Source organism: Rhinatrema bivittatum, chromosome 9, assembly GCF_901001135.1.
Source record: "Rhinatrema bivittatum chromosome 9, aRhiBiv1.1, whole genome shotgun sequence".
Lineage (NCBI taxonomy): Eukaryota > Metazoa > Chordata > Amphibia > Gymnophiona > Rhinatrematidae > Rhinatrema > Rhinatrema bivittatum.
In genome coordinates, this window is record NC_042623.1 from 258,923,662 (window position 1) to 259,067,840 (window position 144,179).

Sequence of the window (144,179 nt, forward strand, 5' to 3'; positions counted from 1 at the left end):
AAGCTTTATGGTCATAAAACAACTCTCTATCTCTGGACCTGAGACCAGCACCATTTTGAAAGTGCAACCAGCGAGTCGATATTGTCTTGGGGCTGTTCTTTCCCTTTCACTCTTGAAGAGCCACTGAAGGTGTAAGGGGCTGCAGGGGGTCTATAGGAGACCACAAAATGTGTAAGAGGGGGTTTTTTTTAGATTTATTGGCAAATAGTGAACACTATAGTGAACACTATTTGCTAACAAAGCACTATTTACAGAAATGAAAAGCCCCAAAACGTTGTGGGTTATCAGAGGTACTTCGGATTTATTTCATTTGACATGAACTGAAGTGAAAATAAAGGGTTTTTTTTTGTTTGGATGGCACATTCCTTTCAAATAAATGATCATTCCTAATCTGTATGATGTCTGGTAAATTAAAAAGAAATCAGGCAGACAAATATGAGATAGCACATTATTCAACTAGCAGAGCAGGCTTATGAGATCTCCTGCTCAAAATGGCCAGACAAAAAAGATATTTTAAGGCATTCAGTATTGACCAGTGGCCACATTTTTAATCTGAGTTCACAGAAATAATCCCATTTCTCAATGAAAATGCAGCCAAAGGTTCTCCCAAAATTAAGGAAGAGAAATTGGAGTGAGGTATACTCACTAACCCTTGTAACATTGGTAAGCAAAAAATGCACTTTTGAATGTATCTTGTAATGAATTATGTTATTATGCTGTTCAAAATACAAGTTTCATCACTTAACATACTTCAGATTATACAATAAATGGACAGTGATTCAGAAAATTAGTCTTAAATTTTATTTTTCCAGGAACTCTTCTCATTTTCAGCTGGGAAGAATTTCAAATAAGGAACCGTATAAAACATCAGTCGCTAACAGAATCTTTTGCAATCAAAAACCTCTTTTCCTGCCAGCTTTTCTTTTGTCTTAACAGATGGTATCCTCTGCTGTTTTTAAGTCAGAGAAATGACAGGATTATTTTGTGAAATAAAGTATTACCATTTATAACATACAACACACCCTTTCTAACCTACATTTAGCAAAAATGACATTTAGGAGGCCAATTTTCAAAGCCATTTATACATGTAAATAGCAATTTGCACACACAGGGAGGATAACTTTCAAACAGTCCTGCAAGCTAACATACACGTGCGTAGATCTCCAATACTATTTTATAACCAGCGTGCATCACATATGCGCGTATAATAAAATGCACATCTTTTTCCTCGCAACATTCTCATGTATGTATGCTTATTTGCAAATGCATGCAAAGCGCTGAAAGTGAGTATTTCAATGCATTAAACGCACATAATTTTCCTATCAATTTTAAAAATATACACACGTATATTTTATGTCGGAAAATGAAATAAATTAAGACTTACTCTCATAAAACCCGATTTATACGCTTATTTTAAACCATGCGCATCTAATTGAAATTAACCAGTTTCCCAATTGTTCCATTAGTTCACCCAATCCTTCTCCAGGTCATTGAAACCCTCCTAGTTCTTCAGCCTGACCTCCCCCCCCCAGTTCATCCAGACTTCCCACCCAGCCAATACTACACAATAAGTAAGTCTGATATCAAGAACACAAGATAATTAGTAGGGATGTGCATTCATTATGCTTTCAAAACAAAATGACAGAAAAACCAATGAAAATTTTGTTAGTTTTCTTCATTTTGTTTTAAACATGGCCTGGCCTGCGGATCTGCGGCCTGCCTTGGAGCTTCCCCGACTTCTCCCTTCCCCCTTCTCAAAATGATGCCAGGGTTAGGAACTATCTTAGCCCCCTACTTATCCCTGCTGTGGGGTTGACGGAGAAGTAAATGGGGGCAGGAGGGATGCTCACTCGCCTCCTGCCCCCTCCGTGTCGTCTTCGGGATGGTGCAGGTCAGCCCTGACACTGCAACCATAGCAACTTTAAAAGTGGCTCTGGCCTCAGGGCTGGCAGGCGCCATTTTCTTGAATGGCCAGACAATCAAGAAAATGGCGCCTGCCAGCCCTGAAGGTGGAGTCATTTTTAAAGCAGCTATTGCTCCACGCTCAGGGCCAACTAACGCCATTATGAAAAGGACACAGATGGGGAAAGAGACAAGTGGGCATCCCTCCTGCCCCTTTGACTTCTCTATTGACCCTATGGGTAAAGTGAGTGGGTGCCAGGGTGGATCCCTGCCTTGGGAATCACCCTGGCAGCTGTGGGTTGGCAGGGCAGGCTGCGGATTAGGCCGTGGTTCTGCAGGCTTCCCAGTGCATCAGGTTTGTTTTTTTTTCAGTTTTTGTGGGGTTTTAAATGCTTATTTCATTTCAGTAAAGATACCAAGATGAAATTAACATTAATCAAAATAGTTCTCAGGTTTTAAACCCTTGAAAGGTAGGGGGAAATAAAGCAAAATTAAATTTTTGGGGGGTGCACATCCTTAATAATTAGCAGGTGAAAAATTATATGCGTAGGTAGCCAAATGTACATTTATTTATTCTTTATTAAATTTAGAACCTGCTGATCAAAACGCCTCAGTGAGTAACAGTATAACATACAAGATTCCATGAACATAAAGCAAAAGGTACAAACAGAATATGCATAATGTTGTCAAACTAAATTCTCCCCAAACCAAAACCCACCCACATCAATCATCTCAGCAATGGCTCACTGTCTGGTTCCAAAAGCCAGGGTAAAAAATTTGGGTCAGTTTCTTTAAAAACAAAACAAAACAGGAAGTTCATTCCAAAAGCAAGGTCCCGTCCCTCCAAACGTTCAATCTCTCATAGATTTTAGCTTAATCTGTGTGATGGATGGCACTTCCAATAAGTATCTCTGCGCGGAGCATCAGTGGTGGGATAGATGATTTCGGCCTGTATCAGAAGAAAAAATTCTGTGGTGCCGGACCATGTAAAGTTTTAAAAACCAGGACCAAGTCTTTAAACTTAATCTGCCAAAAGATTAGCAACCAATGTAACTTACTCAACACTGGAGCGACATGTTCTTATAGAGCGCATCCCAAGATTAAGCAGGCTGCTGAACTTTGGACCAGTTGTAATGCCTTTCTATTTGATTATAGTAGGCCCAAGAACAGAGACATGCAATAATCTAGGGATGGCAGCGCTATTTGCAGATCTTTTAAAATAGCAACTTCCACGTATAACTGTTGGCTTTGCCCCAGAATACCCCTAGACTGCCCATTTTTTACACACATATATGTGATCGTTAAATGTAAAATATATATCTGCATAATTTTATAAAATACGGATTTTGCAACTGCAAGGTATGTACGCTAATTATTATGCATGTAACTCTCAGAAAACTACTTTCATAAACTGGCCCTCCCTCCTCCAATAGGGTCTAAAGTGTGCATGATGCTGTACAGTTCATGCGTACTTTTAACTATATTTAGAAGATGTGTTGCTGGGGGTATCTTTGAGTCAGGAGAGGGAAATAATACATAAAGATGCATTGTATTTTCAGCTTAATGCACAGAAGAAGTGGATGCAAATGTCTGTGGCTTCTCTGTACCCACAGCAAGTTTTAAAGTGGAAGCTGACACTAACATTTTCTGTAAAAACTGATGTGATGTCTGGGGGCTAAAAATACTCATGGAATTTGTCCTAATGTGTAGAGATGTGAATCGGAACCGGAATCGGTTCTGATTCCGGTTCCGATTCACATTGTGGTTTTTTTTTTCATCCAGCCCGATCGCGGTTTTGTTTATCGGCTGCGCCCAAGCCGATAAACAAAAAAACTCACCCCGATAAACAAAAAACACACCCCGACCCTTTAAAACTAATTCCTTAGCTTCCCCCACCCTCCTGACCCCCCAAAAAAACTTTTTACAGGTACCTGGTGGTCCAGTGGGAGTCTAGGGAGCGATCTCTTTAAAAATGGCGCGGGCCATCCAGTGCTCCTACCATGTGACAGGGGCCGGCCAATGGCATGGATACCCTGTCACATGGTAAGGGCAAAGGGCCATCGGCGCCATTTTGATTAGTGGCAGCCGAAAGCCCGGGAGTGGGAGATCGCTCCTGGGACCCCCACTGGACCACCAGGTACCTGTAAAAAGTTTTTTTTGGGGGGGCAGGACTGTGGGGGAAGCTAAGGGATTAGTTTTAAAGGGTTGGGGTGGGTTTAGGGGTTATTTTTGTGTGCCGTTTTTCCCGCCCTCCCCCAAAACGATAAGAGAACCCCCACGAACAATTTCGTGGGGTTTTCCTATTGTTTTGGGGGAGCCCCCCGATTTCTGACGATTTTGAAAATATCGTACGATATTTTCAATCGTCTGAAGCCCGATTCACATCCCTACTAATATGGACAGTTAGAAAATTCCCCCCTGAAAAGAATTACTATTTATTAGAGATGTGATTCGGCTGAACCTTTCAGTTCGGCCTTCGTTATCAGCCCACCGTGGGAAATTTCATTTTCCTGCAGTTCGGAACGATTTTAATTCGGCTGCCCCCGAAATGATATCCAAAACCCGCCCCAACCCTTCCAATTTAATTAATTGCAAACCCTATCAGGATAAAAGGGAGGTTAATAAACTAGGGTGGTTTGAAAGTTCTATCCCTTGCCTGGTTAAACTGGGAATGAACTGGGAAAACTGGTAATTCCATGGGTGCGTGTCTATTAATATTCCCCCACTTATCTGCTAGAAGCAGCATTTGCGTGCTTAGGCACGCATCCACTTAAAATTGTGCACAAGTGCGCTCATTCAGCCTATTTTATAACATGCATGCATATACAAGTGTATGTTTTAACATGGCCACATTCCTGGGCGCGAGCCAGCAAATGCACACACTTGTGTGCCCGTGTGCCTGTTTAAAAGTTACCATCTGTTTTAGAGAGCCTATTTACTAGGCTGTTTTTTAACAGTGGATTTAAATGCAGCTTAGTACATTAGCCACAGAGAAAATCAGGCCCTGTGATTGCTATTGAAAATTGTTTTTATAAAAAAAATTTTTTATAGGTTTGAAGCAGCTCCCTAGCAGGTCTTCATTTCATGGTGGACTGAGCCTTAGACCCTGCTGAATCAAATGTGCTAATTCATTGCTATTGATTTTATAAACAATGAAAATTCAAGTGAAATGTAGACATTTGCCCATGAATCAGGTCCATTTTTAATTTTGTTTTATTATCCCTTCTGGCAAAATAGTTAATACTACAAAAATATATTCGTTCTTAATTCAATACTTGCTTGAGTCAATATTCAGGGGAATCTAACTGGCTCCTTAAGGACTTAGACAACTAAATCAAAGCCTTTGAAAATGTGCCAGTCTAACCAGCTATATTTATCCTCCAGAAGGGGTTAGGTTGTGAACTGCCTAGTTGCCCAACACTGTCCACCCAACTTGACAAATGGGGACGGTAACTTTGAAACAGCCCCATGAGCGCTTGCGGTAATCAAGGAGGCCATTTTATAACATGTGTGTGTATGTGTGAATGATATAAAATAGGTTGTATGTGCATACATGTGCACACAATTTTATATGAGCGCCTGCATGTGCAGGCAAATGCCGTCTCTGCCACGTAAAGTGGGGGCATTTTAAGAGACACGCATGCCGACGCAGTTACCACTTTCCACAGTTCATTCCCAGTTCAGCCAGGTAAAGAATAGGACCGCCTAACTCCCGTAGTTAAATAGCCACCCTTTTACCTTTTACCCCAACCCTTAAAACCCTACCAACCCTGCTAACTAGCCAAGTTTTTTTTTTGTTTCATGACTTACACTCCATCCATAGCAGAAGTAAAGTTACGCGGCAGGGGACCCTGAAACGCGCTTTTGTGCGTAGATACGTGCAAATTTCATTGAGAAATCTCGGAATGCCCACACCACGCCCATGCCCCGCCCATTTTTTTTTGCAAAAATAGTTTTGTGCGCATACGGGGAGATATGTACGCACTCGCGAGCTTTTTAAAATCTGAGCGGCGCGCGCCGGGCTGACCTCTGCACCTATAGGGCTTTTAAAATTCGCCTTTTAGGTGCCTGAATTTTTCCGGCCACTTTCCCTCTGGCTCTTTTAAGTTAAAACATTTTTTAAAAAGTACCCATGGAGCCTGAGCTATTTCTTCCCTTTATCGAGCTCTTTTAAATATTAAAATATGTTTTCCAGGACATCCCAACTCCCTCCTTTCCCCACCATCCTTAATAATAATTTTCAAAATGTCCCCCCACAGTGGAAGCCGCTTTCCTTCCCTCTCGTCACTGTTTTAAAAGAAAATAATACGTCCTCGCAGGCCTCCGGGGACATATTTTTCTTTTCTAAAAAAAAGAGTGAAGAGAAGGGGGCCACTGCTATGTGTGTCATTTTTTAAAGGAGAGAAGGAGGGATTTGGGATGACCCAGGGACCGTTTTTTGTTTTTTTTTAAATATCTGCATTGTTGGAGGAAGAGAGAAGGGCACTATAGTTGGGGGGGGGGGGGAGGGGGATATTAATTCCATGGAGGGAGGGTGGCATTGCTGTATATTTTTTTAAGTGAACTTAGCTAGTTAGGGCCTATCGTCAACAGTAACTGGCTAAATTTACCTAGGAAAACAACCAAGGTAAATCTAGCCAGTCAACGTTTGCCTGGCTGGATTTTGACAGATATTCAGCTGATAACCTAACTGGCTAGGTGAAGCTGAATCCTTGCTTACAGACAGATAATGGGTTGAAATTCGCTGGTTATCTTACCTGCTCATGGGCGGTTTGAAAATTGCCCACATTATTTCTACTTCCACCCTCTATGGCGTAGAAACAACTGGGGATTGACACCAAAGTGTGCATTGCAATGCATACCTTATTCAACTTTCACAATCAGTAACCGCATTCTTCAATGATGAATTGTCCTAATCAACATGAAATTCAGTTAAAACGTACTTGAAATCCTTTTGCAAGTAGGATTGTGCAGGAAAAGAAAATGTTTCATTTTGGGTTGGGTTTTTTTTTTTTCATTTTGAAAGGGGACGGGTTGTTATTCAGGATTTAGGTTGTTTAATGTTATTTCAATTTGTGTCATTGGCTAAATAAATATTTCATTAAGAAACGATGCTCCCCCACTCTTCCCAGACCATGTTTAGCCCTTCTGCCGAGGTCTCCAGTGTAGAAAGCGGCAGGAGTCATTACACCGACGTTTCCACCCCAACCAGCTTCCTGTTTGAAAATGGCAATGGTTGGCGCCTGAGATTGGGGGCATTTTGATGTGCCAGTGGCATTTTTAAACAGGAAACCGGTGGGAATAGGAGCAACTGGGATCTCTCCTGCTCCTTTCTACACGGGATACATCCATGGATGGGATGCGGTCCAAGGAGGGCTGGGGGGATGGAGAAGCATAGGGAAAGGTGTGGGTGGGGTGAGAGTCAATTTTGCTTCTCTATTTTTCATTGACTTTCTCAAATGACAATCAATGGAAAAAAATGAATTTTAAGGGTAGGGGTTTATTTTGCTTTAAAATGAAATGAAATGTGTTTTGTCAAATTTTCATTTCATTCCAAAATGAATGCACACTCCAACTTTCAGGTTTGTTGTGAGAAAGTTAAGCTTAGCATACAGAGTATAGCAATTCAAGTTGAGTTGAGACGGATTTCCAATCCATTTCAGTTGGGATACAGCTCATTATTTATCTTCCCAAGAGGATTCTCTGTTCCATTAATATTTTATGTTTCAATAAATAACCATTAGTTGCACTGCAGAAAATCTATATAGTGGATATCATAACAAAGAGATATTCACAGAGGAAATAAGAATATGGTCACAGCAGAAAGACTGCATTGTGCATTTATTTTTCTATGTGATGTGTAATTATGCAATGTAAACTCTTAATAAATGGGTATAAAATGATCTATGAATTAAATTGACAACAGCAGTTAAGTGCAAAGCATTGTCACATAGCATTTAATCTTTTAAAAGTTATATCCCGTAGATAAGAACCCTTTTGCCAACAGTGGCTAATATAGGTCAGAAGAATCTGGCATATTCCACAGAGTAGATCCATTCCTTGCTGCTCACTACTAGGATAAGAGGTGACTTTTACACATCTACTTACTAATAATGGTTTATGGCCTTTTCTTCCAGGAACCTGTTCAAACCATTTTTAAATCCAGCTATGGTAGACGCCTTGAGCACATCTTCCACAGACAAATTCCTAACAGATTGATTGTGCATTAGGTGAAAAAATACTTTCTCCAATTTGTTAGAATTCTGCTACCTGGATATCTTTGCATATAAAATGAGTCCCCATATTTGATTGTGCATGTTTTATTGTGCTTATGCATTAGAAATAAAGATAGGAGAGCAACCTATTTATCTTATATGGTATGTTCCAATATAGGCATATGCTAAATATTTTAATAAAAAAAATACAATCTGATTTAAACTCGTCTGGAAAAGCCCATGAATTTCAATGTAATTTGCTTATCCTTAAACATAATCCTAACAGCTGCAAAGGATCATGTTGAGCTACTGATGATCTTGCCAATTCAACATTTTAGAAGCACAGCAACTAGAAAGAAGAAAAGATTTGTAAGTCCAAAATGGAGATTAAATACTTGCTCGGCTAACATCAGGATAGAAATACAATAATAGTGACCGGAAAAGGCATGTATTTTATGTTACTAATGTGCACTCATCTGGAAATCAGTTATATCTATGAGAGTAATTTTCAAACTGACATCTCCAAATTCCCCCTTCAGGCAAAATAGTTACTACTACAAAAAGTACCTTTTTAATCACAGAATTTGCAATAATTTTCAAGGTAGAAGTACACAGACAGGCACTTTTTCTTTAAAAATTGCCCAAGGAAAACTATCTGCACACATTTGCACCTCCTTTTTTGTGTGAATGCTTTTTTTTTTTTTTTTTAGTATAATGAGGACACACTTTTGAAAATTTAAAAAAGTTGTCCATTGTTTCAATCCCCAATTCAACTCTTCCCCAAATGCTGGTCAAATTACATGCATAGTGGCACCTTGCATGCACTTTTACCCACATACAAGATGGCAATTTTTTAAAAAGATGATTTCTACAGGAAAAGCATTGTTTTATCCATGGAAAAGGCTTTTAAAATTGTCTCATAGATGGACAATTTTGTAACATCCTGCATACATTTTAAATCAATTACACACATACATTTAATCAATTTTCAATTAACATAATTTTAAATGGGGAGACGTAAAAAAAAGACTAAAAGCAGCAATTAGAAGTATTAAACATCTACATGATGCAAGGGGGCTATTTAAAAAACCTTTTATGGAAGCCCAGGATAACATGCATTCCAAAAGTAAGAAAGGTCAAAAGAAGAACAAGCAGTTTGGCTAAATGATGTTGTAAATGTTGCGTTTGGTGGTCTCCAAGCTAACTTCGTGAACCATCGCCCTTACCTTCAGCCCCAAGCCGGTCGCTGAGGCCATGAAGCACCATTGCCTCTTCGCGTGGTGCGACGCTGCTTGCAGATGCTGCGAGGAGCCATCGGGCCTTCATGCAGTAAGAAGCCGCCGATTCTGTATTTTATAAATCATGCACATATCATACACGGGGGTTATAAAACACTTATCACAGATCTGCTCGCAGCCATATGTGCACATATATGCTGCTGCGTGCATTTGTTTGAATGTTAATCTCCCTGAGTAAAGTTTTGGTTAGAAAAAATATCTGCTTAAAAAGGAGGTTCAAATTTCTGTGGATAATTTTTCCTGGACCAATTTTCAAAATAAATTTACATGTGCATTTTTACTTTGAAAATTGATGAAATACTGTGAGTAAAACTGAATAATTCTGTGCAGTAAATTTATAAAGTGGTGAATATTCTACACAAAGGAAAGGGAACTCTCCCCGGGTGTAGCCAGCCTATCTCTTAGCACCCTCTGACCATGTTGAACCACTGTTCACATGGAAACCTCCTCCACGTCTACTCGCCATGCTTGAAGGCTCATGCTCCACTCTAGGGGGCCAACAACCCATTCTAGGGAGCTCTTTCCTGCGCAAAGGAAAGGGAACTCTTCCCGGGTGTCGCCTATCTCTGAACACCCGCTGACCCTTGTTGAACTGCTGTTCACATGGAAACCTCCTCCGCCTCGGCCTTGAAAATTCTCATTTGTATAGCTGCTACATCCACAAGATTGTAAAAGACTACCTGACTGGGCTGAGGCAGTCCCAGCTTGTGCCTTCCTGGGCTGCGTCCGCCACCTGGAAAAGCTTTTCAGGGCCGTGACCTCCCTAGCCCCCTCTTCCATGGCGCCTGGTCCTGCCAGATGAAAAGGGCAGGAGAAGTACCCACTTACTAATGCCCTACCTCCTAGTGTTTCAAAAATGGTGCCAGGATCCTGGAGGCCGGTGTTGAAGTGAAGTCAACATAATGGTGCCGGCCATATCTGAGACAGGCGCTGAAGTGATGTCACTTTGGTACCAGCCTCGGGGTCGCAGGCAGGAGTAAGTGGGCAGCATTCCTGCTTTTCCCCCATCTGTTGTGACCAACCATGGCAGAGGGTAAGTAGAGGGGCTGAGGAAGTCCCTAGGCCTGGCTAATATTTCCAGATTGTCAGGAAGGGACCAGAGAAGCCTTGACTGAGCCAAGCTGGATAGGCCTGAGTCCATGAAGAGGGCAAGGCCCATTGTTTTTAGTTTGTTTTTTTTAATGAGAAAATATACCTGAAAATGTCTAGGTATTTTGGTTCAGGACCTTCTTTGGTTTATCCATTTGAAATAAACCCAAAATGGCCTTTTTCGGTGTGGATGTGCCATTTGTTTAAAATGAATGCACATCCCTACAAAATATCCCTACTGTGAGGATACATGTGAGGTGCTTGCCTCCCATTGGCAGGGGCCCTGTGGTATTGCAAGCTACATGCGCACTTTTGTGCACACGTACAGTGCAGCTAATCTTCATAAGCAGTTTCCTTTTGAAAAGTAGCTGCAAAAACCTGTGTACAAAGCAGTTCATATACCTTCTACCTGCTACTTCTTTAGGCAAATGATTGAAGGTAAAACAGCAGGTTACATCATTTTTTATTTCCCTGCACATTTTGATTCTTGTGTACCACGCCTTCAGCTTTGGGAAAGACAGGTTCCAAATGCGACAAATAAGAAAATCAAATGTATGCATTCTAATTGTGTGCGATTAAGCTTGTTCTCTCATACTTTTTCTTTGGTCTTTTTGGGGATGAATCAAGCATTTTTAAGCATATTTTTGATGCTGGAATAATAATACATAAATTTGAAAAAAAAAAAATGTATGCATGCTGTTTTCCTCCCATAACCTACTTATGTGCCCTGGCATGGCTCTTTTTCATCCAGATAAATGTGGTTGTCTTTGTATGCGAAACCCCACATGTACATTTAGCCACTTTGAATGGGGCAGTTCACCCAGGGGAGAACCTTTGAAAATTGCCCTCTACATTAACAACATATTTAAAAGAAGCACGTTCCTATTTTGATGGTCAGTCAGCTTTTCTTTTATGCTTTTGTTGATGAGGATGCAGACATGAAAGATAGCCGTATATCTAAAAAATGAACTGTGGGTACGGTATTGTCATGTACGCATGCTGCGTTTATTTATGGCATAATTCTAGGCCCAATGACTATAATTTATGAGTTTTAAATCCTGTATCTGGGAATGAATTTCCAGAAAGCACTAAAAAATGGTTCCAGAAAACATTCTGTTCGTGGTAGAATTTCAAGTAATAGTCTGAAACTGAAAAGCCGGAGCATACCAAACAGTCTCTCACCAATTATATGTGATGAATGCCAGCGTCAGATGCTTGGACAGTGATTGATGACACTGATAAGACATCCTGATTCTTCAAGGTAAGCTAAAACAAATACAGTAGTAGGTGAGCATCTTTTCTTTTCTTTTTTTTTTTTTTTTTGCCCTAATGGCATTCAGATACACCAGTAACAAAATGAATAATTGTGGTTAATTAGAACATAGGTTTACTTTTACTATTTACTTCTAGGTGGTTACAGAATCTCATTCCTTCACTCACGATTAGTGAGAGCATGGCCTTATACCTAAAAGGCATCATCATATGTAATCTGTGACTATTGATGTAGATTTAGGCACGTAAAAGGTACACCATGTAATTATGTGTTGGAATATTTTAACTCATGCTGTGGAAGGAGAGAAGTGCAGGCTGCCTTGGGAAATCCCTGCATCTGCAGTCCACTGACACCCAAATGAATGATGGTGTCTTGCCGGGAGGCTCATGGATTGTGATTTACTAACCATCATGTTGCAGGTTGCATTATTTCTAGTCAAAGTAGCAGCTTTATATGTAAAAACTGGGAATTAGACTCAAGGTTAGGAATGTAGCCCCTGAGTTTTGCATGTGGACAAAAAGTTGGGGAAAATAGAGTGGAAACACATATCCGATTTTCTGCCATGTGGACTGCTTTTCTCAATTCATTAGTGAGATACACTGTGTTGATCGATATGAGGCATATGTGACTTGCATTTTCATCCATTCCTTCTTCAACAAACATATTTATACTTCCACTGAACGTAAACTCCTCTCAATTACCGTCTGATTTCCCCTGTGCATTTCACACAGCTTCTCAAACTAGTGATGGCATATAAAATATTTTAATCTGGTTATATAATCATCTCTGAAGGATTTTTATTTTAGAAATATCAAAGCCATAGACCAATATTGTAGTATGTTCTTCTTCAATAAGAGCTCTGGCTTAGAGGATTAGGCTCGCTTGATTATCCTCATCTTGGCTTATGAACAGCAGATCAATAGTGCTGTAGCATCACTCGCTTGAATTGAGGTAGTCCTCTCTCTTATTTTAAATGAATTCAACAAGGTTGAATACATGGGATGTTTGTGGAAAATGTCTCTTTTGTGGCGTAGTAGCATATGGAGATGTGAATCGTTTTCCATATCGTCTTAACGATAGAAATCGTGTGGCAGGGCAAGAAAATCGTGTTAGGCACGATTTTTTAGTTAAAAAATCGTTAAAAATCGTTTTTTCCGATTAGTGCGCACTAACTCGAGTTAGTGCGCACTAACTGAAAATGATACAATTTGACACTTTTCAGGTCAGTTAAGGTCAGTTTAGGAATGAATATGTATTCCTATTGGCTGCCCTCTTATTTATTCATGTTACCAAGCTTCCCACTGACAGTATATGGGGGATGGGAAATGGAAACAGTTGGTAGCTTGACAAAACAAGTAATGTGATCAGTCAATGTGACTAGAACTTGTGCCCTAACCCTGATACCAGGGGTATTGTGATCTTCCTGCACACAGTGCCCTATCCCTATTAATACCAGGAGTGTTGTGATCTTCCTGCACACAGTGCCCTAACCCTGGCACCAGGGCTGTTGTGATCTTCCTGCACACAGTGCCCTATCCCTATTAATACCAGGAGTGTTGTGATCTTCCTGCACACAGTGCCCTAACCCTGGCACCAGGGCTGTTGTGATCTTCCTGCACACAGTGCCCTATCCCTATTAATACCAGGAGTGTTGTGATCTTCCTGCACACAGTGCCCTAACCCTGGCACCAGGGGTGTTGTGATCTTCCTGCACACAGTGCCCTATCCCTATTAATACCAGGAGTGTTGTGATCTTCCTGCACACAGTGCCCTAACCCTGGCACCAGGGGTGTTGTGATCTTCCTGCACACAGTGCCCTATCCCTATTAATACCAGGAGTGTTGTGATCTTCCTGCACACAGTGCCCTATCCCTAATACCAGGGGTGTTGTGATCTTCCTGCACACAGTGCCCTATTCCTGATACCGGGGGTGTTGGGATCTTCTTGCACACAGTGCCCTATTCCTGATACCGGGGGTGTTGGGATCTTCTTGCACACATCCCGGTATCAGGGATAGGGCACTGCATGCAGGAAGATCACAACACTCCTGGTATCAGGAATAGGGCACTGTGTGCAGGAAGATCACAACACTCCTGGTATTAATAGGGATAGGGCACTGTGTACTAACAGGAGTTAGTGCGCACTAACACGATTTAACGATTTTTAACGATAAATCGTTAGAATTTCTATTGTATCGTGTTCTATAACGATTTAAGACGATATTAAAATTATCGGACGATAATTTTAATCGTTAAAAAACGATTCACATCCCTAGTAGCATAGTGTCATATGGGAAGAGATGTGCTTAGTATTTTGTCTATAGATACCAACCGGTAAATTTTCAAAGGAACGCATGTGCGCCCATAAATGTGTGAGCTAAAATATGCCTCATTTTAGCATTTAAATACTATTGCTGTGTGTATTTCTACAGCCTTGTTCAGGGAGGGAGGGAGGGAGGGAGAGAGAAAGAGAGAGAGAGAAAGAGTACATGCCTCTGTATAGGATCAGCCTAACAAGAGGAGTTGATTTGCTGCAGTGTACAAATCTACTCTTTTTCATCACTTATAAGGGCTACAATTCCTTATTGCTGTCAGTTTTACTATGAATACCTCTGAATGTGCCTGTAACAACACCTCCCCTAACCCCAACCCACCTCCCAAAAACCCACCTCGATTCAAAGTGCCCCTCTAGTGTGGTACCTATAGAGAGAGTGTTAGACCGACCTTATTCAGAGGTTTCCTCGCCCTCTTTCTCTCCCAAATTTGTGGTTACCCATGTCCGTCTCGGACCTGGCCCTTTTCCACCTCCTCATTCTAGGCACATGTACAAGCACCCTTCCCAGCTCAGGCATATGGGTTTGCACAAGCAATACTTTTCAAATCTACCTCTTGAGCTCTACCTGCAATCAATTTAAGGCCATTTAGCATGCTGTGCACCATTGTCCACGCTAACCTGATCCCAGAAGACATTAGTGCATAAACACGTAAATGATGAACATGAGATGCAAATTAGTCTTTGGTGGTGGCACACAAAATAACGTGTTGCGCTGCCCTCCACCTGCGATATGGCATATGCCTATGGTAGCAGAAAATTTAACACCTGCCTTAAACTAGATCTTAATTTTTACATTTTTTTTTATTTACCGTATTTTTCGCTCCATAAGATGCACTTTTTTCCCCCAAAAGTGGGGGGAAAATGTCCGTGCGTCTTATGGAGCGAATGTAGCGTCTCTCCCTCTCGCGCGCGCCGTCCCCCTCCTCCTCCTCCCAACTTAGCCCAATCAGTATGGTGCAGGTCAAACATCAGCTATTTGAGCTGCGTGCGCTACGGAGGCCTCTCTAGTGCAAACAGTTCCCTGCCGGTCTGCTGTTCCCGGGGTGCCGCTGACCTTCGCAGTAAGATGCACCCCTCGGCACCCCGGGAACAGCAGACCGGCAGGGAGCTGTTTGAACAGGAGAGGCCTCCGTAGCGCACGCGGTTCAAACAGCTGATGTTTGACCTGCGCCTCGCCGAGCTTCGCAGTAAGATGCACCCCGGGAATAGCAGACCGGCAGGGAGCTGAAGCTCTGCCGGCAAAAGACGATACATGGCATCAAAGTTAGTACAGGCCATTTCCTTCTCATTTGTTTAGATATATTAGAAATTTCATGCATTTGACCTGCGCCACCATACTGATTGGGCTGAGTAGGGAGGAGGAGGAGGGGGACGGCGCGCGAGAGGGAGAGACGCTACATTCGCAACAGGGGCAGCTCCGTACAGAGCCCGTCATGGGGACAGAAGTTTTTTTTTCTTATTTTCCTCCACTAAATCCTAGGTGCGTCTTATGGACCACAAAATACGGTATATTCCTTCTTTCATTACTGGTCAATCACATCAAAGTGGATTACATTCAGTTATTGTCTGTAATTTATTTTCTTTATAGGGTTTACAATCTACGGGGGTCATTTACTAAGCTGTTTTTTCCTCTCATGTTAGAATGCCCCATTCTGTTATTTAGTAGGGATGTGAATCGTTTTTCAACGATTAAAATTATCGTCCGATAATTTTAATATCGTCTTAAATCGTTATAGAACACAATACAATAGCCCCTTTTTTAGAAAAACTTTTTGTGCACACAGCGGAAGACAGGCGCATATCTGGCTGGCTTTTAAAATCCACTTAGCGCATGTCAGCCCAACATATTTGCATATCTCCTGGTTTTGGCACGTGACGGGCTTTTAAGATTCACCTTTATATATTGGTCTTCCTCAAATGACTCTCAAAACACTGCAATGGTACAAAATTCAGCTGCTAGAATAGTATCTGGGACTCCAATCCACCAACATATTTCACCTATTCTTTTAAAATATCATTGGTTGCCAATCAGTTGGTGGATTAAATTTAAAATATTGATGTAATTTTTAAAGATCTGCATGGCCTTGTTCCAAATAGAGTTAATGCTTGTTTAACATTTTATCGTCTTTTCAGGTCATTGAGATCTAGTTCTCAAATTTTATTGGATGTTCCCTCTTTTAAAGTCATTAGATTAGACAAATCATGAGAGAGACTTATCTACAAGGGCCTGAACTTTGGAATACACTACCATGTCCTATAAAAGAGGAGACATCATTATTAAAGTTCAGAAAATTGATCAAGGGCTTTCTTTTTCAGCAAGCTTTCAATTGATTTAAAATATGATGGGCACAATTATTTTAAATGTATCTTACAGGCGTTTGAGTTTTATGGCCGTTTAATATGTTTGTCAGGCAGTTTTTATGTCTCATTCTTAGCTTGTGCCCTGTAGCTATTTTATATTTGTTTCTGCAGGTTTTTTGGCAGAGCATGTTGAATGCCGAGACTCTGTCAAGCACATTTTTTTTGTTTACTATAATATAAGTTTGCTTTATTCTGTTTGTTTTAATAATGTTGTTTTATGGGTTTTAACTTTGTTTTAATTTATTTTATGAATGTTAAATCTGGAAACCACTTAGGAAATCTGATTTGCAGTTTATAAATATTTAATAAATAAAGAACAGAAAAAAAGCAAAACGAAAAAAAGAAAATGAAAAAATGAAATGAAAGTCTGTGCATACTCCTAATTCTTGAAATAATTGTCTTAGTAAAGCTCTCGATTTAATTGCACCTTTAGTCAGCTACTACGTAAGCAGAGGTCAGCTCTATGGTTTTCCATTGAAATTCATTCTTTGAGACAGGCTGGAAGATGGTAAAACCAGAGTATTATGGATAAATTATCTTAATCACATGGAACTGTGTTAGAAAATGAGTGAATAAGCTAAGAGAAGCTATTTTCATGCTAAGATTGTCAGTATTAAACAATTCAAAAGAATTGTTCCACATGTTGAATGGTTTTCTGCATTCTCTTATCAGCTATGGGTACTTGCCAGGTTTTTATGGCCTGGATTGGCCACCGTTGGAAACAGGATGCTGGGCTTGATGGACCCTTGGTCTGACCCAGTATGGCATGTTCTTAAGTCAAAATAGCCATTGCTGCTAATAGTTTTGCAAGTTTTTTTGGAAATAAAATGGATTATATTCACCAAGGACAGGATAAAGATGAATTACAGGAGCATAATTACCAACCATTAGATAATGATGAAACATAGCAGGTGAAGAGAGTTTTTTTGGAGAAAGGTGTAACTATTATCTGTTCCACCTTTCTGCTGGTAGACAAAGAGATGGTAAATAAATTTCTTAGAGAACTAAAACCTACCATGTCTCTGACTGTTTTCAGCCAGAAAATTTTATGAAATGTGTTGTCTAACAGTATTAATGAATCTTTGCTGGATAGGATCTTGTCCCAGCTAGTCAATATACAATAGTTAATTTTATTTTGAGGAAATCAACACTTGAAGCCTTCTAGGCCTTGATTTCTTTCAGAGCTGTAGAAGGTTACAGGCCAAATGAATGGTGGAATGTTAAGCTGAGTTGAAGACTTAGTGGGATTGGGGTCATTTGTAGGGATGTGAATCGTTTTTTGATGATTTAAAATACCGTCCGATATATTTTAAATCGTCAAAAATCGTTAGAGGCGATATTTAATAGGAATTCCCCTGATTTATCGTCAAAAATCGTAAATCGGGGGAAGGGGAAGGGGGAGGGCGGGAAAACCGGCACACTAAAACATCCCTAAAACCCACCGCGACCCTTTAAAATAAATCCCCCACCCTCCCGAACCCCCCCAAAATGTCTTAAATTACCTGGGGTCCAGTGGGGGGGGGGGTCCCGTTGTGATCTTCCACTCTCGGGCGTCAGGCGCGTTGATAAAAAATGGCGCCGGCGCTACCTTTGCCCTGTCATATGACAGGGCAAAGGTAGCTCCAGCGCCATTTTGGTTCCTGTTCCCCGACGTCACGAGCGTAGGAGATCGCTCCCGGACCCCTGCTGGACCCCCAGGGACTTTTAGCCAGCTTGGGGGGGCCCTCCTGACCCCCACAAGACTTGCCAAAAGTCCAGCGGGGGTCCGGGAACGACCTCCTGCACTCGAATCGTGTTGCCGTACGGCCGGCGCCATTTTGCTGTACGGCAATATGGCCGGCGCCATTTTAAGAATCAGTCCGAGGTGTGGTCAACAAAGCAAGGGTCAAGATCCAGATGTCTTGGGCAGGCAGCAGGCGAGTCAGGAACAAGCTGAGGTCTTTACCAGAAAGGCAGTCTGAGTTAAGACCAGGAAGACAAACAACAAACACAGGAACAGAAAGATCCTGGAACGAGACAAGGAACAGGCAAGCAGGAACAAACCAACCCAATGCAGTCATTGATCTTTATCCTACCAGGCCACATCTCTGGCCATCAGAGGAACAGATAGAGCAGTCAGACAGGAGCCGATCAATAGGAGCAAAGTCCAGGGCAAGCAACTGAACAAGACAGATGTTCCAGTTCTAGGAATTCATGAAGTGGGAGCTTGAACCCAAAAGCTTTCTTGGATTCATGGATGTGTGGGCTGGGACCCATGAACTTGGAATCAACTCTTAGAAGCAGCCAGAGTGGGACTTGAACCCACAACCTTCGGTTCAAGGTCTCTTCACCTTAGGCACTGCACCACATGCCAAGGCAAGGAAGCAAGGCCAGGAATTTCCTTTTAACATCCATTCAATCAGGATGCACCGCAGAACTAGGCCCGCTCTAGAACCCATATCAGGGCGGCTGGTCCGCGCGTGTGCATGTAGGGGTGTGGCCAGCTGCTGGAATGCCGAGGCCTGGCGTGGGGCCTGGCGTGTAACCGAAGGCCCGGTAACCACACCATGGGACACCAGGGCTTAGCTGGGCTTGCGAGGGCTGCAAGGGAGACAGGACCGGGACCCACTGTGTGACCCTGAAAGTGAGCGGTCCCAAATGCAGGACGACCGCGGGTGGGGCGCGTAACAGTACCCCCCTTCTAGGCCTCCCCCTATGTGGCTGGGGTTTCTCAGGATGGTCCATGGAAGGTTTTCAGGATATTCTTGTCAAGGATATTCTGAGAGGGTTCCCATGAGTTCTCCTCGGCCCCATAGCCCTCCCAAGCCCGTGAAGTCAAAAATATTTTTTAAGAATAGTTTTGCAAGTTCCAGGGTGGACGGGAGACCCGGTAATGGGATGAAATGCCCCATCTTTGAGAAGCGGTCGATTATGACCCAAATCACTGTGTTGCCTTGTGCAGGAAGATCCGTGATGAAATCAGTTGAAATACTGGACCAAAGTTCTGTAGGTGCTGGGAGTGGCTGTAGCAAGCCCCAGGGCTTCCCTGTGGTAGGTTTTTGTTGCACGCAGGTGGGACAAGAGTCTACATAACTCTGGGAGTCCTGTACCATAGTGGAGGACTGAAGAAACAGCAAGGAAGGCTGTCTAACAAAGCCGTGAGGGCAACAAAACAGGATTAGCAGCCAATGTCCAGAAAATTGGAAAATCTTTATTGCAAGGTGACACGAGTGTGTGAAGAGTGCCCAACTCTGGCCGAGTTTCGCCCTCTTACAGTGGGGCTACATCAGGGGCTCAACTCAATTTGTGTATTAGATGAAAGAGCCCAAGTCTTAAAAAAGACTACATTGGGTATTTATTGGATTGGCTTGAAAAAAGCTTACTGGCAGCGATATCACTGTTTTTTCATGTGTTCATCAACACAAGGTAATGAAAATACCGATATGCTTTAAACTTGTGACAGCAAGCATGAATGGCAGCATAGTTTAAAGCATATCGGTATTTTCATTACCTTGTGTTGATGAACACATGAAAAAACAGTGATATCGCTGCCAGTTTAAAGCATATCGGTATTTTCATTACCTTGTGTTGATGAACACATGAAAAAACAGTGATATCGCTGCCAGTAAGCTTTTTTCAAGCCAATCCAATAAATACCCAATGTAGTCTTTTTTAAGACTTGGACTCTTTCATCTAATACACGAATTGAGTTGAGCCCCTGATGTAGCCCCACTGTAAGAGGGCGAAACTCGGCCAGAGTTGGGCACTCTTCACACACTCGTGTCACCTTGCAATAAAGATTTTCCAATTTTCTGGACATTGGCTGCTAATCCTGTACCATAGTGGGCCACCAGTAATGGCGGTGTAGCATCTCTAGTGTCCTGGCACGGCCAGGATGGCCTGCTAGTTTTGAATCATGGGCCCATCTTAAGACCTACTCTCGGAGTTGGCGAGGGACGACAGTCTTCCCGACTGGAACAGTAGTGGTTGCTGCTATGGATATACAGGCAGGATCGATAATATAACTGGGACTTTCTGGTAGGTCTTCAGGTCAAAGGAACGAGACAGTGCATCAGCTCGCTGATTTTTGGAACCAGACCTAAAACAAAGATTAAAATCAATTATCTCGAAGAATAAGGCCCAGCGGGCCTACCAGGGGTTTAGAAGCTGGGCCTCCTTGAGGTGCTCTAAGTTCTTGTGATCTGTGAATATAGTGAATTTGTACTGCACCCCTTCCAACCAGGGGCGCCATTCCTGAAAGGCCAACTTCACTGCCAATAATTCACAATCGCCAACTGTGTAGTGTTGTTCTGTGGGGGTGAACTTTTGCGAATAGAAGGAGCATGGAGTTAATTTGCCTGTGGACGAGTGCTGGCTTAAGACAGCCCCTGCTCCGATAGCTGAGGCGTCTACCTCGACTATAAATGGACGTTTAGGGTCCGGGTGATGGAGACACAGGCCAGAGCTAAAGGCATCTTTAAGTCTCTGGAAGGCCGCAATGGCTTTCAGTGTCCAGACTCGGATATTGGCCCCCTTCTTAGACATCAATGTAAATGGGGTGACCATGGAGGAGTAATTAGCAATGAAGCTTTGATAATAGTTAGTGAAGCCTAGGAACAATTGTAAGGCTCAAAGCCCAACTGGCTGGGGCCAATCATGAATTCCTTGGACCTTCGCAGGGTCCATGGAAAAACCACAGTGAGATATGATGTACCCTAGGAAGGGTAGACTAGTGCGGTCAAACAGACATTTTTCTAGCTTAGTGTAGAGATGATTTTCTTATAATCGTTGGAGGACAATATGAACATGTTCATGGTAACTTTCAATATCCTTGGAGAATATCAGAATGACGTCAAGGTAGATGACAAAAAAATTGTATAGAAGGTCCCTGAAGATCTCATTCATGAGATTCTGAAAGATGGCTAGGGCGTTACATAGCCCAAAAGGCATGACCACATATTCATAATGACCATCCTTAGTATTAAATGCTGTCTTCCAGATGTCATCAGGTTGAATACGTACTAAGTTGTACGCACTAAAGTCCAACTTGGTAAATACTATGGTGCCCTCGAGGCGATCAAATAATTCACTGATAAGATGTAGTGGGTAACAGTCCTTATGCATTATAGCATTAAGACCCCCGATAGTCAATGCAAGGGTGGAGCCCACCATCTTTTTTCTTCACAAAGAAGAATCCCGCTCCTGTGGGTGAATCAGATGGTTGAATAAAGCTCTTTTCCAAGTTTTCTTTTATATACTCTGACATAGCCTGCTTCTCAGGCTGTGACAAGGGATAGGTTCTGCCTTTGGGAGGCATCGTGCCTGGCAGTAATTCAATGGGATAGTTGAACTTACATAACAGAGGCAAGGTGTCTGCTTTCTGTTTTGAGAATACATTACCGAATTCCGCATACTGAGAAGGCAGACCAGGAAGCGTTGTAGACTTTAAAACCAGGATCATGGGAGACACCAGCTAGAGACAGGTGGCTTGGCATTTCGGACCCCACTGTACAAACTGCAGGGACTGCCAGTTGAACTGGGGTTTGTGAGTCTAGAGCAGGGCAACCCCAGATTTACCAGATGTGTTGAGCGTTTTAACACGTAGAAGAAAGTTTCTACTTTATGGAGTGTGCCCACTGACAGGTGAAAAACCATGATCCAATGGGTGATAAGACCGGGAAGATGTTCTCCTTGGATGGAAGCAATATGGAGACTCACCTCCAATGATTGAAGAGGTATTCCCAATATCTTGACCATATCGTCCATAATGAAACTGCCACTCGCTCCAGAATCAATGAGAGCAGTGGTAGCGAACGTGTGGGTCTTGATACCCAGGGATACAGGAAGCAGGAGTTGAGGGCCATAAACAATTGCGCCCAAGCTCGGGATCCCTGCTAGGCTTAGGCATTGCAGTTTCCCAGACGAACCGGGCAGCACTGCAGACGATGTCCAGAAGTGCCACAGTAAAGACAAAGCCCTTCTTTTCTATGGTGGAGATGTTCCGTGGGAGACAACCATCCACAATTCACCTCCATGGGTTCCACCTTGGAGGAAGATGATGGTTTTACGACCCTTGCAGGGGTGCAGAGTACACTTGCAGGTCGAACTGGAGAAGGGCATGGAGCCTTTACATCTAGGCATCTTTGCCGGAGGCGATGATTGATCCTGCCGGCAAGCGAGATCAAGTCCTCTAGAGATGTGGGAGCCTCACGGACGGAGAGCTCATCCTTTAGAGCTGACAAGAGTCCATTCAAAAAAATGGCTTGTAGGCAATTCTCTTGCCACTCGAGTTCTGTGTCTAGAGTTCAGAAATCCACTGTATATTCCAAGAGAGTTCTTGCCCCTTGACGAAAGTGAAGTGAAAGTGAATGTGACTAGGGATAGCCATCTGACCAGGATCTCCAAAGGTCTACTTTAAGAGAGTAAGGAAGTCAGACATCTTGGAGAGGATAGGATCAGAGTGTTCCCATAAGGGAGAGGCCCATGCAAGGGCCTTCCCTTCCAATCGGGTCAGGATGAAGGTGATCTTCGTGATCGCCTTCAAAAACAAGGAAGGCTGGAGAGCGAATTGCATAAAGCACTGATTAAGGAAGCCATGGCAGGTGTGTGGGTCTCCATTGTATCTAGGAGGTGCAGGAAGTACCAAAGTTGCTCTATGAAGCATAGTGGCCAGGAGGCCCACAAGGTTAGCAATAGCAGTCTCTTGTAGCTGGGAGCGTAGCTCCTCCACTGAGGAAGCCAGCATCTCCAATGCTTGATGGTGTTGCTTTACTGTAGCGGCCAGTCCTAGTAGGGCCCTGGAGATGGGAGACTCCACTGAGTCCATGGCCTTGGCAACCTGTTGCGCTCAGTGGTGGACCCCCTGGCCTGAGGCAGTATGGGAACTGACCACAGGGGCAGAGCACTGAAGTATACAGAGGCAGTGTAGATCTTTACCACTGGAAGTCCGAGGTCGAGGCTGGAAACAGGTTGGAGATAAGCGAACCAGAAGAGTGTTGGTGATGACAAGGCTAGGGACAGAGCCAGAATCAAGCAAGGTCAAGTATCAGTCCGAGGTGTTGTCAACAAAGCAAGGGTCAAGATCCAGAGGTCAGGCAGAGGTCTTGGGCAGGTAGGTAGACAAGTCAGGAACTGGCTGAGGTCTTTACCAGAAAGGCAGTGCTAGGTAAGACAAACAACAAAGACAGGTACAAGCAGGAACATAACAATCCTGGAACAAGCACGGGCAATCTCAGGAAAACACTGACCAAATGCAGTGCACAATCTTCATCCTGCTGGGCCATGTCTCCAGCCATCACAGGAACAGACAGAATGGTCAGACAGGAGCCCATCAACAGGAGCAAAGTCCAGGGCAAGCAACTGAACAGGACAGATGTTCTAGTTCTAGGAATTCTTGAAGTGGGAGCTTGAACCCAAGAGCTTTCTTGGATTGATGGATGTGGGGGTTGGGACCCATGAACTTGGAATCAACTCTTAGAAGCACCCAGAGTGGGACTTGAACCCACAACCTTAGGATCAAGGTCTCTTCACCTTAGGCACTGCCCCACATGCCAAGGCAAGGAAGTGAGGCCAGGAATTTCCTTTTAACATCCATTCAATCAGCGTGCACTGCGGAACTAGGCCCCGCCCTAGAACCCATATCAGTGTGGCTGGTCCGCGCGCACGTGTGTAGGGGCATGGCCAGCTGCTGGGATGCCGAGGCCCGGCGTGGGGCCTGGCGTGTGACCAAAGGCCCGGCGACCACTGCCACGGGAGTCCGGGGCCTAGCTGGACTCGCAAGAGCCGCGAGGGAGACAGGACTGGGACCTGCTGTGTGACCCTGAAGGTGAGAGAATCCCGAGCGCGGGATGACCGTGGGTGGGGGGCGTAACAGGATCCTATGTTAGGTGCCACTAAAAATCAGCACTAAGCACCTAACTTTGTTTCCCCGCTCTTCCACTCCCTACAGCCATTCACTTTTAGGCCCCTAAATTTAGGCACCTAGTGAAACTAGGCAGCTACGTTTAAGCACTCAGCCCTAGTAAATTTCCAGGATGCCCAATTTAAGAGCCCAACTCAAAAGGTTAGTCCTAAGTCCTTTAAAAATTGGCCTCTTATTGCCTAATGGCTGCAGCCCATTCAAAGGATGCAATGTAGCTACACTAGAGGCCTCGGTGTCACCCATAAAGTAGGCGATACTTATGTCTCATTCGTGAGTTTACCTTAAGAGATAGCAGAGGAAGGACCAGTGAGGCATTCGTGCTCTGTAAAAAGAAAGACAGAAAGCAAAATTGAGTTAGCAATGATGGAGTAAAACTTTCTTCCCGCTTTGGTGTCCCTTACAAGAAGAAGAAGCAATCCACTAAGATTCTGCTTCTGTTCTGCCTCCCTCTCATGATGCTATCATGACATATGACTGGGGGGGCAGTGCAGATCAGGTGGTAGATAGGAATTAATGTTGACTTCCATGCAGTTCCTTATTGCAATGTTGTGAAAACTGCAGCAGGAAAGCACAATCATAGCCACTTTCTCTTAGAAGAATTACAGGGCCACACCTGAACAATTCAAACACCTGATGTGTCATTTTAACACTCCAAAGGACCTTAAAGCAAAATAAACTCCTTTAAATACATAGGGATGGTAACCTTCAAACTGGCACGCAGGTTTGCATGTGCATGCATTTGTCAGCACATACCCAGGGACATGGCTATTTTATAACTTGTGCATGTATATGCACGCCTGTTAAAAAACAGCCTGGCCGCATGCACATGTACGCCAAATTTTAAGTGGGTGCACGCAAGTGCATGCAAATGTCGCTTCTACTGTGTAAACTGGGGGATTTTAAAAGGAGATGTGCTGATGCCATTTCCAGTTTTACCAGTTCAGCCCCAGTTCACCCAGTTAAGGGAGAGGTCTTCCAAACCCCCATGGTTTAATAGCCTTTACTCCCCCCAATTATGCCCAACCCTTAAAACCCCACCAATCTTCCTCTTTATCTTTATTTTTAGGGATGTGAATCGGGCTTCGGACGATTGAAAATATCGTCGATATTTTCAAAATCGTGAGAAATCGGGGGCTCCCCCAAAATGATAGAAAAACCCCATGATACCTGGTGGTCCAATGGGGGTCCCTGGAGCGATCTCCCGCTCCCAGGAGCAATCTCCCGCTCCGGGCTGTCCTCCCGCTTCCGGGCCGTCGGCTGCCACAAATCAAAATGGCGCCGATGGCCCTTTTCCCTTACCATGTGACAGGGTATCCGTGCCATTGGCCGGACCCTGTCACATGATAGGAGCACTGGATGGCCGGTGCCATCTTCTGCTCCTACCATGTGACAGGGTCTATCGGTGCCACATGGTAAGGGCAAAGCACTATCGGCACCATATTGATTAGTGGCAGCCGACGGCCCGAGAGCAGGAGATCACTCCTGGAACCCCCGCTGGACCACCAGGTACTTTAGAAAAGTTTTGGGAGGGTCGGGAGGGTGGGGGATTCTAAATAATGAGATTTAAAGGGTCAGGGTGGGTTTGGAGGTTTTGTGTGCCCTTTCTTCCTGCCCCCCCCCCAAAAAAAAACCAATAAGAGAACCCCATGAACATTTTGTGGGGTTTTCCTATCACTTTCAGGGACCCCCCCAATTCCTGACAGATGAGAAAATCTCATACGATATTTCCATCCGTCAGAAAAATGATTCACATTCCTACTAAGGAAGAAAAGGGTAAGAGACTGCTCAGAAGTTGATCTGCTGGAAGAGTGGAAGAAAATATTAACCTGGTTTTGCAAAGGGGACAAAGGAAGGGGAAAGTAACAAAGTTACTTGAGACCTTGTGGTGCTGCACAAAGAAACCATCTTCATAAGGGTTTTTTATGAGGAGCTGACTAAAGCTTTCTTTGAACTGTGATTTCCTTTAAGTTGTACTTCTACCTGCATCTACTTGATTGTCACTGTGTTTAATAGGGGTGTGCATTCGTTTGCAACGTATTGGAAATCCGCAACGTATCGCGATTCCCACGAATACAACGAATCTTCACCGAATTATTTGGCCATCTAAAGGAGCAAATTTAAACAAAACTCCCACCCTCCTGACCCCCCCAAGACTTACCAAAACTCCCTTGTGGTCCAGCGGGGGTCCGGGAGCCATCTACTGTACTCATGCCATCAACTGTCGGTATTCAAAATGGCGCCAATAGCCCCTGCGACATAGAAAGGCAAAGGCGCCATTTTGATTACTAGCAGCCGATGGCCTGAGTGCAGGAGATCGCTCCCAGGCATGCGCTGGACCACCAGGAACTTTTGGCAAGTCTTATGGGGTCAGGAGGGTCCCCCAAGATTTGACAAAAGTCCCTGGTGGTCCAGCGGGGGTCCAGGAGCAAGCTCCTGCACTCGGGCCATCGGCTGCTGGTATTCAAAATGGTGCCGATAGCCCCTGTGACATAGTAAGGGCAAGTTTTTTTTTTGGGGGGGGGTCGGAAGGGTGGGGGAAGCTAAAGGATGTGTTTTAAAGGGCCGGGTGGGTTTTTTGTTTATCGGCTCGGGCGCAGCCGATAAACAAAAAAACAATAGGACCGCACGCAAAAAATTTCCCTTTAGTCCCCGAACCCAGAATCGGAACCGATTCCGGTTCCGATTCACATCTCTAATAAAAAATGGCTCCTCGATACTTCATACTGGAATTTTAGCTACAACTGGACAAGAAAAGTGTTGATTAAACATTATTGAATTAAATGGACTGTAGTCATAGATTGAATGACAATATTTTTTATAACAAAATGGCTCTTTCACAGCACATATATTGGACAATTTAATTATGCATACATTTATATTGCAGAATAAAGTTGATTAACAATCCATTAATAGGATTATTCCTTGTATAAAATATGATTCGTAGAGACTTCAGTGGACACAGACAGGGATAAATCCATTTAAAATTCTCATCTACCAATCCATTTTTTTGATAGGTGTATAAGTATGCGTAAGGCTTCAAGATGCCATTTTTAAGGAATCAAGGTAGCAGACGTTTGCATTGCCAAAAAAAATTGTCTTGTGCAGTTCTAAAGTTGCAGAAAAGACTATTCTAAAGTTACAGAAAAAGACTGTTGTTTTTTTAATCTCTTATGACTCAATTATTAATACTACTTTATTTTTGTAGGAATGCACTCTGATACAACCCAGTCAGGTGAAACATGATTCATGTTGGGTTTTTGTCAATATGAGAAATGAACTGAATCACTTACAGCCATACTTAAGTTTTTGTGTTATTTTCTGGACTATTTTTCACAACAAGAATTGTAAGAGTTTTTAATGCTTCACTAAAATGCTTAAAAAAAATAGGAGATATTAAGACTGGTGATTATACTGGTAGCACATAAAGTGTTCAAGTGACACTGTGCTAGATGAAGTCTTTTCTTCTTACATAAAAATTTATGATGTTTTAATATGCACGATATTGGCAGATTTATCATCATGTGAATATATTGTCTACTTCTTTTTGTTTGTTTCAAATATCAGACTTTCTCCATTACATTTGTAATCTCCCTTTTCATGGGGGCCACCTTTCCAGTCTCAGGATGCTTTGTATGTACAACCTCGAGGTGAGGAAACAGTTCTCCAGGGCTGAGAGCTGGGGGCAGGGTTTCCTGCAAGGTCAGTGCCTGGCCGAGAACACTCCATCCAAATAAAACACTCTCCAGTCTCTAACAGAGTCATCAGCGTTAAACACTAGGGATGTGCAGAGGGACCGCATACGTTACATTCGGTATTTGTATTCATGGGGGGGGCAGATACGTTGCATTCGGCAAGGGGGGGCCCCGATCCATTCATGCGTTCCATTCTTATTCGCTTCCCGGCTAAAATTTAATTAACTATAACCCCCCACCCTCCTGATCCCCCCAACTTGCCAAAACTCCCTGGTGGTCCAGCAGGGGTCCGGGAGCCATCTACTGCACTCACGCCGTTGGCTGCAAGTATTCAAAATGGCGCCGATAGCCTTTGACCTTACTATGTCACAGGGGCTACCGGTGCCATTGGTTAACCCCTGTCATATGGTAGGAGCAATGGACGGCCGGCACCATCTTGTGCTCCTACCATATGACAGGGGCCGACCAATGGCACTGGTAGCCCCTGTCCATGGTAAGGGCAAAGGGCCATCGGCACCATTTTGATTAGTGGCAGCCAATGGCCCAAGAGTGGGAGATCACTCCTGGGACCCCCACTGGACCACCAGGTACTTTAAGAAGGTTTTTGGGGGGTCGGGAGGGTGGGGGATGCTAAAGGATGTTTTAAAGGGTCAGGGTGGGTTTAGGGGTTGTTTTTGTGTGCCATTTTTCCCGCCCTCCCCCAAAACAATATGAGAACCCCATGAACAATTTCGTGGAGTTTTCCTATCGGGTTCGGGGAGCCCCCAATTTCTGATGAGTTTGAAAATCGTCAGAAAAATGATTCACATCCCTATTATTTATATAAAGAAATGCCATTCAATCTCTGAATTCAGTCCATTGAGCTCAATGGTGTTCAACATGTCGATCCAATGCTGTTCCCTTCTACATAATTCTTGATTTAAATCCCCTCCTCTTTGATATTTCTTGATCTTGTCAATAACGCAAAAAAGGAGATGCTCAAACTCATGATTGTATGTCAGACAATGAGTCACTAATGGAGCATCTGTTCTTTTATTTTTCAGACAACTTCTGTGTATCGAGAATCAAGTTCAAATTTAACAGATTGTTTTCCCAATGTAAAATTTTTCATAGGGACTATGTATTAAAATCTGAAAGTGTTGTTCCCACATCCTTGAAAAAAGCCCTCATCAAACCCCTGTTAAAAAAGTAGTGCCTTGACACTTCCGATCATACTAATTATAGACCAATCTCATTATTTCCTTTTTTGACTAAAGTTCTAGAATTGGTAGTAACACAAATGTCTAATATTTTAGATGAGAATCAGATCCTCAGCCCATACCAGTTTGTGTTTAGACAAATATTGAGAACAGAGATTCTTCTGGTCTCCCTCTTCGATACATTCAGAAGAGATATGGATGCTGGCAAAAGTTATATATTGGCATTATTGGATATATCATCAGCCTTTGACACCATTGGCCATATTTTGCTCTTTTGCCTCAGGGGATGTGGTATCTCTAGGATTGTGCTAGAATGGTTCAAATCTCATCTTTCTGAGCATTTGGCCCTGCTAACAGTTGCTAACAAAATCTTGAAATTGATGTTTGCCTCTACTGGTATCCATCAAGGCTCATTGCTATCTTCACTACTGTTTAACATGTATTTATCTTCTGTATACAAGATTCTCACAAACCTTTGAGATGGATATAGAATATTTGCCATTGACATTCAATTTTTCATCTGTATACAATCCAACTGGTCAGACATGGTGAAGTTAATTGTATTTGCATGTCTACCATTAAGCAGTGGTTACTTCATAACAAACTGACTCATAACATTGGAAAGACTGCATTCATTGTAATACAATGGAATTGTAGCAAACCACTTCCCTCTTTCATTATTTTAGATAATGTCACCTTTCCCATCGTCCCCATGTAAAAAGTCTTGGAGTTTGGATAGACCCTAATTTATCTTTTTGCCATCATATTAAAACAGTAATCAATGCAGTGTTCTTCAAATTGCAAATCCTGTGTAGCCTTAAGCACATCTTTGATTATTCTGATTTCCATTTGGTGATACAAGCCATAATGCTATCTGTAATTGACTATTATAATATAATCTTTCTGGGTCTGCCAATTTCCTGCCTGAGATCGCTACAGCGGCTGCTGAATGCCACCGCCATTCTAATTGAAGGAAAGTCTTACAGGGACCACATTACTCCTGTAATGTTCAAGCTTTGTTGGTTCCCAGTTCATTTTAGAATTCAATATAAAACCTCCATCAAGAGGCATAACTTCAATCTTGCTTCCCTGGGCAAATGCCTTATTGTGGATTTATCATCCAACTAGATCTTTAAAATCTTCTCAGATGGGTTTGCTAGATATCCTTTCTTTAAAGCAAGCTCAGCTAGCAGAAACCAGAGACTGTGCCTTTGCAGTCACAGCTCCTGAACTTGTGGAACACTCTCCACTTTAAAACTAGACTAAAGGCCTTTTTCTCAATCTAGCTAACACAAACCAAATTTGTGCTAGCTCTGGTGACATTTATTCCTTGTGGTGCAGTTCTTACCTTTCCCCAATGAAGAACTCAATAATAAGATGAGAGATTGTTAAAAGCAAGTGACCCATGTTGTTCAGAATTGTTTTTACTGTGCATTTCATGTATGTTATACTGTACATCTAGTGCCTTGACATAATCAATTAATACATTTTAAATAAACTACAACTAAACTTAAAAAAAACCTGGCCTAGGGAAGCACCATCCATCCTGATGATGCTGCAAAGGCTGGTAGGGGCGGCATCCCAGGAGCCATTACATAGTATGGAGCTGGTGAGGGCTCTGACTGGTAGGGGCAGCACCCTCTGGAACACCTTCCTCCACATTACAATCTAAGCATCCATTGCATCACAAATGTCCCCTAGCTCCTGCCAAACACCCTGCATCTCTTGTCTCAGTCCTGAGATCTGTCATCTCCTCCACCAGTCTGACATTCAATTCAAATAAGCACCTCTCCACTAGCTTGGCCTACACCTCCTCCTCCTCTTCTTCTTCTGCAGTGTTGGTTTCCTTATGCTCTCCTGCAAGCTGCTAGAGATCTGCATGAGTGATAAAGCAGCTGTGGCCTGGGCCTCAGCTGCACCCTCCTCTTCTCCATCATGGGCTGTTGCTGCTCACATGCTAGGTGCTCCTCTACAGGTACCTCATCCTCAACATTATCCTCTTCAGGGCAAGGAGCCATCACCCAAGAGTGCTGCCATGTCTGTCTGAGGCCACTGGGTCCTGGTGCATCTGCTCCTCTGCTAAAAGGTAAGAGTGTATACTTTTTTTTTAAATTTCCAGGTTATACAAGCATACGCTTGAACAGAAATAGAAGACATATATATCCATATAAATAAACAGCAGTAAAAGAAGAAAGAAAATATAAGCATATGTCTTCATTTTAGCCCGCAAGAGGAATGTGTTGGGGGGGGGATCAAAATAAGTAGTCATGGAGGGTATGGTATCCAATATGAAATAAGAAAAGGTAAATAAACACCTGTATCTATCTAAGCTCCCAGTTTAACGCATTTACCCGGTACCCACATTCCCTCCTCATACTAGTTGCCTAGAATCAAAGAAAAAAACAAAGCAGTGAAGGTTCAAGAAAGTCATAAGTGGCCTGTTCAAATTTAACTATGCACCCACAAAGAAAACAAAATGTCAAGTGATAAAACCTCCTGATGCATTTCCATAAATTTTTTTTGCTGCTTTTGTATTTTTTTTGCACATCTCAGGACAAACCCTAATTTGAGCTCCCATAAAAACAGTATCCTTATGACGACAGCACAGACGTAAAATAGAGTCCTTATCCTGATCAAACACAAATGAAACCAAAAGTGAGGCTCTTGATATATCTTCCTCCCCTTATCTTTCCAAGAAAGATATCAAATCAAAAGGATCCAATGACAATTCACTAGTACCTTGCCTTGCCAACCTCCCAGTAGGCAAATAATATTTTTTTCTAATAGGGAGAATTGCAATTTCAGGCATTTTGAGCACCTCAGCCAATAATGTTTAAATAAATTTAGAACTAATGAACTAATTTCATTTTATTTTTCATTTCATTTTCATTTATTAAAACTTATTAAACGCCTAACAAAAAAAGGTCTAGGCGATTTACACTTTGGGTGATTTAATTTAAATCAGGAAAGCAGTCTATTTTTTAAATAAATAAATAAATAACATAAATTGTATGCATCTTGGGGAAATGTATAAATCACAGATGTAACTACCTCATATAGCTCTCAAAATGTTTAATCTTCTTACTCACAACAAACTTATCCTGTATCAGGAAGGATTGAACTAATGCCAGTTGGTTAACCTCTCCAGATACCAGAGTCACTTCATGAGCCTGAGCTAGAAAGTGTTACGCACCCCATCCGCGTCCGAACCGCGCACGGGCCTGCTCACCTCTCTAGCTCCTCAGCAGGTCCAGGGTCGTCCTCCCCAGCTGCAGCCGCAAGCTCTTCCAAGCCCTGGCATCCCATGGTGGCAGTCGCCAGGCCTTCCACTGCGCACCAGGCCTCACGCCAGAGTCCGGCGTCATCCGTGGAGTTGCCACACCCCTACGCGCACATAGACCGCCCGGCCTCTTGTAGGGCCAGGGGCGGGTCCTAGCTCCGCGGCACGCCCTGATTGAAGGAACTACTTAAGGAAGTTCCTGCCTGCACTTCCTTGCCTTGGCAATCGGGTTTGCTCTGCTAGGAGAAGTAAAAAGTCATGGGATAGGTGGCAATGTCCTTTCGTGGATTGCAAACTGGCTAAAAGACAGGAAACAGAAAGTAGGATTAAATGGGCAATTTTCTCAGTGGAAGGGAGTGGGCACTGGAGTGTCTCAGGGATTTGTATTGGGACCCTTACTTTTCAATATATTTATAAATGATCTAGAAAGAAATACGATGAGTGAGGTAATCAAATTTGCAGATGATACAAAATTGCTCAGAGTAGTTAAATCACAAGCAGATTGTGATAAATTGCAGGAAGACCTTGTGAGACTGGAAAATTGGGCATTGAAATGGCAGATGAAATTTAATATGGATAAGTGCAAGGTGATGCACATAGGGAAAAATAACCCATGCTATAATTACACAATGTTAGGTTCCATATTAGGTTCTACCACCCAAGGAAGAGATCTTGGCGTCATAGTGGATAATACATTGAAATCATCAGTTCAGTGTGCTGCGGCAGTCAAAAAAGCAAACAGAATGTTGGGAATTATTAGAAAGGGAATGGTGAATAAAACAAAAAATGTCATAATGTCTCTGTATTGCTCCATGGTGAGACCGCACCTTGAATACTGTGTACAATTCTGGTCGCCGCATCTCAAAAAAGATATAATTGCAATGGAGAAGATACAGAGAAGGGCGACCAAAATGATAAGGGGAATGGAACAGCTCCCCTATGAGGAAAGACTAAAGAGGTTAGGACTTTTCAGCTTGGAGAAGAGACGGCTGAGGGGGGATATGATAGAGGTGTTTAAAATCATGAGAGGTCTAGAATGGGTAGATGTGAATCGGTTATTTACTCTTTCAGATAATAGAAAGACTAGGGGGCACTCCATGAAGTTAGCATGGGGCACATTTAAAACTAATCGGAGAAAGTTCTTTTTCACTCAATGCACAATTAAACTCTGGAATTTGTTGCCAGAGGAAGTGGTTAGTGCAGTTAGTATAGCTGTGTTTAAGAAAGGATTGGATAAGTTCTTGGAGGAGAAGTCCATTACCTGCTTTTAATTAAGTTGACAGCCACTGCTATTACTAGCAACAGTAACATGGAATAGACTTAGTTTTTGGGTACTTGCCAGGTTCTTATAGCCTGGATTGGCCACTGTTAGAAACAGGATGCTGGGCTTGATGGACCCTTGGTCTGACCCAGTATGGTATGTTCTTATGTTCTTAGATTGTCACTGCATTCTAAGCTTTGTTCCAGTCTCATTCCAGCTTTGTTCCAACCTTGTTCCTGCATCCTACTGTTCCAGCCTTGTTCCAGCCTTGTTCCTGCATCCTATTGTTCTAGCGTCCTTCTGTTCCTGTGTTCGTCTGTCCGTCTCCCCAGGTAGTACCTTCAGACTGTCTCTCTGGTACTGACCTCGGCCTGTTCCCTAACTACTCTGCCTGCTGCCTGCCTCCTGACTATGCTACAGCCTATCTCCAGACCCAGACCACTGCTTCGCCCAACTACGCTTTGCCTATCTTCAGACCCAGAACTCCACTTTGCCTGACTAAACGTTTGACCATCTCTGTGATCAGACCTCTGCCTTGCTTGACTACGCTCTAGACTATCTCCGTGATCAAACCTCAGCCTTGCTTGCCACTGCCTTTGGATCACAGCCAGCCCTTACTCAAGCCTACCATTGGACGCCTCTTCAGCTTACTCCTTGGACGTATTTTCTTCAGGCTTCGGCCTGCTTTTGCTCGAGCGCCCCCTGTCTGCCGACCGTCGCCCATATGACATAGTGAGGGCAAAGGTAGCGCCGGCGACATTTTGAATATTGGCAATACGGCCCGCGTGCAGGAGGTCGCTCCCGGACCCCCGCTGGACTTTTGGCAAGTCTTGCGGGGGTCAGGAGGCCCTCCCAAGCTGGCCAAAAGTCCCTGGGGGTCCAGCGGGGGTCCAGGAGCGATCTCCTGCATGCGTGACGTTGGGAACCAGGAACCAAAATGGCGCCGGCACTACCTTTTGCCCTGTCACATGATAAGGGCAAAGGGCCACCGGCGCCATTTCTCTTAACACAGCCGTGGCCAGAGAGCGGGAGATCGCGCCAGGACCCCCCCACTGGACCCCAGGTAATTTAAAACATTTTGGGGGGGTTCGGGAGGGTGGGGGATTTGTTTTAAAGGTTCGGGGTGGGTTTTAGGGTTGTTTTGATGTGCCGGTTTTCCCGCCCTCCCCCCTCCCCCGATTTACGATTTTTTGACGATAAATCGGGGGAATTGTTATTGTATCGCGGCTCTAACGATTTTTGATGATTTAAAATATATCTGACGATTGTTTTAAATCGTCAAAAAACGATTCACATCCCTACTCAGTATCACTCCATGGTGAGACCGCACCTTGAATACTGTGTACAATTCTGGTCGCCGCATCTCAAAAAAGATATAGTTGCACTGGAGAAGGTACAGAGAAGGGAACCAAAATGGTAAAGGGGATGGAACAGTTCCCCTATGAGGAAAGGCTGAAGAGGTTAGGGCTGTTCAGCTTGGAGAAGAGACGGCTGAGGGGGGATATGATAGAGGTCTTTAAGATCATGAGAGGTCTTGAACAAGTAGATGTGAATTGATTATTTACACTTTCGAATAATAGAAGGACTAGGGGGCATTCCATGAAGTTAGCAAGTAACACATTTAAGACTAATCGGAGAAAATTCCTTTTCACTCAACGCACAATAATGCTCTGGAATTTGTTGCCAGAGGATGTGGTTAGTGCAGTTAGTGTAGCTGGGTTCAAAAAAGGTTTGGATAAGTTCTTGAAGGAGAAGTCCATTAATGGCTATTAACCAAGTTTACTTAGGGAATAGCCACTGCTATTAATTGCATCAGTAGCATGGGATCTTCTTAGTGTTTGGGTAATTGCCAGGTTCTTGTGGCCTGGTTTGGCCTCTGTTGGAAACAGGATGCTGGGCTTGATGGACCCTTGGTCTGACCCAGCATGGCAATTTCTTATGTTCTTATAAGGAAGTCTCTTGCAACCAGCCAGTGCCTCAGCAACAGGTCTCCTGGTGCCCTTGCATCCCAGAGTACTGCTATCCTTATTTTGTTCTTGCCTTGTACCTTGTTCTGTGTTTCTGTTTTGTTTCCTGGTATTGTCTTTCCTTCCCCATGCTCTGTTCCTTGTTTGGTTCCTTGCTTGTCTGCCCTTTCTCCTGGCCCTGCTTGTTTTCCTTGCTTGTCTCGTTGGCCTTATCTGTCTTGTCTGTACTGTTTGTCTCAGACTGACTACCTTGATCCAGAACTTGGACTCCACTATCTTCGGTCTGCCCTTACTTCTGTTCTGTTACCCATTCTTCTGTATGCTGCCTGCCTCAACCTCCGGCTTATTACCCATTCTGCTGTCTGCTGCTTGCCACAACACTTGTTTAGATCGGACTCTCACTCAGCGTTGCCCCAGGGACCCACCCTAGTCCTGGTGACTGCCAGAGCTCAAGGACTCAACCTGCAGGGGAGGTGGCTGGTGTAGGTGAAGCTCCAGCAGGTCCTGCCTATGAGCTTCACTACCAGCTGCCACTATGGGTCTGGTGAGTTTGCTCACTAGGTGGTGCCAACCACACCACAGCCTCAAGGGTACACTTCCTTGACAGCGTCACATTAGGGATACAAGGTTAACACACATAAACCAAATAAAAATGAAAGGGTAGATAAGAGAAGGATAACAATGAGTGGATAAGTCTGCATGGCAATCAACATACAGGGCTATGTGTAGGTCAGATAGTTATGGCTATAGGATATCCTTAAAGAGACTTTACTGTTGTAGAAAATAAATCATAGTTGTTGCGCTCCTCCCACGGCTGGAGCCACAGAAGGCGCTTACCTTCAAGGCCCGGAGGCCGCAACAGAAGCCGGGGCCTTGCCTGGGGCTGCCGATGCCCGGTACTTCCGCGGCCCAGCCGCCATCTTGCTGGCGCATCCGGAGCCATGCCAGGCCTCTCCGATGCAGCAGGAAGCAGCCATCACTCTTGCCCCCTCTGGGGTAGGGGTCCTCGTTCCTGCAGCAGGAAGCCGTTCCTCTGCCTCCTCTTCACGGCTAGATGCCGCCGATGTTGCCGGGGCCTGCCCTGTGGCCCAGCTTCCCTCCTCCGTCTCCTCTCTGCACACGGCAGCATGGCCAGCTCTCGGGCCGTCGGCAGCCAGTAAACAAAATGGCGCCGGTGGCCCTTTGCGGGCCATCCATTACTCCTTCCATGTGACAGGGGCCGACCAATTGCACTGTAGCCCCTGTCACATGGTAAGGGCAAAGGGCCACCGGCACCATTTTGTTTATTGGCTACCAACGGCCCGAGAGTGGGAGATTGTTCCCGGGACCCCCGCTGGACCACCACGGATTTTAGGCAAGTTTTGGGGGGTCTGGAGGGGGGGTTGTAAATAACTAAATTTTAAGGGTTGGGTGGGTTGTTGGTTTTTTTTTTAATAAAGGTGCCTCTCCCCCCCCCCCCCCCACGCTAACCCAAACAACGAATTTTCCCCGATAAACGAACCACATCTCTAATCTTAACACCCCTATAGCCCCCCTACTGACCCTGCATGCACACTCTAAGCAGTCCCTACTCCATCCCCACACCCCTATAGCACTCCTAATGACAGCCAATGCATACCCTAAGCAGTTCCCACTGCATCCCAACTCACTATAATCCCACCTAGTGACTCCCCATGCACACTGTAAGCAGCCCTCACCCCTACTAGCCACATTACTTACCCCTCCCCTCCCCCCCCCCCCCCATGGGTATGATGCTCTGTGGTTAATCTCTCACTGCAGGCATTTCCATCCTGCTTGCTCTACCTCAGATTCCTCCTAGCTTCCCAGATGTGGAACAGCACTCTCTCATACTTCACCATCAAGGATGCCAATTGCACAACGTGGAATGAACCCATCCTGAAAGGGCCAGAAGTTGTGTGTCACCTAAGCATGCACATGTATGATACACATACAAATCTGTATGTGAATGAAAGACCACATGCAAATGTATGCGCAACATCCACTTGCAACATGTACATAAAAGTTGCATGTATTTTATATCATGTGCATGATATAAAATCCATGTACATGTTCACGCAAGCTCATATGCGTGTGAATATGGGCTCGTGCACAATTCTTTTTAAGTTATCCTCTAAAGTGACAAACTGATAATGCCTGGATACTCAACAGGCCCGCTCAATGCCATTTGTATAGATATGCATCCAGACTAAGCACTGAGTAATGACGTGAAACCTGGTTATTATTTCCAAAATGAGAGATGAAACTGTATAACTAGATACTCAGATTGAAACTTGCTTAAATAACTAGAATTTTGAAACTTTTCTGAATGTTTTTGAACATGTCATTATGCACAGAAGCTCTGGTTAGTTAGTTTATTTCATTTGATAAGACTGCCTTTCTTCCATTTAAGAACCAAGGCAGTGCACAATAACAAAACAATTATCTAACAATTACAATTCCTAAGGCAATTTTTAAGCATGTTCCATAATCCTGGGCTGATAACTGAGAAGGCTCACTCATCTCTAATAAATGAGCAGCCCCTTATTCATTGATCTTAAAGTTTGGGTAGTTCTGTAAATTCATAGGACAAAATGTATCCATGGCATAAAGGTATTATTTAAGAGTTTATAAATTACCATTATCAATATGTATTTTATCCTCCTCTGGATAGGAAGCCAATAGAGGGAATAGAGGACTGAGGTGATGTGCTCATGCATCCTTGATCCAGTTAATACCCTTGCTGCAGCATTCTGCAAAATCTGGAGTGTTCTCATAGCGGGCCAATGTAATAAGATGCACTGAAGATGCCGCGGGTTTGTACATGCATTTTCCCGTGCAAAGCCCTATATGGGGATGTGATAAGAGTTTTGTGTGCTGGAAAAAAGAACAAACATGCTTACTGACCTGCGTTTTTTTCTGTGCACATTCATGCTAATGGTATGCAAAGGAGGTGATTTTCTAATCATGGGCAATGCAGGGAGCCGCGATAATGCTAGTGCAGACTTTTTAATGCGGGTTTTACACTGCCACGGTCAGGGCATGAGATAAGTGACAGCGCTGACTCGAGGGCCAGTTTCTGCATTGCTTGCATTGGTGTGGTGTTGTTGTGTTTCCGTGCAGCTCTGGTGTGATTTCTACGATGGAGATTTCAGATTGGGTCCAGCTGTTCCTGTTGCTGTGGTATATCCTGCAGGTTCGTCAAAGGATGACAGCAGCAGAAGATTTGAAAGGTGACAGAGGTTGTGGCAGGAGAGATAGGATCCAGAGAGAGCAGTTGGAGAGGAGGGATTGTGAGGAGCCTAACAGACCACAGAACAGAGGGAGCAGATATCTCGCTTCAGGACCACGCTGCTGGGGATGCTGATGTGGTGAGGACCTACAGACTGAACTCCAGGACTATCGTGGGCCTGTATGAAGAGCTCAGAGAAGACATTGATCCCCTCATAGAATGTGGACATGCCATCCCAGGCCTTGGTGAAGCTGCTCAAAGCCCTTCATTTTTTTGGCCACTGGTTCTTTCCAGCAAACTCTGGCTGTGGAGCAATCCACGTTCTCTCATCACTTAACCCATGCTGAAGAGGGTCAAGCAGTACATTAAATACCCACAGCAGCTTCGGGAGTTGCAACAAAGGAAGAGAGCATTTTTCGATATAGCTGGTACGCCAAATGTGATGGACGTTATCGATTGTACCCATGTGGCTCTCACCCTACCTCTTGGAAGAGAGATGGCATACCGGAATCGGAAACATTACCAGTACCGTAACGTGCAAGTGGTGTGCAATGCTGAACTGAAGATTCTCAGCATTGTGGCAAAATTGCCTGGTAGCAGCCATGATTCCTTTATCCTGGCGCAATCAGCACTGGCTCAACAGTTCACAGAAGGGAAATATGGTGAAGGCTGGTTGCTTGGTAAGATATAGGAATGTGACTTATTTTTAACTGTTATTTACTATGTGGGGGTAGCAGTGTGCAGTTAAAAGCAGAAGCAGGAGGGACTAAAAGTCTAGTTAGTATATGCTTTCTGTTACGAGTGCCCTATTAAATTGGTTATTCACCTGCGAGCTCAAGTGCTACTTTTAGCTTTGCATTTTAGCACACATGCATGAGAAAGATTATAATAATACCCTGGGAGCCTTCAAGCTGACATGTTTAACCAAACAGTAGTTACCGGAGCAAACATGTATCAGACAGAATATACTAATATACATGCAGTCAGATTTAGTTAAGTCATCATTGTACATGCTGCATGGTACATGTGTGCTATCATGCTTAATAATATGCCACACATATCATTGGGCAGTACTGAGCATCTAAGGCAGAATAGCAAGTGTTTATAGGGTCATGGTTAGCCAGTGTGCACGATTAAATGTTTCAGTGGTTAACCCACAAGGGTAGGTAAAGATGGCAGGAGACTTTCACGTCAAAACCAGAGGGGTAATAGAACGCACATTTGGTTTATTTAAAAGTAGATTCCAGTGCCTGGACCTCTGAGGAAGGGCTTTCCAATACTCACCTGAAAAAATAGCAGATATAGTGGCAGCATGCTATATGCTCCACAATATAGCCCTTCAGCACCGGTAGCCCCCGTGACATAGTAGGTCAAAGGCTATCGGCACCATTTTGAAACCGGCAGCCAAAAGTTTGAGTGCAGGGGATAGCTCCTGGACCCCCCGCTGGACCACCAGGGAGTTTTGGTAAGTCTTGGGGGGTCAAGAGTGTGGGGGGTTGTAGTTAATTTAATTTTAGTGGGGAAACGAATAGGAATTGACATATAAACGTATAGTGGGGCCCCCTTGCCGAATGCAACATATCTGCCCCCTGACGAATACGAATCCCGAAAGCAACGTATGGCATCCCTCTGCACATCCCTACCAGATTTGTGCATAGCTAGGTGCCTTTCTGAGCATAGGCATCCAGATTCCTGCCCAGCTGAACTCCTCTCTCTGTGCCTGAGCACACAAAATCATGCCCAGCTGAGTGCCTACCTCGGCAACTGAGCAGCCAGATTTGTGCTTAGCTAGGTACCTTTCTGGGCACTTCGTTCAGCGAGGGTTCCGGACCCCCGCTGAACGACCTCCTGCAGTCGATCTCCTGCCGGCGCCATTTTCCGTACGGAAACGATTCGCGGCAGGAGATCGCTCCAGGGCCCCCGCTGGACCCCCAGGAACTTTTGGCCAGCTTGGGGGGGCCTCCTGACCCCCACAAGACTTGCCAAAAGTCCAGCGGGGGTCTGGAACGACCTCCTGCGTTGAATCGTATTGGTCTATGGCCGCTGCCATTTTGCGGCGGCCATTTTGCAAAATGGCGCCGGCTGAAGACACCACGATTTAGTGTGCCGGATTTCCTGCTCTCCCCCTTCCCCCGATTTAGCTACGGACCCGGGAGTAATTTAAGCTACGGACCGCCGCTACGGACCCCCAGGTAATTTAAGGCATTTGGGGTGGGGGATTTAATTTAAAGGGTCGGGGTGGGTTTTAGGGGGGTTTAGTGTGCCGCTGGACCCCCAGGTAATTTAAGGCATTTGGGGGGGGGGGGTTCGGGAGGGTGGGGGATTTAATTTAAAGGGTTGGGGGTGGGTTTTAGGGGGTTTTAGTGTGCCGGTTTTCCTGCCCTCCCCCTTCCCCCGATTTACGATTTTTTGACGATAAATCGGGGGAATTGGTATTGTATCGTGGCCCTAACAATCTTTGACGATTTAAAATATATCGGACAATATTTTAAATCGTCAAAAAACGATTCACATCCCTAACATATTCTTCTCTTTAACCTTGTACATGTCTTTTGTCCAAAGAGTGCATGGTAGTTCCCACACACCTTCCTGGCAAGTAGATCATCTGAAAATGTGCCTCTCTCTGCTGCCTTTTCTCCTCCAAATTACTGGGACCAGCATGCAGTGGCTCCCTATCTCTCTGTCCACTACTCCCTCTCCCATCTCCCACCCTCGTCCCCCATCCTGTGCTCTATCTCCTTCACCCACCTTCTTTTCCCTCCACTCCCACTCCCTGATGCACAGCCATCTACTCCTGCCCCATCCGCCCTCCTTGAGTACACTCACCTGAGACGGAAGCCACGCTCCTCCTCTCCATCCTTTCCTCACTCATGTGCCTGTCATGCACATCCTTGCCCTCACACCCCCTCTGTCCACTCCATTCTCAAAAACTCCCATTCCGCTCCTTCTCGCCTAGAGGACAAAAACGCAGACAGCAAGACAATAACAAATAATGTTCTGAAAACTGCAATCACAGACAGTAGACAAAGGGAGAGAGAAAGAACAATGAATAAACAATTAGCTCAAAAAACACACAGCAATCGCAAAAATAATTCCTAAACCTGCCACTAGCCTCTGGACACCTCCTTCTCCCGCCAATTCCAAACTACACCCGCACCAGACTAATGAAAGGATGTGCTTTTTAGCAGGAAAGGGGAGTGTCCTGTGATTATTGACATGTAAGTACACCAATCATAGCTCTTTTAAAATCATGCCACTGAATAGAACCAATAAAATGTGTTACAATTTCCCGCTCTCCCCTATACAGCCAGTGCTACATTTCCCGTGCTTACCGATGCAGTCAATAGAGCAGGCGCTGCTTTTCTCGCTCTTAAAAGACCCGCCATTACCGCTGCCATGCAGTGGGAATTATCACCCATGAAAATATTTGCCATGTTTTCTGTTTCACATAGTTATTCGAAATATTAAAAATATATTCCAGAGTCATACTTTCGCTGAATAGGGAGATCCTTTCGCTTGCTCGCTTTTATGCGTGTATTCTCAGCGCGGCTTTTCTGCACGGATGTGGCCGCTTTTTACATAGGGCCTCACCCAGCTTAGGTACGTGGGTTTCTTCGTGTGTGCGCGGATTTCTGCGCGCAAATAACTTACAGAATTTTTTTTTTTATTGCATCCCGTGGAGGTGCCAGCTTTAGCCGTGCACGGTGAGCACCTGTTTTGCCGCAGGTCTTATTACATTGGCTCCATTGAAAGGCCAGCAAAAAGTTACAATAATATATTCCAGAGAATATGAATGTCGAGGACAGTCCTGAAATCATTAGGGGCTGCAACATTTATGAAACCCTATTTTCACTAGGCTCTTAATGTGTGCGCACAGAGATAAATCTGAATCTAAAATTACTCCTAGATAGCGTACTGGTGGTAATATGGGAAGAGCATGACCTTCAAACTCAAATGAAGCAGGAGATCATTAAGAGGATACCTGCCCAGGATTTAGGATAAAATTTTGACTAATTTAGGCCTGGATTCACTAGCTGCTATATTTTATCACAGGCCAGGCCCAATGTTGGGGTGGGGGGGGGGGAGGGGGGTTCCAGAGATCTTTTACCCCTCTCCAACAAAATATAGAACAAGTATTGCTGCATTGTTTTGTCTCACAATAAAACTCTGCAAGATAAAACAATGCAGCAGAGACCTGCACCATGCAATGGCAGCCCCCAAAGCAGGGGGCTGCATTCCCTTAAAGGGCTCTGCTGCTGAGAAACAGTAGACGTGCAAAGTTTAAAAAAAGTGACCGGGGATGAAACTTGACAGCCCTCCCTACTCTGGGGGCCAGCAATTGAAGTGGCCCCTTAAAGAAAGTACAAAGATAAGAAATGTGCATGATGACAACCCCCCCCCCCCCCCCGCCTAACCCCATTCTCATGGAATAAAGCATACCCAAATGGTAGCCCCCACCCTCCTTTCCATTACTTACATTGCAAGATTGTGCCCTCCCTTACCTCTTTCCGCCTATCCCAAGTGATTAAAAAAAGCCATTGGTGGTACAGTAGGTCCCCCTCTAAATTCCAAGTCAAAAGAAAATCATTGTATAATGGGCCCCCCAACGGTTTCCCACCTTACACACACCCCATTACCTCAAAGAAAGACGGGCTGGTCATTGGAAAGGCCCAGGGCCCAATCAGTGCCATTTTCCCTAAATGACACCAACTAGGCCTTGCCCCTGTCACATGGTGCCTGGACCTTGCCCCTGTCACATGGTGCCTGGACCTTGCCCCTGTCACATGGTGCCTGGACCTTGCCCCTGTCATGTGATGGGACAAGGCCTGGTCAGCTCCATTTAGAAAAATAGTGCGAAATGGGCCTGGGGTTAATGGGCACTCTGGGCCCTCCCACTGACCAGCCAGTATTTCTTTCAGGTAATGGGGTGTGGGAGGGGAGTCTGGGGGGTCACTAACCATCCAGTGAGTTCTTTGACTTGAGGTTCGGGGGGGGGGGGGGCCCTACTATATCACCAACATGTTTTTTAAGACATGGGGTTGGGGGGGAAGTGGGAAAACACAACCTTTACATTTTTATAATGGAAAGGGGTTGGGGCTAACCTTTGGATATGCTTCATTCTATTAGGACGGGGTTGGGCGGGGGTTGGCATCATCACACAAATCTTGTAATCAATTTTTTTTTTTTTTGGATGGGGCTGCAATCATTGATGGCCACAGGCTATGGCCGGGGGGGGGGGGGGGGGGCAGCGGAGGTCAAGTTAGACCCCTGGTTACTGTTTATAACTTTTGGTGGCTATTTTATTTTTGGCCGTTGGGCCCTTTATATCTACTACAGGAGCATTGCGACCCGTATTAGGGGCTCAGTGCTCCCGCAGAAGATTAGCTCTTTCTGAAACGGTGTAGACAGAATAGCATGGCTGATAAATTTCTAAGTCTTCCACATTATTTTATTTACATAGGATTACCTATTCATGAGCTACTTTCCATGGATTTGCAAAATTCATGCATGCAAATGCCATGCAAAGCAGCTTATTGTAATAGTTGAGGAAATCTTGTCTAATTTATACAAGATACCGTAAATATCACGCTATATCACGGTGATTGGGCTCTATCACACAATATACGCTATTTAAAATGCGTTATAGCCCTAACACGATTTCAAGAATCTCCCTATTATTTCCTAAAATGAAGGCTTCCAATTTTAAGACTGCTATTATTTACTCTCCTAAAAGTAGACACTTGTTAGGGACCTGGCACTGCAGATCAATGCTGACTGACTAATTTACTTTCCCTGACTTGACCCTGCCCACTTTTCAGGCTCCTAAATTTAGGTTTTCAGCCCTAAACGGGCTAGAAACCTAAGATGGTAACTTTCTTTCTGGCGCATGGGCACATGTGTATGTTTGACGGTGCACATACATGGATTCATCCATTTTATAACATATGCGCATATATGCACTCATGTTATAAAATCGGCAGGACATGCGCACATGTGAGCACCATGTCATGTCTACCCTATCAGTGGGGGTATTTTGTAAGCTATGCACACTGACACCAATGCCCTTTTCCCCAGTCCATTCCCAATTCACCCAGTTAAAGGATAGCACTTGCTTAACTCCCCCCCCCCCCCCCCAGCCTTTTACCCTAGCTGCCCTGACCCTTAAAACCCTGCTAGGTAGCCTGGGGGTTTTTTTGTTTTTCTATTTACACTTCCTCCATAGCAAAAGTAAAGTTACGTGGTAGGAAACCCCCAGCGCATGCTTGTGCGCATAAATACTTACGCACGTATTGTTACTTAGGGATCCAAACCGCCCATGTCTCACCTAGACTCTGCCCAGACTTCACCCACACCTCACCCATGTTTCTGTCTTTTGGTTTTGAGTGCATACCAGGAGATCAATGCATACTCGACCGCTTTATGAAATCCACGTGGCATGCGCTGGCCGGAGACATGCATGTATCTCCCACCTTTGGCACGCGAAGGCCTTTTAAAATCTACCAACCTAAAAATAATAATAATAATAATAATAAATACATAATACAAACCTCAATTACACTAAAATAGCACAATAGTTCACTCCATACATAATTAGAATCCAACATTTTTAAAAATCAGAATACTCACTCTGGCAAATGATTACTACAGTACCAACTTAAACAATACATAAATGAATGCTGGCAGCTGAGTCTTTTAAATAGAAATTATGCTAAAAGTTAACCCTTGAGCCAAAGTAGCTGTTAAATTTTGGCCTTAGTGATTGTGTGCTAAGCAATATATAGAGGGAAGTATAACCACACTATTTCTGAATTCCCACTAAAACCTAATTATCATCCAGCATTCTTTTATTAGCTGTGCATACACAATTATACCACATATTCGCTATTGTCCTGAGAGACCCTTTTAGCATGCATGCTAAGGCCATAGTGCTTGGCATACTATTCCTTATGCTGGCTAAGCAACCATACCATGCCTGCTAAGTTTGAATGCATAGGCCTCAAAGTGATTTGCCCAAGGTTACATTGAATGCCAATGGAAGAATCAGGATTTGAATCTCAGTCTCTAGGCATCCAGTTCATTGCTTGAAGCATTAGGTCATTCCCTCGCCAAATGATGTTTACATATCACTCAGGTTCTGTGGTTTTCATTTAAAAGTCCTCTCCATTAGTGGTGTCCAAATAATTTAAAGTCAAACTCAAAGCAGGAGATTTTAAACAGGATCAAGTTAACAAAATCTGCATTATCTCTACAAGATCTATTGGCAAAACTCTTATTTCTCTGACATATCAAGAGACAAATGCACTAAGGTGTGCTGAAATTTGCATCAGTTATGATTTTACACATACATTTTTTGACAAGGATTCATATGCAAATAAATCTAGTAGAAACCTTACATACAGAAAATTCCTATAGACCACTTTGTTAATGAGCTGCTCTGTATGATTTTGTATCACAGAACCTCATTAACTTTTGCATAAAATTTTGGAAGAATAAACTTGCATATGAAAGTTCATGACATGAAAGGCAAACACTTTTTGAGTTTCTGCTGAGTCATCACTGAAGTTCCATATATGAAATGTTGCTCTAGCAGTGACATGAAATCCCAGCTCACACAATAATGGGACTATGGGAATCAGTTTTGAGTACCACGATAAAAATATCACACTGTCCAGTGATAAAAATGTTCACAAACTTCATTTATGGTAACTTTCTTAAAAAATGTGGTGAAGCTTTACATAAACATAACCTCCCCTTAGGTATATGCTTTGTTGTATTCCTAGGAGCAATAGTTTTCTGTTAGTATCATATACACAAACATATTTATGTAGTATTTACAGAAAGAATAATATGTTGAAATGCAAGCTATGTTTTACATGTCCATTAGATATTATTAGGTATTTATCAAGTTTGTTCTTTGAACTGGTAAATACAGTAAACCTATCTTACAATGCAATTACTTCTTGTCGATCCAGGGCTCTGAATCTTGTACTTCAGATAGTCCTGCTGCTCCTGTTGACCAACAGCACCAAGTAAAACCCATGTTCTGCCAGTTAATGGATGCTCTTGGTAACTGCTGGCACTCAATGCTGAAAAGATAAAACAGGACATCATCTGTGAGACCCTTCAAACTCCGAAAGGCAAAAAAAAATGTTAGTGCTGCACTTGTCGTGTTTTATTAAAGCTAATCCATGTAACACAAAATTCATATTCAGGCCGATGCAATATCTGCGCGCGTAAAATGGGTGCTCATGATTGAGTACCCGCTCTCCTAACATGCACCAATCCACCGCTCCCGGGCACCCAATTTAATATTAAAATTAGCTGCTGCAGTGAAAAGGAGGGGCTAGGAGAGACTGTGCATTCCTATCGCCTCCTCGGCTTCGGGTGCCCAGGAAAGGTGGCTGTCAGTGTGGGCTAAGAAACGATCAATATGAGTGTCCATTTTCTCCTGCTACCGGCCTAGACCATGTGTAGTGTGGCTGTATATTGGGTGCCCTAAATTTTGTTTCGCAAATTTTTTTTTTTTTTTTACAAGATTACGCTTTCTGTGGTCCCTCAAACTTAGTATCACGCCGATACTAGTAGAAGGGATCACAGAAAGCAGGAATTTTGTTTTTAGACAATGAGCCCTTGAGCACAGCAGACCTGGGGCTGGCATAAAATTTGCTGCATTGCAAGGGGACATCGGCCACGTGTGAAATTTTTTGCATTGCGGGATTAGCTAATAGCCTCATCTACATGGATTTTACATGTGATGAGCGCTATTAGCTCCGCGCTCGATTGGACAGGCGTCTTGGATGCGCAAATTCCCGTTTTGCATTGGGGGTTATGAATGCGCATCCAAAACGTGCGTCCAATTGCGTGTTGAACCGTGAGCTGGCCACAGTGCAGGGTATTGCTTCGGCTTGAAAGTTTTTGTGAGTCTCTTTATCGCAAAGCTCTGCTGGGGAGAGTGCACAACAAAGCTTTTTCTGGAGAAAAGCAGAAACAAATGGCTCTGTGTTACGTCTCCCAGATCTCTTGTGTTTGTGCAGCACTTGAAACTGTGTAGAAAAACACAAAAAGGTTTATATTTGGTTTAGCTCAGTTTCTTCTCAGACCACCTTTCCAACATAAAATCAAACATGTAAAATTTGCATGTACATGCATAGGTAGCTAGCTTGTACTCGGGTACATGTTATCTTACAAACAACAAAAGTGCACAAGTATTTTCAGTTTTGTGTGCACATTTACCTGGGCAAAAAAGGGGCGGTCTAGGGATGATCAGGAATGCCCATAAGGGGTAAATTTTTAAACATACTTATGTGCGTGCATGTCGCGCGCTACCCGGCACGCGCATGTTATAAAATCTACCCATACTCCCTCCATCTTCCCCTGTCCTCCCTGACCCCTTAAAAGGTCATACATTTTTTTTTTCCTTTGTTTAAGAACTTATGCCAGCTCCTGAGCTGGCGTAAGTTGCGCATGCCAGCAGGCTGCCGGCACGCGATCCCACGGCACAGTGGCAAATGGCTGCTGGGGTTAATTACGTGACCGAGCCGTGCGCGCGGTGCACACAAGGCCCAGCCGCGCACATAACTCCCGGATTTTACATGCGGGGAGGGGTGGGATTTAAAATTTGCCCGTAAGTGATTTATATGAATACATTATGCAACATTTTCATAATTTACACCTACTACTTATCTAATAGAATCGATAGACTCGTTTCTTGTGCTGTTTGCTATTTTTGGTTTAGAGGGCAGGGTAAACTGGGGAGTTCAGGGTGAAGTACTAGGATAGGGACTGGGTGAAATGGTGGAGGTATTGGCAAAAAGATTATATCAATTATGTACACATTTTTTTTAATATGCCTACTTCTGCATATAAATCAGGGTTTTAAGAGAACACGTTCTAATTTTTTTCATGTGTAAAATCTATGCATGTATATTTATAAAATAGGTAGAAAAAGTACATGCTTTCAATATATTGCTGATATTTGCTTGTAATGAAACATATGTGCATATGTAGGTGGTAGGCATACAGATATTTTATAATCTGCGAAGATGAGGTACTCGCAGGTTATAAATGCTATAGTAGAGCTCTGCATGCCCATATACACACATATATAGACCCATGCAGAGTTGTTTGAAAGTTATCCTCAAAGCATTGTACAATTAAATTATAAAATACAGAATATACTTTCAAATTCAAATGAAAAAAAGAGAATATTATTATTTGATTTCTTTTATTGTTATCTTTGACGCCTCTTCTTTTATTTATTTGTTATGGGATTCTACTTGGCCATTTAACGTAGTTATTTTAATATTTTAGTTATTTATTATTATTTTCTGTAACTTTGAAATGAATTGCTTTATTTGTTGTAAGTGTACTATTTTTTTAATTTCAAATTAATTGTTTGCATTATATATTTTTTTAAATCACTGCAGGAGTCTGGCTAGCAACATTTGCTAGAATTGAATATTGTTTCACTGTGAAATAGAATGCTATACTTTAATTCTGAAGGTGTGCTCTATCCAAAGAATTTCTGAGATTTTTGTTGTACATACCATGTTGTTGAAATTTGCTTCACTTAGTTAATCTATGACATGATTTTATTTAATATTTCAGTGGCAGTACCAGATATAAATACATATGGTTGTCAGTATAGACGTGCGCTAGCAGTTCTACGTGCAGGCATCTTGTGTTTCAGATAAGTGATATTTATGCTAGTGTTGTTGAATGCTCCAGTAAGCTTTGTCTTTTGCTAGGATGAGATTCTATGGCTTTCTGAAGCCCCTGAACAGACTCCTCAACTATAGCGCTTTCAGCAATCAGATACTGCAAGGTCAATTTGTTATAGGAAAACTGATCCCCCTCATTCAGTGCCTCTAGCATCACAACTGATGCTGGGGACCTTACATAAGAAAATGCCATACTGGGTCAGACCAAGGGTCCATCAAGCCCAGCATCCTGTTTCCAACAGTGGCCAATCCAGGCCATAAGAACCTGGCAAGTACCCAAAAACTAAGTCTATTCCATGTACCTTACAGACCTTACAGATCACCGGTACTCTCACATCTCTCCAATGAGGTTTGAGTTCTCTGCTTCCGTGGCTGCCACTGTAATGCTCTTAACAGCAGTCTGAACATGGTAATAGATCTGCTGTCTAGGACTTTCAGGGTTTCATATCTTTTCTGTATCTGGTCAGTCTTGTGTCAGTAGTGTTACAATTCTCGGTCTCAAGAAGCCTGTTCTTACCTCCAGCACCAGGCCCGGGCCGCGGCCCTTCTCGCTTCGGCCACACCTTCCGGCCGCGGCCGCAGTCCTGCCGCTTACCAGCTCTCCAGCTCAGCTCAGGACTGCTCCTCACTTCCCCCTCCACGGCAGAGGGGTGTGTGTGCACACCGCCGGTTATAAGTTAAAGGGACTGTGGCGGGAAACGTTCTCGCGGCCCCTAGTGATGACATTGCCAGCCTTGAGTATATAAGGGCAACGGGTCTCCTCGCTCTTGTTTGCTCGAGTTCCTGAGTTGCTGCTCCAGTTCCTGCATTCCTGTTCCTGCACCCGTCTCTGGCCTCTGCCCCTGCACTGGATCTCTTCATTCCAGTTCTCATTTGTCCCTTGCTTTCTTGGACGGCCCTCCTCCTGCCTGACCTCTGGACAGGACCTGACCAAGCATCCTGCTGCCTGCCTCTGACCTCTGAACTGGACCTGTCTATGCTCTCCGCCACTTGCCTGGCCCACTTGACTGGATCTGACTCTGCCCTTGGCTTCAGCCTCGGGCCTCTCTCTCCTGCTTGCCACCGTGCTCTCTCACCGACTCCCTGTGATCATCCATGCAGAGGCCCACCTAAGACCAGCCGACCCCGGTACCCAAGGGCTCAACCAGCTCCAACTGGCATCTGCTTCTCATCCGGCCTCGCCACCTGACAGTGGGGACCTGTTGGCGCCACCTGTGGGGGTTCCCCCCACAGGTGGCGCCAACACCACCTCAGGCCAAGGGTCCACAAACGCAACAAGTAGTTTTTGGAGTCATCTGGTCCAAATTTCTTGAGGGTTAACTGAGATTCTAACTACTGAAAGCAACAAGTCATTCTTGAAAGTTAAGTTTCCTGATTGAGGAGATCCAAGATGGCGCCTGCAGTAGCGACAGCATGAGCTCTGTTCATTTGTTTGCTCATTTACCTTGGTCAAATGCCACATCAGTGCACAGAGGGCTAAAGAGATGCTTTGCCCTGCTGCCTCAGCAGACGCTCCCGTTGCTGGCCCAATAGACGCCCATTTCATCTGTGGAGAATTGTCAGGAGTGCGGCCATTTGAGGATAAGGCAGGAAAAGATGTGCTGACTTCACCTCTGAATCATTCCATCTCTCTTTCCCTGATACCGAGGAATCTTTGGAAGTTTAAGGAATAAGATTGACCCAGGAGCATTTAATTAAAGAAAATCAATCTTTACAAAATAAAGTGGAAAATTTGAAAAACATCTCTTGGGGGAAAAATCTTCGTTTTATCAATTTTCCCAAATTACCACACATATTCACAAAAGATATGTTTAAGAGATATCTTATGGATACACTTAAAGTTCCAGAGCATTCAATACATCCTATATCTAAATATTTTATTTGCTCTCCTTCAAAGAGGGCAATCAAATACAAGTGGGTTTGCAAGAAATGGAACCATTAGTACCATCTAATATGGATATCTCGGAGTTACTGGAAACTTCAAATAGTCTTTTGGTGGAAGCTGCCACTAAGGTGGACTCTTTTGTATTAGAACCAGACCGAGACTGGGTATTAAGATTTTATTTTAAACATCGGCTTGATACCTTTTTGCAGTTAAAGGTCAGGATATATCTAGATGTTTCCAGACAAAGCCAGAAGAAATGACAACAATTCTTATTAATGAGACCCAGGGTTTTACAAATTGGTGCATTTTTCCTACTAAAATTCCCCTGCAAATGTTTAATAAACCTCAAGGGTATTTTGGATATTTTCTATTTGCCATCTCAGTTCGCTCAGTTCTTGTATGATAAAGTAGCACAGCAACCAGACTCTCTTTAAGATTGGCTCTATGTTTTCTAATAATTGAAATTTCCATTTATAATGACTGCTATTTCCTAATTATTCTGATTTTTTTTTTTTTATATTGTGTTTGGGGCTCTCCTCTTGTGGAATTTGGAAATTTAAGAGTAACTGGTATTTCCTGATTTTGTCTCTTACATTGTAATTCTCTCTTATTTTTCCTTTCAATGCAAGATGTTTTCTTGTAATAATTTTTGAAAATTACATAAATAAAAAAAAAAGTTTCCTGTTTCCTGTAAGCTGCTTTTGCCACCTTGGAAGTGAAGTCTTGGTCACCAGCACTGTCTTCAGCTGGTGCTTCCATAGTGCAGCAAGAAAGGAGTAGAGTGTGTTGAGATACCCTTATCTCTGGTCGACATCCTATTAAGTGCTAAAGTAAAAAGTGTTAATTCTTTCATGGAATCTAAGCACTTCTGTGAAGACTTTTGTATCAAGTCGCATTTTAACTACATTCCTTTCCAATAACCTTATTGCAGTAGTTCTCAACCAAGTCCTCGAGATACACCAGTCAGTTGGATATCAAGGATACTCACCATGAATATGGATGAGATAGATTTGCAAATACTGAAGACAGTGCATTCAAAACAATTTCATACACCTTCATTGTGTGTATCCTGAAAACTAGCTAGACTGGCAGGGTGCCCCTCAAGAACAAGGTTGAGGACCCCTGCCTTATAGCCAGTGCTCCGGATTTCCTGCTGCAGACTTTTCAAGATTCTATGGCAAGAGCTGGCCAAATTCTATGGCAGATTTTTTAAAATGTTGTGGCAATTATGTGGAAAATGTGAATGCATTTGCATAGAATTGCATATTAAGTAATGCAATTTTATTTGCATCTTAAATAGTGCTAATTTGTATTTTATTTATAACAATAAAGTCATTTTTTTCCCATTTCTTTTATGTTGAGGTAATTTATTTTCTCTTAAATAACCATGAATTTTAAAAGCTTGACATGCGCATTAATTAGAGGATGTGTGAATATGTCAGGCTCGTGCATGCCGAGAGGATTTTAAAAAGCCTTCCAGATATGCAAGGAAATTCTGCAGTGTGCACATCTCAGAAGTTTTCAAAAAGGGGCAGGGAATGGGCATGGTCTGGGGCGGAGCATGGGTGTTTCGGGGCGTGAAACTGAGATGTGCACATAAAGACTTACGCGATATGGCACGCGCCGAGGCCCCCTGCAACGTACATCACTATAGATGCCATGTAAGCTATAAAATAAAGATAAATTGGAAGATCTCTGGGTTTTAAGGATCGGGAATAACTGGGGGGGGGAGTGAAGGCTATTAAAATAGGGAAGTTTGAAAGACCTCTCTCTTAACTGGGCAAACAGGAGATGAATTGATAAAACTGGTAATGACATTGGCATTAGGGATGTGAATCGTGTCCTCGATCGTCTTAACGATCGATTTCGGCTGGGAGGGGGAGGGAATCGTATTGTTGCCGTTTGGGGGGGTAAAATATCGTGAAAAATCGTTAAAAATCGAAAAATCGGCACATTAAAACCCCCTAAAACCCACCCCCGACCCTTTAAATTAAATCCCCCACCCTCCCGAACCCCCCCCCCCCAAATAACTTAAATAACCTGCGGGTCCAGCGGCGGTCCGGAACGGCAGCGGTCCGGAACGGGCTCCTGCTCCTGAATCTTGTCGTCTTCAGCCGGCGCCATTTTCCAAAATGGCGCCGAAAAATGGCGGCGGCCATAGACGAAAAAGATTGGACGGCAGGAGGTCCTTCCGGACCCCCGCTGGACTTTTGGCAAGTCTCGTGGGGGTCAGGAGGCCCCCCACAAGCTGGCCAAAAGTTCCTGGAGGTCCAGCGGGGGTCAGGGAGCGATTTCCCACCGCGAATCGTTTTCGTACGGAAAATGGCGCCGGCAGGAGGTCGTTCAGCGAGGCGCCGGAACCCTCGCTGAACGACCTCCTGCAGTCGATCTCCTGCCGGCGCCATTTTCCGTACGAAAACGATTCGCGGCAGGAAATCGCTCCCTGACCCCCGCTGGACCTCCAGGAACTTTTGGCCAGCTTGTGGGGGGCCTCCTGACCCCCACGAGACTTGCCAAAAGTCCAGCGGGGGTCCGGAAGGACCTCCTGCCGTCCAATCTTTTTCGTCTATGGCCGCCGCCATTTTTCGGCGCCATTTTGGAAAATGGCGCCGGCTGAAGACGACAAGATTCAGGAGCAGGAGCCCGTTCCGGACCGCTGCCGTTCCGGACCGCCGCTGGACCCGCAGGTTATTTAAGTTATTGGGGGGGGGGGGGTTCGGGAGGGTGGGGGATTTAATTTAAAGGGTCGGGGGTGGGTTTTAGGGGGTTTTAGTGTGCCGGCTCACGATTCTAACGATTTATAACGATAAATCGTTAGAATCTGTATTGTATTGTGTTCCATAACGGTTTAAGACGATATTAAAATTATCGGACGATAATTTTAATCGTCCTAAAACGATTCACATCCCTAATTGGCATGCATCACTTTTAAAATCCCCCAATTTACACGGTAGAAGCGGCATTCGCGTGCGCCCATTAAAATTTAGTGCACGTGTGTGCGGCCAGGCTATCTCATAACATGTACATATATACGTGTGTAGCTTATAAAGTAGCCACGCCCCTGGGCGCAGGCCAACGAACGCGCACACATGTGCACCCACGCGCTGGTTTGAAAGTTACCGTCCCTATGGGGAAAAGGGATTTCAGTGATCAGTGTTGAGAAGAGAGGAGGAGGATAGAGGTTAGATAGGGAGGGGATCTGGGAGATGGGATAGGAAAAGAAGATGGAATCCTGGAGGAGGAAGATGAAACTTTAAGGAGGAGGACCAGAAAAAAATTAGATGAAGGGGATGGGGGATGAGAAAGAAAAGGGATCAGGAGATGAAGAGGGTGGATCCACTTTCTCACGTGCGTAGTGTAATGCTACACCCCTACACAAACACACACACACACCCTCCAATCACCCCACTCTCCCCCCCGATCCTCCCTCGCTCACGTACACATAACACCCCCTCTGTTCCCCTAACCCCATCCCATATCCTCACAGTTCACACCCCTTCCAATCCCCTCATTCTCACCCACACCCCTCTGATCCCCTCGCTTATGGATCCCCTCAGCACCCACTCCCTCTCTCTCTCTCTCACAGCCCACAATTGCTCCAATCCCCTCATTAACACCAAAACCCTAACTGACCCCCTCACTCCCCTACCCCTCCTTTTGCCTTACTCACATATATATTCTCCACACTTCCTGGGAACCCCTCATTCAGCACTCCCTTCAATTCCCTTTTTCACACCTTACCCCTGATTCTCTCACTCACACACAATTTAAATAAAATACTTCCGTAACTAAACCTCTCTCCCAGTCTCTCCAATTTTGGCCACAGTACCTTCCCCCTCTCTCATCAGGCTGATCCATGGGCAGTAATCTGAAAACATCTGCAGCCGTGCCTTCAGCTGCCTCCCCTTCCATTTCAGCCCTGAGACCCGGAAGCTCACTGACCCTTCATACCACATGCGGTTTAAATGTGTGACACACAGGCCAGACCGCAGGGTGAAAGGAGGTGGCCCGAGGCACCCATGAATCAGCCACAGCAAAAGAGAAACGTGGACTGCCACAAACGCTGCCGCCAGCGCCGCTGCTGCTTCATCCTGCTCCCAGTCTCCTACGGGAATTAATTCTTGGGGAAAGGCCCAATCCTGCAGTCCTCCTGCCCATGGCCAGGAAATTGCAAGAGACTGGGGGCCCTTCTCAATGCATATTACTTCAGCAATAAGAAATTATCTTCCCACTAGAGGGTGCAAATTAGCACATAATTCTACTTTTCACATTTCTACGTGCTTTCTTCTTTTCCAACAGCTTGGTTGATGCAAATGAGCTAATATCTATGGTGTTTATATTCTGCTCAGCCAAAACATTCTGCCCTCCAGTGGATTATGTTATTAGAAATATAAAATAACATCAGAGAGAAATGATGACCAAACATCGCAAGCATCACATGAACAAATTAGAATAATAGTTAAAGCAATCAAAGGGTTAAAATGATAACCAAACAGCTCACTAAAGTCTATAGCCCTTCTTCCAATTACATTAATTTTAGTGGGAAACTGACTTCAGAAAAAAAAAAAAAAGCCCCTTTAACTTTTTCCTAAAAGACAAATAATAAGGATGTGCATTTGTCTAAAATGAAACGAGAAATGTTAACAAACTTTTCTGCTTCATTTTAAAACAAAGCACAAGAAAACTGAGCCAAATGTCATTTGTTTTCCGTGGCTATCAGCAGCACTTTAAAAAAGAAAAAGAAAAAAAAAAAAACCCATGCCCAGTGCCCCTTCCTCAGCCCTTCCCCTGGACCTTCTTACTCTCTTGTTTCTTTGAACTTTCTTCCTAGGGCAGGAACAGTCCCTGGTTGCTACCGCCCTGCTGATGTGACTATTCCAAATGGTGCTGGCAGACCAAAGGCAACGCCATTATTCATTTTCACATCTATACATTTTCACATCTATACATTTCAGCCCTTTCTTCTGCATCACTGAAGCGTATTTGAAACCCTCCATGATCAACCAATGTGACACACCAAAGTTATGACACTTCCCGAAACAGCTTCCCAAATATTCTTTGTTGCTTGCAGATGCTTTATAATTTAACCTTTGTTTTTCTCTTCGAGAACCCAAGCTATGTTTATAATATAACCTACATTTTATATTATACTTTTGTTCTCTACTTATACCCTTGTTACCCTTGAAAAATATCCTCGTTACATTGTACTCTCTACCAGCCTATTACAAGAAAGCCACCCCCTACAATATTAACACCACGCCTCTTGTATCATAGAACCTTTATATCATATAACCTTGTATCATATAACCTTGTATCATATAACCTCTTGTATTATATAACCTTGTATCATATAACCTCTTGTATCATATAACCTCTTGTATCGTATAACCTCTTGTATCATATAATCTTGTATCATATAACCTCTTGTATCATATAACCTCTTGTATCCTATAATCTTGTATCATATAATCTCTTGTATCATATAATCTCTTGTATCCTATAACCTCTTGTATCATATAACCTTGTATCATATAACCTCTTGTATCATATAACCTCTTGTATCATATAACCTCTTGTATCATATAACCTCTTGTATCATATAACCTCTTGTATCATATAACCTCTTGTATCATATAACCTCTTGTATCATATAATCTCTTGTATCATATAACCTCTTGTATCATATAATTTTGTATCATATAACCTCTTGTATCATATAACCTCTTGTATCATATAATCTTGTATCATATAACCTCTTGTATCATATAACCTCTTGTATCATATAACCTTGTATCATTATAACCTCTTGTATCATATAACCTCTTGTATCATATAATCTCTTGTATCATATAACCTTGTATCATATAACCTTGTATCATTATAACCTCTTGTATCATATAACCTCTTGTATCATATAATCTCTTGTATCATATAACCTCTTGTATCATATAATCTTGTATCATATAACCTCTTGTATCATTATAACCTTGTATCATTATAACCTCTTGTATCATATAACCTTTCCGACCTCCACAACTCACCTACGTGAAATCTTTAATCATGTTAACCCAATGTTAAAACCTTTGGAAACCGCTGTGATGGCAATACCGAACGACGGTATATATAAAACTCTATAAATAAAATAAATAAATATATAAATAGCTGGCAAAATTTAAGAATGGCACCAGCTTCAGTCTGCCAGCACCACTGGTGGGGCCCGAGAGACCAGGGATCCTGACTGCCCTGTGAAGAAAAGTTTTAGGAAAACGAGAGGGTAAGAGGGTTCAGGGGAGGATGGGAGCGTGTGGATGGGAGCAGAGACAGGGAGCAAAGGGGGTTTAGCTGCGGACCCAACATTTTTTTTTACATTTTCTTTTGCTTTTCATTTTCTTTTGCTTCATCTCATTTGTTTTTTTTTTATAATTTAAAGGAACAAAAAGAAACAAAAGGAAAAAAGGAAACAAAAAAAAAAACCCAACAAAACAATGAAATGGAAAAAAGTCTATGGAGACCCCTAACAAATAATTATTTTCTGAGTTCCTGAGGAAAAGCTTTGCACCGCTGTGATCCTGCTATTGAAAAAGATCTGGAGGGAGCTTCCATCAGATGGACTAACTTACAGAATGAAAGAGGAGAAAGGATTGCCCCAAGAAATGAAGGGCGTGTCCAGGAATGCACTCTTTTAAGTTATTGTGGGGCCTCATCACAGAATGAGTATTTTTAAATCCAGTGGGCGAGGCGATGGGGGCCCCATGAAGGTTTTTTTTTGTTTTTTTTAAATAGTCGCAATGCCATCATAAAAAAGACAGCCTGCAACAACACGGGCAGCGGCAATATTGAGCAAGTTGGAGATCCTTTATTGAGAATTTAGGTAGAGCTAATACAATTGAATTACAATAATCAAGGCCTGCCAGGACCACTACTTGCACCACTGACCTCAGTTCAGGAGATTGAAAGAGACATTTCAATCTCTGGAGGAGGCAAAGTTTATAAAACGCTGAGAGCCACCAAATGCATTGCTTCAGTGAAAATCTGGTACTCTCTGTAGCCTTCATCATACTGCGCTTTCCCCATAATTTCTGAAGTAGCCGGGCCTTGTGTTTCAGAGGATATTTAAATGAGGCAATGAGTCAACTGAAGTGCATGCAAAAAAATCTCTGACTTCCTGCCCTTAGGTCACGTTAACATCATGCCATGAACACGCTCCGAGCACTTCTTCCACTCAATGCCAGATCTTACGGATGGCTGGGCAGTGACTTTGCATTTTCAAACAGGGATAATGAGTCTCGTGCATATTGTAGTGAAACTGATAATATAGTACATGCTGGAGAGCAGGGACAGGCCTAAAACACCCACTTTTCTCACTGTACAGAGTAGTGATGTATGTGTGAGCGCTTCTGTGCGGCTCTTCCTATCTGTAGCCATCACCCCAGGTTCTCTTCTGGAGCACCTCTTGGCAGCTAAGTAGGTAACAGCACCTTATCTGCCTTGTGTATATACATGTAACATCGCCTTGGTTCTCTGTGACAAGAATTATGTCCCAAACTGTTCCCAGAATAAAAGCAATGCCATTAGTCACTCGCTTTAGAATATATTTGTGCTATGCTTTTCTAGCTGAGATGCAGCATCCTACAACTGGGATGTGCATGGACAAAGTTGTGGTTGTTTTCCTTTCTTTTAATTTGGATTTTTTGGTTCATCAGCACATGCATCGGCCCGAGCCCAGGGATGCAGCTAATTTATTATTTGCACATGTATATGCACCAAATTTTAAGCATAGCCTGGGTGCGCACACATGTGTGTGAAATTTTAAGTGGGTGCACACATATCCCACTTCTATCGTACAAGTCGGGTGATTTTAAAAGGGGGGCGTGCGCCCATGCCATTCCCAGTTTACTAGTTCATCCAGCAGTACACCCACCTGACAGCTAGGCCCTCCAGCACCCCTCTGGTTTGTTAGCGTACACTCCCTCCAGTTACCCCCAGACCATTTTTTATGACTTACATGTCATCATACCTGGGAACTTTTGACTTTCAGTCACCCTGAGATTACCATGAATTAGTGGGGGTGGGGGGGGGTAATTTCACAGTGGGTCCAGATGCTCACAAATTTCCTCTCATATACACGCTTACATGTTCACACTTAATTTCACTGCTCATTCTCTCACATGTCCATTTACACCTTTACTTCTGCCATTCTCCCACCAACACACACACACACACACACTCGCATCTCTCCCTCTTCCATACACACATGCCCACTCACTTTCACACCCATGCTCACTTGCACTCGGCTCTCTCCTACTCACCTACATACACTCTCAGATCTCTCCTTCCTTCACAAATACACCCTCACTCACTCTCACAGACACGCTCATTCATTCTCCCCCCGCCCCCTTTCAAAACACACTAGCAACAGCAGACTCTAACTTGGGCTCCTGGAGAAGCAGCAGCCTCTTCCTTCTCCTCCTGTGATGCGGAAGTGGACGCTGCCTGTTTCTTACTCCTCGTTTGATGCACGGGCAGGCAGGCAGGCCTCTTTTTGGACATTTTTTTAGATGTGCATGTCATGACTTTTATGCTTATAGCTAGGTGCTTTTTAAAATATGGTCAGCACACGCAAGGCCCGACTTATTCACACATCCCCAGACTGATGCGTGTGCCAGGCTTTCAAAATTCACCTTTAAATGTTTATTTCAGTTCAGTTCATTTGCTTAATTAAAATCAATATTTGTAAATGTCCACTTCAATGGCAGGGGGAAAAGGGGAGCTGGATTCAGACAAGAACCAACGAGGGTCCCGTATGACATAGTGAGGGCAAAGGTAGCGCCGGCGCCATTTTGAAGATTGGCAATACGGCCCGTGTGCAGGAGGTCGCTCCCGGACCCCCGCTGGACTTTTGGCAAGTCTTGTGGGGGTCAGGAGGCCCCCCCCCAAGCTGGCTAAAAGTCCCTGGGGGTCCAGCGGGGGTCCGGGGGCGATCTCCTGCACGCATGACGTCGGGAGCCAGGAACCAAAATGGCGCCAGCGCTACCTTTGCCCTGTCACATGACAAGGGCAAAGGGCCACCGGTGCCATTTCTCAACGCAGCCGTGGCCAGAGAGAGAGGGAGATCGCGTTGGGACCCCCCCACTGGACCCCAGGTAATTTAAAACATTTTGGGGGGGTTCGGGAAAGTGGGGGATTTGTTTTAAAGGTTTGGGGTGGGTGTTAGCGTTTTTTTGGTGTGCCGGTTTTCCCGTGCCCTATTTAACGATACAATACAAATGCCCCTGACGATAAATCAGGGGCATTTGTATTGTATCGTGCACTCTAACGATTTTGGACGATTTTAAAATTATCTGATGATAATTTTAATCGTTCAAAAACGATTCACATCCCTAACCAACAACACCACCTCGTAACCATGAAATCGCAATATTTGACACCGAACATAGTCAAATATGCCTTATCTATTGCCCCCCCCAGCTTACTTGAGCTAAACATATCACCACTAATTGAATATTTAACAATTAATCTAAACCCCTCCAAACCAACTATCGTGCTTGGAGATTACAACCTTCACATGGACACAAATCCACTATCCAATACATGCCAAACACTAAACGATTTGATGACAGCACTAGGATTCACATTAATCACAGATAGACCTACTCACAAAGCGGGACACTCACTGGACCTCACTTACATCAACCATAGCTTCTTTGAACACATGAACACTAAATATAAGCAAATTCCATGGTCAGACCATTTCCTAATTCAGTCCACTATTAAATGCATAAAACCAAAAGAAATACAGGAAAATAAAACATTAGTTTAAATATTGTCCACCTTTTAACATTGAAACATTAAAATATAAACTAGAAGAGATACTAATACACTTTGACCACAAAGACTGTGTAACCACAACCACAGAATGGCTGACCAGCACAAATAAATTGGCTGAAGACATTAACCCCTCAAAAACAATGCAAATACATGAGCCTAAAACAAAATCAAAGTCTGAGAAAAATCAAAGTCTGAGAAAAAAGGAAAAAAAATGGAAAAAAGACAAATCAACAGAAAACCTAACCAAATTTAGGAAACAACTAGCTTATTATAAAAAAGTAATTCTCGACGCAAAAAAACAATTCTTTAGCACAAAAATTGAGAAATTTACAAACAACCCAAGAGCTCTATTTAACATAGTAAAAAATCTGACTAATGATAACACAGAGGCGCCCCAAACCCCTAAAGAAAATAAATGCAATGAAATAGCACAGTATTTCTCAGATAAAATCACTAGCCTTAAAGCGAAGATACCGATCTTAACTAAGCAGGAAATTAAGATCCACAAAAGAGATGTAACACCATGGGACACATTTGACAAGGTATCCCAGAGAGAAGTGGAATCCATGATAAAAAATGTGAACCCCGCTCCACATAAGATTGACACCATTCCCACCATGGACATCAAAAAACTAGCTGATATAACCTCCTATACTATAGCAAAAATAATTAACCTATCACTTAGTGAAGGACTAATGCCAGACTCTCTTAAAGGTGCAATAATTAAACCAATACTGAAGAAAAAGAACAGTGACCCAAATGTCTTAAGTTACTATAGACCTGTTTCAAACTTACCCATGCTTGCTAAATTAATAGAAAAAAAAACAGTACAAAAGCAACTGGCAGAACATCTAGACAACAATAACATACTTTACCCCTCACAACATGGCTTCAGAAAACACTATAGCACTGAAACATTACTAATCTCACTAACAAATAATGTACTACGGGGGTTTGACAGCGGAAAACACTACATTATGATATTACTAGACCTGTCAGCAGCATTTGACACAGTAAATCACAGCATACTAATAAAAAGGCTGGAAGAAATAGCTCAATTGTTTTGTTTTCTTCAAAACAAAACAATTGAATGGTTCCGATCCTACCTAAACAATAGATTTTTTCAGGTACAGATAAAAAACACAATATCAGACAAAATCAAGCTAATGACTGGGGTCCCACAGGGGTCAGCACTTTCGGCAACTCTATTTAATATCTACATGCTGCCTCTATGCCACCTCTTGGCAGGACTAGGAATCATACATTACATATACGCTGACGACATTCAGCTAATCCTACCAGTAGAGGAAACAATTGAAAAAACACTAAACTTAGCAATGTTGTACCTAGATATAATAAAACAACTATTAAGCCAAATGGAACTGGTAATTAATATTGAAAAGACAGAATTCATACACCTTGAAAGAAAACCCACTGAATTAATACAGAATCCCATCAAACTTAAAAAGGATCAGATAGTGAAACTAAACGAAAAAGCCAGAAACCTAGGTGTAATAATTGACAATGAACTCAATCTTAAGCAACACATATCAGTGAAAGTTAGGGAAGGTTATGCCAAACTTATGGTGCTTAGAAGGCTAAAACCCCTATTAACCCAAGCGAGCTTTAGAACCGTTCTTCAAGCACTTATATTCGCGAGCACAGACTATTGTAACACACTCTTTCTTGGATTACCATATACAACACTAAGACCACTACAAATCTTACAGAACTCTGCAGCCAGAATTCTAACTGGAAAAAGCAGAAGAGATCACATCACTCAAACACTCGCTGAATTACACTGGCTGCCAATTGAACAAAGAGTGCAATTTAAAACACTATGCACAATCCACAAACTAAACTATGAGGAAAGTACTGACTGACTAAACACTAGAGATGTGCATTCGTTTTTTCCGAATTGGAAAATTGCAACGAAATTGTCCAATTCGGCATGTTTCAGGGAGCCCGAAAAAAAATCAGGATTTTCCCGTTTTTTCGCAAAAATTCGTTTTTCTGATTAGTGTGCACTAAAGGGAGTCAGTGCGTGCTAACTCCCCATTGGTGCGCACTAACTCCCATTAGTGTGCACTAACAAAAACTAACAAAAAGTAACAAAATCTAATGGTTTTTGTTAGTGCGCGCTAACAGGAGTTAGCGCACACTAACAGAGAGTTAGCGCGCACTAACGGGGAGCTAGTGCGCACTAACTAAAAATCGATTTTTCGCGAAAAAAAAGACCCAAACTGAACTGAAAAAAAACGACAATTTCCATGGCGGCCGAAAAACGAAGAATGACATGAACACAAAAAACGATGCACATCTCTACTAAACACTGCACTACGACTACATGTCCCCCAGAGAAATCTAACATCAGCCAATAAAGCTCTACTAACCATTCCCTCTGTAAAGACAGCAAAACTGATGCAAGTAAGAGAGAGAGCACTATCCCTAGCCGGTCCAATATTATGGAACACACTACCACTCAAAATAAGACTAATGAAAGATCTAAAACTCTTTTAAAAAAGTTTAAAAACATGGCTCTCCAAAAAAGCTTTTCACAATGAGAGTGGGGAGTAAGGAATACTAGCGGACAAGAAAGAGAACTCCGGCACACTGTTAAAAGTCAACAAATAGCAGTTATCCCTCCTTTATTATTTTTTCTCATACCTAAAGATTAATTTAAGAGTACAGTATTCTCATATATGGATATCCTATTATTCATATAAATGGAATTTCCAATCCATAATCCAAATAGCGTATATTATTGAATCATGTAACCGAAACTTTATTGGCACCTACTAGGTAATTTATAATCCTAACCAGACTTATGTATGTGCCTATCTGTAAACCGTTGTGATGGTATACTTCTAAACGACGGTATAGAAAAGTTTTTAAATAAAAGTTTTAAAATAAAATAAATAAATAAATAAGAGGGTTTTTGTTTAAAAAACTTAAACACAATTATCTGCTTCCATGTCATGGAAAGAAGTAATTCAGAAGGAAATGCCTCTTTCTTCAACTGTTTTATTTGCACAACCTATTACTTGTCCTATTCATGCAACCTCCGAGAAGCAAAACTGTTAAATTAACTTGAAGGTCAAATTCATCTGTTTCAGTTTGCTTTAGTTTAAGGGTTACAGAAATATGGTCAGTTTTGCATTCAGACTGGTTTGATGCATCCTGGTAACGAGACTTGCTTTTCTTCACCTATAAGTTGAACTTTGCATTCCTTCCATTAGGTAGAAATGAAGAACACTTTAGTTCATGTTAAGGAGTCAGTGATTTTTACAGGATGCTTGCTGTTCATCATCCAGGAAAATGTACCCAATATCTAAAGATTTAACATTGATACATATAACAACTGTGCATTTCTATATCCTACCCTGTAATCCCCTTGCATCTAACAAGACGCTATAGAGGTATGTACAATTGACAAAGTATTACAGATAACATGATTTGTGATAAACTTCTGGATATACTCAAGTACATCACTGGAATATTTCAAGGTACATGGATAATTATAATGAACACTATGAGAATTAGTGTTAACGAGGAAGAAGGAAGGCCATGCCATCTTTGGAATGGCCATCAGATCTAACTCGTTGCTTGACCTCTCTGAAGCTAACGGACTGAACTTCACAAAATATAGAGTCAGAGATCTGAATGCAAACAATGTAATACATAATGCAATGAGCTGAGTTTGCCATGAAACCCAGCCCATTGCTTGACTTATCTGGAGCAGGTCAAGTAACGGGCTGGGTTTGAAGGACATTCCAAAGCAGCATGGCCGTCTTCCTTCTTCTTCATAACACTCAGTCTTACAACCGAGTTGAGTCTGGTTGTACCTGGGCACCAGTTCCTTCACTTCCATTTACTGACAAGCCCACGCCACCTTTACATAAACCAAGATTGTCCTTGTCCCTCCACATAATAAATGATCTTAATCACTTGCTGTCCTTACACTTCTGATAAACTCAGGTGCAAAGCTGTGACACTTATATCCCCTACCCCCATCCATAACCGTCACATCCTACCTTCCCCCTCCCAACCCCCATAGTCACCCTCCTATACCTAAGCAGATGGGAGAGCTTGTGGTTGCAAGTTATTTGTGCTGACTACTTCCCTCCACTATCCTGTACATCTGAGACCTCGGTAAGTTTTCTCCAATCGTTGTCCTCTCTGCCAAGCTTTCTTCTTTTTTTAATTGACTAATTTTTACAAATAAATCCGAGCAAATACAAGAAACAAGAAAAGAAAAATACCCAAAAATAAGCATATAGAAAAACATTTGCACAAAAGAAAACGTATTAACACTTTTCAAACATTATATTTTGGGACAAAGTGCATGGGTACATTTTACCCCTGAAGATCGCTCCAATTTTGAAAATGGAAGTCTGCACATTCATTTGCTTTGAAACCCGCAGCGGCACTGGGTATAAAGGATCCAGGGACAGCTGCACCTGCTTATGCTGCAGGTACTTTTTTTCATGGAAAATAATGCCTGGAGATGTGAAAATGCAATGTATGCTCACCCTTCCCCGACCACCCCCACCCCGACTTGTGCATACTCCCGGGAAAACCACCACTTAATGTGGTTAAAAGTGTGTGCATTGTGCATTGTGCCAAAACATGCACACTTTTAGCCTTAGGGAGAAGAGTTTCCAGATGGATATTTCATGCAGGGTAAATCACTATTTATATGCCTAAATAGCTTTGAAAATTGTTTACTAAAGTGTAAAGATGCAGTGTTTCTCTAAATCCTCAAGAGAAAGGGGGCGGGGGAATCCTCATTTAAAATGTAACAATTTAAGAAAGGAGAATAAAGGTATGACAGTTAATGACAGCAGCCAGCCTGCCCAGCAGGTTGCATAGAGTCATAACTACCACTCCATGCAGGATGCTCCTAGGCTTTCTGTTAAGGGTAGGGTAGTAACTACTCTTCTGTACAGGGTTACCCCCATGCCCTTTGTAACTGGTAGTAACGGCCATTCCATGCAGTCATCTTCCCAGTCCTCTCAGGCCATAACCTAGGAGTCATCGTCGACTCCTCTCTCTCCTTCCCTACACAAATCCAAAATTCTGCTGAAACGTGCTGTTTCTATAACATCGCCAGACTTGTCCTTTCCTTTCTGAACAGACTACCAGGACCCTTATCCACTCTTTCATTTCCTCCTACTTAGAATATTGCAACCTACTCCTCACAGGTCTTCAAGCAAGCCATCTTTCTCCACTACAATTTACCCTAAATTCAACTGTGCAACTTATCTTTCACCAAAGTCACACTACCCATAGAATCCCTCTTCTAAAGTCACTGCATTGCCTCTCTATCTGTTCCCCCAGAGAGTTCAAGCCCCTCTTACTTACTTACAAGTGCTTTACTCTGCAGCTCCTCACCACCTCCCCTCTCTTATCTCTCTCTACACCCATCCTTGTGCACGTTGCTCATCAGACAAATCACTCCTGTCTGTGCTCTTCTCCTCTACCGCCAATTCCCAACTCGGTGCTTTTTACCTGGCTGCACCATGTGTTGAGAATAGACTTCCTGAGCTGGTGTGTCATGCTCTCTCTCTTGCCTTGTTTACATCCTATCTAAAATCCCACCTTCAGCCTCATTAACTAATTTTAACCATTGATTTACTATATGTAACTCTCTAAGGGGGTCATTTTCCATTGCTTATCGCGTGTGATAAGCGACTATCACACGCGGAAAGTCCCTTTTCGCATGCAATAGCTTGCTGGGGGTAGAGTCAAGGCAGAGTCAGAGCGGTGAGGAGGCAGACTCTGCGATGTCTTCGCTGGCGGCGATAAGGTAAGTACCGTTATCGTCACCAGTAGCGCGCCCAATAGCGCCACCTTTCAAGGTGGCGCTATTGGGGGTGAAAGCCGGAAGCGATAACACCGCAGTGATGTGATGGCTGCCGGCTTTTGCAGGCCCGCCACCCCCCTTGCCCCTCCGCGCCCCCCCCCCCTGTTTTCACTGGATTCACCATTCTGCGTTAGAATGGTGAATCCAGGCCTAAGCCTCTTAACCTGTATGTTTATCTCGATTAGATTGCAAGTTTTATTTAGTAGGAAATGTCTCTTTTGTGTTGTTTGTACACTGTACAGTGCCATGTATTTCAAGCAGTGCTGTATAAATGTTAAGTAGTAGTAGTGGTAGGTACATCCATGCAGAAGTGTTAAATTTACTTGTAACAGAAGTTACCTCATTTATTAATTTCCATTCTCTAGCTAATAGGGATCCTCTGCATTTGTCCCATGCTTTTTTAAATTCCATTAATATTTTTGTCATTATCATCTCTTCGGGGAAGGCAATCAATGCGTCTACCACCATTTCTGGGTAGAAATATTTCCTGACATTGATCCTGAGTCTCCCACCTTGGAGTTTCATATCATGATCCCTAGTTTTACAATTTTCTTAACATTGGAAAATGTTTGATTGCTGTGCGTCATTAATTCCTTTCAGATGAAAGTCTGTCCCATATTTCCCTGTGTCTCCTCTCATCCAGGGCATACATATTTACGTCCTCCAGTTTCCTCTCGTAAGTCTTCCAGTGCAAACACCAGACCATTTTTGATTACTTGTATCTAGACTGCTTCCATCCTGTTCTTGTCCTTTTCAAAAGAACAGGGTCCAGAAGTGAACACAGTACTCCAGGGTTAAGCCTCTCCAAAGACCTGTTCAGGGGCATTAACACCACCTTTTTCAGTACATTTTGCTAATCAAATCACATATACATGAAAACCAAAAATAAAAGAAAAAACCCCATTCAGAGACTCTTGCTCCGCCCCCTCCCCAGTTTATCTAAATAGAGGAAATGCTAGCTAAATGAGAGGAAAAAATAATCTGTTTGGGTTTATCTTCTAGAAAATCCTCCAAGCATTGTGGATCAAAGAAAATATATTCTACTTCCTAATACGTAAGTCACCATTTTTTTAAAATGAGAAATTGATATGGAAGGCTGCTAAGAATGATTTTTAACACTGTTTCATTTCATTTAAACATAAAATGAAAAGAAAATCCCCCAAAATGTGTTTTTGGTTTTTGATCCACTTTCATTGGGAAAGTCAATGAAAATAAATCCCCCCCCCCCAAAAAAAAAAAAAACCAACACAAAATTCCCCCTCCCCCTTGAACCTCACTTATCCCTTCCATGGGAGTCTCCAATCTAGAAAGTAGAAAGGGACAGGAGCCATCTTCAGTCATTCCTGCTCCGCTGGCTGCATGTCAGAAATGGCACCAGCTGGCCCTAAAGACAGTGCCATTTTGTTTTATGACTGTAAAGTAAATGGCTGAAAAACAAAATGGTTCCAGCCTCAGGGCTGTTGAGCACCACTTCCAAACTAGAGTTGGTAAGGCAGTAGTAGCTGGAATTGCTCCTGTCCTTTTCTATTTATGTATTTATTTATTTTATTAAGTTACAGTCCACCTTTCAGGAACTTTTTTATTATTTTTTATTTATTTAATTTTATATACCGACAGCCGTTTGCACATCGTGCCGGTTTACAAGTAACTTACAACCATAAGATATATAGGCAGAAGCCTTTACAAATAACAGTATGTAACATAAATGCAGTAACAGAGCAAGAAACTAATGCAGAAACAGAGCAAGAAACTAAATAACTTAGGGAGGGAGGGGTAGGGGTAGTCATGACAAAGGGGGGGGCGGGGGGAGGGTGAGGACAGACACATGGGGATAAGATATGTACAAGGGATTCAAGCAATAAATTGATATGTATAATGGTTTTATACAAAGTTGTATAGACGTGAAAACAAAAGTCATTGGGGTGAGGTGGTAAGTGTGACTTGTACTAAGTAACATGTTTTAAAAGCAGGAAGTTAAGTGAGAGGTTTGTAATTCCTTAATTAGATTGAGGGGTAGGTGTGGGGTGTAGGTCATGATGGGGGGTGTTAGTGAGAGAAGATGAACGGGTAGGGTTATTGGAAGGTGAGGAAGCTGATTGGGGGTAAGCTTGGCGGAAGAGCCAGGTCATGATGCAGATTACATGATGCAGATTACATGATGCAGATTACATTTAAGTTACTCTGTGTATATCGAAGACCCCACAGAAAGGGTAACTATGCTCCAGGAAGTGGGAGAAGACCATGTCATTTCACTTTTATCTTTTGGGGGGTTTACATCTGTTTATTTTGGCACAGCAAACACAATAAAATGAAACAAACATTAAACAAACTGAAACAAATAACACATCCCCCCTCACCCCTGAAAAGAAAATAACCCCAAATGACATTCTTTCCTCATGCATCCTTGAAAAATGCCCCCATAGCTGCAACTCCCTCTCACATTTCCAATTTTTTTTCCTTTCAACGTATGTTACCTCTACAAATATCAGGAAATATCCTGATGATTTTCTGCCATAAAAGAGATAAATAAGCAAAAATATTTGTATCTATTGTATATCTGGATCTAGGATCAATGATACCAAAAGTGTATCCAGGAGCCATTTCATCTTAACATGGATATTTCAATATCTCTGAAAGGTCTTAAACTACCACCCACTATCTGGGTCCTCTCATTAGCAAACCTATCGTGCAATGAATGTGAAATATACATGCAAATTCAAAAAAATAAACACTTATTTACAAACATTTATTGAAACAGCAGCATAATACAAATAAACTTGTTCTCACTATCTCATTCACACTTCCTAAATGATTGTTTTGTTTTTAATTGCTTCTACTTGTTTTATGTTCAAATACCTATATATTAACACTTGTTAAATGTATAACGCTCCGGCGTAAGTTCCTGTTCACTGTACACAGACGTGATGTCTCTGATGAGCGGCGGTATATAAAAAACTATAAATAAATAAATAAATAAATAAATTCATACCATAAAAAGTGAAACTCAATGCAGTTCATCATAAAAAAAACCCCAATACATTTATATATTCTTAAATCATGTCATAATATTATCCATAATCAACAAACAAAGAAGCAGAACACCTCTCTATTATAGTCAAAAACCAATCGAAGAGAGGGAGAAGGATCAAATGTCCAATCCACAAAATTTACAACTAACTAATAGCAAATGACAATATCATAAAGATTTTTGCTTTGAAAATTCAATCTGCGGCCTCTCGCCTCACAATGGGCCGCAAGCCTTAATCAGCTTACAAAGCAAGGTATAATATTCAATCATTTATTGTCATTTTGCTCATGCTAGATTTTATTCTAATCTCTTGATTTATTTTTTATCCCAATATTTATTTTCAAATCACCCTAAACAAGGTTTAAATGTGAAACCAAAATTGCACTTCTCACCAAAGTTAAAAATCTTTCAAATAACAAAATTAGAGAGATGAATACTTAGCCATGCTCAGTGAAATATTAATGCAACCATTCCCGACATGAATCATGTTTCGATTGTAAAAAACAATCTTCTTCAGGGGATGTTTCTCAAACGTATTTTGCATAAAGCGGCCAACATTCTTCAATCCCTTCTAAACACAAACACAAAATATTACATATTAAAAAGTGCACCTATTAAGTCATACAAGACACACAGTAATCTAACTTTCTGTCTAATAAACACTGGCTTGTATCGCTAAAGAAAGCTTACCCGGACAAACACTGTCAGCCAATAGTTTCGAAAATGGTGCCGAAGCGTCTCTAACAAACTCTACATATCCCAGCTGTTTAAATCCCACTTCAGCAACCATCGTCACCGGAAGCCACGTCAGCAAGACACTAAAAAAACTACAAATCCCACACAGCAGAAATTTGTTACTTCCTGATTCCCACCAATCAAATCACATTCACACCAAACTTAGAACACAAACCAATCAATTTCTCTGTTTAATCCTTTAGGAGCAACAGTGTCAAAGTAGTATATCCATTTCTGTTCCCTGCGTAGAAGGTAATTGTCAAAGTCTCCCCCTCTATTGCCAGGTACCAGCTGTTCTATTGCCGCAAATCGAAGTGAATCAAAAGAATGGCAATACTGCAAGCAATGTTGCACTACAGGCGCTTCCAAACGTTGTCTCGCAATGGCACTTTTGTGCTCTATCATACGAGTTTTTAAATTACACTTGGTTTTGCCTATATACAGCAGGGGACACGAACACCACAAACCATAAATTACTCCTTTGGACTGACAATCCGTATGCGATTTAAATCTAAATTTTCCCTTAGCAAAAAATGGTAAAAACTCTCCTGAAAACGATTGTTCACAAACACTGCATTTATTGCAGGGAAAATGACCCTTGGACTCTGCATTATCAACCGCAACTTCTATAAATTCATCAGAAAATATTATCCATTGCACATTTCTATTACCACTAATACATCATAGATTACTATACTATCATAAAACCCCTTGGATCAAAAATATATCAGGATGAAATCTTGCAAATCAAAAAAATAATCCTCCCTGTATCAGAGTCTTCTCATATGCATATATATAACATATGCATATATATAACAGTATCCCGGGATGATCTCTCTCACATCAAAAGATAATTCTTCTCACTACATCCTGACCCTCTCTGTATTTTCATATGCATATATATATATATATACAGGGATGATCTCTCTCACTTCAAAAATAATTCTTCTCACTATATCCTGACTCCTCTCACGATAAACATACTCTGGATGTTCTCAAAACAGTATGCTTCACCTCGAATGCTTCAAACTTCCCCTACAAGGAACCCTCGATTCACCCCACCAGGCTTCTTCAGGGGGACATTCTATATAAAGAATAATAAATGAATCATTCATTATATAACCAACAATAATATCCTGTCAACACAAAAATATAGAGCTAAAGAATACCGTGAAAGATCTTCTAAATAAATAAAACACATTCTTAAAGCTTCATATAAAAAATCTTTGAGAGTCTATACGGATTCCCAACACAACTCTTAAATAGCTGCAAAAAACACACACAAAATGCATTAAATCACTAATAGATGTAATATATTCAATGTTAAACATATCAAAACAAGATTTTTACTTTCAAATATATCACATTTTCAGACCTTTTACCAAAAAATGCTTTCAGCAAACATCACCTTCAATGAACAATGAAGAATGCCAACACAATCCGTGAAGACCAGTTTAGGGTCTGTTCTTATTTTTTGAGAGGGTCGAGGGGTTGGTCTAAGAGAATTTAGATAGAATCCATGTTTTATTTCTGTTCTTAGAAGTAACTTTTGTTATTGTAGTGAAATTTCTTGTACCTCCTCATTATAGGTCATATGATTGTTGTACTTTTTTTTCTTGGTATATAAAGATTATTGTAGTTTATAATTATTGTAATACAACAATTTTATTTTCTTTATTTTATTGTAATTAATTAAGAAATTCAATAAAGATATCATTTAAAAAAGATTGGTTTTATATGATGAAATACATTGTTTTGCTTTTTATGGTATGAAGTGTAAATGAGCTATTGAGAACAAGTTTAATTGTATTATGCTGCTGTTTCAATAAATGTTTGTAAATAAGTGTTTATTTTTTTGTATTTGCATGTATATTTCACATTCTATACATGATCATTTGTTTACACCCATTAAAAAATTGTTTTTCCTCTCATTTTCATCCATCTTCTTGCATTTGGCCAGGAGCAGATAATATACAGTATCTTGGATGTCGATGAAAAGATTTCTTTGGGGACCTCCATCAGATATATCTCTTAAAGGAGGAACCTTAGATTTCTTTAGAAAATGTATCACTTGAAGATTAAACCTTCTGGAATTTTTTCAGACTATCAAGTTTATTATGAAGGGATGTAGTTTGTCCTTTATATCTGATCCTGCAAACCTCAGTTTTTGAGGTATTTTTCTTCAATAGTTCCTGAGTCATAGATCTAGAATAATGTATATTATTAAATCTCTCAAATTCAATCCTAAACATAATCTTCTTTGACTTATTCAGAATACGACACAAGAAGGCCTAGATGTTCCAGGTTGTCCTAACTGGAAAATTCCCACCAAGGCCCAACCCACAGCAATCTCTGTACTACTTATATCTTCTTGAGGCAGAGTTCCTTTCAAAGTCTCTCACTCGTTTGATTATACTGACAATACCTGGTTCTGTCATTTCCAGTCTCCTCCATTACCCTGCTTTGCCATTCCCCTCCTAAATTAACCTTTGCAGTCTTTTTTGGTCTCGGAGGCTGACTTTTATTCAGCACATTCATGCTGAACAGGGGGTTTTGCTCTGCTAGACGCGACAACATTTCAGAATCTGGGTGGTCTAGGCAAACGGTATGACTGGCCACATTTTCCTCAGGATGATCCAGAAATGTTATGCTAGGGAAGAAACAGTAAACCTGCACAATACATCCTCATCTCAACATAATAGGATCTAAATGGTAAATCCCATTTTTTTTCCTTTCCTTTTTACCAGTTTGCCAACCTTTTGCCCAACTTCCCAACCCTCCTATCTCAAAAACCATGCCCTAATCCACCCACCCTTCCCTAATATGAAAAAGTAGGACGGTTCAGGGACACTGGCCACATGGGGGTCAAGTTATGCTGCTTTTTTCCCCCAATTACCTTCTGTAAACTGGGATATGCAGCCTCTACTACAGCACAAAAAAAGTATTACACATTATGATGATAAATTTTAAACAACCGCGCGGGCATACATGTACATGCGTATGCTGGCTCGTGCCAGAGATGTGGCCATTTTATAACCTACACGCGAATATGCGCATATGATATAAAATCAGCTGTACGCAGATACGTGAATGCACAATTGTATATGGACGCGTACATGTGCACGCAAATGCCAGCTCTACTGCGTAAGCGGGGGGAGGGGGGGATTTTAAAAACAATGCGAGGCAACGCAACAGCCCTTTTTCCCAGTTCACTCCCAGTTCACCCAGTTATCGGATCGGATTTCCTAACACCCCTGTTCATAAGCCTCCCTTTTATCCTTAAAAGCCAACTGACTCGCCTTAGTTTTTTTTATTTTAATTCTTATACACTGTCCATGGCAGAAGTAAAGTTACGTGGCGGGCGCTTCTGCGCATAAATAGTTACACGCACACTTCCAAGCTAACTTCCTGGAATGCCCATGGCCCGCCCATGCTCCACCCAGACCACACCCACACCCCCATCCCATTTTTTAACTTTCTGATTTGCGCGTGTACCGGGAGCCACGCACATGCATGTGTGCTTTTAAAAATATGTGCGGCCCGCGCCAGCCCAACACACGCCCTTACCTCCCGGCTTTGAAGCAGATGGGGCTTTTAAAATTGACCTTTTAGGGAGTAATTTGCAGGCTGCTATACTCCTCCGTTACATCAAATTTCAATGTGAATTATATCCAGAAGTTCCATTTGAAAATTACCCACAAAAAGGTGTCCGCACAAAGCTGCACCTGCTCCTGTGTGGGGGGAACGTTTGTGGGGGCAGGTGTAAGCACATAAATGCACAGAAGTGCAAACCTGTCCAGACTCCACCCTGGAATGCTAGATGCACTTAAAATTATGCCCATACAGGATGCAATTTTACATGGAAAACTTTCCAGTGGGCCATTTCTGCATGTCAAGCATTGTTTTACCCACATAAGTCTTTCTAAATACTACCCTTTTTACTAGCATGCGATATAAGCATCTTTATTTTATTGAAACCTCACTAGCCACTGGCCAGTCACCCTAGGCACTCACCTTCCCAATATGATACACAAGGTGCATGTCTAGTACTTAAATATCTTATACTATCATTGGTAGTGAAAAGCAGGAGCCTTAAGCCTGTTAAAAGCAATTACAGAGGAGTTTAATATATTTATATGCCACTGAGATAGCAGAAACAGCTAAATTGCGATGAGCTAAGAATCTTGATTCCATTTTGCTGTTTCTCCTTTGCCCAACCTGTTAAAAACAGAGACTCCCGGATGCTGAAAATAAGGATCCCAATGTAATTTAATGGCTATTTGAGTTAGCCAAATAATATCTGAATCATCTGCCATAAAGTGGTCAGATAAAGAATTAACCACAATAAGGAGGGAGACTACTTTAAAACATGGAGCGCAAGATATAAAAGAAAGCACTTCATGCATAGAATCTCTCCTGGCTTCCAGAAAAGAAGATTCACTGAGTAATGGGAGCCTATTTACTAAGCTCCAATAACGCTGCAATGCACATTAAATGCCAAAAATCGGCATTCGCAGCACTTTAACATTGAGTAAACAGTTCATTTTGGCAAGAATATAAACCGCAAGCTGTGCCGATTAATAGACCCCAATGAAAGGAGCTGTGTCGTCTGCAAATGCATGCAAAACAACTCATTAATATTAAAATGAGGTAATGAAAATCAGTTCAAACATCATGATCCAGATTAATCCTTGCCACAAGCCAGCGCCACAGGTGCCCTTTACCTTACATCTGTTGAAGGTGCAAAGTGCACAAGGTAAAGAATGACAGGGATGCTAAAATGAAACTCCTGCATGGACTTTATCAGGCTCGGCCTTACCCCCAACCCCCATGCCTTACTTTTTCCCTGCATAGAGAGAAGTGCGGTTTTCAAACTGGTGTTTTCCCCATCCATTTACTCATGGAAATCCCTTGGAAAACTGCTCCCCTAAATGGTATTCTGGTAGAATGTTGCAAGCACTGCTCCCCTGTTTTGCCGATAGCTTTCTCTGCTATTGATGAATTTTCTGGGCATTGCTCGCCCAGTGGTCACCCTTAAAACTGCAGCTTGTATTTTTTTGTTGTTGAGAATGATGGGGGGGGCGGGCGGAGGAGGAGCCTTTTGTAATATGTCAGTAGGGAACAATGGGCCATTGGTTACGGAAGCCCCACTGCATGCTGGGAGAAAGAGGCCTAATTTAACCAACTGGGATCCTTTTCAGTTGTGAACAAAGAGCTCTGCCTTTTCAGCTGCAGAAGCCTCTCACACCTTGATATTTGTTTCCCCTCTTAACATACCGTTTTGTCATTTTTTTTTAATAATAAATCAAACCTGAACTCTCTCTTTTCCCTTATGAATATTGAATCCCACTGTTCACTGGTCACCGTCATGCCTCACAAGATACAAGTGGGCACATTCATTCCTCATGCATAATTTAATTTGCCTTCTTATGGGAGGGCCTATCAAATCCCTTGCGAAAATCGAAGCTCTTGACATTTCATATTTTCCAGACCTCTTTCAAATTCTTAGATCATTAGGGGGGTGTCATTTTCCAGACATTGTTCCAAAGTCTGTGGGTACTTTTCCCCCGCAGATATTGTGCCAGTTCTCAAAAAGAAAGTTATGTATGCACTTTGCTTTTTTAAAGTTGCCTTAGGGGAAAAGGATGCACATGAGGTATCCACCCACTTTTCCTATGGATAATACTTATTTTCCTTGAAAGGTAACATGCAAATGCAACACTTTGTGCATCTTTGTCTCCCCCATCTAACCCCCACCTCCTTTTCCCTTGGCAGGCATTGTTGATCCTCACACGTATGTTTACCCGTGTGCAAAATGGGCAATTTTCAGATAACCGGATAAATGGCTTTTGAAAACTGTCTTCTACATTCAAATATTCCATTTAAACATTCAAGTTCATTCTCCCATTTTTTTTAAAATCTACTGTGGGTCTTTTCAATTCGTTTTCTTTCTTTTCAGGTATCGCACTCCCTATCACTGACAACTTATCGTGAAACAGGCCCACTACCTAAACCCCTCCTTCTCCTCATCTCAGCCCAAATGAGAGGGAGCTGCTGCTTCCCGTATATTATTTTTCTTCAGAAGGGTTAATTTTTTAGATTATCATCTGAGCTGAGTTCAGTGCCATCAAACAGGTCAAAGCTGTCAGACCAACAGCCAGCAGACAAATCAAAACATTTGGAAAACCGGCAAAGAAATATGATGCATTATTGTATATGAGGACATCCCCCCCTCTGCAACTCCTGTGAACAAAACAAACTATCCCTTTTTTCAAAGAACAGTAGTTCAGGAAGGTCTTCAATGACTAATCAAAGAACTCTGAGAAAATGAGAAGACGCCTATTACTATCAGTCAGGAAGGGGAAAGGTGAAATACACAGACTTGCATCGTAACCAGACTACTTCAGTAATTCCCTCCAATCTCTCTGCCACTGTGATCGCACATGAAGCAGAAGTAAAAAACCTAGGCCTTCGTTGTTTTTGCTTCCTTGACCAAGTATTTATTGTCTAAAGTAGAAAGCAAAGAAACTGTCCCTGATGGGAGTTAACTTTAATAGGGTGGGGAATAAAGGGCCAACTGGGGCTTCCAAAGCTATCAGAATGTAGACATTCCCTGTAGCCATTTGTGTGACATATTACTGTGTTTTGCAGGTCCCATTATTCTAGAATGCAGCTCTCTACTGTGCCAGCTATTCTGCAAAGTCTGGAAAGATGCTAGAGGATTTGCTAGTTCAGGAAAAAAAAAAGAAAAAAAGGCAAATGAATATGGTAGGGGGATCTTCGGTTTAAGTATTGATCTCTCATCCCCACCTGCATCAAAGAGGGCAAGAATCAAAAGATTTTATGCAGGTAAATGCATGTTTAACCTATGTAAAATTGCAATTTGATTAGCTCCGCCCCCCCACGTAAGTGAATGTGCAACATTTACCTGCACCAAAAGTGGGCAGCATTAGGTTAGAGGGGAACGAAAGTACAGATGGAGATTTAATTTTCATACCTCTACATATAATTTCACAAACATACTTTACACTTGCTCCTTCTCCCTTTTCAGTGACATGTGCAGACTCCAGTGATGATGAAGCTGCTCGGCAGTGTGCCTCCAAATACGACCACACATGCGAGTGGAAGCACAGATAGCAAGCCCTCTAGTCCATGTGGACCTGCCACCCTAAGAATCCATTAAGTGGAGCAAAAACCCCCGCCCTGAGGAAACACTGGCAGCCTAACTTTCAAACCTATTCACAGTGCTACATTTGTGCACTTAAGTGGATGCGCAGAGGCTTATCCTAGTATTTTATAAATTGTGCAGAGGATTTCTGCACAGTTTATAAAATTCACATAGTTCTGCTCTGACAGCACACTTGTATGTTTCAGTACATGTGAATAATAATTCCAATGCAAGAAAGAACTTACTGTCCCTACCTACTTTATAAACGTACTCGTGTATATTTTATGTGCAAAACAAATATAGCATGTACGCAGAAAAAAAACACCCTGATTTATGCATGGAGGTAGCTATACTATGGTATGCACATGTACTTTTTTTGAAAATATTTACTTGTGCATGTCTTGAAATCACTAGTTTTGCCAAAATCTCTGCCAGTTCATCCAGTCTGTCTCAATTTGACCGAGACCCTGTAGCACTTCATCGGAACTTCGCCCTTTTAAACGGATTCTCCCACCCAAAAATTGCAGGACAATAGACAACAAGTCCGATTCACTTGCACTAGTCAAGTAGCAGGCGTACAATTATATGAATGGTTTGGTTAGTGATTACATGTAAATCTCATATAAAATAGCAACTGCCATGCACATTTCTTGACCCCACACTGGAACGCCCCAGACCACCCCATTTTTTCGTTGGTAAAATGCGCACGTGAGACCGAAAGCGCATGTGCACTTTTGGTGTTTATAAAATAGCATTTCTGTGGATGTAATCTTACGCACATACATTATATTTTATTTTTCAGCATTGAACCCTTTGAAAATGTACTCATATGTGAGTTACTTGCCATGACTTTCTGCTGAGGACACTAGTTCTCAAAGCCATTGTGCTCTGCACTGCCATTTCCAAGCTCTGCAACATATAGGTTTTCTTTTCAATAACAGTTCCATACAATAGAACACAATGATTATACATCAATTGATTTTGCCTTGTACATATTTTCCTATATTTTATTTGTTAAATCTATTTCATTTGTTCTGCTTCAATGATTTTGGAATATGGTGTACATTTTCAATAAGTCACCTAATAGTAAATGTATGCTACAAACCAACCTGATATTCAAACACAAAGCTCCTGAATAATTTGTGTTTGAAGGTCAGTATTTATACTGATAGAAAATAATTGTATTTATTTTATTTATTTTTAAAATGTTTCTATATCGTTTAATCAAAACATTTTACTAAGTGGTTTAAAGTGAAACATAAAACAGGTTTGACAGACATAGACATTAAAACAATAAAATTGAAAACAATAAAAAATAAATAAAGCAAATCAGTAATTAAATATAAAATCAGAAAAATATTGTCTATGGCATCAAGTCTTCTGATTAGGAAAAATAATATAATTCCTAATTCATCTCAAGAGGGATTGTACTACTACTTGGCTGTAATACTTGAAAAGGGTAGACTTCCAATTCCACTAATTATAGACATAGTAGTGTGAAAAAAAATCCTACAAGCTAGGAATGTTATGTGCTCAAGGACTTGGCAAAGTCAGGCATGACTTGAGAATTGGCTGCTAAAGGATCAAAGTCATCTTTTTTTTCAATTATACAGTTTGTCAATGCAATTTTATCAAACACTATAGAATAAAACAAATTAAACCATAACCAAAGCCCCATAAATTTTTAAATAAGATATATAAAAGTTAAAAACAAACTATTAAAAAAAACATAAAATTAAAATTCATCAAGTAAATGAAAGAAATAATGAATCAAAAAACTATTCTTATTATCTAAAGAAAAGAACCAGGCTTTCAAATTTTGGGAAATTTTAGTTATTTTTCTTTCCTAATAACATTGGGAATATCATTCCAGATCAAGGAGGCCACATAGCTAAAAGTAGTTTGCTGTGTATGTCTAATCCTAGAAGGCAGTGGAACTATAATGACAAACACAATGCAGAGCAGGTTCATGAGGACACAAATAACTAGCCAAATGCTGAGGATCTCCTGAGGACAATGACTTAGGGGGGTCATTTTCCAAAGCGAAAAGGTACTTTTTGCGTGTGATCACTAAATGGGGGCGGAGTTGCGGTGACGTCAAGACCGGAACAGGAGGAATCGGGGTGGCACCGGGGCAGATGCTGCGAACACATCGCAGACAGTGAAAAGGTAAGAACCCTTTTCGCTGCCAATTTAGTGCCCTATAGCACCACCTTTTATGATGGCGCTATTGGGAGCGAAAGCCAGCAGCTTCGCCCCCCCCCCCCACCCCCCTGTACCGTGCGATTCAAAGAGCCCGGCGGTATTAGAGAATCCAGGCCTTAGAGACTAAATATAAAGGGCCAGATTTTAAAAGCCCTATGGGGCAGATTTTCAAAGGGTTATGCACGAAACTTACACGCATAACCCCGAAAACCCTTTCCTGTGCGCGCTGAGCCTATTTTGCATAGGCTCGGTGACAGGCGCAAGCCCTGGGATGCGAGTACGTCCCGGGGCTTTGAAAAAGGGGTGAGAAGGGGGCGGGGTGCCAGTCCAGGGGCGGGACTGAGGCCTCTCGCACAGCGGCTGTGCCGGGGGTTCGCACATCAGCACTTGGCCAGCGCCCGCAAGTTACGCCTGCCCAGAGGCGGGCGTAAATCACAAAAATAAAGGTAGGGGGGGATTTAGGTAGGGCTGGGGGGCAGGTTAGATGGGGAAGGGAGTGGAAGGTGGGGTGGGGACAGAGGGAACAGGGAAAGCCATCGGGGCTCCCCTAGGGCTCGGTGTGTGCAAGGTGCACAAGTGTGCACCCCCTTGCGCACCCCAACCCCAGATTTTATAACATGCGCGCGCAGCTGCACGCGCATGTTATAAAATCAGGCGTAGATTTGTGTGCGCCGGGTTGCATGCACAAATCTACGCCCACACGCATGTTAGAAAATCTGGCCCTATGCGCGTAAATCCTGTGGATTTACGTGCGTAAGTGGCCTTATGTGCACTAGGCAGATTTAAAAAAGGCCAGGCCACACACGTAAAGCCTCAGGATGCATGTAAGTCCTGGGGCTTCGAGAAATGGGTGGGGTGGGGGCAGGGCAGTCCAGGGGGTGGGGCGGGTTGAGGTTAGAAGCCCCCAACACAGCGGCCATTTGCCGCTGTGTCGGGGGATCGCATGCCAGCAGGGTGCCGGCGAGTACAACCTGTGCCTTCCTTGAAGCAGGTAAAACACATTTTTTGGGGGGTCTAGGTTAGGGCTAGGGGGTGTAGGTTAGGGGAAGGGGTAGGAAAGATAGATTAGGGGTTAGGGAAGTTCCCTCTCAGGCCAATCCTAAATTTGAGTGGCCTGGGAGGGAAGGGGGGAAGGCTTGCGGGAGTCGGCGCACGCAAATTGCACTAACGTGCACCCCCTTGCGCGCACCCACCCTCGATTTTATAACGTGCACATGCCAGCGCACGCATGTTATAAAACTGGGTGTCTATGTGCCCGTGCTGGGTAGTGCGTGCAAACGGACGCGCATGCGCAAGTTTTTAAAATCTACCCCAAAATCTTGAATCTAATCCTGTAGTTTACAGGCAACCAATGCAAGTTTATAGGCAACCAAGGCGACAGAAGAGCAACAGTTTTTGAGGGATTTAACTTAAGTTTATAATTTTTTAAGAAAGTTGCAATTGCACTTAAGGAAGAGGTTAGGGCTGACCAATCAGCTGTAGATTATAACTCTAAAAAAGCCAAGCTGAATGTCATCAGCGTAAAAATACCCACTAAAACCATGATCCAGAATTAAAGTTTCTACAGGAGCCAGCTAAAGATTAAATAAAATTGGAGCTAAAATGTTGTCTTGAAGGACCCCTTATTGCAATGGACGCATGGTGGATCTAATGATCCATTAAATTAGAATAAAACCATTTTAAAAGAAAGCCATACAGCCCCAGCTCTTTCAGCCAATTATGATTTATAAAACAGAATGCTGCAGAACAGAATTAGTAGAGCACCCTTACCTGAATCAGCTTTAACCCTAATTTCTTTTGTTAGCACAACCAGAAACTGTTTCAGTGCAGAAATCTGTCTTAAACACCAGTTGCCTAGGGTGTTAGGCAATTGAATTACCTCATACAAAATGTCTTTGGCTTCGGAAAGACCCAGCAGGTTGGTCCCGGGCCTTAAATGTCTTGCTATGTGCAGCTTGGGTAATCCAGTGGTGTTCCCGTGAGGCTTGTGCAGGAAAAAGATTGATGTTTCATTTGGTGATTTGTTTAGATTTGTGTTGAGTTTTTTCTTTTTAGGTTTTGTTTTCTTAATGTAACCCCTGGGAGGCAGGGGTCCTTGAGCTGGCACTCAGGGGGCACACAGAAAAGAGAGATGGGCCTTTTCTGCCCACAACTTCTCTAAATTCCCTTTGCCTCTCCACGGACAGCCCTTACCACTCTGAGTTGCAGGATTCTACTTGGGGGATGAACAATTGTTCTTATACCCGTTTCTTGCACTACAAGCCCTTCTCCATCCTCCATACCCAGCACTGATAATTATCACGGTCTCTGCATTCAGAAAACACGCTGAGAAGGAGGGTAGTTTCCTCCCTCTTGTACTGATAGTTCATTTGATATATATATATATAGAAACATAGAAATGACGGCAGAAGAAGACCAAATGGCCCATCCAGTCTGCCCAGCAAGCTTTCACACTTATTTTTCTCATACTTATCCTTTACTCTGACCGCTGAGGTCAGGGCCCTTATTGGTAACTTTTTGGTTCTAATTTCCTTTCACTCCTTGACTGAATAATATTTACAGCTTCAATTCTGATTCCCATTGAAGTCAATAAATAATAAGACAGCAAGAAGAAGAAGAAACCTGTGACCTCGCTTCTTTAGCATCGTCTCTCAATTTCTCTGAAAGCAGTCTTTTTTTTTAATATTTCAATTCCTTATCTTCCCAGTTCCTCCAACTCCTCAGATTTCTCAATTTATCCCAATTGAAGTTAGTTCAATCCTACTTCACTCCAATTGTATTTCCTAGCTCGATCCACTGTAGATGGTCAGAATATAGTCCCAATATGTTAGCAGCATTTAGTTCCAACTTTAATTCTTTAACTAAAGTTCCTTGATTCCTTAAGCAGCGCCTCAAGGGCACTTAACTCTCCCTTAAATGTTACCTGAGGTAGCAGTAGCAAAGTTTGTGTCATGTCTAATTTGTTTCCTCTACTTTCCTTCCATCTTGTGCCACTGGCAGGGATCTTCTCCAAACCAATTCCTCATCACCTCCAGCTTCTTTCAGGGTGAAAGACGCCACTCTCCCCAGTGTTTGGTTACTGAGTCCCAGCTCCCAAAGGCCAGGAGTTCCCAGTAGAACCAAAACAGTCTTTGAACCCAGAAAGGGGAAAAATCAAGCACAAGACTGTAGGGATGTGCAGTCATTTCTCCCGAATTAGGCAATTTCAACAAAATTGCCAATTTCGGAATGGTTTGGGAAAACCGAAAAACAATTGAATTTTTTCCGAAATTTCATAAAAATTCATTTTTGAGTTAGTGCGCGCTAACTCCCCGATAGCGCGCACTAACTCTGCAAGGTTAGTGCGCACTAACCTGAAAATCGGGGCCCCCGAAAAAAAAAAACCCAAACCATGGGAAAAACGAAGTTCCCGCGGGGGCTGAAACAAAGCCCGACACAACATTTTTACCCGAAGCACATCTCTACACAGCAAGAGTGGAATAAAACTTCCTTGCCTCAAAACAGAGGAGATAGTGCAAAAAGACAGTTAATTCAAAGCTGAAACTCCTCTGCATCAGATCACTGCCAGGTCAGTCCTCTGAAGGAGAGACAGCACACTGCAGGTCTTTCTTACCCTGAATCCAGCCTTGAATACAGGGACGCATCAATCTACTGGAACAAGAAGAACCAACTCTCACAGCTCTTTTAATCGAAAAATTTGGATTAAAAGAGTCAAAGCAAGCAGAGGCACACAGGCCAATGGGAGGTTGACCCCAAAGGGAAAATCTGTATTCCTTTAATCTAGTGGTTAGAGCAGTGGACTGTGAACCAGGGAAACCAGGGTTCAAATCCCACTATCGCTCCTTGTGACATTGGGCAAGTCACTTTCCCCTCTGTTGCCTCAGGTACAATATTAGATTGTAAACCCTCTGGGGATGGGGAAATACCTACAGTGCCTGAATGTAATCCACTTTGAAGTGCCGAAAAGTGGAATATAAAAATCTAAAATAAATGAACAGGGAAAAATTATCCAGCAGGAGCAACGAGCTCTTGTCTGCAGGAAAATCCAACTCAAAATCCACATCCAGTCTGAACCTCCCTCTCCCCCCCCCCCCCCCCACCACGGTTCTTCTTCCCTCCCCTCCTTTCTCACTCTCCGTCATTCTGAGGACGCTCCGATCCCCTGGTCAATAGCATTGCCTGCCTCCCTCACATTCCTTTGTACCTCTCCCCCTCACTTACCGTCATCTGTTAGTATTCCCAGATCCTCATCCCAATGGCGAGGGAGTGGTCCCAAGTCACTGGTGCCCTGCCAGCCAACGCCACAATGCAAAGTGGAGCCAGCTGACCCAGCTGCCCTATTAGCATCCAGGGGCATAAGCAGACCTTGATAAGTGCGTGTGGGAGAGGGAGGGGAGCTGAGGGGCTGCAGGGGATTTGGGGACCTGCACAGGGGTTATCAGCTGGAGGGTGCAGCTTCCTCACTGCCAGGGCTGGAATGGAATGACAGGATGAGAGCCCAAGAAAGTGTTGTCAGGCTTTGGAAATTGAACAAGAAAGGCTGTTGGGTTGTCCTCCTCTTGCTTTGAAATGAAAGCTGAGACCTCTTCCATCTTACTTGCTGCTCTTGTACCTTCCTCTCCCTCCTCTTTGCCTTTGCGACTACAGCCAGGGCACAATAAGAAGCTGTTAGTGAAAAAAAGTTGCCCTGTCAGCTGTGGGCTCTTTATACTTGATGCAAGCTGCACTTGATGCTGCCCTGCAGGTGGTGAGATTTTTTTCTGATTTATTTGTACTGCAATAAATAGTACTACCCCCACTTATTCTACTTTAGTGCATACGGGCAGAATGCCTGAGCAGCTCATTCTTCTTTATTTGCGTACCCACAATTTCACTGATAAATGTTATCAGTGCTTCAAAAGCCCATTTATTTCACCTTAAGAGATGCAATGTGGGATGTGCATCCAGGGCAAGGCACTGAGGGCTGGATTTTGAAGGAAGCATGGGACAAGCACAGGGAAATCTTAAAGGGAGTAGTAGGGATTGTAGAGCTGCACAGTTGGCATGGATGGACAGGCCAGATAGGCCATTTGGTCTTTTTCTGCCATCAGGTTTCTATGCACATAAAACCAAGTTCAGTATACATAAATGGCTGTTATAAAATAAGCCGGGCTCCGAAAACAGAAAAATAGCTGACATTAATCTACTCTGTTGAATACTGAAGAGAAAGAAATCTAAATATGAGCATATTTGGGGATCCTATCAGGATTCCTATGGTCCGAGCACTTGATCTCAATATGATGTGTTCAATGTCACATTACTATTGTTGATTACTATTCCCTGGTATTATGTGTGATTGTATGTTATTTTTCTACTTGTATGAGCATTTGTGATATGATGTTACTTTGTTTTCAATTGTTCTATAAATAATAAGTTTACAAAAAAGTAGGCCGGGACTCAGGGTGCTTAAACATGCATGTAACCAGCTCACTTACGGTATGTATTGCTACATGAACTGGGGAGAGGTGATCTGGGGGATAGAGTTGATTTTACGCATAAAGTTTACCTGCCCAAGTTCTTCCCTCTGACGAGGAGGTAGACATTTGTATGAGTTCATATGTCAAATTGTACCTGGCCAATTACCCATGGATTTTCATAGCAAATGAATGCGCACAAGTTTGCTTTGAAAATTGGGAGTAAAGTCTGTCCATAATCTACACACAGACTTTACTCAACCGCACACAGTTATAAAATTCCCCTGCCTTCTAGGTTTACTGCCCTTCAGTGCACCTGCCCCCTGGTGTCTTCGGATGAACCTTTATCCCTAGAGTGCAATGTTAAGACAATACCTTTGTGTTCAGTTTGTCTTTTATTTTTCCCAGGAATTTATCAGTATTTATTACAAGAACAAAAATAGTTACCCAGAAAAATGAGTCATTTTTTTCCACTGATTTCTCTCATGTGTGTTCTTGTTTTGTTGTAATGAACATTGAACACTGATACATTCCTGGGAAAAAATTAAAACTGAAAGCGGTCCCTAATAGACATAGACAACATAGCTAGATAGATAAACATTGACTATCTGATTTGATTTGCAAACTAAAACACTTCCAACTGTGAGCCAAGAAATCATTTGTGATGCAGAATCGAACCATAAACTACACTATAATTATTATAGGATTTCAAAATCTGTGATTGCCCCTTTTAAAACCAAACTATCACTGCATTAGTGCAATCACAGAGCTTCCCTCATTCAAGCAGAGTCTTTGCAGAGGGCATCCTTGTCAGAGAGTGGCAAAGATCATTATCCACCAGCATATTTCTCCATAATCATTAAAGATTCTTTGTGGAAAGGCATCTTCCCTCTTTCCAGTCACTCCAGGCATGAGTCTGAAAACACTCAAGTTGGCTGCCGCTACAGACTGACTGGAGCATTAAAGAACTGCATTGGAACAATTGCAGTGGTTGGATGTTTGCCTTGAGTAGAGTTACAATGATTTTTTAATGATACTCTTCAGAAAGTGCAATTTATGTGGAATAGCCTTTTTTAATTGGCTGGAAAATTTTGCATTGTTTTATTCTCCGGTTGTGACAAAGGTAGGTAAGGAAATATATATATATGTTTGCAGTTGCATTTATATTGGTGCCTTGGTGAAATGTTTTTGAACATTGTTGAGCAATTGTTGATAAACACTGGCAACAATATACATTTCAGAACAATTTACACAGCTCAGATTGATTCTTCACCATCCACTGCAGTATTCCTTCATCTGCTATTTGAAGCAAACAACATAGATATATGCAGTTTACCAGTAAGATTAGCAGTGGATAGCACTTAATAACATTTTGCATAATATTTAAACTCTTGCCAAGTTTTCCGCATTTATTATTTTGGGGGTACTGCAGGGCAACCAAAATCCTTCTTGTAAAATAGCCCAGGGAATGTTGTATCTGGAAAGGGGCTAGAACTGGAAGGTGCAGTCTGCTGAGGAACTGTCATGCAGAGGCTGTCATCTCAAGCACTAGGATCCGAGCGTCTCTCTCATTGCTCTGACTCTCTTGGGTGACCTCAGCTCTTTCCGTTGCCACTGAGAGCATGCTTATTGGCTCCAGTTTAGATGGCTGGTGAAAAGCCATTGGATTCAGGTCAATGACCTTCATTCCTGACCTTTATTTCCATTATTCCCATGTAAGGTAAACCATACAATATTCTTTTCCTGGTGAAGAACTGGCCGTTTAGTCAGGTACCGGCAAAATCTGTTTTCTTTATTAAACCTTCACGGTGAATATGACCATGCCCCTCCCCCCTCTTGGAGTAGCTCTCTCTCTGCTCAGTGTTTCCATTGCAAGCAATGAGCAGTTGTTACCTGACAACAGTTCTTGATGTTAGCCATTTTTAATTTTGTGATTTGACTGCAGTAGCCTAAAACAAAATTGCAGCCTGTACCATATATAAACTAAGCATGGAATTATTTTTCCCTGTAAATCAGGGGGATAGGTGATGTTGGGGAAGGAATTTATTATACTTCTGCTCTTGGATAGCTTTTTTTTTTTTTTTCTTTTCTCTGTAGTATGCAAGTTCTGTATGGCACAGATGGGAAGAAGCTATAGCTCTGCAGGTAGAGTGACAGCTTCACTCAGGCATTAAACTTTAGCAGACTATCAGGACAGAACAATATAGGGCATAGCAGGAAGAGCATGAGACATCACTTCTGCGGGCCCAGTGCACATGGAACAACAGGCACTGCAGGGCAGGGACAAAGATTCATAAAAAAATAATAGTGAAGATTACAGAGGTATTCTTAGGTGGTACAAATGGGCGGTGGCATATATGTGAAGGTCAGGTTTGCAATGCAATCTGAATTGTGTTGCACTGCATGGCGATATGAAGATCTTTTATTCTGCATCAAAGGGACAGAATTTACCTCTCATTATCTGAAAACAAAAACCCTAGGAAGTGTAAATATTTAGTAGAATTACACTGGCTAATTACTTGCATGCAGGACAGATGATACTGAGCAAATTTCAAGGTTAAGAGGCCCTGCATAATTAATCCTGAAAAGAAACTCTGTACAGTCCAGCCAACTCATTAATATAAAACCTGAAAATCTGCAGCCACCCTCTGTAGGTATGTTTATTAAACTCCCATCTTCTGCCTACTTTCACACTAATTGAAGTAATTAGCATAATTAAAACTAACACAATACTATTACACATAAAGTCAATATGGAGAGAGACATGTAAAGGAAAATGGCATTGGAATGTATAACAGAGAGGCAGATTTGCACAGTATTTTAAAAGTAAAATTAGCCAACTCAGCTATGTCATTCCATGTGATCAGGACAAAATATTTTTTTTAAACCAGAATCACATGGGCGTTGTGACAAATTTGATCAGCAAGATGGCACTACAATGTCACTGTATATTTTTTTTTTTTTGGGGGGGGGGGAGGGGGGCCACTATTTGTTAGTTCCACCAAGTGCATTCCTCCTGACAGCAGAGCCACACAAAACTAATGATGCAGCATTTTCATTATGTATTGGAGCAGGTGCTTCCCCCTTCATCGTTCAGTACTATTCGCTGTATCATTCATTTTGACCTCTAGCAGCAGTGCTATGTAACAGAATGCCCTTATCTATGCTTTACATTATGCCCAAAATCAGCAGAGAAGCGGCCGGTCCCAGAATGGGAAGGGGACGCGGTCTGCTCCCTCTTTGAGGTACAGCAAACAAAATCTTACTCATCCATTCATGAGACTCCTTGAACTTTTGGCAATCGCATTTTTTTTTTTTTATCCCCCCAGCTTGCCCTGTCTGGCCCCCATTCCCTTTCCAGTTTTTACGGGCTCCGTATCCCCATGGTCACCGAGCTTCCCTGGCATTATCCCGCCCATGTAACCCATTCCCAGGAGATCCGCTTCCCTGACGCTCAGTAGCCTCCTTACCTCTCTCTCGTAGACTACGGCGGGATGGGAAGGTCCCCCAAACGCCTTGTCTTCTTCCAAGGGGATGCAGCCAAAACGCACCTGCTCTTGCCTTGCAAGTAGAAAGTAAAATAGAGGAGAGAAACTGGAAGGCACCGAGTTTGGAGGGGTTAAGTCCTTGGATTGCCTGGTTTGGATGAAAATGTTAGAAATTTTTCCACGCTCCCCAAGCGATTGAGGCTCCCCCCCCCCCCCCCCCCTCACATAGATCTGCCGGAAGCCTCCTCAAGGCTGGGAAGAAGAATCCAACAGAGGATTGAAGTCATTAACCGCAGGAAAAACAGCAAGACCGAAAACATATTCTTGGTGCAAAAGGATCGAAGAGAAAAACGATGCAATGATGCAAAGGGACTCAGTTCCATGGCCAAGTTGGGCTACAGGATCTCTCTCTCCCTTCCTCCCACCCCTGTCTCTTTTTCAACCGGGACATCCCTAAATGCAGCAGTGATCACAATTACAATATTGATTTTCCTTACAAAAAAAAAAAGTGACGCAGGAGCACTTGGAGGAGAATGAATCACCTCGCGAGCCCTTTTCGGAAGGGTAAGGGTTTAATATGACTGCACTTCCAATCTGGTCCCCACTCCAGAGGGGAAAATGCGATTTGCTGCAATTTTTTGAGCTGGAAAAATCTGGGCAGTTCTTTCCTGGAGGGGCTTTAAAACTGCATCTGGCTTCTGGCGGCTGAGGATTTCCTGTCTGGGGGGGACCTGTGTGTTGCCTCTCCTACTGCATGTGTGAGGGGGGGGGGAGTATCCCCCCACCACCCCAACCGCCACCCCATTCCCGGTAAAAAAAAAAAAAAAAAAAAAATCTGTACAGCTGGGGGGGGTTTCCCAGCTGCGCGTCCCCGACCATGGACCAGGCGCGCCCTCCCCTCCCCCCCCTTTTGGATGCTTCCCTCTTCTCCGAGCTCATCCTCATGACGTGGTAAGCTGCCCGATCCAGACCAGGGAGGGGGGGGGAGAGGGGTGGGGGGAGAGATTCGTCGGTGTGATTGAGCATCCCCCATGATGTACTGCTGCTGGTGAGAGAAAGAGATTACGAGAAGAAGAAAAAAAAAGCCAAGGCTAGAGAGGGAGAGGGGCAGCCCTGGCTGACTGGGAAGGCTGCAGCTTTTTTTTTTTTTTTTGCTCCTTGGCTTCATTGAGGGAGCGGAGCTGGGGGTGGGGGGATGGGGATGGGGATGGGGGGGGGGGGGGGAGGGGGCTGAGCGGCAAGGCTGCCTGCTGAATTCAGCAGCCCATTGAAAAGCCCAGAGCACACAGTGCCCATTGCATTCCCAGCACGTCCCAGCTCCTTTTTTTTTTTTTTTTCTTCCTTTTGCCTCAGCCTCAGCAGGAGTAAAGAGAGACACACACACGGAAAAAGAGAGAACCAGAAACTCCAAGCTCACCCCCCCCCCCCCTCCGGATGTGCTATTTTTTTTGTAAACTGCAAACGGGTAAGTAACCATCCACTCCATATCATCATTGTTTACTTTCCAGATGTTTACAACAGGATCTCGGATTGGGAAGAATTTTAGCATCCGGGATGTGTGCAGAGGGAAAGGCTGGCTTGCTGCTGCAATCTAGACTTCGTCTGTTTTGGTGGGGTTTTTTTTTTTTTTTTTCTCCTTCAAATTAATTACGTCCTTTTAATTGCAGGCAATTTCTCGTTCCTGCACAGATGCAGCATTTGCCCCGGCTTCCTCGTTTTCTCTGCAGCCTTGGGCAAGATATGCAAGCAGATAGTGAGTCTTCATCTCGTTTCAATTTTTTTTTTTTTCTTGCGCAGAAATGCAGCATTTGCTTTAAGTTTAAACTCAATGAGGTGTTTCCAAAATATCTCTTGTGTACCCCTCCATGGGCAGAGCAATATGCAGGCAGTTAATGCAGATCTATTTGCTAACAAAAATATTTACAATTCCAGTGAATGCAATCCAGCAATGTAGCCTAACAAACTGGATTATCCTAATTGCTAACATTTTTAATATCCAAGGCAAGTATAAGGAAAACAGATGGAACTCATCAGGAGCTCTTTCATCCTATTGAGGAAGACTGTTGTCCTCTTTTAGCATTTTATATGATTCAGGTTGCATAGGGAGACTGGAAGTGTCAAAATATTTTTTTCCCTCCACCATCGGCTTTGAACTGGGTCCACCAGTTGGTCTTCGGGTACCCAATCTCTCAGTGCCAGACTGACAGTGTATTTAAATCCCAGATCCTCCAAGGCTCGGCAGCTGCCAGGTCCTCCTTCGTAGATCACAGGGGCATGTTCTAGTGATAGATTAATCATTTTCTAAATGCTTTTGATGAATTAAATCGGCAAATATGTAGGGGATGTTTTTCCTCTTCTGACGAAAAAGTATTTATATTCATCAGTCACTTTATCTATCCATTGGATATAAATTGCTAATTAATTATCATGGTCAGACTGATATCTATGAAAAAGAATCCTAAATCAGGAAATGTTTTGTATTTCTATAAACTTAAACTTTAAAGCACATATCTCCCCCATGCCATGTAATAACTTTTGGACCTATATTTTGTGTGAATGTTTGAAAATGTTTGCCTCTGCATCGGGTCTGTTTTATCTACAATGCTGATTTAATTTTCAAAAGGGTGTCTGTTGGCTGCAGTGACAAATAAATAGGTGAGACAGAAAATTAATGTGCTGCTTTCAGCATCCATCATTATGTGTGGAATATGCAATCCCAATCTCTCTGCCTGGGTTGAATTATCACAAAACGCTATGCAAATGGTTTATTAAGTGTCATTTATTCAGTATTATTTGCTCGGGGAAAAAAATGTCATTGTAAGTGGAAAGGTTTCAGAATGACTGAAACGTAAAAATAGGCACAGAGGGGTTTATTTTGGGACTCTGGCACAACTGATGGCTACATCCAACCATCTCTGACTTTATATAATAATAACAAAAAATGGTGTAGTTTGTCTAAGAGCCAAATCTATCTTTTTTTTTCCTCTCTTTTGCAGTTTTTATAATCAATCTCCAATGGAGCCTTCCCCAGCTGAAAGTCGCCTGAAAGGAAGGATGCTGTGGATAATTCTTCTTAGTACGATTGCTCTGGGGTGGACTACGCCAATCCCCTTGATCGAGGACTCAGAGGAAATCGACGAGCCTTGTTTTGATCCCTGTTACTGTGAAGTCAAAGAAAGCCTCTTCCACATACACTGCGACAGTAAAGGATTTACAAACATTAGCCAGATAACAGAGTTCTGGTCAAGACCCTTTAAACTTTACCTGCAGAGGAACTCGATGAGGAAGCTCTACAGCAACAGTTTCCTGCACTTAAACAATGCTGTTTCCATTAACTTGGGCAACAACGCGCTGCAGGACATCCAGGCGGGGGCGTTCAATGGGCTGAAAGTTTTGAAGAGGCTCTACCTGCACGAGAACAAATTAGACGTTTTTAAAAATGACACCTTCATGGGCTTGGAGAGCCTGGAGTATCTGCAGGCAGATTACAATGTCATTAAGCGGATTGAGAGCGGGGCATTCCGAAATCTAAGCAAACTGAGGGTCCTGATTCTGAACGACAATCTTATCCCCCTGCTGCCCAGCAATTTATTCAAGTCCGTGTCTCTAACCCACGTGGATTTGCGAGGGAACCGATTGAAGATCTTGTCTTACAAAGGTATGCTGGACCACATCGGGCGCAGCCTGATGGAAATCCAGCTGGAGGAGAACCCTTGGAACTGCACCTGTGAAATTGTCCAGCTGAAGAGCTGGCTCGAGCGCATCCCTTACACCGCCCTGGTAGGGGACATCACCTGCGAGACCCCCTTCCACTTCCACGGGAAAGACCTGAGGGAAATAAAGCGCAGCAGGCTGTGCCCTTTGCTGTCAGAGAGCGAAGTGGAAGCCAGTTTGGGGATTCCTCAGCTGCCGTCCAGCAAGGAAAACGCCTGGCCTACCAAACCTTCCTCCATGCTATCTTCCTTTCATTTCACCGCCTCATCGGTGGAGTACAAGCCATCCAGGCAACCCAAACCCACCAGGCAACCCAGGGTGCCCAAACCGCCTCCTACATCTCGAGGCCTCTATCCGGGGCCGAATCAGCCTCCCATAGCCGCGTACCAGACCAGACCTCCGATCCCAATCATATGCCCGACTGGATGTTCTTGTAGTTTACATATCAATGATTTGGGCTTGACCGTCAATTGCAAAGAAAGAGGGTTTTACAATATATCCGAACTTCTTCCACGGCCCCTCAATGCTAAGAAACTGTATCTAAGTGGCAATTTGATACATAAAATTTACAGATCGGATTTTTGGAATTTTTCCTCTTTGGATTTGTTGCATCTGGGGAACAATCGCATTTCTTACATTCAGGACGGGGCTTTCATTAACCTTCCCAACCTGAAGAGCCTGTACTTAAACGGCAACGACATCGAGAGACTGACCACCGGCATGTTCAGGGGTTTGCAGAGCTTGCATTATTTATATTTTGAGTACAATCTGATAAGGGAGATCCAGCCTGCTGCTTTCAGTCTGATGCCAAACCTGAAGCTCCTGTTCCTCAACGACAACCTGCTGCGGACGCTGCCCACCGACGCCTTCGCCGGCACCTCCCTGGCCCGGCTGAACCTGAGGAACAACCACTTCCTGCAGCTGCCGGTGGAGGGCGTGCTGGAGCACCTGCACGCCCTGGTGCAGGTGGACCTGAAGCTGAACCCCTGGGAGTGCACGTGCGAGCTGGCGCCCCTGAAGCGCTGGCTGGAGGCCATCAGCTCCGTCATCGTGCTGGGGGAGGTGCTGTGCGCCGGCCCGCAGAACCTGACGGGCCGCGACCTGCGCGCGCTGGAGCTGGAGCTGCTCTGCCCCGAGCTGCGGCTGCTGCGCGCGCGCGCCGCCTCGGCCCCGCCCCCGCGGGCCCCGCCGCCGGACGCCGCCACCAGCGCCTCGGCCTTCGAGTTCGCCGCGCCGGGGGGCGCCCTGCCGCTCTCCGTGCTCATCCTCACGCTGCTGGCGCTCTTCGTGGCCGCCGTCTTCCTGGCGGCGGGCCTCTTCGCCTTCGTGCTGCGGCGGCGGCGGCGGAAGCCCTTCCGCAAGCGGCAGGAGGCGGCGGCCCTGGGCGGCCTGCAGATGCAGTGCGGCCTCTTCCAGGAGCGGCCCGGCTCCGGCTCCTCCCCCCCCGTCCCGGAGAAAGCCCCCGGCCACGTGTACGACTACATCCCCCACCCGGTGACGCAGATGTGCAACAACCCCATCTACAAGCCCCGCGAGGAGGAGATCGGCGGCGGCGGGGGGGAGTTCGCCGAGACCCGGGAGGGCCGCTCCAGCTACAGGACCTTGCGCCAGAAGGAGGCGGAGTGGAGCGCGGCGGTGTCGGCGGCCCAGCTCAGCACCGTGGCCGGGGGGGGCCAGGCCTTCCACGAGAACGGCGGCCTCTTCCCCGGAGGCTCCGCCCCCCGGCCGGCGGCCCCGCCCCCCGCCGCCGCCGCCACGGTGGGCTTCGTGGACTGCCTGTACGGCCCCGTGCCCAAGCTAAAGGAGCTGCACGCGCCCCCGCCCCCGCCGGGCCTGCAGTACCCCGACCTGCAGCAGGACGCCCGCCTGAAAGAGACCCTGCTCCTGGCGGCCGGCAAGGGCTTCGCCGAGCAAAGCCAAAGCGAATACCTCGACTTGCGGGCCAAGCTCCAGACCAAGCCGGATTACCTCGAAGTCCTGGAGAAGAGCACCTACAGGTTCTAACTAAGGTGGCTCGGACAAACGCATGACCCCCCTGACCCCCAGGATACAGTTGTCGCGCTCCCCCGACTTGTTTTGGAGGACGGGGGCCATATACTCAGAGCATTATCAACCAAGTGCCTTCGCAGACTTCTGCCAGCAATGTTCTCAATCATTATTTTTTTAAAAGGAAACTTTAAAAGATACTTAACTGTGCCACCATGTAAAGGTATGGGGGGGATCTTTGATCCTAATGAAGTATGTAATTCCACCTGTCTTTTTTTTTTTTTTTTTGGCAACGACTTAGCTTTTCTTTTTGTGGGGGAATAAGATGGTATTATGCGAAAAAAAGAAAAATAATATATGCCTATGGCACAGATTCTGTATATTAAATGCAGTTTGCTGCATGCCTGGAAACTGCAGGGGAGGGTAATACTCGAATGTTCTCACATAAAAACACATCCAGACATCCATTCTACACAGTCCCCCTGGCCACAATCCTGGAGTTACTTCTACGCTTTATTTTTTTTTCTCAGTGTTTATTTAAGTTTTGTCATATCCTGATGCAAGGAAGCAATGTACATGACGCACCTAGGGATCATCCTTTCTGTGAAATTATAATGCCAAGATTGGAGTACTTCGCACTTTCATTTAATAAAAAAAAAAAAAAAAAAAAAGAAGCTACTGGGTATATATATCACTAACAGCTTTGTAAGGATCACTTTTAACGTTTCTTCTCTCACACACACACACAAAAACACCGAAAAGATTTAAACAAATGTGCATATATTTATTCTGTAATTTCAGTGACTTAATTGTAAAGGTAATGTTTAATCAATGTATAGTGATAATGCGTCTGGTATAGCTTTCCTAATAAAAAAAAAATATTTTGAAAATATACATATATAAATATATAGAGAAAATGAAAAGCTTGAACTTAAATCTAGCTATGCCATATCTAATGTATCCCCACCAAACCCAGTTTTCCGTCTCTGACCATGTTGAATGCAACCTGATTCAGAGAAGGCCAAGGGTGACCAGTTCAAGTCCAAGATATGAATTAACATCTTTACAATCCGATTTCTGATTTCATTTACTTCATTTCTTTATGTTCAGGGTTAATTTGATTTGCAATGGAAATTGAGAGAGAAAATTACTTATCTCACAGCATGATAGATAAAAATGAAGTCATTTTAAGTTACTAAAAAAATATGCATCTATGATAAGTCATTAGAGAAGAGACTTATGCCTGAGAAGATAAAGATATACTGGAAATATTAAAACTTCAATTAAATCATCACTAAAATGAAAAAAGTCCACCAAATTGGTGGATTTCTGATTATTCTTCACTTATGTTTCTTGCTCAGCCTGAATCATAATGTAACAGAGTAAGGGCATTTTATATCACTCAACTAGTGCTTGAAAATTGGCTTATGGTAGCAGAAATTATAATGCAATTTTAGAGGGCCCTAGGAAAATCGGATTTTGAGGGCAATATCTTGGACTCTGGACCTGATTGATACTGGGGGAAAGGTTGAGATTTCAGGCAGTTGCTGCGATTGGACAGCAGAGGGCGCTGTAGCCCCAGTGTTCATAGCCCAGCGGCTTGCTGAGGATTCCTTCAGACTTTCGGGCACCCTAGGTCGCTCCAGACTCGGGAATGTATCCTAAATGAATCTGTTACGTTGAATGTAAATTCATCAGACGTCACTAATGCCTTATAGTAGTACATCAAGATGGGGAAAATGATCACTGAATAGAAGAAGCAAGTTCCAAGCTCTGGCTGTAGCGCCGAGGCTCTTTGCCTAAAGATGTCAAATTTAATATGGTTTTCTGTAATTTGTTGCACACCCCCCCCCCGGGCTTTTGTTAGCCAATTGACAAGCTAGTGGCTATATTTCTTCCAGCCAATAATCACAATCCTTTCTATAATGTGTTAACCGGTTGCCCTCCACACAGTCTATTCTTCCCCATGATATTGAGGAATCAATTCTGTAGACTTTTATTTCCCCCCTGATGAATTCGGCCAGTGCTTCTGTTTGTGCTGTATAATGGTTTGTTTAGTTTGAGTCACAACCATTTTCTTGCGCTGGGCCATAGCAAAGTGATCGTACAGAATATAAGCCGTAGTCTCACTGGTGTAGCTTGGATGATCTGTACCTTTCCAAAAGCTGTAATTACTTGCCGCACTTTTATTTGATTATTCCGAAACTCATCCCGCCAGACCCCTCCCAAACTATTAATATTATTACAGCATTCAGCACTCACATAAAATAAATAATAATAAAAGCATGCGTGTATTTGAAAATCATATCACAGTGCAGGGCCAGTACTTCTGCTTTCAGTTCACAAATTTCATGCATAGCAACGCATGCATTACATACATTGAAATATATATATAAATATATATATATATATATTTTTTTTTTTTCTGCCAAGCAGGCTGAAATGCACTCCCTACTATTACTGGTGCTGTTGTATACATTTCAAAACTGCGTGTACATAACCATGTCAAAGATACCAGGAGAACGTTATGAAATAATGTTTATATTTTAAGGCAAATACCGAAAGTAATAGAACGTGTTTACTTAAATAGAGTTACTTATTTCACCCGTGGATGGTGAGGAGTTCTATTTATTCAGCGGAAATAAATTTATTCTATGAGAATGGAAATTTTTGTATTAAAGGAGATGATTTTTTTTTTTTTTTTCGGGCTTAAATGGAGTTTTATTTTTTCTGTGTGGGAAAGTGCGCCTTTCTTGTGCTTTGAAAAAGGTATTAAACTCAGCTGCAGCTGATGTCCCAGGTGTGGAGCTGCTGAGAATATGTAACTATATGGTATAAACATGTAAGTTGGCCACATTCCTTTACTTTCACTGCTCTCTGTATGCTGGTGGTTGGTGGGAAGTGGCAGTACTGACCGGTGGGGGAGGGGGGGGGTGGATTTTTTCTCTCTTTTTTTCCTCCCTCATCTTTTGAAGAGTGATTATTTGTTATTAGTTTGAATAGGTCATACTTATTGGTATTTCCATTTGCTATATAGCTGTTTTTTATTTTACTCTTCGTGCCGCCAACCTTGTTATTAAGCAATCATTTGCCTAAAGTATTCATGTCATTTGGATAAGGTGAAACCAAGTGCAACCATCACCCTCCAGACGTTCAATGGATAAACATTTGGATTAAAAGATATTTTTAGTTTATTTCTGAATGCCTATTGACACGCAGTGTCAGGACTTATTTTATTTTTATTTAATGAATTAATTTATTTTTTTGTGACTTCTTATTCATTGGATATGGATATAAGGTCTCAGAACCTTCTTCTTTCTTCAGCCATTTCAGATTTCCTTGGTGGCATTTTCTCTTTTTTTTTTTTTGCTACTTAATTAAATTAAGCAGCAGCCAGTGGGTATTATTTTCACAAGGAAGGGAGAGGTGTGCGTATGCTGCTTCAGTTCCTAGGGCAGTGTATGAAATGTGGCTGATATGAACCATAACTAGGGTGATGTTCCCCAATATATCATACTGTGAATCAGTGCTAGGGAATACTGGGCTCTACCCAACGAATTAGACAGGGCGTGAAATCAGGGGATGAAAAGATGAGGTCATGCTGGCCACACCCACTCCCAGGAGTTAGCAACTTATTCACTGAGAATTAGCTATGCAGGAATAACACGACTTTAACATGTTCATCTGCATATACTTTGAAAGTTGGGGGTTAATTGTTTGAAGGGTGATACATTGTGAACATATCTTATGATAGTTGCATTCAGATCATATTTATATATATATATATATATATGCACTGCTATATGTATACTATATACTTTAACCAAATATATATATACAAGCCGTTAAGCCCGTTAAAACGGGCTACATTACATTTTGTTTTCAGTCCATTTTCTAACACAGCACCCTTCTACACTTTTTCTCCCTCTCTCCCCCTTCCCCTCGTTCACTCCTCCCCTTTCCTCCACTCAGTCTTACTCACCCTCTGTCTCCCACTGCCTCCTTCCCCTCACTCTCACCTCCCTCCCCTTCCCTCAGTCACTCCCACCTCTCCCCTTCCCTCAGTCACTCCCACCTCTCCCCTTCCCTCAGTCACTCCCCACCCTCTCTCAATCCCATCCCCTCCCCCTCAGCCCTCCTCCACTCCCTTTTCTCTGCTCCACAACTTCTTACCCTTCCACTTACTCACATCCCTGTCTCTCACCTCTCCCTCATTCTCCCTCTCCCCCTTCCACTTACTCACATCCCTGTCTCTCACCTCTCCCTCATTCTCCCTCTCCCCCTTCCACTTACTCACATCCCTCTCTCACCTCTCCCTCATTCTCCCTCTCCCCTCACTCTTCCCCACCCCCTACCTCCCTCCCACACACTCACCCACTCCTCCCTCCCTCTCACTCAGTCCCTCCCTCCCACTCCCTCTCTCCGTCCCTCCCACTCCCTCCCTCTCTCCCACTCAGTCCGTCCCTCCCTCTCTCTCTCTCCTCCCTCCCTCACTCACTACTGGCCGCCCGATGCCGCTGCCCACCCGCCGCCATGTTTTTTTTTTCCTGATGCTGCCTAAGACCGACGTGCTCGCCCGCACATGCGCGGTAGAGCTGCTCTCTACTGCGCATTTGCGGCACGTCGGTCAACCTTCATTTATTAGGTTGATATATATATATATATATATATATATATACACACACACACACTGTTTAACCACATTGTTTTCCTATACATGCAAAAAAAAAATTGCATGCTCGATTAATGTGGTTTTGATTTAATACTTTTCATGACATTATAAGATTTTACTCATTTCAGTCTGTAACCCAAATTAATAAAATCATTTAAAAAATACTAAAAATAACCTGACATTTTTAAGTGAAAAAATAAAGTCCTAAAATTACATAAAAAGAAGTAAAGGAATATATAATCTGCTTACAGTTTACAAAAATCCTTTATATTATTATTTTGTTTCCTAGGGGCCTTTGAAGGCAGCGAGCATTAAAAACCTGGCATAGTTGCTCTGTGATGTAACTTTCTCCCAGAATAACAAATAGTTGCCTTTCGTTAGCATGCCATTTGCATTTCGTCCTATATTCCTGCCAGGTCATATACAAATAATTGTGAGAAAAAAAAAAATCATGCGTCCTTATTTCCAGATTACTGACACATTTATTTCTGCATCTTTCATCCGTTGTCGGGCACTGTTCTTTTGCTGGTAAAGCACTAGTGCACAGGGCACTGAAGTTTTATAATGAGAATATGGACGTCTGAGCTTCAAACATTCTTTATTGTCGTTTATGGAATGTAACCCATTGTTTCTAAGGCAGAGGTTTTCACCCTCAGTCCCTCATAGGTCCCCATACAGGCTTGATTTTTGGGTTTCCCAAATATGCTAATTATTCACATCTTTAGGCACATATGCAGATGTAACTGAGGCGCGAAATCTGAAAAGCGGACCTGTTTGGAAGCCAGGAGTTTCAAACCTCTGTCCTAGAATATCAAGTATAATGTATCTAAATAAATACAAACTAAAATTAGGCCATTGGATTTGAAAGAATAATGGAATTCTGAGCTAAGGGAGATCACTCTCAGGCTGGGATGTCAAGGTTTGGTTTTGGTTTTTTTTTTATGTTTCCTTCTGCCTCCGATCAAAGTCCTCTCTGCCAGTGCTGTTCTGGTGCCCTGCGGAGACCATTGGCCTTCCTTTCCCCCCTGGGCACTGTGAGCCAGGTCAATGGGCAGGGGACTTGTGGTGGGGCTAGCCCTCACTGCTACCCGCACTTTCTCTACAGCACTTTAACTGCAGGGACTCAGCTCAATGGGTTTTGGCAAACAGTAAAAGAAGCAGAAACATAAACTTATAATGGGAAAAGTGCAATTGGAAATAGAAACTGGGGAGAGGAATATATTCATGTTTTGGGGGATTTAAAAATTACAGATCATTCCATTGTTGGTTGATTTGGGTTGCCACGATCCAAGGTGACAGGCCCTTGTCTTTCGTGGACGAGTTTCTAGTTTTGGTTTGGAGTCCGTGATGAGAAATTTGCAACTAAAAAAAAAAAAATGATCTGAGTAATTATGCTTACATATTCTTTTTGTTGTTTCTACCGCTCAGAGCAGTGCAGTTACAGCTATGGTTTACTCTGGCTTCTAGCTTTGTGCCCTAACTTCATCCTCCTTCCTCGCCTGCTAATGGTGCACTTTGAAAGTGTGGCATGCCCCTTTAAGGGAAGCTTTGCTTATTCTTTGCTATTTGCAGCGTTAAACACACGTACGCGCACACACACACACGTACTCAAAACAAATTGGAAATCAATGATAAATCTCTGCAGTCAGACCTCAATATTTTTTTCTTTTTTCACGTTGTTGACCGGGAAAGCCAGTTTAAGACAGCCCCTTTGTTTTCAGCAGAGCCCGGGAGGCACTGGCTGGAGGGAGCAGCTTTCACAATGAAGTGCTTTATAGCGAAGCAGCACTTGGCTGAGTAACAGATTCACCGAGACTGTTCTAATGGAGTTTTGTATTCGCACACAACAACTTCAACAGCATAAAAATCAACAGCGTTGGTGCAGAGCACTGTCACACCGCAGATTTCTGTGGGAATTATTTGTGTACTGGGCATGTAAAGTAATGGGATTTGCCTCCTTGCAGGCCACAGATGGATTGCAGAATCAAACCTTCAACTTTTTGGCCATCTGAATTGTATGGGATATGAAAGAACTAATGCCTGGGTCGTTCTTTATGCCCCAATGAAGTATGGTAACTAATGCGAGATATCTGCATTTCCTATTGGACAGAAATATAATGGAACAGGGATGAAAACAGTGCAGCATAGACGGACAATGAGTTCACTATAGAATGCAAAAAGATATATAGCATTTTGGTCATCTTTAAAGGTTGTTTGGTTTTTTTTTTCCCAGTGTATGTGGGGCATACATGTTTTGCACTGATATTTTTGTTACACTTCTGAGTGTATCATTTTGCATTTTTTGTATTAGGAAGCCTGAGACCAATAGCAGAGTGCCTTTAACCAGCTAAAAGAGGGAATGCTCCTGATTACCGTATAATACAAATGGGCTTCTTCCTGTCAGAAGGCAGCGGCTAGTATCCAGAGCATGAGAGTTCTTCCTAAATAACTGAAATCTAAACCTAGCAAACTGCAGGGACACCCAGGTAAGAGCCAAATAGGAAAGCAATAATCCGCGATTAACCAAATCAGCCTAGAAGCTGGCAGCCTAAAACACACAGTAAAAAGAAAGAAAAAAAAAGCCTGATCATCTTCCCTTCACCCTCCTGGGACATTTTATCAAATCCCAGCTCTTGCAAAGAAAAACTATGAAAAATGTCACCCAATAATCCCGAAATGCAACTCCACCCATCAAAAAATCTGAGTACTTAAGGTGGCCACAATCTCTAGTAATGCTGAAGAATAGCCAAACGTGATTGCATTTCAACTATCTCAAGGAACTAATAGCTTTAACACTAGTCAGCATGTTTTCCCTTCAGATCCCCATCTCTTCTTCCTGCCAAACAGCTGGTTGTTGAATTCTGGAAGACCATTTATGGAGTGGAAGAGGCATAGGGCTTACCTTGATCAATTCTTCTGCTGATTTAATGAAATGATCCAGTTTGGGTTTTTGCTTCACTGCTTTCTGCCTCGCCAAAGAATTAGTCTGTTTTGATATTTCATGGAGTTCTCCCATTTATGGATGTTACTTGGAAGAATTAATTATGGTAGGGCATTACGAAGGTTAGGTAAATATTATATACGTTAATGCATGTTTTTTTTTAACTGGCTGCATTTCAAAAGGCTAAACCCTTCTTCTGAAAACTATCTTTGCCAATGCCAGGCTCTTCCTAGATTCTAAACTGCTCTGTTGCAAACTTTTTATATTTGTTTGAGATTTTTTTTTTCTCCCTTTTCCAAATGCTACAATAGTTATGACCTTTCACAGTATCATCAAATCAATTATTCCTGCTTGATGAGCACATCGGCTGTGATGGAACCAATGTGGTCTCAAAAGGTCATGCACAACAGTGTATCTGGATAATTCTTGAGTTGGATCCAGCAGAGCCATAACTAGGGAAGTGGAACGGGAGGGCACATCTTTGAGAGGGCTATAGACATGGTAAGGAGTAGTAGAATGCTTAGTGTTGCCCGAGAAGCAAAATAAAGGGGGGACAGGCTCCTGCTGCTTTTGCAGAGCTAAATTGTCTGGCTAAGGCAAAAAGTAAAAGGCATCACACATAGTATACAGGACCCACGAATTCCATCAGTGTCCTAGGCTCAATGGAGGTTTAAGATAGTAGCTTAAACAAGCAAGGAACAGAAGGATATCTTTAAACTGTAACACATCTATCAAGAAAAAACTGAAGTGAAGAAGGCTCAATCATTTCAGAAATGTGTTCCAGCAACAATGGTTGCTTTAATAATTATAACTCTTCTGAGGCAGAAAGAACACTCCACAAGAAAAACTATGATGTTAGGGATCCATACACATGCATGCTGGAGAGAGATGAATTCTTTGTAACTGTTAACGTTGTTTAATAGAGAGGGTGCTTCAGAGTTACCACTGTACTTTCTAAACTGGTGTATTGCCCACACTAGGGATGGAAGTGATGGTCCCAGTTGCTAATTATATATAAAATCATTGACAGAAATTCAGGATAGCCTGTTACTTGTGGTTATGAAGTGGAAAGCAAATGTAATTGTAACACAAAGATGATTCGTTTCAGATTGTGCACCGGCGCACTTAACGCTTAAAGACCTACTTCAAGTAAAAGAAACTGCTGACTGCACACTACGGGGCCGATGCAATACAGTGCGCTCAGCTGAGTGCACTGTATAACCCGCAGTCGGACCAGGGTTAAATAGGTGCTAATCCACCCCCTAATGCTATAGGGGGATTAGTGCCTATTTAACACGCGTCCAACGCGGAGTGAGTGCGATAGCGCTCATCACACGCAAATGCACGTGAATGAGGCTATTACTCATTCACTCCGCATTCAAAAAAACCAAAGTGTGCGTCTCAGACGCACATTTAGCTCTCGGGTATTAACGCCCGCCTGGAGCAGGCATTAGTTAATAGCTGAGCACAGGTAAAAGTAGTACAGAAAAGCAGAAAAAACTGCTTTTCTGTACTTCTTAAGTAAAAAAAAAAAGAAAAAAATACCTCTGCAGACCGCTGAGTTATGAAGACCAACGCCGGTAAACTCGGCATCGGTTTTCCTAACAGGACGCCGGCATCCGTTTTCATTACTGGCAGACAGCCGGTTATGAAAAACCGATGCCGAGTTTACCAGCCTTGGTTTTTGTAACCGGCAGCCGCCGCGGTTTTGTGTTAGCAAGGAGGAGCTAGGGGCACACAAGCGAGCCTAGTGCCTCCTTGCTAGCGCGACCCCCTAATTTGCATATAGCATGGCCCCCCCCCCCCCTTGCGGGCGCCATGCGCACATTAAGAAAGCGGGTGCTGACTTTTCAGCGCTCGCTTTCCGTGCTTTTTTTTGCATCGGCCCCTATGGAGGTAATTTTGTAACAAGTGTAGATAAATTAGCTGGCGAAACGGACTTATGCACGTCAATCCAAATTGAAAAGTATGTGTGGAAGTCTAAACCCCTCCCCAGCTCTACCCCTGGGAATTCGTCTGGTCATGTGCAAAGATGACGTACGCACCTAGGTTTGCGAGCATATTGGGTTGGCAAATTCATCAAAGGCAACTTCTGCATGCAAAACACGATTTTACCTGCAGGAAGGCCCTTGGAAAAATTAACCCTTGCATGGTCTTGATCACAATTATGAAATGGATATATTTTGTTATTTTATTATGACTTAAGTGAATGATTTCTGCTGTGTGATGAGTGATTCTGTACTTTGCTGAATAATCTCTTCATTAATTACATCCATCTGCAGCATCAATAGAAGGAGAAGTGGTAGAATAGAAAGTACAATGCATTGTGCTATATTATTATTTCTTCAGTGCCATTGATTCCTTCAACTATTTACCTGAAAAGGTGCATGCATCAGGCTTTTGAAGTATCCTAACTGCTGTATAGTATTTTTCATGTCTATAAGGTTCCTTCGAACATCAGCCCAGCTGTGATATTCATTAACATTGTAGTTACAGCTGGACATTTTCCTTCTCTTGGTGTTTCCAGGCAAAAGGATGCACTGTGCGTTCTGTGTCTCTAATAAAGTTAGTCAACCTTCTCATGAGGAAGATGCTACTGAAAACTAAAGCCTGCCACTCTCATCCCAGTTTCCCAGGGGCACCATTATTTCTCATCCCAACTGCCCAGTTGGAAGCATGAACATTTCAGCAATTACTTTCTGTACACAGCTGGGCTGCTTTCTAGTCTCATCTGTTGATCAGATGGCAGAGATGGAGCAGTTGCATGGCCTTCAACTAGCTTTTATTAAGATCACTAGCATGGCGAGAGGGAAGTTTTGCCACTTCAGCCCTGAGTACTGTGTCTGGATTGATGCTTGGTGCTAAGGCTGTGGCTGGCTGACGGAAAGAGGACTGTAACTGAAGCTAAGGAACTTTAGAGTAATTCTGGAATAAATGCGCCAATAGCAAGGGTTTGCATCTAAATCAGTTAGCCCAATTGGAGGGCCTGCTCAGCTATTTTATGGTTAATCAGCACCCTCTTTAGTTTTAAACATTTTGTTTCACAGTATTCAAAATATGGACATGGTAGATCACTTATTTAAAGCTGGTCAGCTGTGATATTGCAGCTGGACAGTTGTGACATTCTTCTGTTTTCTTGTGATGTGTATTATTTGTTAAAGTATCTACTGGAAGTAAAAATATGCTCTGTAAAATACGGAATTTCTAATCAGAACTATTGTTAATTTCTGTTATGTATATTTTAGGCATGTACTGTAAATGACAGAATTTGGCACAGTAAATAGCAATTATGAAAACAACTAACTTTTGAAATGACATTTTTCTTAAATAAAGCAGCATAAATGGATCATTGAAAGAAATTAATATTTAATAAATTCTCTATGCCAAAACATATTTTTATATATGTAAACATTAAATATTTATTTAATAAAGTTATTTGATTGAGGAAAAAATAAGTTGTTTTCATAATTTTTGCTGAAGTGATTCCAGGCGGTAGACTCTAGTATTTCTATTGGGAACAAGAACTGAAACTTCACACGGGTAATTTTCAAACTGCCTGCATTGGTGTAAATTGCACACATACTTTCACTTTGAAAATTGCCGCAGGGAGAAAGTACATGCAAGACACATGCAACTGCCTTTTTGTGTGGGTAGAATTTTTCTGGAGACGTTCACACAGGGAGGATAACTTTCATGTGCACGTATATGGCCATGCATAGATTAATGACAGTATTTATAACTCGTGCGTATCACATATGCGCTTATTATAAAACACGCATATCTCTACCATGCGACATGCACATATATATGCTTACACGTGAATACATGCAGTATAATGACAGCCAGGATTTCAATGCATTGAAAGCTCATACTTTTCCTACCTATTTTAAAAATATATGCACGTAAATTTTGTGTGTGAAAATAATGTAGGACTTACTTGTGGAAATCATGATTTATGCAGGTTAAGTCGGTGTGCATGCACGTTAACTGACATTACCAGTTTTACCAATTATTCCACCAGTTCGCCCAGTCCTTCTCCAGGTTATGCAGAACCTCCTGATTCTTTAGCTTGAACTCCCCCTAGCCAGCTATCTCACCCAGCCAATAGTACACAATAAACACATTTAATATCACTTATTCAAGATAACTAGCAGGTATAAAATTACACATGTAAGTTTGCAAATCTATACAAGGAAGGGTCCTTTAAAATTATGTACGTAAATGTTGGCTCTGCACTGGAATGCCCCAGAACACTCCAAATTTTACATGCGTATTATGTGCATGTGAAAGTGAAACTACATGTTGATGTTTCTAAAATAGCATGTACATGAGCAGATGCTACTTATGCAGATATATTCTAATTTTTATGCACTTAAGGCCAGATTTTAAAAGGTCTGCGCGTATAAAACCTGGGGTTTATGCGTGTGGCCAGGCCTTGCCCGTGCCGTGTGAATTTTCAAAGGGGCCTGGTCACGCGTGTAAAACCGGGTTTGAGCACAAGTTGGGCCTCTTAAAAGGGGCGGGCCAGGGGGGGGCGGGGACAGTGCCATTGTATGTTGTCCTGATGACTCGCGCTCCCTGAAGTAAGTTGCAAAAGAAAAAAAAAAAGGATATATAGGAAGGGTTTAGGGGGTGTGGAGGAGAGGAGAGGGGAAGAGGGAGGGAATTTAGGTAGGGGGGTACTGGAAGTTCCCTGCCACTCCGCTCCAATTTGCAAAAGTTCATCCCCCCTTGCGCACGCTGCCCACACAGATTATAAAATCTGATGCGCGTGGCCATCCGATTTTATAACATGCACGCGCTGGCGCACGCATGTTATAAAATCAGCGCATCTATGTGCGTGCGCCAGGAATCGCGTGCATCTTTTAAATTCTATCCCTTAACTCTAAAAATTCACAGATTTGAAAATGTAATTTCTATGTCAACACTTTTCTACTCAGCCTAAACAAGGCCTCCTCTCTATGAGGCTTAAAGTCCATGTGTTGTAGAACAATATGACACCTTCTAGACCTTTTGATGGAGAGCAATTATCAAACCTCAGATTAACATGGATAAATTGCTATTTACCTGTGGAAATCACTTTGAAAATTGTCTTCTTAAATATTAGAGGGTTCACTTCACCTTAAAGTGTAACTTAGAGGTTTATATAGTCAAAAAATGTGGGTAATTTACTAAATAAAAATAATTGTATCCTATGTTAAAACATGGCTTAGAAGCCATCTGTATCGTAGAAAAAACACATAAATCGCCTAGATTTGAGATTTTAGGCTGCCCTCAAATCCGCCCCCCCCCCCCTCAGAATCATGTAGTGGTTATTTTATTTTGTGACTTGTAAGTCCCTCTTTACTCCATTATTAATATGCAGAGTCACTCTCCCAAGGTCACCAATTATTGGAATTGGCTGAAAGCAATGTGAACTTACTTCAGCCTTAACATCAGCTCATACCACAGGCCAGAAGTGGCCTAACTCCACAGGAATCGGTGAGAAGGGAATAGAAATTCAGATATAATCAATTCCTAGTGTAAAACACACTATCATAACTAGAAGGAAATTAAATCAAATGCTATTCAAGACATAAGGAAGATTCATATGTATCTGCAAAGCAAAGGAAACATGCCTCTCTCAAACCCATTTGCCCGTTTTACTTTGACCTTTCACCCTCACCAACAGCACTGAAAATAAGAAAAGGACGTTTACCTTCACATACGCCACATTGTAGCATCCCAATCCACAAGTCATCCATCCTGCTCCGCTAAATCCATTTCCAGATAACATGGACTGATGCTACTGAGCACCCTAGCACAGGGAGTGCAAAACGACAGAGCCACACGTGTACCTGTAAAAATGTAATGATGCTTAAGTCTGTCAGCTAGGATAGATATGATAACCTACCACCTGCACGTCTCAAGTTGACAAGCCTTATCTTCCAATATAACCTGGTGACTGACCAACTGTATAAGATCGCAACCAAGCTTCCGCCATCTTTGCGGTGAGCTACTGGAGCTATAAAAACATAGGGGCAGATTTTAAAACCTTGCGCGAGCGCATACTTTTGTTCGTGCAGCAGGCGCAAACAAAAGTACGCTGGATTTTATAAGATACGCGCGTATCTTATAAAATCCGGGGTCGGCGCGCGCAAGGGGGTGCACATTTGTGCAACCTGCGCGGGCCGAGCCCAGCGCACGCCGCCTGTTCCCTCCGAGGCCGCTCCGATTTCGGAGCGGCCTCGGAGGGAACTTTCTTTCGCCCTCCCCCCACCTTCCCCTACCTAACCCCCCCCCCCCCCCCCCCTTACCTTTGTCGGCAAAGTTACGCCTGTCGCCGGCAGCGCTTAAGTCCTGTAAAGCCCCGGGACTTACGCGCGTCCCGGGGCTTTATGCGCGCCGGCGCGCAAGGGCCCTGCGCGCGTAAATCCTTTTTAAAATCCGTCCCTTTTGTTTTTATGTGGTAAGTCTTTCCTGAGTTGGTCATGTGAAGGTATGTGCGCTGTGACCGGTTTCCGTTTCTGTGTCTGCGCTACTCTTGTGCAAGAATAATGCCCTGCTTTGTTATGTCGTTTACGCTACAGTCATAAGGGGTTTTTGCACCTAATTCAGGGCTGGATTTTGTAAGCTTCCCCCCCCCCCCCCCCCCCCCCATAGACACAGAATGGGAAGGAGCCTTAGTAAATCAGGCTCTTAGTTATTTTCAGTCATTGTTTCTCTTGCTAGTCTGGATTATTTTTCAGCTCCATGCACCAGTGTTTTTAGGAAGGGGGAACAAGGTAGTTGCCCTTCAGGCTCTGATGTACAGTGTCACAATGTTTACAGTGAATAGGTTGGTAGCCTTCAACGTCACTCGGTGTTGCAAGGATATCACATACCAATCTTTGCATTTTGCTTTGCTTTCATTTGATCACATTATAGGATTTAATGTAGCAAATGCACGTATTAGTTAATGTTCTGTAGTAACTGTTTTGTTTTTTTTTAATTTTAATTACCATTTTCTCCTACAGAATAACATCCTCATACTGAGGAAGTAAGAACCAAGAGCGAAATAGTAGGCCCTCAGTATTAGGGATGTGCATTCGGATTGACCGCATATGGAAAACGCAACTCAAATTTTTTTTTTAACTTAAAAAAAAGATGGGGCGTATACGAGCAGATTTCCGACATAAATGAACATAGATATGTCGGATACGGCGAATCGCCATGCGCGCGCTTTCTCGCCGCCATTACCTGCGACTCGAGCTCGGAGCCCCGGATTACCTGAAAATGGCGGCGCCCCTGCGGTAACCATGCCAACCTGTCTGACCCTGTCCTGTGAGTCTCAGTGACTCACAGGAAAGGGTGGGACAGGTCGGCATGGATACCGGAACGCAGCGAATCTGCGTTCACCTTTTCAGAGAAGCACTGAATGCAGCGAATCGCGCTGTCATTCCGTGCTTCTCTGAGGATTTCCTGACGAGCCAGCAGCACTATAAAAGCAGCAGCAGCACGAGGACTGACGGACATTTTCAGCGATTCAGTGGGGAGGTGGGATTGGGATCGTGCTGGGTGGGCTTAGGCAGGCTGAGGCAGAGAAGATAGCAGAACCCGATTTGATAGACAACACAGAACAGAACCAGATTTGATAGACAACACAGAACAGATTCTTTGTTAGGGAAAAAAAAAAAAGAACATTCTTATTGAGTGAGTCTGTACATTTTATCCTGGGCAGTGCCAGGCAGGGCTGGCAGTACTCTGCCTCATATTTGCTATTTTTAAACAGACTTAAAAGCATTCTCCTTGAGTGGTTCAGTGCTGGCTGGGCAGCAGTTCCAGGGCTGGGAGTACTCTGCCTCATATCTACTTTAGTTCTATGTGCACTGCAGTGCACACAGACAGACACATTCCGTGCATTGCCAGGCAGACAGTGAGGCAGTGGGCATTGTAAACAGAGTGAACATTGCCCTTCAGCGAGTCTGTTACATTTGCTATTTTTAAACAGACTTAAAAGCATTCTCCTTGAGTGGTTCAGTGCTGGGTGGGCACTGGGCAGCATTTCCAGGGCTGGGAGTACTCTGCCTCATATCTACTTTAGTTCTATGTGCACTGCAGTGCACACAGACAGACACATTCCGTGCATTGCCAGGCAGACAGTGAGGCAGTGGGCATTGTAAACAGAGTGAACATTGCCCTTCAGCGAGTCTGTTACATTTGCTATTTTTAAACAGACTTAAAAGCATTCTCCTTGAGTGGTTCAGTGCTGGGTGGGCACTGGGCAGCAGTTCCAGGGCTGGGAATACCCTGCCTCATATATACTTTAGTTCTATGTGCACTGCAGTGCACACAGACAGACACATTCCGTGCATTGCCAGGCAGACAGTGAGGCAGTGGGCATTGTAAACAGAGTGAACATTGCCCTTCAGCGAGTCTGTTACATTTGCTATTTTTAAACAGACTTAAAAGCATTCTCCTTGAGTGGTTCAGTGCTGGGTGGGCACTGGGCAGCAGTTCCAGGGCTGGGAGTACCCTGCCTCATATCTACTTTAGTTCTATGTGCACTGCAGTGCACACAGACAGACACATTCCGTGCATTGCCAGGCAGACAGTGAGGCAGTGGGCATTGTAAACAGAGTGAACATTGCCCTTCAGCGAGTCTGTTACATTTGCTATTTTTAAACAGACTTAAAAGCATTCTCCTTGAGTGGTTCAGTGCTGGGTGGGCAGCAGTTCCAGGGCTGGGAGTACCCTGCCTCATATCTACTGAAAAGGAAGCTTGTTCTCTGTGCACTCACTGCACACACACAGACACATTCCGTGCATTGCCAGGCAGGCAGTGAGGCAGTGGGCATTGTAAACAGAGTGAACACATTCTCCTTCAGTGGTTCAGTGCTGGGTGGGCAGCAGTTCCAGTGCTGGGAGTACCCTGCCTCATATCTACTTTAGTTCTATGTGCACTGCAGTGCACACAGACAGACACATTCCGTGCATTGCCAGGCAGGCAGTGAGGCAGTGGGCATTGTAAACAGAGTGAACATTGCCCTTCAGCGAGTCTGTTACATTTGCTATTTTTAAACAGACTTAAAAGCATTCTCCTTGAGTGGTTCAGTGCTGGGTGGGCACTGGGCAGCAGTTCCAGGGCTGGGAGTACCCTGCCTCATATCTACTGAAAAGGAAGCTTGTTCTCTGTGCACTCACTGCACACACACAGACACATTCCGTGCATTGCCAGGCAGGCAGTGAGGCAGTGGGCATTGTAAACAGAGTGAACACATTCTCCTTCAGTGGTTCAGTGCTGGGTGGGCAGCAGTTCCAGTGCTGGGAGTACCCTGCCTCATATCTACTTTAGTTCTATGTGCACTGCAGTGCACACAGACAGACACATTCCGTGCATTGCCAGGCAGGCAGTGAGGCAGTGGGCATTGTAAACAGAGTGAACATTGCCCTTCAGCGAGTCTGTTACATTTGCTATTTTTAAACAGACTTAAAAGCATTCTCCTTGAGTGGTTCAGTGCTGGGTGGGCACTGGGCAGCAGTTCCAGGGCTGGGAGTACCCTGCCTCATATCTACTGAAAAGGAAGCTTGTTCTCTGTGCACTCACTGCACACACACAGACACATTCCGTGCATTGCCAGGCAGGCAGTGAGGCAGTGGGCATTGTAAACAGAGTGAACACATTCTCCTTCAGTGGTTCAGTGCTGGGTGGGCAGCAGTTCCAGTGCTGGGAGTACCCTGCCTCATATCTACTTTAGTTCTATGTGCACTGCAGTGCACACAGACAGACACATTCCGTGCATTGCCAGGCAGGCAGTGAGGCAGTGGGCATTGTAAACAGAGTGAACATTGCCCTTCAGCGAGTCTGTTACATTTGCTATTTTTAAACAGACTTAAAAGCATTGTCCTTGAGTGGTTCAGTGCTGGGTGGGCAGCAGTTCCAGGGCTGGGAGTACCCTGCCTCATATCTACTGAAAAGGAAGCTTGTTCTCTGTGCACTCACTGCACACACACAGACACATTCCGTGCATTGCCAGGCAGGCAGTGAGGCAGTGGGCATTGTAAACAGAGTGAACACATTCTCCTTCAGTGGTTCAGTGCTGGGTGGGCAGCAGTTCCAGTGCTGGGAGTACCCTGCCTCATATCTACTTTAGTTCTATGTGCACTGCAGTGCACACAGACAGACACATTCCGTGCATTGCCAGGCAGGCAGTGAGGCAGTGGGCATTGTAAACAGAGTGAACATTGCCCTTCAGCGAGTCTGTTACATTTGCTATTTTTAAACAGACTTAAAAGCATTCTCCTTGAGTGGTTCAGTGCTGGGTGGGCACTGGGCAGCAGTTCCAGGGCTGGGAGTACCCTGCCTCATATCTACTTTAGTTCTATGTGCACTGCAGTGCACACAGACAGACACATTCCGTGCATTGCCAGGCAGACAGTGAGGCAGTGGGCATTGTAAACAGAGTGAACATTGCCCTTCAGCGAGTCTGTTACATTTGCTATTTTTAAACAGACTTAACCGCATTGTCCTTGAGTGGTTCAGTGCTGGGTGGGCAGCAGTTCCAGGGCTGGGAGTACCCTGCCTCATATCTACTGAAAAGGAAGCTTGTTCTCTGTGCACTCACTGCACACACACAGACAGACACATTCCGTGCATTGCCAGGCAGGCAGTGGGCATAAACAGAGTGAAGATTGGCCTTCAGCGAGTCTGTTCAATCTGCTATTTTTAAACAGACTTAACCGCATTGTCCTTGACTTGGTCCGTTCATTTTGTTATTTTAAACAGACTGAGCATTCTTCTTGAGTGGGTCTGTTAATTTAGTTATTTTAAACTGACCGAACATTATTATTGTGGGACAGTGGGCAGTGTTACCACTAGTACTCATTGACATTAAATCCATAATGTCAGGGAAAGGGAGATGCAAGCGACTTAGTGGGAATGGCAGCGGAGGCACCGCAAAAGACACCAGCGCAACACCACCAGTACAGGTAAAAAGGCAACTGTCGCAATCAAACGTCTTTGTAGGGGATGGCAGTTCCATGGCAAAAAAAAAGAAATCAGACCATGAAACTTTGCAATCGCCAGCACCTGTTTCTGGCACTGTAGTTTTGGAGGAGAGTGAAGAGGAGGCAGAGTCTAGCCAGACAAAAGTTACACACCCAAGAGCATCCAGGGGACAGAAGTGTCCTGCAAAACTTTGCGGTGACAAGGTAGCGCTGGCACTGTTAGCTTCTGATTCAGAAGAAGAATCTTCTTGGATGGGATTCTCATCAGAAACGGAAGATGTTATACCTGAGCAATCTTCGGTAGAATTGTCAGTTAGTCCTGTTTTAGCCTCCACCTCCAGAAATCTGCGGCAGGGGAGACATTCCACTGATATCGAGGAGGAGGAAGAGCTGTCAGAAGGGAGACAGAGGGTGACTGTTGCCCCCGCTGGCATTGCTTCGCCGGGTGCAGTGGGTGCACCACCCACACCCAGTAGTACCTCAACTCCAGTGCCACCATCCACCCCCAGGGCGGGAAAGAGAGGAGGATCACAAAAGAAATCTGCGATCTGGGCACATTTTAAAGTGACAGAAGACCCGCGTTATGCTCGGTGTAATTACTGTGCCAGGGATATTAGCAGAGGCAAGCAACTGGGACATCTGTCAAATTTTGGCATGGAGTATCATGTTAAGAGGCAACACCCAACAAGATTACTGCCATCTGGGGATGGTAGCATTTTCCGTCAGGGGACCCCTTCCCCTTCCAACCAGGGTGCAGTGGTAGGAAAGCAGCAGAGTCAGCCCACGCCCTCATACCCTTCTAGCAGTCAGGCGGCAGGCCAGAAACCCACTGACATGTGGGAGAAGCGACAATGCACCATGGAGGAAATGGGGTGGAGTGCGGTAACGCTATCCCGGGGTAGGAGGCAGGCAGCCGCAAAAGTAGTAACCAGGAGCATTGGGGAAATGATTGCCCTTGATGACCAGCCCCTGCAGTTAGTTGAGAATGTGGGTTTCAAACGTTTCTTGAAGGTCGTACTTCCAAATTACAAAGTCCCCTCCAGAACCACATTTAGTAGAAAGGTCATCCCCAGCCTGTACAAGCACTGTGTCAGTCGCGTGCAAGCACTGCTAGGTAAGGCAGACGGAAGAGTGCATTTCACCTGCGATATCTGGACCGCCATGAATGCTGCACACTCTTACCTCTCTCTGACAGCACACTGGTGGGACATGGCAGAGGCAGGGGCAGCCAGCAGCTCTATTACTGAACAAGCATCAGGGTGGAGGTGGGCTTTACTGAACACCCACCTGACGGACCATGCCCATACCGCTGGCAATATTCTAGCATGCATCAGAAAGATGCTGGCGAGCTGGAAAGTACACCAGCGAGACAGTAAAACGCGGGCAGGCTTTTTGTCACAGACAACGGTGCAAACATGGTTAAGGCAATAAGCGATGGGCGGTTTAAGAACATCCGATGTTTTGCACACACTCTGCATCTGGTAGTGAAGTCAGGTTTGGGCTTGGAGTCCAAGGACAAGGAGACTGAATACCTGCGTAGGTTAATACAGAAGTGCAGGAACATAGCAGCACACTTCCACAGAAGTGTCAGGGCGGGGCAGGTTCTCCGAGAAAATCAGACTGCTTTGGATATGCCCCAGAAGCGTCTCATTCAAGACGTTCCCACCCGGTGGAATTCCACCTTTATGATGCTGGAGAGGTTATTGGAGCTGCAGACACCCCTTCATGAACTTTCTGGTACAATAGACATAGGTGTACAGAATCCCCTAGGGCATCACGATTGGTTAGTCATGAGTCAGCTGGTAAAAATCCTGCAGCCCTTCAAGGACGTCACGGAGGAGCTGAGTTCCAGAAGTTCCACCTTGGCTGACATCATCCCTATAGTGAAATTCCTGGATGACCATTTGGAAGGCATTAAACGGCAAGAGGGAATGACTGCTGAGGTGCTGCAGTGTGTGGACGTTTTGCAGCAGCAGGTGAAAGACAGATTAAGGCCTTTAACAGAGGACAGCACATACATGCTCGCCTCTGTCTGTGATCCCCGTGTGAAAGGTAAAATCGCCCTACAGACCAATTGTCTGTCATTTGTGAAGGAGCTGTTGTTAGCACAGGTCCGTGAACAGGAGCACCATAGGCGGAGACAGATTAGGCTTGAAGCACAGGTGCAAACAGCAGGCACGTCACAGAGTTGTGCTGCTGCTAGCCCTGGCAGGAGAAGGACTGTGTCAGTGACAGATACTATTACTAGTGCCTCCACCTCAACGTCAGAACGCCCAAGGCATGTTGGCCATAAAGATACATCAGTAGTGCAACAGGCGAGAGAGAAAGTAACTGGATTGAGTGACTCTCAGCCCTCCCAAGCACAGGAGGAGACAGCAGCAGAGCTGTCAGTGAAACGGTATCTCTCAGAGCCGATAGAGAATACGCAGACAGATCCGCTGGCATATTGGGCACACAAGTCCACTGTCTGGCCACACCTAGCCAAAGTGGCTGAAGGATATCTGTCATGTCCACCAACAAGTGTGCCCAGTGAACGTGTTTTTTCAATGACAGGGGATATCATGAGCCCTCACCGCTCAAGGCTTTCACCGGTCTTGATGGAAATGCTAGTGTTTTTGAAAGTAAACCTGCCAGTGCTTGGCTTTCCCGATTTTCCTTGTGAATGGCAAAATGAATAAAAGCTATTGAAAGGAGCCTTGCAGCAGTTCCAATTGCCTCCTATGCTCAAGATAATGTAAGCAGTAAGCACTGCAGCACATGTTCTTGACATGAATCGCTGTGTCTGACCGGCATCTACTGTGCAGCCCTAGTGTTCCCACAAGTGTTTTAACTCCGTTGCTGTTCCTGCCTGTACCTCCAGGCCTTGTGTCCCTAGCCGGGATTGACCTCTGTCCACCAATGATGTGCCTGTTCCTCCAGGCCTTGTGTTCCCACAAGTGTTTTAACTCCGTTGCTGTTCCTGCCTGTACTTGAGTGGGTCCGTTAATTTTGTTATTTTAAACAGACTGAGCATTGACCTTCAGAGTGGGTCTGTTGATATTGCTATTTTAAACAGACTGAGCATTGACCTTCAGAGTGGATCCGTTAATTTTCTTATTTTAAACAGACTGAGCTTTCTTCTTCAAGGCCGAAGTGGAGAAGGGTTCCATGTGAACAGCAGTTCAACATGGGTCAGCCGGTCCTAACAGATAGGCGAGCGCCGTTCGGAAGGGACGGGCGATGGCCTCCGTCGTCCTCGGCCGATCGAAAGGGAGTCGGGTTCAGATCCACGAACCCGGAGTGGTGGAGAATCGGCGCTGGGCTCTTCCCTCTTCACTCGCCGTTACTGAGGGAATCCTGGTCAGTTTCTTTTCCTATGCGACTTGTGTCCCTAGCTGGGATTGACCTCTGTCCTCCAATGATGTGCCTGTTCCTCCAGGCCTTGTGTTCCCACAAGTGTTTTAACTCCGTTGCTGTTCCTGCCTGTACCTCCAGCCATTGTGTTTCTACTGGTGTTTTAACTCCATTGCTGTGCCTGCCTGTCCCTCCAGGCCTTGTGTCCCTAGCCGGGATTGACCTCTGTCCACCAATGATGTGCCTGTTCCTCCAGGCCTTGTGTTCCCACAAGTGTTTTAACTCCGTTGCTGTTCCTGCCTGTACTTGAGTGGGTCCGTTAATTTTGTTCTTTTAAACAGACTGAGCATTGACCTTCAGAGTGGGTCCGTTAATTTTCTTATTTTAAACAGACTGAGCATATTCCTTGAGTGGGTCCGTTAATTTTGTTCTTTTAAACAGACTGAGCATTCTTCTTCAAGGCCGAAGTGGAGAAGGGTTCCATGTGAACAGCAGTTCAACATGGGTCAGCCGGTCCTAACAGATAGGCGAGCGCCGTTCGGAAGGGACGGGCGATGGCCTCCGTCGTCCTCGGCCGATCGAAAGGGAGTCGGGTTCAGATCCCCGAACCCGGAGTGGCGGAGATTCGGCGCTGGGCTCTTCCCTCTTCACTCGCCGTTACTGAGGGAATCCTGGTTAGTTTCTTTTCCTACGCTGCTTGTGTCCCTAGCTGGGATTGACATCTGTCCTCAAATGATGTGCCTGTTCATCCAGACCTTGTGTTCCCACGCGTATTCTTATTTCTGAGAGATTTTCCGATTCCTTTGTCATCAGCTAAAGTGCATAAGATGCGTTGATGAATAGTTTTGAAGATGACACATATGGCTTTATAGATGATACGGAAGTGGACGGGTAGCCAATGTAACTCTTTCAGAATGGGAGATATGTGGTCTCTCTTTCTTGCGCCTGTTAGTAATCGGGCTGCTGAATTTTGAACCATCTGTAGTGGTTTGGAATAGGATGAGGGCAGACCTAGCAATAGGGAACTGCAGTAGTCTAATTTCGCAAAAATGACTGCTTGGATGATCGTTCTGAAGTCTTGAGCATGGAAAAGAGGTCTTATCCTCTTCCAAACCTGGAGTTTATAGAAGCAGTCTTTGGTTGTTTTGTTGATATGTGCCTTGAAGTTTAGCCGGTTGTCTATTATCACTCCTAAGTCTGTAACTTGTGTGGTAGGTAGGTTGTTGGGAAGAGTAGTGTTGGAGATATTGTTTTCAGGAGAGATGAGTAGGATTTCTGTCTTGGATGAGTTTAAGATGAGGTGTAGGTTGTTTACTACTTGTTTGATTTTCTGGTGGCATGTTTCCCAGTAGTCAAGAGTTTTAGAGTATGTGTCTTTGATATGGATGATGATTTCAATATCATCTGCGTAAAGGAAGTACTTTAGATTGAGGTCGGTAAGAAGTTGGCAGAGAGGAAGAAGATAGATATTAAATAGGGTCGGAGATAATCAAGAACCTTGAGGGACTCCTATGACAGAGTCAAATCTTGAGGATTCCTTGTTTTGGAGTTTAACTTTGTAACCTCTGTTATCGAGAAACGTTTTGAACCAGGATCGGACGGTGCCGCTGATTCCTATGGACGAAAGCTGGTTTAGGAGGATGGCGTGGTTGACCGTGTCGAACGCTGCGGAAAGGTCTAACAAGATCAATAGGAAAGAGTTTCCTTTGTCGAGGCCCATTAAGATATAATATTATATCTTACAGTTGTGGTTTGGATCATATTCTTTAGGTCAAGACGGTTGTCTATAATTACTCCCAGGTCTCTCACATGGTTGTGGGTGAGAAGGTGTTTGTGATGGATCTGAGATGGGAGGTTTTCTTGCTTGTAGGAAATGAAGAGGAGTTTAGTTTTAGAGGCATTGAGGACCAGGTTTAGACTGTTGAGGAGATTAGTGGTGGCTTCGGCTTGTAAGCTGTTGTTCCAAAGTGCGATGGCTTTCTTAATAGATTCTGTTATGGGAATAAGAATCTGAACATCGTCTGCATAGATGTAGTGAATGAGGTTAAGACTACTTAACAGTTGGCAAAGGGGAAGGAGGAAACGGCGGGGGTAACGGCAAAGCTGCTGCCAGGGGGGGCTATAACACGCGCCGCCGGAGCGGCGGGCCACCTGCCCCCCCTGGGCCTTCCCAGCCGACACGGAGCCGGTTGCGGCGCTCCGCCGCGGAGGAAATGCGCCCTGCGGCCGTCCGGGAGGCGTTCCCCGCCCCCCCGCGAAAGGGGTGGGGGATGCGCCGAAAGCCCCCCCGGTCCCACCGAACCCGCCGCCGGGTTGAATCCTCCAGGCGGACTGCACGCACCCCACCCGTTTACCTCTTAACGGTTTCCCGCCCTTTTGAACTCGCTCTTGAAAGTTGTTTTCAACTTTCCCTTACGTACTTATTGATTTTACTGCTTTACTTAATTTTTTTTATTCCTGGACGGGGCCGGGGCCGTCCGGGAGGCGTTCCCCGCCCCCCCGCGAAAGGGGTGGGGGATGCGCCGAAACCACCCCCGGTCCCACCGAACCCGCCGGGTTCAATCCTCCAGGTGGACTGCACGCACCTCACCCGTTTAACTCTTAACGGTTTCCCGCCCTTTTGAACTCGCTCTTGAAAGTTGTTTTCAACTTTCCCTTACGTACTTATTGATTTTACTGCTTTACTTAATTTTTTTTATTCCTGGACGGGGCCGGGGCCGTCCGGGAGGCGTTCCCCGCCCCCCCGCGAAAGGGGTGGGGGATGCGCCGAAACCACCCCCGGTCCCACCGAACCCGCCGGGTTCAATCCTCCAGGTGGACTGCACGCACCTCACCCGTTTAACTCTTAACGGTTTCCCGCCCTTTTGAACTCGCTCTTGAAAGTTGTTTTCAACTTTCCCTTACGTACTTATTGATTTTACTGCTTTACTTAATTTTTTTTATTCCTGGACGGGGCCGGGGCCGTCCGGGAGGCGTTCCCCGCCCCCCCGCGAAAGGGGTGGGGGATGCGCCGAAACCACCCCCGGTCCCACCGAACCCGCCGGGTTCAATCCTCCAGGTGGACTGCACGCACCCCACCCGTTTAACTCTTAACGGTTTCCCGCCCTTTTGAACTCGCTCTTGAAAGTTGTTTTCAGCTTTCCCTTACGTACTTATTGATTTTATATATTTACTTAATTTTTTTATTCCTGGACGGGGCCGGGGCCGCGGACTGCACGCACCTCACCCGTTTACCTCTTAACGGTTTCCCGCCCTTTTGAACTTGCTCTTGAAAGTTGTTTTCAACTTTCCTTTACGTACTTATTGATTTTATATATTTACTTTATTTTTTTATTCCTGGACGGGGCCGGGGCCGTCCAGGAGGCGTTCCCCGCCCCCCCCGCGAAAGGGGTGGGGGATGCGCCGAAACCACCCCCGGTCCCACCGAACCCGCCGCCGGGTTGAATCCTCCAGGCGGACTGCACGCACCCCACCCGTTTACCTCTTAACGGTTTCCCGCCCTTTTGAACTTGCTCTTGAAAGTTGTTTTCAACTTTCCTTTACGTACTTATTGATTTTATATATTTACTTTATTTTTTTATTCCTGGACGGGGCCGGGGCCGTCCAGGAGGCGTTCCCCGCCCCCCCGCGAAAGGGGTGGGGGATGCGCCGAAACCACCCCCGGTCCCACCGAACCCGCCGGGTTGAATCCTCCAGGCGGACTGCACGCACCCCACCCGTTTACCTCTTAACGGTTTCCCGCCCTTTTGAACTCGCTCTTGAAAGTTGTTTTCAACTTTCCCTTACGTACTTATTGATTTTATTTATTTATTTTATTTATTTATACCGGCATTGCATCCGCTGTAGGCTTCCCTGGTCGGTCTTGTGCATTTGAATAAACGGAGAGGAATTTGTAGGTCGATAATGGTGTGTTGGTGAATGATTTTTTATATCAAGATGATGGATTTGTAAATGACTCTGAACTGAATTGGTAACCAGTGGAGGTCTTTTAGGACTGGGGAAATGTGGCCTCCTTTCCTAGTGTTTGTTAGTAGACGGGCTGCTGCGTTTTCAACCATTTGGAGTGGTTTCGTGTATGAGGAAGGGAGTCCAAGTAATGTAGAGTTGCAGTAGTAGAAAATGAGGGCTTGGAGGATGGTTCTGAAGTGTTTGGCGTGGAAGAGTGGTCTTATCCTTTTTTAAACTTGCAGTTTATAGAAGCAGTCTTTGGTGGTTTTATTGGGGGGCCACTACCGGCCTAACACCGTCCGCCGGCTGATCCTCCATCAGAAGGACTTGGGCCCCCGAGCGGCGCTGGGGAGCCGGTCTTCTGTATGCCACATTTCCCGCGCCCGCCGGACAGGCGGGGATTCGGCGCTGGGCTCTTCCCTCTTCACTCACCGTTACTGAGGGAATCCTGGTTAGTTTATTTTCCTCCACAGCTTGTGTCCCTAGGTGGTCCCTGCGGGTCGGTACGGCAAGAGCGGTATTCAAACAGCAAGCACTGGGGTATGAAAATACAGACCCCTGTGTACTTACTTGGTAGAGGTTTTGCTAGGAGTAAGAATTTGTTGAGGATAATGTCAGTTTCTTAATAAGATCTCATGCTTTGACTGTTGAGGAGATTAGTGATGGCTTGTAAGCTGTTGTTCCAAAGTGCGATGGCTTTGTTAATAGATTCTGTTATGGGAATAAGAATCTGAACATCGTCAGCATAGATGTAGTGAATGAGGTTAAGACTAGTTAACAGTTGGCAAAGGGGAAGGAGGAAACGGCCGGGGAAACGGCGAAGCTGCTGCCGGGGGGGGGGGGGGGCAATAACACGCGCCGGAGCCGGTATTTACCCTTAGATGGAGTTTACCACCCACTTTGGCCTGCATTCCCAAACAAACAGACTACGAGAAAACCCGGTCCCGGCGCGCCGGGGGCCGCTACCGGCCTAACACCGTCCGCGGGCTGAGGCTTGATGAGAAGGACTTGGGCCCCCGAGCGGCGCCAGAGAGGCGATCTTCCGTACGCCACATTTCCCGCGCCCGCCGGACGAGCGGGGATTCGGCGCTGGGCTCTTCCCTCTTCACTCGCCGTTACGGAGGGAATCCTGGTTAGTTTCTTTCCTCCGCGGCTTGTGTCCATAGGTGGGATTGACCTCTGTCCTAGAATGATGTGCCTCTTCATCCAGGCCTAGTGTTCCTACTGGTGTTTTAAGTCCATTGCTGTGCCTGCCTGTTCATCCAGACCTTGTGTTCCCACACGTATTATTATTTCTGAGAGATCTTCCAATTCCTTTGTCATTTTCTGAAGTGCATAAGTAGGGTAGCTAAATGAGGAGAATATTGGAGGGGCGAAGTTCCATATTCAAAGCTGAGTAGCTGTACTTATCTAGTGAAAGTTTGAAGGATCAGGGAAGGCTTGTAAGAATAGCCAAGTTTGTTAATAGATTCTGTTATGGGAATAAGAATCTGAACATCGTCTGCATAGATGTAGTGAATGAGGTTAAGACAAGCTAACAGTTGCCAAAGGGGAAGGAGGAAACGCCGGGAGGGGGGGCTATAACACGCGCCGCCAGAGCAGCGGGCCACCTGCCCCCCCTGGGCCTTCCCAGCCGACCCGTTGCCGGTCGCGGCGCACCGCCGCGGAGGAAATGCGCCCTGCGGGGCCCGGGGCCGTCCGGGAGGCGTTCCCCGCCCCTCCCCCACCCCCCGCGAAAGGGGTGGGGGTGGGGGATCCGCCGAAACCCCGGTCCGACCGAACCCGCCGGGTTGAATCCTGCGGGCGGACTGCACGGACCCCACCCATTTACCTCTTTACAATTTCACGCCCTCTTGAACTCCCTCTTCAAAGTTGTTTTCAACTTTCCCTTGCGGTACTTACTTATTTATTTTATTTAAGGTTTTTTTATACCGGCATTCATGAAATCGTTCACATGATGTCGCTTTACAGAAAACAGGGGTGCAAAGAAAACAACCTATAACATAAATACACGTGGTGAAGAGATGCAGTTACAATTAACTGGGGCTATGAACTGGGAGTGTAAGAAATAAAGAGGGATAGAGGAGGTTAATTATATACATGTGTAGAATATAAAAATATACAAGAGTACATTACAAATATGGCGTCCAATATATACAGCTTCTGAGCTGAGAATTTATTGATGGTGTGTGTTAGGTGCAGTTCGGGAAGGCTTGCCTGAAAAGCCATGTCTTGAGTCTTTTCCGAAAGGTTAGGAGGCAAGGTTCATTTCTGAGATCTGGGGGGATGGAGTTCCATAACGGTGGACCTGCTGTGGAAAGGGCTCAATCTCTAAAGGTGCTGTGATAAGTGGTTTTGGAGGGTGGAACAAGGAGGCATCCTCTGTAGGCTTCCCTGGTCGGTCTTGTGCATTTGTATAAACGGAGAGGAATTTGTAGGTCGATTATGGTGTGTTGGTGAAAGATTTTGTATATCAAGGTGATGGATTTGTAAATGACTCTGAACTGAATTGGTAACCAGTGGAGGTCTTTTAGGACTGGGGAAATGTGGTCTCTTTTCCTAGTGTTTGTTAGTAGACGGGCTGCTGCGTTTTCAACCATTTGGAGTGGTTTTGTGTATGAGGAAGGGAGTCCAAGAAATGTAGAGTTGCAGTAGTCTAATTTGGAGAAAATGAGGGCTTGGAGGATCCTGGTTAGTGTCTTTTCCTCCGCGGCTTGTGTCCCTAGCTGTGATTGAACTCTGTCCTCGAATGATGTGCCTCTTCATCCAGGCCTTGTGTCCCTAGCTGGGATCGACCTCTGTGCTCGACTGCTGCGCCTCTTCATCCCGGCCTTGTGTTCCCACAAGTGTTTTAACTCCGTTGCTGTGCCCGTTCCTGCAGGCCTTGTGTTCCTCTGGGGATAGGGAAATACATACAGTAACTGAGTGTAAGCAAGTATGATTTGCATTGAATACAAGAATGTCAGTATATAAAAATGACAAATAAATATAAAAATAAATGAAGTGCTATAAACTTTTTAAAAAAAGAATATAAATCCATAAAAAAAAAATTGTACTATCCGAGTATCAGTGTTCATCCATGTTCCTACTGGTGTTTTAACTCCATTGCTGTGCCTGCCTGTTCATCCAGGCCTTGTGTTCCCACAGGTGTTTTAACTCAGTGGCGGTGCCTGTTCATCCAGGCCTTGTGTTCCTCTGGGGATAGGGAAATACCTACAGTACCTGAGTGTAATCAAGTCTGACGTGCTAGAAACGTTTTCGAATAAGAATATAAATACATTAAAAAAACACATAATTACTATCCGAGTATCCGTGTTCATCCAGGCCTTGTGTTCCCACAGGTGTTTTAACTCAGTGGCGGTGCCTGTTCATCCAGGCCTTGTGTTCCTCTGGGGATAGGGAAATACCTACAGTACCTGAGTGTAATCAAGTATGACGTGCTAGAAACGTTTTCGAATAAGAATATAAATACATTAAAAAAACACATAATTACTATCCGAGTATCCGTGTTCATCCAGGCCTTGTGTTCCCACAGGTGTTTTAACTCAGTTGCTGTGCCCATTCTTCCGGGCCTTGTGTTCCCACAGGTGTTTTAACTCAGTGGCTGTGCCTGTTCATCCAGGCCTTGTGTTCCCACAAGTGTTTTAACCTGGTTGCTGTGCCTGTTCATGCAGGCCTTGTGTCCCTAGCTGGAATTGACCTCTGTCCTCGAATGATGTACCTGTTCATCCAGGCCTTGTGTTCCCACACGTATTCTTATTTGTGAGAGATCCTAGGCTCCAATTCCTTTGTCATCAGCTGAAGTGCGTAAGTACAGTCTGAATTCACTAGACGCCAACGGAATTCACTAGACGCCAACGATATTCACTGGACGCCAATGTAAACACCGGGTACACACAACTCTAGGGGTGGACCCGTTCCAGGGAGTCCTTCCCTGAACAAGCATGAGGGTGGAGGTGGGCTTTACTGCACACCCACCTGACGGACCATGCCCATACCGCTGCCAATATTCTAGCATGCATCAGAAAGATGCTGGCGAGCTACCAGTGTTTTAACCTAGTTCCTGTGCCTGTTCATGCAGGCCTTGTGTCCCTAGCTGGGATTGACCTCTGTCCTCGAATGAAGTGCCTGTTCATCCAGGCCTTGTGTTCCTACTGCTGTTTTAACTCCATTGCTGTGCCTGCCTGTTCATCCAGACCTTGTATTCCCACACGTATTCTTATTTCTGAGAGATCCTCCAATTCCTTTGTCATCTGCTGAAGTGCGTAAGTACCGTCTGAATTCACTAGACGCCAACGGAATTCACTAGACGCCAACGATATTCACTGGATGCCAATGTAAACACCGGGTACACACAACTCTAGGGGTGGACCCTTTCCAGGGAGTACTTCCCTGCACAAAGGAAAGGGAACTCTCTCCTGGGCCAATTGATAAGAAAACCACAATTCTGCAGCCAAAAATAGGCTGGAAATCCTTCCCCCATTGACTTTAATGGGCGACATATGTACATATACCCAACTCATTAGATTTTTTTTATGTCCATATTGGCCGCAAGTGGGACCCACTTTCGGACATAAGAAATATGAACATAAAATTTTGCTCTGCACATCCCTACTCAGTATAACTAGGAAGCAGCTGGCAACATGATGGAACCCTTCTACATTCCTCCTGCAGAGCTGCTATAGTAAAAATAAAAATAATATACTTTTTTGTGTCAGGTGTTTTCTGTTCATGTCTTTGGAGTCTATGATGATATATGTGTACATTAGTCCATAAGCATTGTAGTCTGTTGGCAGTGTTCATGAGGCTGAGTAGGTAAGTATGGTTGAAAGTAAAACACTTGTTAGGCTATTAGTACGTGCACTATTGCACTACCTTTGAGAAAGAGTGTAATATTTTTTGAAAAAAAGGCTTTCTGTGGGATTGTTCCATTGTATCAGAGTACTGTAAGTATAGATAGTAGTATCCATTAGCTAAAGCTGTGGTTCTCAAACCAGTCCTTGAGAGATATATATATGCATGCATGCATTGAGCTTAAGAATCAGGGTGATATATCAAAATATATCTCAGGCATTTTCATTAAGGATATCATTCCTGAGAACTAGACTGGCTGCAGTGGCTGGAAGGCTCTCAATGATTGCTTTCAGGACCACTGCCCTGAAGTATTCAGGATGCATGTGGCCTTTGGATTCTCCAGTATTTATCAATGTGTAAGATGTTGCTATGATAGTATTGTGTAGAGGTGTGACAATAAGTAAGCAACAGGAGCAAAGATGTAAATATAAAGAAAATAGTTTTAGATTATGACAAAAGGTATAGTGTACCTACTGTAGATGATATGCTAGTTCATGGGGTATGCAAAAGTTACTTTTATAGGATTGGAGCCAACATATCAATCAAGAAAAGCTGCATTTCATCTTAAGGAGGATAATTTTTTAACTTTGTACTTTCAGGTAAAGTCTGCACATACCTTTTACACAAAGACTTTACCCCGTATTTTCAAAGCAAACGTGCACATAAATTTGCTTTGAAAATTCATGGGCAATTGGTCAGGTATGCGCACAGAATCTCTTCAAAGTGCAGGTTCACCTACATGCATTCTTAGGGAGGGTAATGTCATGGTCAGTTAGGGTGGATTATTCCCCCATTAGCAGCAGTACAGGATTTCAGGCAGAACAGGACAAAATCTTCCGCCTTATCAGCCCCTCACCTTTGGGTTGAGCCCTTCGGGTTCCTGGCATGGTACACGATGACAGGCAGCGCAGGAACTGGAGACAGGCTGGAAGGGAAGGTTGGGCTAGAACTGAAAACAAGGCCTGGAACTGGGGATGAGGGCTGGAACTGGAGGCAAGGCTCGGAACTGAGACAGGAACTGGAACGGGAGTCAAGCAGGAACTGGACATAGGCAGAGACTGGAGACAAGGGCTGGAACAGGAGATAAGACTTAGAACTGGAGATGGGCTGGGCCTGGAGGCAAGACAAGGGCTGGAACTAAAGGCTGACAGGGAGCAGCCACAAGGAGGACTGGACAGGAACATGAGAAAAGGGCAAAGAAAATACCAACACAGGGAAACAGGAACTAATGTAAAACAGGGTACATATAAGACAAGCAAGCAACAGACAAGGAGGCCTAAGCAGGCCACAAGGCAGGGCAAAGCGAGACTAGAAGGCCCGAGGGCCAGAAGGCAGGGGAAGAAGGCCAAAGAGGTGGCAAGACAAGCCAAGGAGGCAACAGGACAAGGCAAGGTGTGGTAAGAAGGCCACTGGGGCCACGCATTGGCCCACCTTACCTTTCTACTGGAAGGAGCCAAGGAAATGCGATGATGAAGCACCGAGTTGAGGGAGAGGTAGAGCTAAATAGGGATAGCCTTGCTGTGTCATTGAGCCACCAAGTAGGTAGCTAGAGTGGGAGAGAGTGTGGCTCAGCGAGGACCTCTACTGGCAGGGGGGTTGTCTAGCAGCCAGGATCATGACAGATAATTTTATAACAGCCCATGTAGGGCTGATATCCACATGTACATGCATAGTACAAATACAAATGAACTTTAGCCCTGATATTCAAAGTGAACAGGTACATAAGTCCGCTTTGAAAATTAGCAGGACCATGTATACCTTAATCTGGCAAGGCGCTCACATTTATACCTGCTGGAGAATAGGTGTAAATGTCCACAATATGCGCATAGGGGCAGATTTTAAAAACTTGCGCGAGCGCGTACAAAAGTACGCTGGATTTTATAAGATACGCGCGTATCTTATAAAATCCGGGGTCGGCGCGTGCAAGGGGGTGCACATTTGTGCAACCTGTGCGCGTCGAGCCCAGCGCGCGCTGCCTGTTCCCTCCGAGGCCGCTCCGATTTCGAAGCGGCCTCGGAGGGAACTTTCTTTCGCCCTCCCCCCACCTTCCCCTCCCTTCCCCTACCTAACCCCCCCTTACCTTTGTGCGCGTCGGCCGGCTGCCCCGCTCCGTGGTCCGTTCCCGGGGGCTGTTTCGGAGGCCGCGGCCATGCCCCCGGAACGCCCCGGGCCAAAACCACACCCACGTCGCCGCCCCTGAAATGACGCGCCCCGCCCCCTAAACGCCGCGTCATCCCGACACGCCCCCCGACAGGAAGCCCCGGGACTTACGCGCGTCCCGGGGCTTTACGCGCGCCGGCGGCCTATGCAAAATAGGTGCGCCGGCGTGCGAGGGCCCTGCGCGCATAAATCCGGAAGGATTTACGCGCGCGGGCCTTTGAAAATCCGCCCCATAGTTTCTAAAATTGAAAGCATGCAAGCAAATATCCTCGCCTCAACTCTGCCCCCAGGAACACCTCTTTGCAAATCACATTAAAAAAAAGTACAAATGCTGGGTGCACTTTGACACACATCGCTCCTGAGGTAATTATCACATAGCCCATTTATGAAGAGATGTTTTTGAAAAAGACTCCCTTAGAAATCAAAAGGTGCAATTTTCAAAAGGATTTACACATGTAAACGTAGCTACTATTGTAGTCATTTTCAAAAGCAATTTACCATGGAATGTGCACTTATGCGGGTAAATCCTATGGACAATTCAATGGCATATATTGTAGCAATTTTCAAAAGCCCACGTGCATAGGAAAAGTGCATTTACACATGCAAAACCAAATTTTAAGTGTGTAAATGCTTTTGAAAATCAGACCCTATCCAGTGGATTTTAAAAGTGTTGCTCGCACAAAAATGGCCCCATACACGTACATGCAGGCCGCGCACGAGGCGGGAAGTGTGCACGTACATCCCTGCGCACACGTCAAGAATAAGGAGGCAGAAAAGGGGCAGGGCCAAGACTTACGCACGCAACCCTGCATTTTTCGAAGGCTAATCATGGCGCATGTTGCCAGGCGACTGGTCCTGATGAGGTGCAAGTCTAGAGGTTTTGAGCCAGAAGGGTCCTGAACACCGGGAGAGAGCGAGAGAGAGACAGTATGACACTCTATATATCTCCCACTGACAGAGGGGCACTTTAAAGTCAAGGTGGGTTTTTTGGGGGGGGTTCCTTTGGTCTGCCTAGAGCCCTGGTGTCTATAGACCCTTGTAACACCACCCTCTCCTCTAAACCCACCCTGAATTGAAAGTGCTCCTCTTTCAGTAGGGGAGATAGTGTCATATTGTCTCTCTCTCTCTCTTTTTCCCTTTCCCTCCCTCCCTCTCCCTTTAAAATGTGTGTAACTCCCAAGTCTGCCCTAACCCCATCAGATCTCAGCCTGTAGGAATGCCCTGACCTGGTTCATGTAACAGTATAATGCTCAAGAAAAAAATAAGCAGACACCTCAAAAATGGATTAATATAGTTACATAAAGTGAAACAAAAGATAGCACATAATAATACACTTCTTCAGAGGATGGTATCAAGCAAGAGTATGCAGTATTGTGTAAACTTATTTTCTCTTGCCCTTTTGAAAGTTTAGCACGAGAGCCGTGGATTTGCTTACTGTCCCCATTCCAGTCAATTCTTATTTGATCATATTATGATCACTATTGCCAAGCGGCCCCACCACTGTTACCTCTCTCACCAAATCCTGTCCTCCACTGAGAATTAGATCTAAAATTGCTCCCTCTCTTGTCAGTTCCTGGACCAATTGCTCCATAAAAATGTCATTTATTCCATCCTTTAGAACCCCAGGGTTTTAAAGGAACTAAAAAATGAAATTTCAGACCTATTAGTAAAAATTTGTAACCTATCATTAAAATCATCCATTGTACCTGAAGACTGGAGGATAGCAAATGTAACCCCAATATTTAAAAAGGGCTCCAGGGGCAATCTGGGAAACTACAGACCAGTTAGCCTGACTTCAGTGCCAGGAAAAATAGTGGAAAGTGTTCTAAGCATCAAAATCACAGAACATATAGAAAGACATGGTTTAATGGAACAAAGTCAGCATGGCTTTACCCAGGGCAAGTCTTGCCTCACAAATCTGCTTCACTTTTTTGAAGGAGTTAATAAACATGAGGATAAAGGTGAACCGGAAGATGTAGTATATTTGGATTTTCAGAAGGCGTTTGACAAAGTTCCTCATGAGAGGCTTCTAGGAAAAGTAAAAAGTCATGGGATAGGTGGCGATGTCCTTTCGTGGATTGCAAACTGGCTAAAAGACAGGTAACAGAGAGTAGGATTAAATGGACAATTTTCTCAGTGGAAGGGAGTGGGCAGTGGAGTGCCTCAGGGATCTGTATTGGGACCCTTACGTTTCAATATATTTATAAATAAACTGGAAAGAAATACGACGAATGAGGTAATCAAATTTGCAGATGATACAAAATTGTTCAGAGTAGTTAAATCACAAGCAGATTGTGATAAATTGCAGGAAGACCTTGTGAGACTGGAAACTGGGCATTGAAATGGCAGATGAAATTTAATGTGGATAAGTGCAAGGTGATGCATATAGGGAAAAATAACCCATGTTATAGTTACACAATGATAGGTTCCATTTTAGGTGCTACAACCCAAGAAAGAGATCTAGGTGTCATAGTGGATAACACATTGAAATCGTCGGTTCAGTGTGCTGCAGCAGTCAAAAAAGCAAACAGAATGTTGGGAATTATTAGAAAAGGAATGATGAATAAAACGGAAAATGTCATAATGCCTCTGTATCGCTCCATGGTGAGACCTCACCTTGAATACTGTGTACAATTCTGGTCGGAGCATCTCAAAAAAGATATAATTGCGATGGAGAAGGTACAGAGAAGGGCGACCAAAATGACAAGGGGAATGGAACAGCTCCCCTATGAGGAAAGACTAAAGAGGTTAGGACATTTCAGCTTGGAGGGAGAATATGATAGAGTTGTTTAAAATCATGAGAGGTCTACAATGAGTAGATGTGAATCGGTTATTTTTACTCTTTCAGATAATAGAAAGACTAGGGGGCACTCCATGAAGTTAGCATGTGGGACATTTAAAACTAATTGGAGAAAGTTCTTCTTCACTCAAGCACAATTAAACTCTGGAATTTGTTGCCAGAGGACGTGGTTAGTTCAGTTAGTATAGCTGTGTTTAAAATAGGATTGGATAAGTTCTTGGAGAAGTCCATTACCTGCTATTAATTAAGTTGACTTAGAAAATAGCCACTGATATTATTAGCAACGATAACATGAAATAGGCTTAGTTTTTGGGTATTTGCCAGGTTCTTATGGCCTGGATTGGCCACTGTTGCATGCTGGGCTTGATGGACCCTTGGTCCAGTATGGCATTTTCTTATAGGCTTCAGACAAAATGAGCAAGCAGCATCACAGCTCAAATCATTTACCAGTTCAATCTATAACAGATAACAAAAAAAAATAAAGCCAAAAAATGCAAGTAAACTTATCTTAGGTATCAGATCAAATCAAGCACAAATCAATGCTGCCACTCAAAGAAACCTGATATGGCCCATGTTTCATCAAATGATTGCCTTTGTTGGGGTTCAATTACACATTATCTACAAAAGAAAATAAACACCAGGTAAAAATGAATGTGAAAATAAAAATATATATAAGACAACAAACCAATACAAACAAAAACTACCTTATAACTAACCCGTTCGCACAATCAAAGAAGGCAGCGTGCTCAGAAACACCAAGACCACCCTCTATTTATGTTGAGACTCCCACTCAATCAGAATGTAAAGCTAGACCATGACCATGTTTTTAAAGGAGACTTAAAAAGATCTCTAAAAAATAAAAAATTAAACTTTACCAAATTATATCACTGTACTTAAAGCTTGCACATTTGATTTCTCTATTCATACCCTGTGGATGTACAGTGTCCAATATGTAAATCCACTTCTGTTCTCATCACAACAGTAAAATATCAAAATCACCCTCTCGTACTCTTGGAACCAGTTACTCTAGAACAGAACATTTCTAATCATTAAATGAATGGTTAGCTTGTATGCAATGTTCCACTAATGGGCCATTAAGACTCTCAAATAAAATAGCACCATGATGTTCAACCATTCTTGCCCTTAGTACCTGCTTTGTTTCTCCTATATATAACAACCTGCAGGGGCACCAGATAAGGTATATCACACTCCTAAATTCACAATTGGTACCAATATGAAACATATTATTGCAAACATTGCAATGGTAAGATGCTGCCATCAAAAGACTGATTACAACCCGAGCAGTACTCACAGGGGTAATGATGACCAGGTGCTTGCAATGAAACAGCCCCAGATGCATCATCTGCCCTCAGTTAGCTAATGTTGAGGAGGAACTTGTTACGTTCTGAAACAATTCTTTGAGTGCCACTTACCAAGAGCTAGCACCGAACAGGGGAGATTCTGACGCGATGCAAACGCAGAAAGGCCCAGGGAAAAGAACTTAGGAAATTCGAAAGACAATGGAGAAAACATAAAACTGCTGACCCTTGCAGAAGCAGTAGAAAGAAAGACTACGTCTGTATAAAAAGCAATGTCAGGAGCGGGAAGGGGAAATGATTTTAGCAAGAATAGAGGAATCTTTTGATTCATCCTAGGGAACTTTTTAAAGCAGTTAAATAATTGGTTGTAAAAACCCGATATTAACTCTCATTGATTCCCCGGCTGTGAAGAATTGACAAATGATTTTCATGATAACGTTTTTTCATTACAGGCCCAACTGACCAGGACTGGCATTTTTTTCCCAAGCCCAAGAAGAACAGTTAATGGAGCCGGTTAGGTGGTCCTCATTTCAATATGTCTCACTAACAGAGATGAAGTAAGTGATTATTAATGGCCTTAACATTACATTAGCTCGTTAAACCCTTGTTCTTCTGGGATTCTTGGAGGGCTGAAAAGTACAGCGCATAGGCGTATTCATTATGGGGTGGATTTTCAAAGGGTTATAGGCGCGTAACCCTTTAAAACCTACCCCTGCGCACACCGCCGAGCCTGTTTTGCATAGGCTTGGCGGTGCGCGCAAGCCCCGGGACGCGCGTATGTCCCGGGGCTTTGAAAAAGGGGCGGATTGGGGCGGGGGCGGGGCGGTGGTCCGGGGGCGGTCCCGAGTCCTCCAGCATAGCGGCTGCGCTGAGGTTGGCGCGCCGGCAGCTGGCCGGCGCACGCAAGTGCGTAACTCCGGCAATAAAGGTAGGGGGGGTATTTAGATAGGGCAGGGGGGTGGGTTAGAGAGGGGAAGGGAGGGAAAGGTGGGGGGGGGGGAGAGCGAAAGGAAAGTTCACTTCGAGGCCGCTCCGATTTCGATTCGATTTCGGAGCGGCCTCGGAAGGAACGGGAAAAGCCATCGGGCCTCCCCTAGGGCTCGGCGCGTGCAAGGTGCACAAGTGTGCACCCCCTTGCGCGCGGCGACCTTGGATTTTCTAACATGCGCCCGGCGGTGCGCGCATGTTATAAAATCGGGTGTACATTTGTGCGCGCCGGGTAGCGCGCGAAAGATGAAAAATCTGCCCCTATATACTTTATCAGAGCTTACAATCACGGCAGCATCCAAGCCAGTTAAAAATGTGACTGCGAGACCGAAACAGAAAAATCCAGAATTGCTTCCTAATTTGATAAAAACTTTGTACTTTTCATTGAGCATGGAGAATTGTTAAATAAATGCAATCTAAATGTACAACTTGTTTAATACTCCTACCTCTCCACATTGCAAAGAATGGCAGACTGCCGAAAACGGAGCTCCATATTCACACACCTAGGGGTCTGATATACCTCACCTGGTGCCCCTGCAGGCTGTTATACATAGGGAAGACAAAGCGGGCACTACAGGGATGGCTGAGCATCGCAACGTTACTTTACACAAGAAACTTGACTCCCCATTAGTGGAACATTTCATAAAAGGTGACCATTCATTTAATGATTTGAAGTTCCATCCTCCTGTTCATTGTAAGACATTAACTTGTCATTGTTTCTGTTTAGAATGTAAAGCGAATTGATCAGTAATTCTGTTATTGGAAAGTCAGTATATAAAAGTACTAAATAAATAAATAAATAACGTTTTCTGTGCTAGAGAAACCGGTTCCTAGAGCATGGGGAGGAGACGTTGATCTTTTGCTGTTGTGATGGGAACCGAAGTGGACTGGATTTACAAGCTGGACACTGTACTTCCGCAGGGTTCGATTAGAGACATCAAATAGGCAGCTTTTCAGTACAGTGATAATTTTGATAAGGTTTTCTTAGAGATTTTCGTAGGTGTCCTTTATACAACGTGGTGGTGTTATTGTATGTTTACATGCTGATTGGGTAGGAATTTTGATTTAAACAGAGGGTGGTTTTGGTGTCTCTGAGCAGTGTGAGCACACTGCCTTCTTCGGGTTAGCATAGAGAGGTAGGATGTAAGGTGGATTTTGTATTTTTTGTATTGGTTTGGTGTCTTATATATATATTTTCACATTCATTTTTACATAGTAAACATTTATGTGCATAAAACATGGTTTTACATGCATCAATGGCTTTGAATGTCTGCTGAAAAAGTATATTTTCCATGGACGATTTTAGACATTGAGAGAAAGATGCTAAAACTTTATTGAGGTGTTATTTCATAAAATAGAAAAGGAGGCATTTTATTACAGATAACTTTCCTATTTTCCCCCAATTGTATAAATGTTTCTAACACATGACTGTCATTCCCATAGACATGAATGGCAGCTCTATGGCTCCTGCAGTTTTCAGGCCTAGACGTGAGCCAGTCTTGAGCAGGATTAATATATTCAAGTCAAACTACTACAGCTATTTATCATTTCTATAGAGTGGTGTGAAGGGTGTTAGTGTAATAGCTATCAGGGCCAGATTTAAGATTTTGGCATCCATAGGCAGAGTGTCATGGTGGTTTACCCTCTTTGGAGATCTAAAGCCACATGGACCTAAAGAGAGCAGGAGCCAGTTTCTCTGGCCTGGACGTTTGGCAGTTAATGTTTACATTGTCTATGCCTTAATCTGGGTCTGGTAGCTATGGGTGCATCATCTCTTGCATGTTCCAAACATATATTTTTCACCAGATTATAATAAATAATGGAGTTATTGTCGGGTTTCTGTGCCTAGATATGGCTAATTTGGGGATCTTTCACAGCTCTGGAAACATGGTGGGTGCCGGGAAAACAGACATGGAGCAGGTGGGCTTGATGTAATTTGCAGGTTGCCCAATTTAATCTTGGTGGGTATTTGGACAAAAGGGATAATATTTGGCTAGTCTTAATGTTTGTAATTAATATAGTCTAACACAGTGGTTCCTGGGGATCATTAGGGATCCACGAAACATCACAGTCTTCTGCCAGAAGTGAAGCAACCAGCAGGCCGATTCAGTAAAAGTCGCGGGAGAGCGGGCAAGCGCCCACTCTCCCAGCGCGCACACAGGCCACTCTCCTGTGCACGCGATTCAGTATTTAAATGAGGGCCCGCGGTAAAAAGAGGCGCTAGGGACACTAGCGCGTCCCTAGCGCCTCTTTTTTGACAGGAGCAGCGGCTGTCAGTGAGTTTGACAGCCGACGCTCAATTTTGCCGGCGTCAGTTCTCAAACCCGCTGACAGCCATGGGTTCGGAAACCGGACGCCGGCAAAATTGCGCGTCCAGTTTTCAACCCGCGAGCCGCGGGCCAATTTTAGATTTTTTTTTTTTTTAATTATTTTTTACTTTGGGACCTCTGACTTAATATCGCCATGATAAGTGTACAGAAAAGCAGTAAAAACTGCTTTTCTGTACACTTTCCCGGTGCCAAGAGAAATTAACGCCTACCTTTGGGTAGGTGCTAATTTCTGAAAGTAAAATGTGCGGCTTGGCTGCACATTTTACTTAGTGACTCGCACGGGAATATCTAATAGGGCCATCAACAAGCATTTGCATGTCGCGGGCGCTATTAGTTTCAGGGGAGTGGACGCACGTTTTCGACACGCTATTACCCCTTACTGAATAAGAGGTAAAGCTAGCGCATCGAAAACGCGTGTCCAGAAGCGGGCTAACAGTGCGCTCCGCCGGATCGCACTACTGTATCGGCCTGAAAGTGCAGCTGCTGAGAAAAAGAGCAGGCTGACATCACTTCTGAGGAGCTCTGCACTAAGGCTGATCCCAGTGCCTGATCCCACACGGTCCATGCCCAGAGGAGAGGATGATGCCATATAATCATCTCAAGGAGCCCAAACCCACATAGAGAGGAGGAGGGCAAGGGCAGGGCTGATCACTGCCAGGAGGAGCCTGAACTGGCAAAGAGAAGTGGAGGGAAGCATGCAGCTGATCACCGCCAAGAGGAGCCTGAAGTCACATGAAGAGGAGGAGGGAACGTGTGTCATCTCCAGCATCCAAATTAGCTGTTGCTCCACATGACCAGAGGAGAAGGCAGGCAGGCAGGGGGATAACCCTCTAGCTGCATTGCTGGTGTGACAGTACAGGAGAAAAGCTGCGCTGAGTGAGTGGTATGGCCATGAGCGGAGGGGACGGGGAGCAGGAAGGCAAGCGACCATTTTGGAGCTAGCACTCAGGGGTAGGAGGAGCAAAAGAAGCACTTGTCAAGGGGCAAAGGGCCATAGGGAGTAGAGCTCAGGGGGGTAGAGTGCTCAGGAAGAGACCATAGGGGTCAGGATGGTGCCATGGGTGGGTGAAGCAGTGCATAAGGGAGGCTAATTGGGAAGCAGCCATGAGGGGACATGAGAGTTGTACAGAAAGCACCCAGGAATGGGCCATGGTGTGTGTGTGTGTGGGGGGTGGGCAGCATTCAGGAAGGGGCCAGGAGGGAGAATTAAAAAAAAAAAGGACACAGGGTGGAGAGGAGAGGAAGGAAGGAACTCAGGAAGGGTTCAAGAGTAGGGATAAGTAGAGCAGGAGAGAAGGCATTCATGAAGTGACTTTGGGGGAAAGGGAGGTGGAGGAGGACCAGTAAAAGGGGCCACAAGAGGAGAGAACAGGCGGGAAGGCACTTGGGAAGTGGTCATGGGAACAGGACAGGCGAGAAAATTCGCTTACAGGCCTATGGGTGCAAAGAACAAAGTTGACTACTGAAGTGTGTTTGTGTGTGTGGAGAGGAAGCGGATGCTAAAAGGGAGAGACACTGATGGAGGGAGAGGAAGAGGGGCTGCATAGGAGAGACTGGAGGGGAGAGAGGCTAAAGAGAGAGAGACTGCGGTGGGAGACAGTGTTAGGGAGAAACTGAGGGGAAGTAAGACTGGTGTGAAGGGGCTGGAGGGGAGGAGCTAAGGAAAGATAGACTAGTGGGGAGGATCTGGGAGTTGAGATACTTGTGGGCTGGGACCTGGTAGGAGTGGAGAGGGAAAGACTTGTGGAGAGGGTCTGAGGGAATAGAGAAAGATTGGTGAGGGAGCAGGCCTGGAGAGGAGGGGATGGGAGAGAGAGAGAAACTGGTGGGGAGTGACTGGCAGAGGGCAGCAAAACTGGTGGGGTCAGGGTGGGGTTGCATAAAACCTTTGGTTGTTGAAAGGGGGCCACTGTACCTGAAAAATTTGGGAAATTATGCTCTAACAATAAATCTGCGGCCTTTTAATTCTACCAAGTCTGGGAGTTTGTTTATTGAAGGGAGAGGGGAATGGGGAGATGGACTCCCACCTCTGCCTATGTTATTTCAGTTTTTTAAATTCATTTTCACTTATATTATTTCTGGCTGCATCAAACACAGGCTATGTGTGGTCATTTATATCAGGTACACTGTTTAGTTTCTAAATCTAAAGCTGAACTAAATCTTTAACCAATCTAAACCATTGCTCGATTACAACACAGCTATATATTATAAGTGAACTGAATTAGCCAAATAAAATTCCTATATACTTCCATAATTCCTATATATGCAAATATATCCATGTTTCTTTGGATGGTTTTGTTAGCAGAATTTAAAACTATATGGTGCCTATACAATAAAACTGGTGCTAATATTTTTTAGTAGGAAAATAGCTAAACATTTAACGTACATGCAGAAACATCACTTAAACAATGCAATACATTTTAGTGATTGTATGCTAAAAAAAAATCCCTTCAATAGCATAAGAATTATATTCGCGAGAACATTAGCATAACAAGTGCAGCATTTAGAAATCCCCTATGTTAGTTATCCTAAAATGAAAGGGCCAGTTTGCATTGCATATTTTCTCTACCTCCAAACCATGTGGATTGCAAGCTGCCCCCTCCCCATCTTCCCCTGAGCGGAATCAGGCACTCCTTTGAGCAGCATCACCCAATATACAAACTTCTGAAGTCCAATTAGACCCTTGACCTCCCAAACCTTCATGGAAGTTTGTTCTCATGCCACCTCCCACCCTCCAAAATGAAGCCTTCATGCCTAAAGCCCAACCCACTTCTCACTATTTTGGCATGTGTTTCTACCATTCCGGATGGTCTTGCTCTTCATGTCCAAGTCCTTCAGTCCATAAGGCTGCAGCCCTCTGAATGATGCCACTAGGAGGAGCTTCATCTATTAAATTGTATCTTTCAGTAGGCTGCAGTAGTGCAGACAGGAAGGTTCCAACATTCCTGCTGACTGGGAAGAGTCAGACCCTCTGGAATGGTAGGATCTCATTTGTAGGGTTGGGAGTTGGGGGTCAGAGCTTTAGGGTGTGTGTCGGGGGGGTGCAGATCTCCCACAGGGGTTTGGGGTTCTGTTGGAGTTTGGGGAAGAGTAATTCTACTCAAGGTGGATGTCTGATGCTATTGGCAGTTTTGAGGAGTGGGGCTACTTGTAATCTACAGGGCTACTTGTAATCTACAGGGTTTGAGTGGAGAAAAAAATCCTCTGTGTTAACCAACCCGTTCATTTTAGGCCATTTACCACAGATGTTTTGGATACAGCCAGGCACTTTTAGAGGTCGATATTTAAAATCCATTTAGATGGATAACTGAAAAGTGTTACGTCCATTGGTCCTAGACGGCTTCGCCCCGTTTGCCTCACCTTATTCACAGCTCCTCCCACTTACCTGGGAAAGATGGCTACCACCGTGTCTACAAGCCGACCTCTCTGGCATCCCTGGAACGGCTATGGTGCAGCCTCCTGCCATAGCTCCTCCCAGGTACCTAATAGGGTGTGCGCATGCGCGCAACTCACATCTTTGTACCACCTTGGCGCGAACCTCGAGGGTGTTCCCTCATGCTGATGTCACGCCATCCAGGTATATTACTTCAATAATTTGCTAGCTCATTGAGGTAGCAAGGACTCAAATCCATTCTTGTCTACGCTACTCTGCTGCTTCCGTGCTGCACCATGGTGGCCCACCATGAAGGAAGACACATTCTCCTACGTCACTTCTTGCACAAATTGCGCTAAACAGAAGACACCACCGGGTCGTCCATGGGGTCTACTCCAACCCTTGCCAGTGCCAGAAGAACCATGGACACATATTGCCACAGACTTCATGGTAGACTTACCATCTTCAGGAAGAAACAACACCATTTGGGTAACCGTAGATTGGTTCTCAAAGATGGCTCATTTTGTGGCTCCCCCAGGCTTACCCACTGTCATGGAGCTCGCCAAGCTATTCATTACGCACATCTTCCGCCTGCATGGCATGCCTAAGCATATAGTCTCAGATCGAGGAGCCCAATTCACAGCTAACTTCTGGAAGGCACTATGTAAGAAGTTCGATATTTCTCTCGACTTTACCTCGGCATATCATCCTCAATCCAATGGGCAAACAGAGAGGATGAACAGGACACTCAAGCAGTTCATTCGTGCCTACATGAACACTTGCCAGAATGATTGGAGTGAACTGTTGCCCTGGGCAAAATTTGCCATTAATTCTCATCCAGCAACATCCACTGGATCAAGACCATTCGAAGCGGGCTACCGGCGACTACCATTGCCATCACTGCCACTTCTGTTATCAGTGTCGTCCCCGGGAGCTCAATCTACTGCCAAAGATATCCAACAACTTTGGACTCAGACAAAAAAGATGCTTGTTAAAGCAGGACTTCGAGCAAAGAAAGGATATGATGCTCGTCACTGCAAGGCTCCAGACTTCAAGCCTGGTGATAAAGTCTGGCTTTCCATGAAGCACTTAAGACAAACTTCCTTCAGCTCAATTCGCTCCTCATTTCATTGGTCCATTTCCCATTCTCCGACAACTGGGGATTCTCACCTACAGTCTGAATCTACCATCTACTTTAAAGATCCACAATGCATTCCACGTCTCACTACTGAAGCCATTGATCCTTAGTGAGTTCTCCAACAAGATACCTGAAGCGACACGTATAGATGCAGAAGAAGACATTGAATGCAGTTCTCGATGTAAGAAGATGAGGCAGAGTATGGGAATACCTCCTGTCATGGGAAGGGTATGGCCCTGAAGAAAACTCTTGGACACCAATGTCTAATATCCTGGATAAAGAGATGCTACAGGATTTTCATCATTTGCATCCTCAAAAACCAAGACGTAGGAAACAGCGTGGATGCCCTTTGAAGGAGGGCACTGTTGCGTCCGTCGGTCCTAGACGACTTTGCCCTGTTTGCCTCACCTTATTCATGGCTCCTTCCGCTTACCTGGGAAAGATGGCTACCGCCTGCGTCTACAGGCCAACCTCTCTGGCATCCCCGGAATGGCTATGGTGCAGCCTCCCGCCATTGCTCCTCCCAGGTACCTACTAGGGTGCGCGCGCGTGCGCAACCCATGTCTTTGTACCACCCTTGGCGTGAACCTCGAGGGCATTCCCTCATGCTGACATCATGCCATCCATGTATATTACCTTCACTAATTTGCTAGCTTGTTGAGTTAGCAAGGACTCAAATCCGTTCTTGTCTACGCTACTCTGCCGCTTCCATGCTGCCGCAGGAAGCTCTCTCTCTGCCCTTCGGGGTAACCGCCAACCTGGGTACCTGCTCCTCAGGGGCCCTCTGCTTTATTTCAGGTGCCTTACAGGGAACAGGTACTCGCTCCTCGAGGGCTGCTCTCCCTGCCTTGGTGCCTGTACCTTCTATAACATACCTGGTGGAATCACATATCTACAGCAAACAACTAGTGAGTACTCTAACTTTCAGTCTATCTCATCCACAGTATCTCCTTGCTGGGAGACCTGCTGCGGAACCTCCTGACATGATCTAGGAGAGAAGGGCTCCCTCTGCCGAGGTCCCTGAGACTGCAACTATGGACTGCCTCACTACTGCCACCTGGTGGCTCTCTTCAAGTTGTCTAATAAAGAACTGATTGTGTGTTTGAGTAGTACGAGTCTAGTCCAGTGCTGTTGCTCCTCAAGGAGCTCTTCCCCATTGGCATGGTCATCTCCACAGCACCCAAGGATCCACCAAAACACACGTAACCATAACAAAAAGGTATTCGTCTAAGAGGATCATTTTCTATCGGTATGGCACGCGAAAAGAGAGTTTTCATACGCGAAAAGTCCCATTTCATGTGTGATAGCTTAATAGGGGCAGAGTCAAGATCGGAAGAGGAGGAGTTGGGGTGACGTCGGGGAGGAAGCGGCGGTAACTTCACTAGCGGCGATAAGTTAAGACCCGTTATTGCCGCCAGTAGTGCACCCAATAGCACCAGCTTTCACGGTGGCGCTATAGGGTGCAAAAGCCAGCAGCGAGTACACCGCGGTGGTGCGATCGCTTCTGGATTTCGCAGGTCCACCCCCCAATTACTGCAGAATTCAGTAAGCTGTGCACTGATAGAAAATCCTGGCCTAAATGTCTTACCTGGCTATATTCAGCTTTTATCCGGCTATATTTTAGTCAGCTAATAAGTTAGGTGGCTAGAATTTAGTCAGATAAATCGGGGGTGTTCCGGAGATGTAACTGGGAGGAGTTAGCCAGCTAGATTAACCATATAACTCTAATAATCAGAGTTAGCCGGTTTAACTTAGCTGGCTAACTCTAGTTGGGTCAAAGAGCTGTCCTAAAATTAGCCGGATATAGGTAGCCAGATAGCTAGTTAAGATATCCAGCTACATTCAATTGTGCAGCTGTACTACCGAATATGCCTCCAAAGTTAGCTGGATACATATATCCAACTTTGCTATCTGGACTGTGTCTAAATATTTGCCTATTAGTGAAAATTTAACACCTGGTCCAAGGTAAAAATGGAGAGAGAGAAAGAGAGAACACATGTGTGATGATGCCATGTGATCACAGCCTAGGACAACAGTGGACCCTTGCACTAGCATTGTTTAGCCTGTTCCCAGTAAGAACATTTCAGTCCATTTTAATGTTGCACAATAAAGCCAGCTTGAATAGCATGCTATTTTTAGCAATCATATCAGATCTGAGGCTGATGTTTATTGCATCTACTTGTAGATAGTGTCCTACTTCAGTAATATATTCTGATAATATTATATACAACACAACTTGCATATTGCTACTTTTTTTTTAGCCAGGAATATTATCATTGTTTTTGATTCCTTACTTTCCCTTAGTAGATTCACTACAGGATCATATGTTTCTAGTATTATTAGAGGTCTTTAAAAATAAAGTTGAAGAAAAGAATAAGAATAATTCAAATTTTAAAACCAATAACATAATAATCACTAATGAACTTCTCCTGTTTAGTAAATATAATAATTCTTAACCAGTAGGGAAAAAAAAAAAACAATCTAGCAGCTATATGTGGTTTGTTGTTGAGCAACAAACTAATGTAGGGCTAGCGTAGTATTTGTATTTTAGTAATTGAGAGTGGAGAGTAAATCTCACCCAGCTGTTCTAAACATGGAATTGGGTGTTGGCCGCCCTTCTCCCTCACACCTTTGCTGCCCCCTGCCTCGGCCCGTGGTCTCCCTTGCCCGCCCATCCTTGAAGTGCTACATTTAAATGTTGGATACAAGTAGTTTGCGATTTGTTGGCACTATGGAGGCAGATGGGTAGGGGAGTGGTGGACTCGGGGGGGATTTTAATAGATGCGTCAGACCCTCTATCCCATTCCATGATTAGGCAGCAAGTTTTCAGCTTTTAGTTTAAGCGTTGCTGCGTTTTAGCATCTGCCACAATGCTGAAGACTCGGTGAAGTGCTGGTGGCCCGAGGATCAGCCAGGCATGCTAGTCTGATACTTTGTGATGGTTCGGTAGCACCTGGGGTGGCTGGGAGTGCAGGCATTGAGGATGATCGGATTGACCAGGACCGTATTGAGCCAGGTGGAGAACAAGCGCCTGCTGGTGTAGAAGTGGTGAGTGCGAGGAAGGGGAAGGGGAGGGGTTGGCCACAGGTGCCTTCTGTTCTTGAGGCTGCATCCGTTCGCGTGCTGGATCCCATGCGTGGCCCTGAAGTTGCTTGCTTCCCTCTGTCAAGGGCCCTGGAGGGGGAAGTGTTGGCTTCACCCGCTTCTGTATACATTTTTCCAGCATCAGTCGATAGTTCTACCCAGTCTGCAGGGAACTCCTGGCCATCCGAGTTGGCTACTGCGGGGGAGGTTGGCTTGCTATCATGGTTCCTGCAGTGGTTGGGAATGCAGTGAAAGGGAGAGCCATGAAGAAAGGGTCACATGGACTCTATGCCATAAACCCCCTCCCCCCCCACCAAGATGCTCCTCCCTATCATAGCGATATAATTTGTACCCTGGTATAGCACTATCCCATTGGTTCTCATTCTGCCATCATGTCTCTGAGATATCAATTAAGTCTATCTCATTATACACTCTAACTTTCCTATCTTCCTTCTTAGACTTCTGGCATTAGCATACAGACATTTCAAGTGTGTTTTTGTGTTTCTATTATCAACCTGCTTTTCAGGTGACAGGGATCATTTGGAATCATTTAGCTCAGGTGATTCTTTATTTATAGGCACTTGGACTACTTTTGCTTTTATTGGAACCTCTCTGTTGGATGCCCTAACTCTAATGCTTCATTAGTATCCTTCGAAGGTAACTCCCTCCAAACCATACACTGCTGAGCGACTGTCGGCTTTCCCCTTTGTTCTAGTTTAAAAGCTGCTCTATCTCCTTTTTAAAGGTTAACGCCAGCAGTCTGGTTCCACCCTGGTTAAGGTGGAGCCCATCCCTTCGGAAGAGACTCCCCCTTCCCCAAAAGGTTCCCCAGTTCCTAACAAAACTGAATCCCTCTTCCTTGCACCATTGTCTCATCCACGCATTGAGACTCCGGAGCTCTGCCTGCCTCTGGTGACCTGCGCGTGGAACAGGGAGCATTTCAGAGAATGCCACCCTGGAGGTTCTGGATTTCAGCTTTCTACCTAAGAGCCTTTGATTTGTACAACAGTAGTACCAGCTCCTCCCTTCTGCCGTTATACTTTTTCCTGTGTAGTTCACTTTCCTCCCTGCTTGTTACATTTTTATGTTACCTTTAAGCTATCACATACCGTCCCTTCCAAACCTTTTTCTTGTTTGCTGATCCTCATTACCTCACTCTCCATCATGAAAATCTCCCCTGGGTTTCATCACCTTGACT

General features: G+C 43.9%; 1 protein-coding gene and 1 long non-coding RNA gene across 3 annotated transcripts; one reads left to right on the forward strand and one right to left on the reverse strand.

Annotated features, from left to right (window-relative positions):
- Positions 1 to 2,022: 2,022 nt before the first annotated feature.
- Positions 2,023 to 108,696, reverse strand: LOC115098901. Of its 2 annotated transcripts, none has more exons than XR_003858635.1 (7): positions 108,389 to 108,696; positions 46,948 to 47,087; positions 41,827 to 41,952; positions 24,653 to 24,694; positions 11,687 to 11,770; positions 9,344 to 9,463; positions 2,023 to 2,851 (listed from the first exon to the last, which is right to left on the reverse strand). It is a non-coding gene; the product is annotated as an uncharacterized LOC115098901 (long non-coding RNA). The 2 variants fall into 2 exon arrangements; XR_003858634.1 differs by lacking the exon at positions 108,389 to 108,696 and adding an exon at positions 89,360 to 89,548.
- Positions 92,375 to 95,126, forward strand: SLITRK3 (SLIT and NTRK like family member 3). Its single transcript, XM_029615994.1, has one exon. The coding sequence runs from the start codon at positions 92,393 to 92,395 to the stop codon at positions 95,093 to 95,095; it is 2,703 nt and encodes a 900-aa protein (XP_029471854.1). The 5' UTR covers positions 92,375 to 92,392; the 3' UTR covers positions 95,096 to 95,126.
- Positions 108,697 to 144,179: the final 35,483 nt, after the last annotated feature.

Bases quoted from the DNA above. Each gene is read 5' to 3' on its own strand.
- SLITRK3 (XM_029615994.1), top strand. From the start codon at position 92,393: ATGGAGCCTTCCCCAGCTGAAAGTCGCCTGAAAGGAAGGATGCTGTGG.